This window comes from Spermophilus citellus (assembly GCF_964194105.1).
Source record: "Spermophilus citellus genome assembly, chromosome: 3".
Lineage (NCBI taxonomy): Eukaryota > Metazoa > Chordata > Mammalia > Rodentia > Sciuridae > Spermophilus > Spermophilus citellus.
Window position 1 is genome coordinate 110,756,829 of NC_138184.1, and position 107,628 is coordinate 110,864,456.

Below are 107,628 nucleotides of genomic sequence, written 5' to 3' on the forward strand. Positions count from 1 at the left end.
ATTCACTGAGATTACATGTTTAGAACATTTGCACAGAACCTTGAAAATGATTAGTGCTTTACCTGTTAAGTTTTCTCTGATTCTGAAAAAAATCAAATTTTTTTGCTCCAGAGCCAAAGATGGTGCTTTTTATGCCCAAGGAAACAGCCTTGATTCTGGTTCCTTGAGATTGTTCCCATGAGACAAAGGCTTCCATTCCACAGATAGATATTTTTAAATGCTCACATGCCACCAGGGGAGCAGAAACTTAATTCTACCATAAGTCCAGAGAATTGAAAGACTCCCTTGTGCTGCCAGCAGAGCCTGACTGAAGAGTGGGGTGCCATCTGGTGGCCCACAGGGAACAGGGCAGCAGTTATTGATAGGTTTTGTAGCTTCATAAACTCACTGTGTTAAGAAGTGGACCCATGTGGGAGATGGCTATTTCAGAGTTGCTATTTATACTCTCAGATAATGTTTGAGCTTCTGAGGGATGCTGGGGCCTGAACAGAAGTCTTAGAGTGAAGACATCTGTTGATTTGGAAGACTTGGCTCCATGGTTGGCCTTGGCTATCCTTTTCTGGATGACTCAGTACTACACATGAACCCACAAATGGTTTATGCCAGTGCAGACAGAAGTTGGGAACAAAGGCCAGCCTTTCTGACCTACCTCAATGACAGGTCACTTGTTCTTTCTTTTTAATAGAAAAATGAGTCTGATATGCCTTGCCTTCTTCCCATGTGAACATACTGTGTCAGCACATTTTTTTGTGGTTATTCCCTATGCCTTGTCAAGAGGAGTGCGTGGTTGAGCTCTGGTCATTATCATAGTCATTATCCATTATCATTTAGTCTACTGTTCCATGGAGTTGGCTGTAGTGCAAATCCTGGGCTGAGGGGACTGATTGCACAGGCACACAGCATGGCTAGCTAGGAGGTAGTGAGTTCTTCAACCCTGCATATCCATCTTCCATGGCCTTACCATCAGTTGTCCCTTTCTGTCTTCCAGATATTTGTTCGGAGGCTTCGGAAAGCCTATGGAAAGAGCGAGTGGAACACTGTGGAGCGCTTAAAGGACAATAAGCCCAGTTATAAACTTGACCATATCATCAAGGAGCGGTGAGTTGGTGCCCGTCAGAACCCTGCTGTCTGTTTGTCACTGCTAGGCTCAGTCATAGCACTGAGGATACAGTGGCAGACAAACTCAAGATCCTGCTCACAGAGCTTGCCTCCTTTGGGAGTAGGCAGACCAAAAAGCAGACTGACAATTCACTATTATAATGATTTAAGTTGCACTGAGTGGCACAGGGAAGGTATGTTAGTTATACCTTTGCCAGGCGGTCTGCCTGAAGGGAGTATTTCAGCCAACAAGAGGAAGCTTGTTCCAAGTAGAGACAACAGCAAGTACAAAGGCCCCATGGTAGGAGAGCTCTGGACTGCACGTGGGGTATGTGATGAGAATCAGAGGCATCACAAGACCCTCTGGGTTTATCCATTTCTCGCCCAGACTTCTCATTTCTGAGAAATTCAGCGGCTAAATCAATGATCTTTTTGACTACATCCCCATTCGTCCCTTTTTAACTTTTATTTTGAGACAGAGTCTCACTTCCACAGTTGGGCTTGGATGCTTTTGGTTTCTAGAGAGTAGAGATCAAGGTTACAGCTAATACCCTATAATGTCCAAAATAGTCTACACAACACAGAACAGTCTGGTCCAAAATGCCAGTAGTGGTAAAGTAGATAAACCCTGGACTAATGAATGTCAGTCTTTTCTGGTATGATGGCCCAGGCACACTTAGCTCTAGAATAGATAGGCTTGTCTTCATACAGGTTCATTTATGGGCTATCACTGGAAGGGCCCTGGACTAGGAACTAGACAGCTTGTGTTCTCACTCCATCCCTGTGGACCCATGAGCTGGTCAATCAGAGAACTATTCTTGCTCAGGGACTCTGAGCAAGTTCTTGTCACTAACAGAAAGATGATGTTAGTTCCTGTCCAGCCTATAACACAGCTGTTGGTGTGGAATAGATTTTTTAAAAACATACAAGAGCTAGGCATAGTGGCACACACCTGTAACCCCAGTGACTTGGGAGGCTGAGGCAGGAGTATTGAAAGTGTGAGTCCAGCCTCAGCAACTAAATGAAGCCCTAAGCAACTTAGTGAGACCTGTCTCAAAATAAAAAAGGGCTGGGAATGTGGCTTAGTGGTTGAGTGCCCCTGGGTTCAATCCCTGATATCAAAAATAAAAAAAGAAGTGCCTGGAGATGACTAGTGCCCTTTCTACAAAGGGCCTTGGTGTTGGGTTCGTCTGCCAGCTAGAGAGTTAGGAAACTGGGGTGCCAGAGGATCTTGATTGAGGTTCCTGCCTCGGCTCCAAGAACCCAAATAGCTCTTCAACTGTTTCCTCACGACACATCCCTCTTCAGGCTTTTTCCCCTGTCTTGGCCTGGATTTGTAGACCTGGTAGACCTCTCTTGACTTATTGCCCTTCAGAGTCATATGAAATAGCAATGCTCTTCCAAAGGAAGCTTCCTGGAAGGTGATTTGGGTGCCAGAAACTCTGGAAACTGCTTTGGTTGGGGATGGAGTCTTGAAACCCTGCCCAGGGCATTTTAAGGAAGTTATAAGGACCCAGGGTTTTTTGTTTATTTTGTGTTAGAATCAGATTTATCTTTTTTTCCCCACATTTTAAAATTGTTGCATTGTACTTGTGCATAATGGTGGGATTTGTTAGTTGTGTGTACATGCACACAATATAGCAATATAATTTGAAAGGGCCCAGTTTTAAAGCAATAGTCTGGTCTAGCAATGTCATTTTCAGGTAAAGCTGGGTCTGGATGATGACAACTGACCTGCCCAAGGTCAGTGGGACTTATTTGCCCAACACAATGGGACTTATTTGTGGTTCAGTTTTCTCTATTCCCTGCACCCCAGACCCTCAGCTTGACAGCCATACAGTGGTAGATCTCTCCCAAGTTGACCTCTTCTCGTCAGTTTCCTCATTTGCCACAGAATTCCTAGAAATATGTTCTTGCTCTTCCTGGCCTAGATCTCAATTCCAGCATTTTACCCACAGTTCTAATTGGTTCTAACTGATTTTTTCAACCAGACAGGTGTGGGCGATATGAGCAAGGATGACAGCCCATTCTGGTGACCTGTGACCAGGTCTAGACACAGATGCTGCTGAGGGAAGCAACCCCATCTGGCTTCCCAGCCTACTAGGGCAGCTTCCCATTTTTCCATTTTCTACTGTGGATCTCCCAATAAATTTTCTTTGAACTAAAGGTTCTACCTTCAAAAAGAGAGAGCCACTAACTCATTCTGCTGTCGTTCACAACAGAATATGAAAGTGGTCAAGGCTGGGTATTTGGTGTCTCCCACTGGGATTTCCCTGGTCCTCAGAGCTCTATGGGCACATTCTGGTTCAGTGCTTCTTAGGGCTGTTCCTAGGGCTGTATCCGGCTATCAGGAAGCTGGTGTAGCCATTTTAAGAGGTGGCAGTGGTAAGACCTGTTTGGGGAACATGGCCCTGGGGTAGCTGACAGGGTAGAACAAAGAGGCCAGGACCCCTTTAGAGTCTAGCTGAATGAGCTCATGAGCTCTGCTCTCATGGCCCTGCAGGTACCCCACATTCATCGATGCTCTGCGGGACCTGGATGATGCCCTATGCATGTGCTTCCTCTTTTCTACCTTCCCACGAACAGGCAAGTGCCATGTGCAGACCATTCAACTATGCCGCCGGCTTACTGTAGAATTCCTGCACTATATCATCACTGCCCGTGCTCTGCGCAAGGTGAGTCCTTAGGATCCTTCCCTTGGCCCCTCCCCTGTCACCTGAAGGTTTTCACCATGCTGTCTGCTCCCTCTCCTCTAGGTCTTCCTGTCCATCAAAGGCATTTACTACCAGGCTGAAGTGCTGGGGCAGCCCATCGTGTGGATCACACCCTATGCCTTCTCCCATGATGTGAGTATGCCTGTGGGGAGGGGTTTGTGCTAGCTCCTACACTGATGTCCATGTAAGATTGGTAAGGAGTGGGGCAGAGTCTGGCACTTGCTGGGCTCCTAATTAATGCCTGCTGGTGGGGAGTGGAGTGGGATGGGTGAGAAGTGTGTCACACAGAGCAGTAGCACTCTTCATCACATGGTCCATCTTAGAATTTTCAGTGTGATATATATACTCAAGACCTGAACATTAATCATAATTAAGAAGAGGAGCCTCCAAGCCTGCCCAGCTCCAGCACATACCACCCAGATGACATTGGATATGTTCACTTTTTTGTGCTTCCACTGTCAGCCTTGCAAATAAGATTTAAGGGAGAAAAAAAACTTGAAAGGGCCTGGTATTTGGCTCTTTGGGGTCAAATGAACAGTGAGCAGCTCTGGGGGTCGTGTCTGTTGCCTGAAAACTAGCAGAGCCTCATCCCCTCTCTGCTATAGGCAACTGCTATGGGCAACCAGAGTTATTGGCCTTTCCCTCTTTCCCTCTTCATCTGTCCTATCTTTTTCCTTTCTTCCTTCCTGCCTTCCTCTTTGGCTCTCTCTGTCCTTCCTTCTCTCTGATGTCCCACCCCCAAGCTGTTTTACTTCTGCCCTTCCTCCTCTGCCTCATCCCTCCCATAGCCTGGAGGACAGAGTGATGCTGGGGAAGGGAAATGCCAGAGAAGCACTTAGCACATGACACTACCTCTTGCTGATCTTTCTTTAAGTCTTGGGAATTATTGAAAGGGCCTTACTGAGAGGAAATCCTGGTTTTGCCTCTTGTGGAGGCATTGTTAGCTTCTAGTCTTCCATGTTGGTTGGTCTTAGTTGGTGTTGCAGATGATTTCTTGGTTCTGTGTCCTGCACTTGGCCATCTTCCTACTTGTTCAGTGAGCAGGAACTGGTTCCTCCACAAAGAGCAGAAGTAGCAGCCTGGCTGTGCTGAGCTTCCTGCTGGGTTATCATGTGCTGTAGCATGAGCCAGGGGCCGCCACCACTCCCCCCCGCCCCCCTTCTTGTAGTGCAAGGGCTGGAACCTGTTCCGACTGCAGTACAGTGTGTTGGTGCTTGGTGGTATGGTTGCAGGCTGTGGGTGAGACAGGCTTGGCCTTTAACAGTCCCTATTCCCACTCCCTGGGGTTCTAGCTTGGGCAACCAGTTATTGACCCTTCCCTCTTTCCCTCTTTATCCGTCCTGTCTTCTTCCTTCCTTCCTGCCTTCCTCTTTGGCCCTCTGTGTCCTTCCTTCTCTCTGATGTCCCACCCCCATGCTGCTCAGACTGGTCTTTGTGTGCCCTCCTGAGTGGTGAATAGGGCCCTGTGGAAGACCAGCCTCCACACAGCTGGCCCTGGGGGAAGGGCATGGGCCACCCATTCCTCCTCCTTCCTTGGCCAGCTTGCTTCCTCTGCTTCCTCTAAGCAGAGGATGGGTGACCAGTACTGGGTTGTAGTAGGGGCCCTGGTATGCCTTTCCCCAGAGTAGCCAGTGCTGGGTGCACAACTGTGGGACTCAGAGTGGTAACAGTAGTGGGGGCAAGGCATGCCGTGATGTGGAAAATGGGGTTGGTGACCACATTTCTTTTTTTTTTTTTATTGGTTGTTCACAACATTACAAAGCTCTTGACATATCATATTTCATACATTAGATTGAAGTGGGTTATGAACCCCCAATTTTACCCCAAATGCAGATTGCAGAATCACGTCGGTTACACATCCACAATTTTACATAATGCCCTATTAGTAATTGTTGTATTCTGCTACCTTTCCTATCCCCTACTATCCCCCCTCCCCTCCCCTCCCATCTTCTCTCTCTACCCCATCTGCTGTAATTCATTTCTCTCCTTGTTTATTTTCCCATTCCCCTCACAACCTCTTATATGTAATTTTGTATAGCAATGAGGGTCTCCCTTCATTTCCATGCAATTTCCCTTTTCTCTCCCTTTCCCTCCCATCTCATGTCTCTGTTTAATGTTAATCTTTTCTTCCTGCTCTTCCTCCCTGCTCTGTTCATAGATGCTCTCATTATATCAAAGAAGACATTTGGTATTTGTTTTTTAGGGATTGGCTAGCTTCACTAAGCATAATCTGCTCTAGTGCCATCCATTTCCCTGCAAATTCTGTGATTTTGTCATTTTTTAGTGCTGCATAGTACTCCATTGTGTATAGATGCCACATTTTTTTAATCCATTCATCTATTGAAGGGCATCTGGGTTGGTTCCACAGTCTAGCTATTGTGAATTGTGCTGCTATGAACATCGATGTGGCAGTATCCCTGTAGCATGCTCTTTTAAGGTCTTCAGGGAATAGTCCGAGAAGGGCAATAGCAGGGTCAAATGGTAGTTCCATTCCCATCTTTCCCAGGAATCTCCAAACTGCTTTCCAAATTGGCCGCACCAATTTGCAGTCCCACCAGCAATGTACAAGTGTACCCTTTTCTCCACATCCTCGCCAGCACTTGTTGTTGTTTGACTTCATAGTGGCTGCCAATCTTACTGGAGTGAGATGGTATCTTAGGGTGGTTTTGATTTGCATTTCTCTGACTGCTAGAGATGGAGAGCATTTTTTCATGTACTTGTTGATTGATTGTATATCCTCCTCTGAGAAGTGTCTGTTCAGGTCCTTGGCCCATTTGTTGATTGGGTTATTTGTTATCTTATTGTCTAATTTTTTGAGTTCTTTGTATACTCTGGATATTAGGGCTCTATCTGAAGTGTGAGGAGTAAAAATTTGTTCCCAGGATGTAGGCTCCCTATTTACCTCTCTTATTGTTTCTCTTGCTGAGAAAAAACTTTTTAGTTTAAGTAAGTCCCATTTGTTGATTCTTGTTATTAACTCTTGTGCTATGGGTGTCCTATTAAGGAATTTGGATCCCGACCCCACAATATGTAGATCGGAGCCAACTTTTTCTTCTATCAGACGCAGAGTCTCTGATTTGATATCAAGCTCCTTGATCCATTTTGAGTTAACTTTTGTGCATGGCGAGAGAAAGGGTTTCAGTTTCATTTTGTTGCATATGGATTTCCAGTTTTCCCAACACCATTTGTTGAAGATGCTATCCTTCCTCCATTGCATGCTTTTAGCCCCTTTATCAAATATAAGATAGTTGTAACTTTGTGGATTAGTCTCTGTGTCCTCTATTCTATACCATTGGTCCACCCGCCTGTTTTGGTACCAGTACCATGCTGTTTTTGTCACTATTGCTCTGTAATATAGTTTGAAATCTGGTATCGCTATACCGCCTGATTCACACTTCCTGTTTAGAATTGCTTTTGCTATTCTGGGTGACCACATTTCCACCAGGCAGACCCTCCATGCCACAGGTCACTGCCTGGCAGCTAGATGGAGGAACAACTCAAAGAGTTATGGGCACACCCATGATAGAGGGGATATTGTGATCATTACCAGTTTTGACATTTCTTGAAAATTCTTCTATGTTGCAGGGGGTTGGGTTGGCCTCCCTGGATTTAGAGGGTGGGACCATTTGAGACTTTAGGTATTTTGGTCCTTGTTTTAGATCAACTTCTCAAGGGCAGAGATAAGTTCCTTCCACGTCTCCTGCTTATTGAGTTGGTAGTTTGTGAGGGTGGCTGTGCCTCTATCTCTAAGCAAGTAGTTACTCTGCCTGTTATTTTCCAAGAGCTCTTAGGGTGCCAAGCTGGGCTAGCAGCCCCAGCGGCCCCAGCCTATTCTTAGGTCCTCAGGCCATGCTTTTGTATGCTTTTGCCAGGGTGCACTTGGGCCTAGTTCTACCTACCCACTATCTGTCCCCACCTGGCTTTGGACTTTCCAGGGCACCTTTGACTGGGCTGTAGACTATTCTGGCCTCAGAGTATTACCTTCCTGGTGCTCATAGCTAGCTCTGGAGCAGACATATGACAGATTGTGGGGTGGGTGATAGAGAAGGCTTGACCTCTGTCCAGGTTGGGAAAGGTGGTCTTTTCAAGGACACAAGTCTGCACTGAGACTTGAAGGATGAAAGGGAGACCTGGTGAAGGATGAAAGGGAGACCTGGGGGCAGGGGCAAGGAAGGGCCAGCCAGTCATGGGAATAGCATGGTCCAGTTTTTATTTTCTTATTCCTGGCTCCTCCTTTATCACATGGTGGTTTGGGAAACCCTTGGGACCCCTATCCAGAGCTGCATTTATTCCCAGAATGCTCTTCATAGGGGTGTGGCTGCACTGCTGATGCCTCTCCTGTGCCCCCCTAGCACCCAACAGATGTGGACTACAGAGTCATGGCCACCTTCACTGAGTTCTACACCACCTTGCTGGGCTTTGTCAACTTCCGCCTCTATCAGTCCCTCAACCTCCACTATCCCCCAAAGGTAGGGCCCCAGCCCTTCTCTCCCCATATGAGTGAGGGGTCATGGGTGTCCTTTTCTCTCTAACCTTCCACTTGCACTCAGCTCGAGGGTCAGGCCCAAGCAGAGATGAAGGACAGTGAGGGCGTCTATGCATTGGACTCTGAGAGCTCTATGGAGGTGAGAGAGGTTTCAGGGACGTTATCCCTAAATCTCCCCAGAAGGGTGGTTCCTGTCCCCAACATATCTGGGGTTGTAGTGGGTGGGGTGGGTGGTCTTGGCTTGCCCTCAGATCCTGGACCCATAGGTGGTCCAGAGGTGTTGCAGTTCCCCCTTCCCACCCTGGCCACTCATTTAGATAAGGTCCCCTACCTGCAAGTAAGCAGCCCTGCTTCTATCCTTTAGAAACTAGCAGCCCTCAGTGCCAGCCTAGCCCGTGTGGTGGTACCTGCCACAGAGGAGGAGGCTGAAGTGGATGAATTTCCTGCTGATGGGGTGAGCATGGCACTTCCTTCTAGAATGGCAGTGGGACAAGGAATGGGAGCCAACATCTGGAAGCTGTAGGATCTAAAAAGAAGCTAAGGAGGGGGTTTTCCCCAGTCCCTGCCCTCTAGTTGTGTTGGTGTCTCTGGTGATGGCAAGGTCTGGTTCCTCCTTGGCAGGAGTTGGCAGTGCAGGAAGAAGATCGCAGGAAGGAGCTGGAGGCACAGGAAAAGCACAAGAAGCTCTTTGAGGGCCTAAAATTCTTCCTGAATCGTGAGGTACCCCGTGAGGCTCTGGCCTTCATCATCAGGTAGGAGGGCTCTCAGGTTGGCCCACAGCACTGGCCCTGCCACAATCTGGTCTTGGTTCTGCCCATCAGTAACATCAGATGGTGTATTTTCACTTTTTACAAATTAGTGCTTAGAGATTACTCAGCATGGCACTGAAGCACATAGGAAGCATTCAACCAAGGGCAAAGCTGCCATCAGGTTATTAACAGTCAAGGTCCCTCATGGGCCAAGACTGGAAGTATCTGTCTAGATCTGGAGTGGGATAGGGCAGGTGTATCGTAGAGGGGTAAATTTTTAGATCAGGTGGCCAGTGAGTCTAGGGCAAGCAACTCATACCTGGGGATCCTTTTGCGCTCTCCTTGTGCCTCTAGGAGTTTTGGGGGAGACGTATCCTGGGACAAGTCTCTGTGCATTGGAGCCACCTATGATGTCACAGACTCCTGCATTACCCATCAGATTGTTGACCGACCTGGACAGCAAACCCCTGTCATTGGCAGGTAAGCCCCCGAGACCCTGCTTTACATTTTAGGAAAGTTCTGTCTTAAAGGCCCGTGGAATGCAGTGGGGCCTCAGGTTGCTGCCTTGTGACCTGTCTCTGCTGGCCTCTCTACTAGGTACTACATACAGCCACAGTGGGTGTTTGACTGTGTGAATGCCCGACTCCTCCTCCCTGTGGCAGAATACTTCCCTGGGGTGCAGCTGCCCCCACACCTTTCACCTTTCGTGTCTGAGAAGGAAGGAGATTACATCCCACCTGAGAAGCTTAAGCTGCTGGCTTTGCAGCGGGGAGAGGACCCAGGTGAGTGAAAGAGTACTGGGTGGCAGGGTGGATGGGCTCCTTTGGATGGTCTAGGCCCCTGGGCATGAGCTGTCCATTTCCCTTTACTGTAGAGTTGGCAAGCAGGGAACAGGGCAGAACAGAGTGGAAAGCCCTTTGAACCTATCTTTGGAGTAAGGCATAGGAGAAGGGGACATTTATATCTTACAGTCAAGTGTTACTTGATTCATTCAGATGAACTGAGCAGAAAGATCTGGGGTTGTCATCAGTCTTCATGTAGAAGATGACTGAGTTCAGGAGTGGGACTTGGAGTGTCCTTTGAGGGCAGCTGGGGCTTTGGAGAGGAGTCAGAGGGGGCTACAGTGAGGAAAGCCTTGAACTGTCTTTGGAATATCTGCAGATGGCAGGGTCAGAGGGTGGTGCTTGGGGCCTGTCGTCACCTGGCAAGAGAAAGCAGATTCCTACCTGCTGTTTGTAGGAAACTTGGAAGAGTCTGAAGAAGAAGAAGAGGAGGAGAAAGAAGAGGAAGAAGACATTGAAGGTGATGGCAATGAAGGGGGAGAAAATGAAGAAGAGGAGGAAGATATGGAGGCTGCTTCAGAAAAGGAGGAAGAGGCCCATCTGGCAGCCCTGGAGGACAAGAGGATGGAGGCAAAGGTATGGCAATGCTAGACTGGGGCACTGTCTGGGAAGCAGCCCCGCTTGCCTGGAAGGGCAGGAGCCAAAGGACCCATACCCATGAGCACCCACTCTCTGTCCTCAGAAGCCCAAGGTGATGGCAGGCACTGTGAAACTGGAAGATAAGCAACGACTGGCCCAAGAGGAGGAAAGTGAAGCCAAGCGTCTGGCTATTATGATGATGAAGAAGCGGGAGAAGTACCTTTACCAAAAGATCATGTTTGGCAAGAGGCGCAAAATCCGAGAGGTAAGTTGCTCTTGTCACTTGAGACTTGGGTGTGTCCACCACAGGTGGCTGTGAGGTGAACTCAGAGGTTGGTGGGCTGTCCTCGGAAACTGCACTCTGGATCACTCCTAGCCTTTTCCTGAAAGCCACACTCAGGGATTTCATCCCCTTCCTGTTCCCAGCTGTTTCTGAATCTCAGATATGGGAACAGAGCTATCCCAGCAGACTTGGGAGATTTTTGTTAAGCTTTATTTTCTTGTTCACAAAGCCACATATGCTCATTTAAAAAAAGAAAAAAAAATGTGCAGCCATAACTGAGTAATAGATGACACAGTAATAGATCATTCCTGCGCCCCGCAGGTTTCTCTTGTGCACATAACCTTAGGGAAGCAGCATTCTATGTATAGATTGTTTTAGTTTGATTTTTTTCATTTAATCATAACGTGGACTTCATGACATATTGTGCACCACAAAAACCTGTCTCCTACTGATGGGATTATTTTTTCCCTATTTTTCAGTCATTCTCAGTAAATATTCCTGAGCAGGTCCCTGACCTTCTCAGAATATTTCTGCAGTTTAATTTTTTTTTTTTTTAGTTGATGGACCTTTATTTCAGTTATTTGTTTATTTGTTAGTTTATTTATTTATTTGTAGTGCTGAGAATCAAACCCAGAAGGGGAGGATTGGGGTGGCTCACTCAATTCCATGTCTCAAGACACGTGAGACTGGTGCTCTACACTAAGCCATACTCCCAGCCCTGCAGTCTAAATTCTTAGTAGCATAATTGCATAGTTGTCAAATACCTATTGCCTAGTAGTCTCTGGGAAGACTTCCCTTTGCACCCTCCTTGCCGTCTAGTGTAAGTTTGAAAAGTGTCAGACTTGGCTTTCTTGGGGGTTCTGAGAGTCCAGGAGTTTATAACTAAAGATTTGTGGACCCATAAAATAATAAAGCGTTGTAAAGGCAAGGGGGAAGGTCTGTTTTCTTACCCTTAGGTAAATCAGATATTTTCCCGTGGTAATTTGCTTGTCAGCTTTGCTTTTAAGAGGTAACCCGGAGCTAGGGTTGTGGTTCAGTGGTAAGAGTGCTCGCCTCGCATGTGTGCGGTCCTGGGTTCGATCCTCAGCACCACATAAAAGTAAATAAACAAATATGTAGGAGGAGGGCAATCCCCTTCCCCTGTCTTCCCTTACTCCCAAGTTCCCATTCCCAGCCTTACCTCTCCCTTCCTCCTCACAGGCTAACAAACTGGCAGAGAAGCGGAAAGCCCACGACGAGGCTGTAAGGTCTGAGAAGAAGGCCAAGAAGGCAAGGCCTGTTTGAGTGCCAATGGAGGCCATGTTCTGGCAGCTGGAGAAGACAGTGACAGGCCAAGGGACCGCTTTTTATTCCCTTCCTTCTCCCTGACACCCCTGATGTCCTTTCACTCTGACAGGGTTTATGGGCAGCCCTGGCCTCCTTGGATGAAACTTTCTGCTGGTGGCTGGGCATAGAGAGGTTCTAGAGCCTGATCGGCCCCTTCACTTGCTGCCTCTGTTTTCCTTGGCAACCCCCACCATACATCGACCTGTGATTCTCAGAGTGCTGTGATAGGGTGAAGATGGGGGACCTTTTGTTATTTTGTTATTAAACACTGAACTTTGGCAATCAATTGGTTCTATATTCAGGAGACTTCTGGGATTGGAGAAGGGCCACCTGGCACTCTGTACTATAAGCTGGGCCAACCCTGGTTGTTGACCAAGTTGGACCCAGGCATACTCAGAACTGTGGATGTCCTAGGACCCCTCCAGTTCCAGGGATTCCAGAAGGTAGCCACAGAGTTTCTGGGCTTGGTTTACATTCCAGCCCAGGCACTTTGCCTCTGTGAACCTGCTTCCTTATAAGTTAAGGAGTGGAAGTTCTGGAGCATTCCTATGTTGAAGGGTGAGTGGTAACTAGAGAGACAAGTGTCGTTTGCTTAGTAAGTGCTTGATGAACATGAACTGTGATTTTCATAACTTTCTACTGGAGCTGGTAGGGAAGGTGAAAGCCAGTGCCTGAGGATGATTGGGGGAGGAGGGGCTGATGACAGGTATACCTCTAGCTTTCCATTGTGGTTTGGTGGGTAGAACAGCCCACTGAGGCCACTTCTGGTAACCCAACCTGTGACCCTTGTGGGCCTGTCTTAATAGCTTTCCATCTGACCTGCCAATGCCCAGGGGGACATCCCTTGCTTGGGATTATTCATGTGTCATGACAGCCAGAGCCAGAACTCTGAGCTCTGGATGCTTACACTCTCCAGCACAGCCTCCCACTGCTGCTTCTGGTGGACTGATAATATTATCAGGAGCAGGAGCTAGGTTGGGGAAGAGTGGGTTTGGAACTGGCTCCATGCTCCCAGGATTTAGGCATCTGAAGGCCTTGATCTTCTGCCTATCATGTGTTGGCTCTATAGGGGGAGAATGTTTCTGGGGGTAGTGGCTGCAGACCCAACATTTGCCAGGGGAAGAAAACTTGGCAGGCCCTGGCTTAGGGGGTAGAGAACCCAGGGCCCACATTGGCTGGACCTCGCTGGGTGTAGAAGGAGAGGGCTATGTCGCATGCCCACTCTGGCATGCCCATGGCAGCAGGGGTGTGGTGGGTGTTGCTTCCAGGGTCAAGACTTCTGGAGCTAGAGCCTACAGCTCCAGGGACTGAGTAAGGCCTGGCTGGGTGCATGTGCATCCTAGTGCTACAAGGTCGAGGGCAGGCCCAATGGAAAAATGCCTGGCAGTCATGCTGATGTGGAATTTTCCCCATTCCAGAATTGCCCAGAAATGTCGGGGGCAGTGGGACTTTGACGTGGTCCATGCTCTACGGGGTGGCCAGCTGGTTTTGTACTGCCCACAGTGGAGCCAAGAATTCCTAGTTCTGGCCAGGCAGTAGTCCCCATCTTTGGTCCTGTTCTGCTGGGATGAAGGACAAAAGCCTGATCCTGGAAGGGGAGATGGTTCCTGGATAGGGCACCCATATGCTGCTGGCCCACCTCTCAACCCTGGAGAGGAGGAGTTCTGCTGAGACCTTCAAGCGTAGGACCCTGTTGGAGCAAAGTTCCTTAAGTTCTCAGAGATCCTGGCTCCTCTTCCCCGCCCCTGCTCCTATGGGTTCCAAAGAAAGTGCCCCAAGTTGAAAAGTCTGGAGGGGAGGTCATACCTTCAATAAGACCCTGAGAGCGCCAGTGTCCCCAGTGAAAGTTAAGAAAGCAACTATTCCAGCCGCTTCCTTTTAACTCCTTTTTCCCCAAGCTCGGCACCCCCTCCCCAGCACTACTATAAAGCCCCAAGCATCCTAGAGTCCCCTTTATGGTTGGGGGTTCGGCTGAGCCAAAGGACTGGCTACAGGACAATGGTCCCGTTGGCGCGTCAGAGACAAACGGGCCTTGTTGGTCTAGCAGCGGGGGCGCGCGGCTGCGCCTCAGCACGCTGAATGCGGCTTCTGTGCGTCCGGGGCTGGCGCGCAGGGGCCGGGACCCAAAGGGAGGGGGCAGGGCCTGGGGCACCCATTGGCCGACACGCCAGGGGCCGGGCCAGGCCAGTGGCAGCACCTGGCCCGGAGCAGGAGCCGGGAGCAGGCGCGGCGGCCGCGGCCCCGGCGGCGGCGGGGCGGGAGAATGGACCAGGCCTGGAGGAGCGCAGGGCCCTGGCAGGTGCGCCCCGCCGCCCAGTGAGCGCCCAGGCTGCACCGCCGGGGCCGAGCCAGCCACTCCGAGTCCGAGGAGGACTGGGACAAGGTAGGTCCCCGGGTCCAGCGCCCATGGACAGCTAGTGCCCTGCCTCAGTCTACTTCCTGAGGACCCCGCCCACACTACTCCAGTTGCTGAAATGGTACTGCGTGCGCACCCGGAGGTATGAGATTGCCGCATCACTGCTCCAGCAGCTGGGTGCACTGGCTGGGGACAAGGAGGGTGCAGGTTTGTGCTAGTCCTGCCCGTTGTTTTTTTCCCCCGTGGCCCCCAGTCCCTGAAGGTGGGGTGGGTGGGGCTGGAGAAGGCAGGCTGCTGGCGCTGGATAGGAGCTAAGTCTGTTAATGATTAATTTTCTTGGGTACAGTGGCCTGAGCCTTAGTAGAGGAGGGACAGGGATCTCTACTCTCCCCCACCAGCTCTTCCCAGAAGGACTGTTGGAGTAAGGACTCGGGTAATGGTAAAGGGAAAATCTCTGCCCTGATATGGTGCCCCAGAGTGGGCAAGGCCACCAAGGAGAGGCTTGTCAGGTGGACCAATCCTGGTGTCCAGGAGAGGCCTCATACAAAAATCACAGGGTGCCCATTTCCTGGGTCAGTGCCCCAAAATGGATCTGACTTAGTCTGCTCATTCCTGCCAGGCCAGCACTTCGGTAACAGCACAGAGCATGATTGATCTCTTCCCAAAGGGAATTCTCTTCCCCAGCTGTTCAGATCAGGAGAGGTGATGGGCAAACATCTGGCTGCTGTAACTCACACCAGAGGGAGGAAGGGAGAGAGGGCATAGGCCTGACACCTGATCCCAGGGCTGCCATGGTGACAAGTATCATGGAAATCCTTGAGAGGTGTGGAGGAAGGTCCAATCAGGAGAATCTAACCTCTTCCTCTACTGAGAGGATGACCTGAAGCCCAGAGAGGATGAGGCTTGTCTAGGGCCACACAGGAAGCACAGGTGGGCAGGCCTGGGCCAGATCAGCCCCTAAGCATTGGTACTTATTCCCATTATGCACAGGGTGAATTGAGGCTCAGGAAAATTCAGTGACTTGTCCAAGGTCTCATAATTCACAGGTAGTCAAGTTGACTCCAAATCACAGGAGTCTTGCTGTGCCCCCACCTCAGGACCTCAGCCGGGACCTCTCTGCCCCACTGGGGTCCTAGTCTCTCTGATCTGTGTGGGCTGCCCTAAACCCCAGCTTAAGACCCCTCCCCCTTGCCTCCCTGGCTCCCAGCTCTGCCTGACACTCGGGGTGGGCAGGCTGTTACCCTGGGAGCAGAGACAACAGAGCCCTGTTCCCAGCTGCCACCTCAGGCTGCTTCATTCCCTCTTCTTAGCTATGGCTCTGCTTGAAGGAAACTCCATGTGGACAAAATATCTGCTTCCTTTACATCCCTTTCCCTTAATGGGTTTTATGTCCTCTTATCACCCCCAAAGGGAGGAGTGTGCCCTCTACAGCCCCTCCCACTGGACTCCACAGGACTGAATGTGCTGCCCAGTGAAGGAGGCAATGATTAACCTGGGAAAATGATGCACAAATGGAGGAATTCTGGGCCTGACTGCAGGCTTGTGAAGGGCTCGTTGTTTCACTTAGACTGAGTGAGGATATGGACAACTCCTTTTAGGAGCCCTACACCACTCCAGACAGGGCAGAGCTGGTTGCAGCAGAGGTGCCCCTGAGGGTCACCAGACTGGGGACCACCGGAATCACCAGGTGAGGAGTAATGGGAATAAATATACCCAGAGGGCACCTGCTTTCCCATATGCCAGAGATAAGGGCAGAGTTAGGGTCCCCAATAGTGCCCTGACTTGCAGTGGCACTTTGGGTGAGTTTGTCCCTATCTATGCCTCAGTTTTGTCAGATGTGAAATATGAGGGTTGGGGCAACTTGGATATAGAACATGGGAAATATAGGTTCTTGGACAGAGAGGGTGGCTTTTCAGGTGTCTGCACCAACAGGTCCTGCTTTCCTTGTTAGATGAATCTAGAAGGAGGAGCATGATAGTAACCAAACATGCTAATATTGTGTGCCAGGTATCATGCAAAGGGCTCTGCATGCCTCACGTCTGTGGATCCTCTGAGCAAGCCTGTGAGAACATGGATATACTTCCACTCTTTGGAAACTGAAATTAAAAAAGAATTCACTTGCCTGAGGTCACCCAGCTGGGAAATGGTGGAGGTAGGATTCATAATCAGGGTATCTCAGAGAATCCAGGAGTGGAGAGGTGGGTGAGGATATTTACCTTTCAGCACCTTTTTAAAGCCTTCCTACTGTTAAATATATTTATACAAACAAGTGCATCACCTTTAAAAGATAATTTCAGGCCTGTTACAAAGTACAGAGAATGAGATTATCAACTCCTACATACTCACCCCTGAGGTTCTCGGTATTTTTGGAGCTAACAAAGAAGTGACTGACTTCTTGTTGAATCTGTGATTTGCTGCTTTGGGTCGACTCAGATCTGCCATCAGGAAGGAGGATGATTTTGCTTAAACAAGACTAGCCAAAAGAGCTATGGGCTTGCTCCTAATTCTGGCTTTGCTGTTAAGCCCTTCCTCAAGCTACTGAGCCTCAGTTTCCCCACCTATAGTGCCAGTAGACACCATAACACTGGGAAGGTCTGTTAATTTCATGGGTGTGTGTGTGGCTGCCCTTTGAAACAGTAGATGGGTGACCCAGTAAGATTAAAAAGTGCCTTCTGAATCATCAAAGAACACTGCCCTTTCTCAGTAACCTAGTACCAATTGGCATACATACCTACACCCAAAGGGGCATTGGAGTAGGAGCAAGATTTCAGAACTGACAATTTGGAGGTGGTCTTATGAGCCAGCAAATGACCTGCTGGGCACTTCTCCCCATCTCTGCTTCAGCACCCCACTCCAGAGGGATTGAGTGAGGAAGCTTCCAGATCCTTATAAGTCACTCCTGAAGGGAGGCCCACCCTTTCTCTACTGCACCTTTAGCTGTGCAGTCCACACTTTCCAGCTCTATACCAGGTGTCTACTGCCTGCTCCTCATCTAGGACATAGAGGTTCAGAGAGGGCAGCCTGCTTTCCTCACAAACACAGTGAGGTGGGACATAAACTCAGACTGGCCACTTTCCCCTGCTCTGCCAGCCAGGCTGTGGTTTTTAAAAATGGATATATCTTTTTCCCTGCTAAAATAATACATGTTCCTTTGTGTAAAAAAAAAAAAGAAAAATGGTGTTTGTGTCTGTGTGTATGGGTGGGTGGGTGGGTGTGTATGAGAAAGAGAAAGGCAGGGGGAGTTTTGTTTTGTTTTATTTTTTTGCAACTGGGAATCAAACCCAGGATCTCACATATATGAGACAAGCACTCTACCACTGAGCTATACCCTCTGCTCTTTTAATTTTATTTTGAGAGAAGGTCTCTAAGTTGCCCAATTGTTCTTGAACTTGAAATTCTCCTGCCTCAGCCTCCCACTTAGCTGAGATTACAGGCATGTACCACCATGCCTATACATTTTGATTACAGAATCAAAATGTGTTACAGAAAGTATATGGCTCTGCTCTCCTGGGAAGTATAGCTTCTCTTTAGTAGTCTTTTAAAACTCTTTTACAAGGTACATATGTATAGCTTTGCTCTATATGAATAAGTTCATTCTGTCCACTGTGTAATCAGGCTGAATACTAGGCATCTCTTTTTAACCTCTCTGATACTCAGTTTCCTAGTCTGAAATATTGATATAAAGGCTTTATGAGCATTGGAGGATCTGTAAGTAATACTTCAGTCTCCATCTCTGTGTGCTCATCTCAGATCTCTTGTTAGATTTTCTTTGAAGATATTGCCACAAGTAGGATTGCTCGGCCTGAGAGTGGTCACCATTAGAAAACATAATAGTTGCTTTCAAATTTGTAATCTTTTCTGATTTTTTTTTTTATTTTTCTTTTGCAGTGCTGGGGATTGAATCCAGGGCCTTGTGTGTGCTAGGCAAGTGCTCTTACCAATAAGCCACACACCCAGCTGTCTTTTTGTTCCACTTTTACAGCTTCCTCCCGTGTCCTTATGGGTGTACCTCTGGGACACTCTCACACGACCACCTTCTCTGCCAGAGCTCTGTTTCTCTGTGTGCATGTTGAGCCAATTGCATGGATGCGCATCAGTTGGGGAATGGTTCATGGAGCCAGCAGGGCTGCAGAATGTGATGCAGCCAATGGCTTTGGAGGCCCTCGCTGCCATTTTTCTCTCCCTGGGACACTTACCATCCTGCTCCTGTAAGCGCAGGCTTCTTCTCCTTCCTCCCTATTGCTGGTGACTCCATCTACTCCTGTGGCCTCAGGTTCCAACTCTGTGCCTGTGGGCCCCAACCTGCCTCCCTCAAGACCTCCCTCTTCTGCTCCAGGCAGAGTATCCCACTGCTTGTTGGACTGTCCATGGACATCCCACATAGACTTCTTGTGCCCTAGTGGAACTAACATACCGCCCTACCTTCCTACTAAACCTGCCTCTCAGCCTCCTCAATGCAGGGCCTCAGCCAGCCAGTCATCCCCAAAGGAACTTTCCCCTCTCCTCCTCCACACCTGGTCACCCAGCAAATGCTGTCTATATCATGGTTTACAGATGGTGCCTGTGCATCCCCGCCTTCCCCTTAGTCCAGATCATCTCACAGTTGGACAGCTGTAACAGCTTACCATCAAGGTCTGTCTCCTCCTCCCTTTCCTTCCCCACCCCTACCATTCATTTTCCACCTAACATCCCTGTGGGAATCCCATCTTTTCACTCCTCTGCTGAAGATCTTTCTGGTATTTCCCATCACCCACAGGATCAGGCTAGACTTCTTGGCATGGCTTTTTGAGGTCAGTGCATCCTTCTTGCCTCTGCCCTGTTTTTTTGGCTATGCCTCTAAGTCTCCCCTGTCTACCCAGCTTCATATGGACACTTCAGCCAGGTTGAACTGTAGTTTCTCAATTGCCCTGGACCTTTGCATATGCTTTTCTTTCTGCTTGTTTATTCCAGAATAACATGCACATTCGTTAATAACAGGAGCTATCATAATAGACAAACCCCAAGTTCCAAAAGGCTTAACACAAAGGCAACTTAATTTCTATTTTCTTGAAATCCAGTGGATGTTTGTGGACAGTGAGACAGAGACCCAGGCTCCTCCCATCTCATGGCTCCACCCACTTCCACATCCTTGAAGATCACCCCATTCACTGGGTAGAGGGAAAGTGGAACACAGAGGAGTTCTGCTCACTTAACCTCATCAGTGTCATTCTGTTCATATTCCATCAGCCAGAATTCAGTCACATAAAGACACTGACTGCAAAGGAGGATGGGAATTGTCTAACCATGTAACCATGGAGAAAAGGGAACTGCCCTTGGAAAGTGGAGAACACACAGCAGCAGTTACTACCACTGGCGCCTCCTCACCCACAAAGTCTCCTTCCCTGACACCACCCCTCACCCCTTCCCTAGGCTGGATCATGTGTATTCTCTGTGCTGCAGCAAGCCCCAACCAGTTTCCTCCATCTTGCTTCTCTGGACACCCTAGGACTGTGAGCACCATATGCCCTGCACTGAGTGTCCTGTGTACTCTAGTACTGGAATCTAGAGACAAAAAAAAAAAAAAAAAAAAAAAAAAAGAAGTAAGAAGATGAGGACCAAAATCTTAATGGTAGTGACTTCCAGGAATGGGGCTCTTTTCATTATATTCTTTATATTTTATGTTTTCTGAATTTTGTTCAGTGATCCTATATTGCTATTATCATTTAAATTTTTTTTGGTAGAGGGAGAATGAACCAAAGATGGTATCACTAATATTTCTGGCAGTAACCCCTGCTGTCAGGATGATGGGGGACACAATTCTGCAATCAAGCCTCCCCACTCTGAAATGTTGGCTTCATTTGGGTCTTTACTTGCCTCCCCACTCTGGGCACCATCTCACTTGCTCCTGGAGAGCCTGAGTGCCACTCCTTCACCGCTGCCCCATAGAGTGGGGATGACAGCCAAGGTCTTCAGCCAGCAATCTGAGAGTGGCATGATGCATGGGAAGTCCCAAACACAGGAATGGATACTGTTTGGTTCAGAGTCCACATTCCTAAGTTGTAGTCACTGCTGTTCAATGCCAACTCTGCTCTGCTTCACCCCCATAAAACTTTCTTCAAACCAGCTCATTCTAATTTCCAATGGGCATTAGAAAAAAATAAAACAATTCCAAAGCATGTCCCAAACCTGATTCCAGCACTTGGAGAGATTGTAACTCTCAGCCTGGCCTGTGGCAGTTTTAGCTCTGGTATTTTGTGGGTACTTGGGGCTTTTCAGGTTGGATGGGGTTTTCAGAAAACAGGGGCTCACAGCAAGTGGCAGATGCCTGCTGCTCCCTGGGAGGAACTTGCAGTTGCTTAACATATGAGAATGCTCAGTGGGGATGAAAAACTGTCACAAAATTATGATTATTAACTGATAGTGATCCCTGGGTCTCTAGAGCCTGCTGCCTGGGCCATGATGGGGTACTGGGCATCAGTACTGAAGGGGAGATAAAGAAGCCTTCTAGGCACAAGGGGTCACTTTGTCTAGAGACAAAGCCAAGACAGACCTGAGCTTAAGATTTCAGTGTGGGGCTGAGCCCAAGAGTCCCTGGCCTTTATAGCCAGTGTCCCTAGAATTGTCTCTTAGACCTGCTGAAGCCCCAGGAAGAATCAGCTTCTGCAGTCAGCCCAAATCCTACAAAGCTGGTCTAGGGTGTATATGTGTCCCCAGCCCTCACCCACAACAGGCCAGGAGCTGCCCAGAATGGATTCTGTATCCTCTCTGATGAAGAAGCTAGAGCTCAGAGAATAAGATCTCTCCAGACTCATCTTCGCAGTCCTGGTCAGACACTGACTCCTGGAAGTCTTCCATGCCCAGTTAGTTGCTCACTCCTCAGGGATCCTGCAGATTTGGAATTAACCTTGGTCCCTAGGTATGTGTCAGCCCCTTTAAGTCCTGGATCTTGGCAAGTCTTCGCTTGGACTCTTTGTTGTCTGCTTTGTGATCTTCAGCTCTCTGAGACTTGGTTTCTTCACCTGAGGAGTGGCTGATGGAGGTGCTTGGTGCTTGGGGCAGCTGTGAGACTTAAATGAGGTACAGTGTGGATCATTAGCCTCCCGCCTCCTTTTCCTCCCTTCAAGCCTTCAAGCCTGTCCCGTGCTTTCTGCGGGGCTCTGCAGTTGCTGTGTCCTTGGCCCAAGGACGTCTGGAACTCTGCTGAGCCCTTAGATAAAAGCTGCCCGGTTGTCAGGTCCAGGGAGAGGCGTGGGACCGCCCAGGGCTGTTCAGCAGGGTGTGAGGGGCAGAGGGCCAGGGAACCACCTGCAGGGTACTGGGATATGCCACTTGCTGTCCCCAGGGAGAGAACTCATAAATATTCACATCCACTGGAGGGAGCAGGAGGGAGCCAGCCAGGCTGCTACTGGGTGTCATTGGAGCATTCTTTTCTCCCAGTGACTGCAGAGGCAGCCCAGGAGTCAGATGTAGCTCAGGCTGGGAGAGGAAAGGATAGCCAGTCACAGAGGTGAGTAGATCCCCTCTGCACTCACACCAGGGTCCTCTTGGTGGTGATGCTCTAGGCCAGGTTTACCTTCCTGAGTTTGGTTTCCCTGTGTGTTAGATGTGGGGATAAGTCCTATTTTTTCTTTATTTCCTGAGGGGTCTTAGCTGAACCGTCCTAGCTGAATGGGAGGACGCCTGGGCCTGGCCTGCTGCCAGTCACCTGCACTGATGGAGGCCAGTGTGAGTGGGGTAATCAATTCACAAAGGCAAGGATAGATTGAAGTGGAGACTGGCTAGGGGATTGTGTCCTGTGTCCCTGAGTCTGTGACCACTATGGACAGTGGAGGTGGAAGACCCAGGTTCTGGCTCTATTTCTGCTGCTACTGTGCTATGTGACCTTGAGGGTGCCCCTGCCCTCTTAGAAACTTGACTTCCCTGCCTCTCTGTCTTCTGGCTTAGAGATCATGAAACTTAAGCTGCACTGAGATTGTCCTTGAACCTGGAGCCTTTGGAGATGGGGCCAGGAGTGGGACCTGGGAGGGTAATAATAATGATAACAATGGCGGCAGGCCACGCACAGCAAGTGTTTGCTCTGCGTCTGCTCTGTGCTGCAGAATGCAGAGGATCTGCACAGCACCCAGGGATGGAAGGAAAGTTGGTACTATCATGTAGGAGGAAAATTTGAGGCCCAGAGAGGGACACAGCCTTTCCTGGAGCACACAGTAAGAAAATAACAGATGGGATTTAAAACCAGAACCTAGCCCTAGAGTTGCTGTCTCCAGAGAACTCTTGTGTGTGGCTCCCACGTGCCTAATTTTCACATGTGCTCTTGTGCACACATGACCCTCACTAGTATGACTTCCATGTTTAGCTTTCACTCTTGGGATATTTACATACATGTGGTCTATATGCATGGCTCTGACCTGTTTGTCTCACACATGGGCTGTTTCCTATGTGGCTCTCAGTGAGGCGTTGGCTGCCTGAACCATGGTCTCATATACACTCCGGGATAGGGCTACTTGACCCTGAGGGTTATGGGGGTCATTCATCAAACATTCACCAGGTGCCAAGCCCAGGAAGCTCAGGAATGAGTCACTGCTGTAAGGCTTGCCTGAAGCTGAGCACAGAGAGGATCTTTCCTTCTGAACACCCAGGCATGTGAATCAAGACTGCATCCTGGTAAATAATGATAATGGTTAATTATCATCACTATTAATAATTAATATGTGTCCACCGTCTCCTGAGTACATGCATTCTCTCATTAGAATCTCACAGCCTCAGGACTGTTCTCCCTCAAGCCAGGCTCCTGGCTGCCAGCCAGCACCCCTCTGGGCCTTAGTTTACCCGGAGGCTCTGCCTATGATCACAAAGAATCCTGTCTGCCCTGATCTTGCTGTTGTGTGGTCACTGTACACATGAGGAGACTAAGTCTCAGAAACAGTGAGCTTTGTGCTCAAATTCACAGAGGCCAGGCAGAAAGAGAATGACTAGTATTGGACACTCAGGTGGCCAACATAGAAACACTAGCCATCAGGGCCCCTTTCCCCTCTCTGTTCATTCTGGATGCTGGCTCAACCCACAAAGACCAGTTCCTGCTGTGTTTCTGGGACAGAACTTCCCCCATGCCTTGGCCTGTGGTGGAATTGCTGCCATGGAAATGCTTCCTTCTTCCTTCCTTCCCTCCTTCTTTCCTTCCCTCTTTCCCTCCTATGGGTTTAGTGTGCTCCAGGCAGGACTGTCAGGGACAGAGAAGGAAGATGTGTGCTACTGGTCCACAGACCTGGACTCAAATTCCTTCCATACCTCTGCCTTTATGAGTGACCCTGGGCAAGTTGGGTCACCTCCTGTAGCCTCAGTTTCCCCATCTGCAAAATGGGACTGACAGTGGGTAAATTAACATCCATTGACTGGCAGCTGAGTAGAGACAGTTAAATGCTCTGAAAAAGCCCCTGCCCCAGGCCTGGCTCCTCACAGGGGCTCAAAATTGTAATCAGTGTGTGAAATGGCCAAGGATGCAGCAGCCAGCAGGGGCCAGGCTGGGCAAAGGCCTGGTGAGGTTTAAGGAAGTCAAAATGGGAGAATGTAGGAATGAGTGAACCACTGAGGAGGTGGGTGGGGCCAAGTGGAACCTGATTGGCAGTTCAAGAAGGCTGGTCTGCCCCCTGCTGCCTGGCCTCCTGCCTAGACCTCCACCATTGCAGTTTCCCAGAGTTCCGGAAAGTACCCTGGTGAGTGGGGCTGCTGAGGCAGGGGTGGGCCCTCAGAATATAGTCAGGGTGAGCCACAGAATCCTAATCCCTCCACATTTTAAAGCCATAGAAACTGAGGCTCAGGGCTCCACTCAGGGTTCTGAGCCAGTGTAAGACTCCAGCCTGAATTAGCCCTGCTTTCTGTTGTAGCCCTGAGGAGCAGGAGGCTGATAGGGACACTTGAGGCTTGGGGCAGGTTTGTGCTTTGTGAGCAGCCCAGTGGTCACTCCTTGTCCAGGGATGGCAGCAGGCCTTCAGGGAGGGGTTTAGGAGAGATTCAGCTTGCCTGACCCATCTCAGGGAGGCTCCCATGGGCCCAGCTTAGAGTGACTCCCACCTTACACATGAGAAACAGAATCTAAGGAGGTCCCTGGCTTGTCTGAAATCACAGCATTGGATTGAAATAGGCCTGAGGGGTTGGGCCTGATGTTGGTATGTCTCCCTCCTAGAACCCCTTCTGACAGGTTTTACCCCACCTTGCAAGCTTTGTAATTTATTATTTAAATTATTTAATAGCTGAGTGCAATGTATTATCTTTTTCAGATTAAAAAGTAATATGGGCCCCTTTAAAGAATGCAACAGTTTAAAAAATGCATAATTTGGAAAAAATATTCCCATATATACTCTCCCCCAGATATGCAGAGGATACCATTGCTGAAATGTAGAATTCAGGTTGAACATTTCTAATCCAAAAATCTGAAATCCAAAATGCTCCCAAATCTGAAACTTTTGGAGTGCCCACATGATGCCACAAGTGGAAAATTCCACACCTGACCTCATGTGATGGGTCACAGCCAAAACACAAGGACACTAAAAATATTGTATAAAATTCAACCTTCAAGCTATGGGTAGAAATGAATTTCATGTTTAGACTTGGGTTCCATTCCCAGGATATCTCATTATATAAAGGCAAATATTCTGTAATCAAAAAAAATCTGAAATTCAAAATACTTCTGGTTTCAAGCATTTTAGATACGGAATAAAGGGATACTTCACCTGAACTGCTCTCCACTTACTTTCTTCTGGGTCTTCATGTAGTTTTACATACATATATAAAGAATATGGAGGGGTAATTGATGGACATATTGTTCTAGAACTTTCTTTTTTCCACACAAATAGATCATGATGTGTTTTTAGCTACACCTTGTTTTGTGTAGTTGTTGTTGTTGTTTTGTTTTTTAAACATCTGCAGATGACTGTTTCTATGAATGGGTCTTGATTTATGTAATGGTTCCTTGCTGATAATCACTGAGGTTGTTTCTGATTTGCTCCTGTTTCTGATCAAGCAGCTGTGAATACCCTTGCACATGTGGCTTTACATTTGCCCAAATGTTTAGAAAAATGAGAAGTCAGAGAGCTTGCACCTTTGTCCTTTGACATCACTGCCCTCCTACACTCTCCCTCACCCTTGCCCAATGCCCTGTCTACCTTGCAAAGTAAACAAGGATGTCATGAGGGAGACCAGATTCCCTCTTGTAGTACAGTGTCTTTCTTTGCAAATGCTTTTCATGTTCTTTCCAGTGAAGACCAATTTCTAAATGATGAACAAAGGACTCAGAGATTGGTGCCACCTGGTGGGTTGGCCTAAGGGGCCCTTTCTCCAGGAGAAGTTTGTGGATGCCTTGGATAACTTTTCCAGGGAGTAGTGTATGGGCTCCTACCCAGGTGGGCTGTTCTATCTTCTGCCCCTAGGGACAGTGGTGATGATCTATGCATGTGATCATAGGGCAGCACATGTTACTTCTGGTGGCCTCAGGGGCTCAAGAGCTTAAGCTAAAGTGAGAGTAGAAAGTTCTAGGCCCTGGTTTTGCTGCTAAGGGGTGGTCCCCCCAACAAGCTCTCTCCTGGAGAGAGCTTATCCTCATTATAGCCCATGTTTCAGGTTTCTGTGATAGGGTTGCCACATTCAGACCAAACCTCCCTCTAAACAAATATATAATAACAATAAAACCCCCAAGATACTGTTTAAATTATAGATTGAATAATTTTTAGTATAGCTCATGTAATATTTGGGACATAGTCATACAACTAAAATATTTTATTCATTAGTGAACTGAAATGCACATTTCACTGGGCATCTCTCCCTGTGGGCCATCAAAGAGAAGGTGGGTATGTGGGTAGAGGCTGTCTGATTGTGTGAGCTTAGTCACCTTCTCAGCTGTAAGCCTGTTTCTCTACCTGCCTCCCCTATAGATCCCAGTAGTGCAGGGGCTGGTGGAAAAAGAGCAGGAGATTTATCCCCTTATTGGGCAGCCACAAGGGTGGTACAGAGGACATATAGGGCTGGCACTCTAAAAAGTAAAGGATTCAGGTCCCCAGAGAGCTTCTGGCCTTTCCTGTAGACAGCCCATTCCAGGCCTGGGGACACAGAGCACTGAGCAAGGATCTACTTTTCCTTCTTACTTAAAAAAGTATTTCATTATGAAGCCCCAAAAGGTCCAAAAGAAAGGTAATGAACACTTGTGTCATCACCAACCAGATTAAAAATTTGCTTTTTTTAAAAAAACACATTTTTTTTTAAAGAGAGAGTGAGAGAGGAGAGAGAGAGAGAGAGAGAGAATTTTTAATATTTATTTTTTAGTTCTCGGCGGACACAACATCTTTGTTGGTATGTGGTGCTGAGGATCGAACCTGGGCCGCACGCATGCCAGGCCAGCGCGCTACCGCTTGAGCCACATCCCCAGCCCCACATTTTTTTAATTAAAAAAAAATTTTCCAATTTGTTTACATGACAGCAGAATGCATTTTGTTTCATTGTACAAATGGAGCACAACTTTTCAGTTCTCTGGTTGTACATGTTGCAGAGTTGCACCATTTGTGCAATGATACATATACCTAGGGTAATGATGTCCATCTCATTGCACCATCTTACCTACCCCCATGCCCCCTCCCCTCCCCTTCCCCTTTGCCCATTCCAAAGTTCCTCCATTCTTCCCATGCCCCTCCCCCATTATGTATCAACATCCACTGAGAGAACATTCAGCTTTTGGTTTTTTGGTATTGGCTTACTTCACTTAGCATATTTTCCAACTCCATCCATTTACCAGCAAATGCTATAATTTTATTCTCTTTTAATGCTGAGTAATATTCCATTGCATATATGTACCACAGTTTCTTTATCCATTCATCTATTGAAGGGCAGCTAGGTTGGTTCCAACGTTTAACTATTGTGAATTGAGCTGCTATAAACATGCATGTGGCTGCATCACTGTAGTATGCTGATTTTTAAGTTCTTTTGGTAGAGATCAAAGAGTGGGATAGCTGGGTCGAATGGTAGTCCCATTCCAAGTCTTCTAAGGAATCCCCGTAATGCTTTTCAGAGTGCCAACAAGCTTAAAACTTAAAACAGAACCATGAGGCAGAAACTTATCCCTGCCTTGTTTCTCTTTGAGTTGACCCACCCTCTCTGTCTGCAACCCTATGGCTGTCTATCTCCATGTGTTTTTCTCTCTGTTCCTATCTGGACCCTGTAGGGGGGTCACAGTGCTGGCAAAGGCAGATCCTTGCTTCCAGGCCCAGAGCAGCCTTGGGTGCTTGTTGGGACCAGCCTCCTGATGCTTGTTTCCACTCTCTGCTGCCCCTTACAGGTGTCTGAGATGCCGCCCACGCTACAGAAGAAGCGATGGGAGTCCATGGCCAAGGGGTTGGTTCTGGGAGCTCTTTTTACCAGCTTCCTGCTGCTATTGTACTCCTATGCTGTGCCCCCACTGCACACTGGCCTGACCTCCACGTGAGTAGCCTAGTTGAGCACCCAGTGGTGGGGATATAGAGGGACTACTCCCCTTCAGGGAGGCCCTGTAATTGCCTTACTGCAGGACCTGCCTGAATGATTGATGCTATATCCTGGGTAGCCATCCTGAACCCTGTATCATGCTCTGCTGGACAGAAACTCCGCTACTGAGGGCAGAACTCACCATGTAATCCTGGGCCTCAGTGTGCTCATCTATGAAATGAGGAGAACAACAGAGCCTGCCTCATAGAGTGGGAGAATCACATCATACCATTTATGTCCAGGGCATGGATTATATTATCTGAGGCTCCAGGAGGGCCACAGGGAAGAGGTCAGTTTATCTAAAAGCACTCAGCTGGCACAGGGCCTGGATTCAAACTCCTGTATGACCCCAGGCCTTGCTCCTAACCATCCGGTAATCCTGATGGGCATATGGGTGCAGCAGACAGGAAAGGTTTCTCATGGAGATGCTCAGCACAGATCTGGCACAGCCTGTACTTTTAGTTGCTAGGTATTAAATTGAACTGGAGGAAATTGTCAATTACTGACTCTACTAAAGGGCAATTTCATGTGGTCCAACCTAGTACTATTTTACAATAAACATAAGACACTGGCCATGATTGAGACAAAAGCCTGTGTGCCTCACTTCACTTCAATCTCACACTAACATCACAAATAGGGCCTGTTATTCTCCCCACTTCACAGATGAGGAACTGAAGCCAGAGAGGCCAAATCACTGGCTCAGGCATTCAGCCTAGACTCAGGCCCATCTGTGTCCCCATCTCATCCCTGTTGCCACCACTGTCATCAACAAACCCCTGTTTAGGCATGAGGGCCCAAGGTTCTGAGTCCCCAGACCCCCAGCGGCCTCTGACACTTTTCCTACCTCTCTGTCTCTAACAGGACCCCCGATGCCATAGCACCCTGCTCCCCAGTCTCTGGTGAGTCAGAGGGGGTGATTCTGGCCAATGGCTCATTTAGAGGTTGCCAGCCGCGGCGCAACATCGTGTTCATGAAGACTCACAAGACGGCCAGCAGCACGCTGCTCAACATCCTGTTCCGCTTTGGTCAGAAGCACGGGCTCAAATTCGCCTTCCCCAATGGTCGCAACGACTTCGATTATCCGGCCTTCTTCACCCGCAGCCTGGTGCAGGACTACCGGCCCGGGGCCTGCTTCAACATCATCTGCAACCACATGCGCTTCCACTATGAGGAAGTGCGCGGCCTGGTGCCACCCAACGCCACTTTCATCACCGTGCTCCGGGACCCTGCCCGCCTTTTCGAGTCCTCCTTCCACTACTTTGGACCCGTGGTGCCCCTCACGTGGAAGCTCTCAAGCAGCGACAAGCTGGCGGAATTCTTGCAGGACCCAGATCGCTACTACGACCCCAACGGCTACAACGCCCACTACCTCCGCAACTTGCTCTTCTTCGATCTGGGCTATGACAGTGGCCTGGACCCTGGCAGCCCGCAGGTGCAGGAGCACATACTGGAGGTGGAGCGCCGCTTCCACCTGGTGCTCCTCCAGGAGTACTTCGATGAGTCTCTGGTGCTGCTGAAGGATCTGCTCTGCTGGGAGCTGGAGGACGTGCTGTACTTCAAACTCAACGCCCGTCGTGATTCACCAGTGCCTCGGCTCTCTGGGGACCTTTACCGCCGTGCCACAGCCTGGAACATGCTGGATGCCCGCCTCTACCGCCACTTCAATGCCAGCTTCTGGCGCAAAGTGGAGGCCTTTGGGCGGGAGCGTATGGCCCAAGAGGTGGCTGCCCTTCGCCGTGCCAATGAGCGCATGCGGCGTATCTGCATTGATGGCGGTCGGGCAGTGGATGCGGCTGCCATCCAGGACTCAGCCATGCAGCCCTGGCAGCCGCTGGGTTCTAAGTCCATCCTTGGTTACAACCTCAAGAAGAGCATCGGGCAGCGACACCAACAGCTCTGCCGTCGGATGCTCACGCCCGAGATCCAGTACCTGATGGATCTTGGCGTTAACCTCTGGGTCACCAAGCTCTGGAAGTTCATTAGGGACTTTCTGCGGTGGTGACATCCTGCTGACCTGTGACCTCCCAGCTCATTCACTACAGAGGGGCTGGGCAGGGACCTGCTGATGTTGGCTTCCTTCAGCCCCTCCTGGTGCCACCCTGGACCCCAGGGTGAGGAGAGGCTCTCAAAGGGATGTAGCCAACCAGAACTGGGCCCCCGGTAAACAGGGCCTCACAGGAGAGCAGTATTTGACTAATTATACTATTTTTTATTAAACCCCCTACCCTCTATTTCCTGCCTCCCCTTAAAGGGGAGACCTCAGAAGTAAAAGGATTTGATGTTGTGTTTTTGTTAATCAGCCTCGGTGGTGGTGACTGGAAGGGCCCTGGGATGGGGGGAATCCCAAAAGAGCACAGTGATCTGTTTGTGAAAGTGTCTGTAAGACAGCCCAGTGCAGAGCAGGGATCTGATATGTATGTTACATATTGAAGCCTTGTGTGGTTCAGGAACTCCTATGGCTTCCAATACCTGGAAAATTTTTGTTTGTGCATGACTGTATGTGCGTATGTGCATGTGTGACCGAACTCTGGTTTTGTGCCTGGCCCTGGGATAAGTGCTTTGTGGACATTATCTCAACTCATCTTCACCAAAACTCAGGGTCGTTGGGGCTGTTATCTTATGTTAGAGAGGAGGAAAGGAGCTCAGAGAGGGAAAATCACCTGGCTGAGATCACACTGTAAATGGTAGGACTGGAGCAGGTACCTGGTGAGTGGAAGGTATGGGCAGATCAGGACAGAGTCCAAGAATGAGTGAATGTGTGTGTCTGTGCATGCATGTGTGCACCCATGTGTGTGTGATGGAGGTGGGGTGGGGAGCATTTTGTGGGGTAGGTTCTGGGCCCAGGCTAAGAGCTTCTTACTCATTAATCCTCATAATAATCTCCCCCCACACACATTTTTAATTTGTACATTATAGTTGTACATATTGATGAGATTTGTTGTTACATACTTATAAATTCATAATAATCTTCAAGCCAGGCACAATTACTGTCCCATATTATAGATGTGGGAACTGTAGTCTTAATAGGACAAGGGACTTGCCCAAGGTCACATTACAAGATACATCAGATCCAAACGATCTCTCAAGGACCCCCAAATCTTTCCATCTTTGTGTCTGTTCACTCTATCCCTACTGCTCCTTCCCCTGGCTTCCAGTTAGCACCTCCTGTCTCCACCCACCTTTCCCACTTCTGCTCTCCCCAGAATGCCTCACACATCTGCCCCTTCCACCCTCACATTCAGTTCAATTAATCAAAAATAAATAAATAAACAAACAAACTGGTCTCACCTAATACCTGTTGCACCCCTAGACCTCATCTGTCCTCAAGCATACAGCAGTCAACAAATTGGTCAGGACCCTCCTGGAACTTATATCTACAAGATGGCCACCAAGGCATAGTCAGATGTTTTTGACCAGGGTAGGGATGCTCCTGGCTCTAACTTCAGCTAATGTGATTGCCTCCTTCAGCATCTCCAGGGGGACGGTGGCTTTTGGTGGCACATACTCTCAGGCTTCCAACTAGAAATTGATATCCAGAACTGAATCCCAGAAGCCACAGTCAAGAAACTGTTTATTGGAGACCTATTGTGCCAGGCTCACACACACCTGAGCTGAAGTATCTACAGCCTCCCTTCTATGCACACCAAAGATGAGAAAGGTTAATTCAAAGCCCCACACCTAATTAGTGCTAAAGGCAGAACTCAAACCAACATGGCTCGGCTCTTGACCCTTCTCTGGGTTTGTGATATCTGAGCTTTTTTGGCCAAGCAGCATGGGGGAGAGTCAGGGTGATTAATTGTCCCAGTATTTTGAGACTCTCCTGGTTTTAGCACTGAAAGTTCCACATCCCAGGAAACTCCTCAGTCCTAGAAAACAAGGTTTGACCTCACCAATTCCCTAGAGCCACCCTGCCTACACCTTCATAATCTTCCTGTAATGTTCTTTGCAACACACCCTTGGAGACTTTATCTAAATCATATGCAGGGAAATAAGCAAAAACAAAGAACTGACAAAAGCTAAGACTAGGGCTGGGTTGTGGCTCGGTGGTAGAGCACTTGCCTAGCATGTGTGAGGCACTGGGTTCGATTCTGAGAACCACATATAAATAAATGAATAAAATAAAGGCCCACCAACATCTTAAATTTTTTTTTAAGCTAAGTTTATACCTACAAAAAGACGTTACTAATCCCAAATCTATAAGAGAATTTGACCACAATTTTATTAGTCAAGATAGATGTTCTTTTCCTGGCTTTCACATATGAGAGAAAGCATATGGTCTTTAATTTTCTGAGTTTGACTTATTTTGCTTAACATAATGTTCTCAAGTTCCATACTTTTTTTTTCTGCAAATGACATAATTTTATTCTTCTTTATGGATGAATAAAACTCCACTGTATGTATATACTACATTTTTAATCCATTCAAGCATTGACAAACACCTAGATGCTTCCATAATTTGACATCTGTGAATTGAGCTACTATAAACATAGGTATGCTTGGATTGCTGTAGTACTTTAATTATCTAGGGTAAATGCCAAGGAGCATTATATCTGGGTCAAATGATGGTTCCAATTCTATTGAATTTAATTTCACATTGTTGATGTGATTATAAATTGGCAAAACCATGATGGATTTCCATTGTGGTTTTGCTAATTCAAAATCCCATCAACAATATGAAAAGTTCCTTTTTCTTCATATCTTCTCTAGCATTTATGATTGCATAATTATATTCTTGATGGTTGCCATTCCAATTGGATTGAGATTAAATCTCACTGTAGTTTCATTATTATTGTTATTGGCATTTCAAGATCTTTGGGATCTGAGGAGAACAAATCTGGTAGACAGCAGGTGCTAGAAATATAAATTACTACATTGGAAACATCTGCCTGATAGGTTCTAAAAGCATTCCAGTAATTAACTCATGAATTTATTAGAGAAGCAAATTATTCATTTTTAAAAAATAGAGCCAAAGGAAGGGAAAAGGAAAATTCATTTTTAAGGGCCCTTAAGGGTTCCAATTCTATTGAGGAACCTCCATACTGATTTCCATTGTGGTCTTGCTAATTTATAATCCCATCAACAGTATGAAAGGTTCCTTTTTCCTCCATATCTTCTCTAGCATTTATGATGGCATAATTATATTCTTGATGGTTGCCATTCCAACAGGAGTGAGATTAATTCTCACTGTAGTTTCATTTGCATTTTCCTAACTGCTAAACATGTTGAACATGTTTTCATATATTTTTTGGCCATATGTATTTCTTCTTTTGAGAAGTGTCTGCTTAGTTCATTTGTCTATTTAATAATAGTGTTATTAGGGGGGTTGGATGGTAAGCTTTTTGAATTCTTCATATACTCTGGATAACAATCTTCTGACAGAAGGGTAGCTAGCAAAGATTTCTCTCCCATTCTATAGGTTCTCTCTTCATGTTCATAATTGTTTCCTTTGCTGAGCAGAAGCCTTTTAATTTGGTGCTATCCCATTGATTAATTCTTGTATTATTTCCTGATCTTTAGATGTCCTATTGAGGAAATTGTTGCTAGGTCTTTGATCCATTTTGAGTTGACTTTTGTGTAGAGTGAGAGATGAGGATCTAATCTCATTTTTCTACATATATGTGGATAACTAGTTTTTCTAGAACTATTGGTTTAAAGGCTATCTTTTCTCCAATATATGCTTTTGGCAGCTTTGTTAAGGATCGATTAGATGACTATCTGTGTGAGTTTCTGACTGTCTCTTATTTCATTTCTCTGGTTTTATGCCATTACCATGCAGTTTTTGTTACTATAGCTCTGTAGCATAATTGGAAATCAGATATTGTGATGCCTCCAGAGTTGCTTTTTTGACTTAGAATTGCTTCAGCTATTTTGAGTCTTTTATTCTTTCAAATGAATTTTAGGATTTTTTTCCTAGTCCTATGAAGAATGTCAGTGATATTTTAATGGAGATTACATTGAATCTATGTTTTGCGTTTGGTAATATGACCATTTTAATAGTATTAATTCTGCTTATTCATGAACATGGGAGGTCTTTCCATCTTTTAGTGTCTTCAATTTCTTTCCTCAGTGTTCTATAGTTTTCATTGCAGAAATTTCTCATCTCCTTGTTTAGATTTTCTTTCTTTCTTTTTTTTTGAGACTATTGTGAATGGGATTGTTTTCCTGATTTATTTCTCAGTACATTCATTATTGGTATATATGGAAGCTATTATTTTTGTATGTTGATTTTGTAACCTGCTACTTTGCTGAATTTATAGCTCCAGCAGTCTTCTGGAGGAGCTTTTTGAATCTTCTAAATATAGGATCATATCACCTACAAACAGTGATAATTTTACTTCTTCTTATCCTGTTTTTATTCCTTTGGTTTTTTCTCTTGCCTAATTGTTCTGGCTAGAAATCTAATAGGAGTGGTGAGAAAGGACATCTTTGTTTTGTTCAAGAAACAAGTGGACATCTATGTCTTGTTTAAAGGAAATGCTTTCAGTTTTCCCCCATTCACCATGATGTCATCTTTGGGTTTATAAAATATAGCCTTTATGGTGTTGAGGTAGATTCCTCCTATTTCTAGTTTCTTCAATGTTTTTATCATAATCGGTGCTGAATTTTGTCAAAGGCTTTTTCTGAATCTATTACTATGTCAGTCTTGATCCTATTTATATTTATGTGGGGAATTACATTTATTGATTTTCATATGTCAAACCATCCTTGAGATCTTGGAATGAAAACCACTTGATCATGATGTGTCTTAATATGTTTTGAATGCAATTTGCTAATATTTTTTATTTTTCCTTTTTAAAAATTGTTTACTGGTATATTATAATTATACAAAATAGAGGGATTCATTATGCCATGATTATATATGCACACAACATAATTTTATCAATATTATTTCCTAGTATCTTCCCTTTTCCTCTCCTCCTCTGATCCATTACTCTACTCTACTGATCTCCCTCTATTATTGTTATTTTAATTAGTACATTACAACTATATATATATAGTTGTAATATATATATATATATATATATATATATATATATTCAGAATTCATTGTGGTATATTCATACCTAGATATAGCATTATATATATATATATATAATGCTATATATATATATATATATATATATATATATATATATATAGTATTCAGGATTCATTGTGGTATATTCATACCTAGATATAGCATAATTTGGTAGATTTGATTTGGTAATATTTCATTAAGGATTTTTGCATTTAAGTTAATCAGGGATAGTGGTCTGTAATTTTCTTTGTTTGACGTGTCCTTACCTAGTTTTGATATTAATGTCATACTGGCTTAATAGAATAAATTTGGAAGTGTTTCACTCCCTTTTTAGTTCATGGAATAATTTAAGGAATGTTGGCATTATTCTTCTTTAAAGCTCTGGTGCAACTCAGCTGAGAATCCATCTGGTCCTGGGTTTTTTTGTTTGTTTTACTGGAAAGCTTTTTATTACTCCTTCTATTACTTGTTATTGGTTTGTTCAGGTTTTCTATGGCCTCTTGATTCAATTTGGCAGGTCATTTGTGCCTAGAAATACATCCATTTTTTTCTAGAATTTACAATTTATTGTAGTGTAAGTTTTCAAAATATTCTCTAATGATTCTCTGGATTTCTATGATATCTGTGGAAATTTCTCCTCTTTTACCTCTAATTTTGTTAACTTGGGTCTTCCCTCTCTCTCTGGTTAGAGTTTACCAATCTTCTTTATCTTTTTAAAGAACCAACTTTTTGTTTCATTGATCTTTTGTATTGTTTCAATTCCCAATTTCATTGATTTTGGTTATGATATTAATTATTTTCCTCCTTCTACTGGTTTGGGGATTGGTTAGTTCTCATTTTTCAAGGGCCTTGAGATGCATCATTAGGATATTAATTTGGGATCCTTTGAATTTTTTTATGTAGCTCTGGTAGCTATAAATATTTTTCTTTTAGAACCACCTTCCTTCATGGTGTCCCAGAGGTTCTGGTATTATATCATTATTCTTGCTTGATTTTAAGAATTTTAAAATTTCTCCCCTGATTTCCTCTATCACCCATTTATCATTAAAAGTGCATTATTCAATCAAATTTATATCATTTCTGCAGTTTTTTTAGTGTTGATTTCTAATTTCATTCCATATGATCACCTAAGATCGCAAGGAATTGTATTTTTTTTTTGTATTTTCTAAGGGTTGCTTTGTAATCTAAAATATACCCTATTTTAGAGAAGGTTCATTGAGCAGCTGAGAAGAAAGTGAATTTGGCTGTTGTTGGATAAAATATTTTACACATATCTGTTAGGTACAGTTTATTTATAATATTTTTATGTTTGAAGAGTTTTTGCTAAGTTTATGTCTGAATGAACTATTAGTGCAGAGGTGTGTTGAAATTACTCAGTATTGTACTAGAGTCTGAATTGAGTAGTGTCTGTTTTTGTAATTAAATGCACCAACTCTTGGGGCATAAGTATTTACTATCATGTCTTCTTGTTGGATTGTTCCCTTTACCAATATGAAGTGACCTTCTTAGTCTCTTTTAATTAATTTTGGCTTGAAGTCTGCTTTGTTGGATAAGAGAGTAGATAGTCTCACTTGTTTGAGGGCTTCATTTGCATGGTATATTAATTTGCATCCTTTCACTTTCAGCCTGTGGCTGTCTTTACCTGTAAGATGAGTCTCTAACAAACATATAGTTGGGTATTGGTTTTTAATACATCCTGCCAATTGGAGAGTTTTAACCATTTACATTTAGGTTTATTATAGAGAAATGTTTATTAGTTCCTGGATTTTTTAAAAATATTTTTTAGGTGTTTTATTCTTTTTTTTTAAGATTTGTCCTTTCTTTTATGTTGTAGATGGACAGAATACCTTTATTTTATTCATTTATTTTTATGTGGTGCTGAGGATCAAACCCAGTGTTTCACACATACTAGGCAAGCACTCTACCACTGAGCTACAACCCCAGCCCCATTTCATTTTATTTCTAATGTTTGGTTTGGTACTGTTTCTTATTTACTTGTCTACTCTCCCAAATGAGATCTGTCCATTTGAGAGCTCTGGAGTTTGTTTTTTGTTTCTTCTGTGCGTAGCATTTCTGTTAGCATCAGTACCAGTTTAGTAGTCATGAATTCTTTTAGTTTCTACTTATCTTGGAAGGTTTTATTTCTTCATGAATTCTGAAGAATAGCTTTGCTAGAAATAGCAATCTTGGTTGACAGTTATTTTTTTCCAGGGATTAGAATACATCATTCAAAGCCCTCCTGGTCTTTAGAGTTTGTATTGAGAAATCAGATGTATTTCTAAATGGTATGCCTCTAAATGTGACCTGTCCTTTTTCCTTTGAAGCTTTGAAAATTCTATCCTTATTCTTTATGTTAGACATTTTAATTATAAAGTGTGTGGAGAGGTTTTTTTTTTTTTTAATATTGTCTGTTTTGGAATTCTGAGTGCATCCTATATCTGGATGTTCATCTCATTCCCAAGACTTAGAAATTTTTCTGTTATTATTTCCCTGAAGAGATTACCCATGCCATTAGCTTGCATCTCTCAACCCTCTTCAATTCAAATTATTCTTAAATTAGGTCTCTTAATGTTGTCCCAGAGTCCTTGTATATTCTGCTCATGGTTATTTATTTTCTTTTCTTTAATACTGTCTGAATGTTCAAGCTGGCCACTTTGTTTTCCAGCTCTGAGATTCTGTCATCTGCATGGTGTACTCTCTTAGGGAGACTTTTAACTGAACATTTTGATTTATTTTGCCTTTTACTTCCAAGATTTCTGTTTGGTTATTTTTCATTATCTCTATTTCCTTATTGACTTTATCACTCATATCCTGTAATAACTTCCTTAATTCATTTAGATATTTTTATGTATTCTCTTGGAATTCATTGATCATTTTTATAATCATTCTTTTGAGTTCTTTATCTGGCATTTCATACACTTCGATATCTTTGGAGTCAGTTGTTGGTGAATTATGAACTTTAGGAGGTGCCATGTTATCTTGTATTTTTTATATTTTTTGTATGCCTATATTTGGTTTTGTGCATCTGTTAGGATGGATTTCTATTCTCTTATGTGTTGACCTTTTTAAGATACAGCCTTCTCTTAACAAAGTGTTCTGGGATATCAGGTTGTTGTGAGATTTTCAATATATTTACAAGTGAGTTTTATAATATAATTTCCCTGCTAGTTATTTGGTAATGATTAGTGTATTTTGAAACAGTGTATATCCTTATCTCAGAGCTTAAGGATCCCACTTTCCCTGTAAGTCTCACAAGAGTGGGGTCCTTCTTGTAGATCTGGAAACTGTGTTATATATAGCAGGGTATATGGGGTGTACCCTCTGTGATTGCTCTTCTTCATTTCACACCTCTATATATTCTAAAGGGTATGGATGTGATCTAGATTGAGATCCCTTACAGGTGTAGTGTCCAGTCTTTTTATTAATTCTGCTTTGCTGTTGGGGGGATGTCCATAAATGGGACTTAAAGTCCCCCTGCCCAGCCATTCCTATTTGGGGATTGGTCATTGGTTTGGGTTTATTGTCTAACCTATTCATTGTATTAAAAAATCATTGAAGTTTGAGCATAGCTAGTATGAGCATGGAGTAAGGTGCATTTTCTCTTGACCGGGTTTAGTTCAGTAGCAGAAGCTCTTCCTTGTGGACTTACACATCCACTATTGCAGTAGATTCCCAGCACCTCCTGGATAAGGGGGAAACAAATGACAGGAACATCAACAGTGAACAATACACAGCATTAAAATAAATACTGGGGGCCTACTATTACAACATGAATTACCACAAAAACAGGAATGGTAGGGTCTGGGATTGTGGCTCAGTGGTAGAGCACTTGCCTAGCATGTGTGAGGCACTGGGTTCTATTCTCAGCACTGCATATTGATAAGCTCATTAAATAAAGGTCCATCAACATCTAAACACACACACACACACACACACACAAACACACACACACACACACACACACACACACACACAGGAATGGTGGGGTCAGCAGTTGCCAATACCAACAACAAGGAATAGCTATGAACTAGATCTGGTAATAAACAGTAAGTATCAACTGTGCAATCCACAGTACTAATGACAACAACATGAAGGGTGGGTTCGGGAATTATATAAACCAAATAGTTTTAAAATATGGTAAAAATGCTGTTCATAAAGAGAAAAGAAAATCTGATAGAAAGGTAAAAGAAAGTTTAGTATGTTCAAAATGTGAACAGAGAACTCAGAAGAGATGTAGCTAGTGATGGCTGTAAAGAAGGAGGAGAAAAAAATAAATAAAAGAATCAAAATAAATAAAGAGAGAACAATAAAATTTGGCTGTTAGAGGGAGGAAAAAAGGAGAGAAAAAGAAACAAAACCAAAACAAAATAAAAATGAACAAAACTCCCTCACTCTCAAAAGACAAAGAAAAATAACAAACATTAAAAAATGATAAAAATGAAAAAAGAAACAAAAATGTACATGCATATATGTCAATGAACCAATCAGCATAGTAAGAACATCACCACCCCCAAAAAAAGAGAAAGAAAGAAAAAGAAAAGAAGGAAATAAAAATCTTAATTAAAAAATGAAAGAATTGTCTCCACTGAGGTAGTCAAAACTGTCAACAAAGGTGGATATTCACTGCCTATGCCAGAATTCCCTTTTTTTGGGGGGGGAGGGTGGGGTGGGCAGGGTAAGCATGCTTTCGGGAGAGCAAGGGATGGGGCTTGTTAAACCCTTCCTCTTTTTGTATTGCTCACCAAGCTGCCAACTGGACTGGCCTAGAATTGAAACTGGTTGAAATAGCTCTCAGCTTCCCTTCTCACCAGTACGAGGTAGAACAGAATGAGAAATATTTTCTAAGAGTTTTGTCAGTACAGATCAGATCGATGAACTCTCAGGATGGGGTTGCTGCAGAGTTCTAAATGGGAAGTTCCAATGGCTGAGGTTTAGCTCCAGTCAGGACTTTGGGACTTTACTGGGTGGTATCTGCTCTGGAAAGATTTGATCAACACACCCCTAGTGCTGGGCAAACACTGGTCTCTGCTTGAAGGCTAGATTTAGCCATCTCCTAAGAATTTTACTCATAGGTTGGGGGAGCCAACTCTCCACAGGTCTCGCACATTCCACTGCCCATGAATGTAGCCTTCCCAAGCTCAGTCCCCAAGTATAATCCCTGTGTAATCACACCTGCCTGTTTAGTTTCCTGCCTCTCTTCAGCTGTTCATGTGAGGCACCAGACTCAAAGGGAAAGTCAGTTGCACTCTCCTTCATATCTCTGACTTGAACCCACCTAGGTACAGTCATCCTCTGTGTTTGTTTCAATCATGTTCTGCTAGGTACACCCTAGGCCACACAGTAGGTGATTGCTGAGATAGGATGATAATATTTGCTATAATCTCTTGGGCTCCTGGGGCAACAAGCTGCATCTGGCCTCCTCAAGATGGTTCCCTCTCAGCTATTTCCTTGTCAGTAGAGGAACACAGAGCACTTTCAAACATCAGCTTGCTCTGTAGCCTCTTGTTCAGCTAAGTTCAGACCCTTTTTTTTCTGTTGGGTTTTTCCACGCCAAATTTGTCCATCATGTTTCTCTCTTGTTGGTGTTGTTCCTCCCCCCTGTGGTGAACCAGCACCAATGCTGTCTTTGGCACTGGCTTGGTTCCAATGTACTCTTCTTGCCTCTTGTTCCGTGCACTCAGATTTCTGGGTCTCTAAAAATCTCTGGCTGTCCCATTGAATTCCCTCTTTTACCCATCTCACTGAGGAGGAGTATTCTGGAGCTTGAATCCTAGAATATAAAGTAACTGGAAATGCAGCCTTTCTCAAATTCATCATCTTGAATCTCCCCTGTTAACTCATTTATTAATATAATTAATATTTTAAGAAGTAGTCAACAGGTACTGAACAACCACTCAGTGCCCAGTTCAGTTCCTTGTGGGAATATGGGGGATTCCCTTTTCTTCCTCAAGGAAGTGAATGACTCAAGAGACTGAGCAACCAGCCCAGAGTCACAGAACCAGGCAGCCACAGAAGAGATAGGATGCAAATATAGGCTGGTCTGAGGCTAGAACTTGAGGCCTGCAAATCCTTGGCATCATTCTAGTTGTCCTCCACATCCTCCAGACCAGTGTCCCTCCCACAGTTGAAAAAGTACTGGTCTCCTAAGGGGCTTAAACTGCTTGTTGCCTGCTGAAGCCAGACTGCTGTTGCTGCACCTGGGTGGCAGAGGGAGCCATGGTGTCGAATTTGGTCTTGACCAGCGCTGACATTCCTGGCTGGGCCTGGGCACTGGTGGTGACCAGACTTTTACTGACCGGATATGTGAAATCAGAGTAGGTGTCATGGCTGTCTCCTCTGAGAACGTCAATGAAACCACCTACTTGTCCCTTTCTGTTATGAGTTGAACTGTATCTGCCCCCCTCAACCAAATATGTTCAATTCCTAGCTTCTGGTACCCTCTGATTGTGACCTTATTTAAAAATAGGGTCTTTGTAGATGCATTCAAGTTAAGATACCGTTATTCAGTGGGCCCTCATCCAATATGTCTGCTGTCCACACGTGCCCACATGTGAAGACAAAGATACACTAGGAAAATGCCACGTGAACAGTGGAAATTGGAGTCTTGTAGCAGAATGCCGAGTAATGTCAAGGACCCATGGTCATCACCAGAAGCTAGAAAGAGGCAAGGAAAGATTCTGTGCAAAGACTCAGAGAGATCATAGCCAATACCTTGATCTCAGACCTGTATTCTCTAGAGCTGTAAAAGAATAAATTTCTTTTGTCTTAAGCCAACCAGTTTGTGGTATTTTGTTACAACGGACTCAAAAAATTAATATTCCCTCCATGCTCTGTTGCTGCTCATACCAGGTGTCTGCGCTTTTTCTAGATCTCTGCCTTACTTTCCTCCCCTAGGCGCCCTTACCAACCATACTCAATCTGCAGTCCACAGCCATCCTCTGTTGCATGGTCCCCACTACCCTGGGCTGAAGCCATGCTACTTGCACCTCTGTGACTTCACAAATGTTGTTCCCTTTTCCCTTTGCAAGCTGTCTTTTTCTGTTTTCTTTTTTCATATTGGAATAAATGAAACTAGGTAATTTATAAAGGAAAAAGTTATTTAGTTCATGATTCTGGAGGCCAAAAGGCCAAAATTGGGCAGCTGCATCTGGTGAGGACCACATGCTGCATCATAACACAGAAAAGAGAAGTCAGTGGGCACAAGAAGAGGAGGCAAAACATCAGGGACAGCCTCTTTACAATATCCCACACCTACAAGAACTAACCTAGTCTCCTAAGAGCATCAGTAATCCATTCACAGGGGCAGTGTCCTAACAACCTAATCATACCTAAAAGGTCTCACCTCTTCTCAGCACTATTACACTGGGGACCAAATTTCAACATGAGCTTTGGATGGAGGGGAAGCCACGTTCAAACCATAGCAGACCTAACATTGTTCTGTTTTCAAAATAAATGCCGACATCCAGTCCCTAGGTTCATCTTAGGCCTCTGGGCTCCCAATCTGCCTGGACTTCCTCATCTTGGCTCAGCTTACCCAGGATGCAACTGTTGATTTACATATCTGCAAGCCTCTGGGGGTGGGATCTTTCAGGACAGGGACCAGGTCATATTGGTATAATTGGCCTCCAGTGCCCAGGCCAGTACCTGGCACATGGTAGGTTTTTAATAAATGTTGAAAGAAAAAAGGAAGGAAGAGAGGGAAGAATGGAGGAAGGAAAAAAGGAAGAAGGAAGGAAGGAAGGAAGGAAGGAAGGAAGGAGGAAGGGAAAAGGGAAAGGGTGGAGAGAAAGGAAATAGACAAGGAGGGGAAAAGGGAGGTATTTCCACCCTGAGGGCTTTTCAGAACATCCTCATAACTGACCAGGGTCTCACATTCCTGGGAAATGTAACGCATTGGCTAGTGCAGGAATGAGTTCACTGGATGAAAACTCATGGTCGCTGGGATGGGACACATGTCAGGCAGTTTTGATAGACATGGATAAGAGGCAGGGAGCTTGGGTGATGCCTGCTCTGGGGAATAGACAGGACACAGGTAGGTCAGGAACCACCTGGGGCATCAGATCTGTGTTTCCTCTGGTTAAGGAAACCAAAAACAGAGTGGTGGTCCTTCCCAGCTCCCCTTGCCAACCCATCTTCGGTAAGCTCTATTGACCACTCACTGTGTACAATGCATCCCAGTGGTTCCCGGGGTGGGCATATGTAGACTCTCAAGGAACCCAATGGGCATGACTACAATAGCTGGACAGATGGAAGACGACAGTGGGTTGTGGGATTTCATTTCCCAGCAAATAAGATAAATGGGAAAGATGTTGCATTTGAAAAAGGTCTTGAGGCAGGCAGCGTTTGGGATGCAGGCTGTGGCAAGAAAGGGCCTTCCAAGGAGACAGAACAACATAGGAAGGTAAGGGAAGGGAAGGGAAGGGGAGGAGAGGGGAGGGGAGGTAAAAGTGAAAAGGCTTCCAGAGAGAAGAGCAGGAGAAATCAGCTCAGGAAGGATTCAAAAAGACCTTTAAGTCCAGGCTAAGGAATTTTCTGTTTCTCCTGAAGGTAGCAAAGAGCCATGGCAGGCTTTGGAGAAGAGGAGAGATGTACTCAGTAGCCAGCTTCAAGAATTTAGGCCATCATTCCATTGTTATGGTGGAGCTGGTAGGTATGCTCAGTTCAAATAGTGTCGTTGGACCCAGCGTCAGTGGTCTAAAAGGAGTACTGGATTTTGAAAATTATTTATTTACTTGCTGCACATGTTTAAAAATGCTGAGAGTAGTGTTGAACTTAAGGATTTAGATGTAAATTCTTTGGTCATAGAACAGATACAGGTGTGAGCAAGCACCCAAGATATGCTGCTGTACTTAAGAAGCCCATGGTCAGGGCTGGGGATGTGGCTCAAGCGGTAGCGCGCTCGCCTGGCATGCGTGCAGCCCGGGTTCGATCCTCAGCACCACATACCAACAAAGATGTTGTGTCCGCCGAGAACTAAAAAATAAATATTAAAAAATTCTCTCTCTCTCTCTCTCTCTCTCTCTTAAAAAAAAAAAAAAAAAAAAAAAAGAAGCCCATGGTCAGATTAATCCCCTGCCACAGTAAGATGTCCTTACTAAAAAATTAAATTAAATTAAACCAAATTGCTCTAAACCAAAAGAAGTTCACAGAAGAAATATATATCCCAGAAGAAATGTAAGAAACAAAAATTTGTAGCACAAGAACTAATTCTGCGTTAAATGAATGTACATAAAAGAAAAGGAAAAAAAAGTTGGGTTAGAGGTGCTGGGGGCAGGGACACAAAGGTAAAAGATCAGAACTTGGGCCAGGGCAGGAGCAGGGGAAAGTCCCTGAATTTGTCTCTTATGGTTAAAGCACAAGCCTATGGGTGTGTTGGATGCTAGGTAGGCCCTTTCCTGCAAGGGAGGCGGATTCTCCTGTTTACTTTGCCTGATGCCAAGCACATGGGATATAGTGTCCTAACTAAGTGCCAGGTTCAGACAATCCTGTTGTCATTCAACTGCTGTAGGTCTTCAGACCTGCTGCTTCCTCTTCTAGGCTCTGTTAGATGGGGAGAAATAGGCTGGGGCTCATAAAGACCATGAAGTCTTTGACCTTGAACTTGACATGGAGCCCACCAAATGATCCCTGCCCTGCCTGTATGTCTGCATCCTCCCAACTTGCTGTTTCCCAGATGCAGCATTTATTTTTCTCTGCCCAAGGCCCTTCTCCAGCCTTCAGAGTCCAGCAGGCCTGAAGTGACATCCCTGGGGGCAACTCTGAACCCAGGACTGTCCAGAGTCGCTGCATAAATACCCCAGCTCCTTCAGCTCCCTCCCACCTCAAGTAGGAAAGTTCTGAGGGGAATGTTCCACAGTGTCTCCTGGAATCCCCCACTGGGAATGAGTTCTTGACTCCCTTACTAACCCTCCCTGTACAGCCACCTCACTCCCCTACTTCTGTTTCCCAGATCACCCTGCCCTGGACCCTTTGTCTCAGGTTCTGCCTCTTGGCTGCCCAGATTAAGTCAAGTACCTACTGTATGCCAGGCCCTGGAAACACAGCATGATCTCATGGGTGGTGGGGACAGTTGTAGAGTCATGAGTGAGCTATGCCATTCACATAGACTTATGTCTTTCCACATCTTTTTGAACTGTCAGAATTTATAGAATAACAAATACACAAGCCACTTCACTTTGGCCAGCTTTAATTCACTGAAAATACTCATGGATCATTTGGTGTTATGCCCGCGGCAATCACAAGCTCTTTTATTCCATTCTAATCTTTATTACTACTATCTACAGGATGCAAGTCATACATCACACTTTACACAATTATATGTAAGTTACAGAAAGGCTAAGAAAGGGGGCTGGGGATGTGGCTCAAGCGGTAGCGCGCTCGCCTGGCATGCATGTGGCCTGGGTTCGATCCTCAGCACCACATACCAACAAAGATGTTGTGTCCGCCGAGAACTAGAAAATAAATATTAAAAATTCTCTCTCTCTCTCTCTCTCTCTCTCTCTCTCTCTCTCTCTCTCTCTCTCTCTCTCTCTCTCTCTCTCCTCTCTCACTCTCTCTTTAAAAAAAAAAAAAAAGGCTAAGAAAGGTGCCTGAGGGTTTCAAGAGGCCACTCTGAAAGCAAAGGCAGATACAAATGGAAAAGAATCACAGCAGGTGGTCAGATAAGATTAGGAACCAGAGAACCTGTTCAGGGTGCCAATCTATTCAGGATGGAAGAGCTGTTCTGGAAAGGTCCACATGGTAGTTGCTACAGAGTCCGGAGTTCATTGCTTTGTCAACCTCCTGGCAGAATTCACTGGATGGTCTGTTGAGATGACAGGTCAGTGTGTGCCACCTTACCACTCTCTTATGTGTTCCAGGTGAGGGGATTACATCTGGTGTGTCTGATAAGCTTACAGACATGGTTTGGGTTTGATATACCCATATATCCATCTGCTTCTAATTTAATTCAGTAAGTTCACAGGTCATCATTTTTTATCAGCACAATTAATTTATCAGCTTGTGCCTTATGATTATCCTGTGCAGTTTGAGGTTATTCTTTTCAATAAGCTCTAAATGCCCAACATCTAGTGGTTACCCATTTGTCTAGACAAGTTGCCAAGTCATTCTGTCTTAGCACTTGTACTCAAAATGGAGGAGCTCAGGGTGAACTACTGCTTTATAAAATGAAATAACTTAGAGCTAGACACTGCTGTTCTATACAGCATGGAGTAATTGCAAGCAAGGCATAACCTGTTCTGTTCTCTGCCTGTAAATGAGTCCTCCCTACTCACTCCCTCACCCCTTATCCTTTACCCTGGTTCCCAGGTCTGGTGTGGCTCAATTCACAGTTATACACACATATGCTGGGCCTGGAAAGTCTCTTTCTCAACCTTGAAGCCACATGCCCCAAGAGCAGTTGCTCTGGAAACAGATGATAAATGGAGCCTGGGATATGATCACAAGTGATTTCCATTTTGTCTGTGGTGAGAAGTGGTCTTCCTAGGCTCAAGGAGGCATCTGATGGGACCATAGGAGTAGAAAGTAAGGAATTGAGAGGCAGGGTGGAGGACAGCCTCCATGTGGGTGCCAGCCTCCATGTGGGTGCCAACAGTAGTGTCAGTTTCAACATGACCACATCAATGCTGTGAGGCAAGCAACACTTACACTGTCACCATTTTACAAATGAGGTTTTGAATCCAAGTCAGTCTGAGGTCAAGGGCCAGTGTCTCAGGCATCCAGCAAGGAATGAGCCCTGCCAGTCACATCAAGGTAAGAACTATAGGTCCAATAAGAAGGAACAGGTCTTCTGGACAGAGGTATTTGTGGGTGGAGCTGCCAGCTGGGCAAAAGGCAGGCAGTCTGGATGGAACCACAGAGTACGGCCTGAACCCAGGAGCACTGAGCTGGATCCCACCCCTGATACCATAAGCAGCATGAGTGGACAAGTGGGTGACCTGAGCCCATCCCAGGAGAAGTCACTGGCTCAGGTGAGGGGGCAGAGGGAGTGGGAGAGAGTTCTACACCAGCTTCGGTTTTTTCTTCTGCCCCACAAGGGAAAGGACCCAAGGCCCTTGAAGTTCCTCAGGGCTCTGGGTCTCTTTCCAACCCTTAAGATCTTGGTGGCCAGAAGCTACACCAGCCCTAACCAATAGAGATATACTGTGAACCCAGTATAGTTAAATTATTACCACTTCAACAAGTAGTCAGTGTAAGATTCATTGTGAATTTTTGTTTTTACTAAGTTTTTGAAATCTTGTATTTTATACTCATAGACCTCAACTCAGACTAGCCATGTTTTAAGAATATATGGCTACTATAGTGGGCAACACAGGTGAGGGCTGCAGGCCCTATGGGGAGAGGCTGGCATGGCAGGTTACATCCTCAGCTACAACCCAAGGGGAAGCATGAACAAAGTGCATTTTCCTCTCTATCCTGGGGAGAGTCCCTCAGAGGTTCAAGGTCTTTTCTTACATGGCTGTAGGGATCACACACTTCCAGGGGCACAGGAGGCCCCAATTCTTCCCTCAGAATTTCAACATTGAGAAAGTGATATTTTGCCCTAGCCGGGAATGAATCCTCTTACAAGACCACTGAAATCAGTGGAGCATGCCTGTAATCCCAGTGGCTCGGGAGGCTGAGGCAGGAGAATCACAAGTTCAAAGCCAGCCTCAGCAATTTAGTGAGACCCTAAGTAACTCAGCAAGACCCTGTCTCTAAATATAATATTAAAAAGGTCTGAGGATGTGACTCAGTGGTTAAGCACCCCTGGGTTCAATCCCCTGTACCAAAAATAAAACAACAACCAAAACAAAACAAAACAAAACAAGAAACTCATTGGGATCAAGAATAGATCAAAGAAATGCTCATCTTGGCTGAGCATTTAAGCCTCAGTTTCCTCACTTAGTTCATGTCAGGATTAGTTTAGCTTAGAGCTGAACACTCCTTCATGATACTGAAGACAAAATTTATCAGCTCATTTCAGGTGGGAGACCTGGAGGAGGTTCAGTTTCTCTTTGAAGGTCAAAGAGATAGATACTCAGAAATAGAGAAAGTGACTCAGGCAAGGCCACACTGGGGAAGCTGGCTCTGTCCGGTGCTCTTTCACCTTCCAGATTCATTAGTGTTAAAGGCTGACTTTAGCCATAGTGCAGCCAGCAACATCCATCCAAGAGCAGCACCTCAGCCCTCAGATCCTGTCTGGTGGATGCAGAGCCAGTTGAACTGCCCTGAGCAACTCCTGGGGACCATCTGAGAAGGACTCTCTCCCAGGATGTGCCAAGTCCTTCCTTCCTTGGGCCCAGATGATGGGCTCTAACCCAAATTCATCATTAGCCTGCTGGCTCTGCCACTCACTGGCCAGGTGACATTGGGCAAACTGCTCAATCTCTATAATTCATACTTCTTGCAGCTATTGTGCCACCTGATCTGGCCTGGAAGCTCCTTAATGATAAAGATCAGGTCCCTGAAACAGGCTGTTCCCTATCCCCACATCCCTGAAGGAAAAGTCAGGCTCATGGATCCTTTCTACCTTTAATCCACATGTAATCCTCTCTGAGGGTTTGAGCAGCTAGTTGATTATTATCCCACTTTCCCTGGAGAGAAAAAGAATTGCCACAGCTTAACCCAGGTCCTGGCTCTCCCAGCCTTGGTGTGTCATCTTCACTCAGGGGCCAGCAAACCCAACAGGCCTGAGGGTGGCTCGCCAGCCCCCTGAAGGCAACCGGGGGCACCGTGGAAACTCTTTGATCCCAGTCTTCTCCCCGATCTGTCTGTCCATAGTTTCGGGTCAATGTCCAGGATGTGCTATCTGCCTTGCCCAATGCTGATGACTCCTTCCTCCTGCGCTGGCTCCGAGGTGAGGATAGAGGATGCAGTGGGATGAGAGTCAGGGGCATGTGAAAGGTATCTGTTGCTGTGTAACAAATTACAGTCATCTTTCTGTTTCCACAAGATTGGTTCCAGGACCTCCTGAAGATATCAAAACCCATGGGTATTCAAGTCTTTCACATAAAATGGCATAGTATTTGCATATAGCCTACTCACCTCTTCCTATATACTTTACATCATTTGTAGATGACTTATGTTACCTAATAAAATGCAAATGCTATGTGAATGTTTTATTATACTGAATTATTTAGGGAATAATGACAAGGGAAAAAGTTTACACATGCTCCATGTAGACACAATTTATTGTTTTTCTTCTGTAGCTATTTATTGAATGGATGTAGATAGAACCCAAGGCTAGAGTGAGCTGCTGTACTCCAAAACAGAGCTGTTTTAAACATCTAGGAACATTTATTATCTCCCAGTTTCTGTGGCCAGGATTTATGGGGAGGCTTAGCTGGGAGGTTCTGGTATAGTCTATCATGAGGTTGCAGACAAAATGTTGCTCAAGGCTGCTGTCAAGTGAGGGTTTGATGGGGCTGGATGATCTGCTTTCAAGATGTCTTACCTATCTGGCTAGTCAGTGCTGGCTGTTGGCAGGAGGCCTCAGTTCCTCCTCACAGGAGCCTTTCCAGAAGACAGCTTGAGTATCTTTAGAACAGAGCTGCTGGCTTTCCCACAGTGAATGATTCGAGAGAATGGGGGAAAAATGTCTTTGTCTTTATGATAACACCATTATGATCATACTCCATAATTTCTTCAGTATCCTATTGGTTATGCAGCTCAGCACTGCTCAGTGTGGGAGGGATCTAAACAGACATGAATACCAGGAGGTGAGGACCACTAACAGCCATCTTGGAGGTGGCTCCCTCAAGGAATAATAACTGCCATATTATTCATAGCACTAATTCTGTACTAGGAACTGGATAAAGCAATTTTAATATATTTTTTTCCTCCTTTATTTCCTCTTTCTTCTTCTTCCACAGCTACCCAATGAGGTAGAGATTATTATTAGCCTCATTTTTTTTTTGATTGGAGGAAATTGTAGTTCAGAGCTATTAAGCTATTTGACGAATTTCACCATGCTTGCAAGTGGCAAATCCAGGTCAGTCTGATTTTAGAGGCTGTCATGTTCACAGCCCAGTTGTGCCAGGAAAGGGTGATAGGTTGGTGAGATACCAAAGAAAATATCCAGAGATGGTATGAGGCATAAGGCTTTACTGAAAAATACTTATGAGGAAGGTCCAGGGGTTGTAGGCTGAACACATAACACCTCCATCCCTCAAGGTGCTTTGCCAAACAGTGCCTCCTCTCCCTCATTGCATTTTGTCCAGTGGTGGCCTGCTGGATGAGTGACATGTTTCCTTTTCACAGTGCCCTCAGTTTCACACCAGTCTCTGCTGAGAGGACAATTTTATATGTTAGGCAACAGAGACAGTTTGTTTATATGACCAGTATCCCAAGGACCAACTTCTGGTGTACATGTAAAAAGGACTTTTCTACAGATAACATTAGCTTGCCCTTTCCCCCAGTGTATATGGGAGAAAGACAGTATCCTTCAAGATAATATGTATCTGGATATTCTGGTCCAAGCTTACTCTCATTGTTCTCTTAACTTGGCTAAGTTTTGGAGAACAGAAAGGGGACATTCAGGGATAAAGGATATGGGTGTGGTTTCTTTTTCTTTTTTTCTTTTTTCTTTTTTTTTTTACTGTTACTCTTTTCTTTAAAGGTAATATAGATGCCAATTACTTAATATCTTTTCAGAGAATGAGTCTGGGGAAGAATTTGCATTTGAGATAAAAGTTGGAATCCCAGAATCCAAACACACAGACAGGAGATCCTTTTATTCTGTGGCTCTGAGAATGTAGCTGTAACTCCCACACAGACTCAGTAAGTAAGGTCAGAATTGTTTTCAGGGTCTGTGAGGAAATCATTCTAAACCATGTTAATTATCATGCCTACCCCAACTATTGCAGATTACATAGGGATTCGAATCACTGAATGACAGAGAAAACCTAGTAGGTGATGAACTGTCTTCATAAAATCAGTGAGGGCAACTTGCCTCTGAGCCTGGTGTATTGTTTTATAAGTCATGATACTTTAACCAACAGGATTCCCCAGCTCAAGATCTTCACGAAGGCAGTTTTCTTTACCTAGAATTCCTTTCAAACTTGCGTTTGTCCCTTTCCTCTTACTTGAATGAAATACCAGAGACTAAGTAGTTGATAAAGAAATGAGGCTTATTTATCTCACAGTTTGAAATTGAAAGTCCCAAATCAGGTGGCCCTATCAATTTGATCTCTGGTGAGGAACCTCTTGAATGAGTCATGTCACAGTGGGTGGCACTATGGTGGGAATATATGCAAAGGGAGAGATCACATGTGAGACAGGAAGCCAGAGCAAGATTCAGAGAGGATCTTGTTCTTTACAACAACCCTTTCACAAGAACTAATTGGAGTCCCATGAGAACTTAAATCCTTTCCAAGGATGATACCCCCAATAACTTCCCAGTAAGCTCTACCTCTAGAAGTTTCTACCACCTCTTAACATCATTATATAGGAGACCCAATCTTCCAACACATGAACCCTTGGGAGACAAACCACATCTAAACCACAGAAAAATGGCTACCAAATCAGAAAAGAATCCCAACTGGAGTCCCAAAGACCGGGTCTAATCACACCTGTGTCTTTTACTGGCTGCATAGGACTCGAGATAGATGGCCTCCTTTTATTGGGTCTCAGTTTTCTCATCTCTTTACAAGAAAATAGAGTCTATCTCCTACTCAGCTTTCAGGGTTGTCTTGAGGCCCAAATGAAGTCAAAATGGGGACCAGCCTAAGGCACAAGGGACCAAGTGAAACCACTTGGTTCTCATCAGCCAAGGACACTTAATAGAAATGCTGTTGAATCAGGTTGGAAGTGGAATGAGCCAAGAGGGACAAGTTGACTCTAAGAGAAAGAGAGCTGGGAACTGGCCCAGACAGCTGTTTTCCCAATAAACAGATGAGGAAACTGAGTTCCAATGGAAGGAGGCCACCTGCTCCAGGTCCTATACAGGTCTTCATGACTCCTATCAGGATTCTTTTCTGATTTGGTGTAAGTTTTGCTATGGTTTGTCCCTTAAGAGTCCATGTGTTGAAAACCTTCTCAGCCTGCAGGACCTGCTGGGACCTAACTCTCATTTGTTTATAACATCCCCAGATAGTTTTCTGATTATAAAACCAGGACATATTTATCATGGAAAATCTGGAAGGTCTGGGAAAAGGGGCTATCCAAATCACTCATAATCCTGCCATGGCCATGAGGTAAATTTACATGTAACATTTTTTTAAAGTACCATCAACTTAATACACTCTATATTGTTTTGTTCGATGATGATGATGATGATGATGATGATAATGATGATGATGATGATAATGATTTTGCATTTCTGGGGCTTCAAACCAGGAGTGTGAGCTACCACTTAGTTACATCCCAAGCTTTTTTGTTAGGGGGGTTACCGGGTATTGAACCCAGGGACACTTAACCACTGAGCCACATACCCAGCCCTTTTTATTTTTTATTTTTTTAAATATTTAATTTTTTTGTTGTAGTTAGACACAATACCCTTATTTATTTATTTTTATGTGGTGCTGAGGATTGAACCCAGGGCCTTACATGTTCTAGGTGAGTGCTCTACCGCTAAGCCACAACCCCAGCCCCCCAGCCCTTTTTATATTTTATTTTGAGATAGCATCTCACAAAGTTGCTTAGGTCCTTGCTAAGTTGCTGAGGCTGGCTTTGAACTCAAGATCCTCCTGCCTCAGCCTCCCAAGCCACTGGGATTACAGGCATGGGCTTGGCATCCCAAGCCCTTTTTTTTTTTAAAGAGAGAGTGAGAGAGAGGGGGACAGAGAGAGAGAGAGAGAATTTTAATATTTATTTATTTTTTCTTAGTTCTCGGCGGACACAACATCTTTGTTTGTATGTGGTGCTGAGGATCGAACCCGGGCCGCACGCACGCTAGGCGAGTGCGCTACCGCTTGAGCCACATCCCCAGCCCCATCCCAAGCCCTTTTTATTTTTATTTTTTGTATTTTTGGTACCAGGGTTTGAATTCAGGGGCACTTAACCACTGAGCCACATCCCAGCAATTTTTTGTGTTTTATTTAGAGACAGGGTCTCTCTGAGTCACTTAGTGCCTGCTAAATTTCTGAGGCTGGCTTCAAACTCGCTATCTTCGTGTCTCAGCCTTCTGAGCCACTGGGCTTACACATATGTGCACCATGCCTAACTTATTTTTTATTTTGAGACAGGGTCTCATTAAGTTGTCCAGGCTGGTCTCAAACTTGCGATCCTCCTGCCTCAGCCTCCTGAGTCATTGGGATTACAGGTGTGCATCACCACACCAGGCTGTTCACCTATTATTTTGAGAACATTACCCCAGGTCACTGAAATTTTCCTTCTTCCTCAGTGTTGTTGTATGACTGCAGAATGTTCTGAAAAGTGACTCTATATGGTTGATTTAAAAGACCCCCACTTGGGAGCCCTTGTTTCTCAGCAAGACAAAGTTGGCCTCATCTGCTCCATGGACCAGTTGAATTACATATTTAAATATTGAAGAGTGACCAGTTGCTACAGTCTTGATTCAGAATGTCCCCCAAAGACCCATGTGTTAAAGGGTTAGTCCTCAGCTTGGTGCTACTGGCAGGTAGTGGAACCCCTAAGAGGTGGGGCCCTGTGGGAGGTCCTCTGGTCCTTGGGCATATGGCCCACTCCTTTTCTCTTTTGCTTCCTGGCCATTAGGAGAGCAGTTTTGCTTCTCTACCTGCTTCTGCCTGATGTGCTGCCCTCCTACCAAAGGCCTAAAAACAATAGGTCTGCATTATCACGGAGGGTAACCTCCAAGACTGTGAGCCAAAATAAACGTTTTCTCTTTATAAGTTGATTATCTCAGGGACTTGTTATAGTAATAGAAAGCTGAGTCACACTGACAGTGAAAAGCACTATTATTTTTTTTAATTTAAATTACAGTAGAACTTTTTGAACATAGTCACATCATAAAAATCTATATATTAATTCATCTTATCGTTTCTAATAGTCATATAGTATTTTACAGTATAGAGGGACCCTCCATTTATTTAACCAGTTCCCTAGAGCTGGACATTCAGGTTGTTTCCATTTTTTTTTTATTACAAATACTTCAGAAGGGATAACATTGTACTCTTCCCTTCTGCACATATATGCAAATGCTTTTGTCAGGTGGATCCTAAAAAGTAGGGCTGTTGGGTAATGGACAGCCTTAATTGAGAGGTAAGGAAACTGCACCTCAAGAGAGAAAAGATTGTCCTGAAGTCATACTGAAGGTTAGTGACAATATTGGAAAATAAGTTTTGATTTGTACTCTTTATGTATTTTAAGTTATTCACAATTTAAACCAATGGTTCTCAAAATATGCTCCAGGAAACTCAAGTGTTCCAAGATCTTTCTGGATCATTAGTTCCTAATGTCTTAACTATTTTTTTTTAAATTTTTTTAGTTGTAGATGGACATGATACCTTATATTTATTTATTTATTTTTTAAATTTTATGTGGTGCAAGCACTCTACCACTGAGCCACAACCCCCACCCTTAACTATTTTCTTAATGACTCTCTAACATTATTTGCATTTTTCTTTTTATTTATTTATTTATTTTTATTGTTGGTCGTTCAAAACATTACATAGTTCTTAATATATCATATTTCACAGTTTGATTCAAGTGGGTTATGAACTCCCATTTTTACCCCGTATACAGATTGCTGTATCACATCAGTTACACTTCCATTGATTTACATATTGCCATTCTAGTGACTGATGTATTCTGCTGTCTATCCTATTCTCTACTATCCCCCTTCCCCTCCCCTCCCCTCCCCTCCCCTTTTCTCTCTCTACCCCCTCTACTGTAAATCATTTCTTCCACTTGTATTATTTTTCTCTTACCCCTCCTTTCATCTTATATGTAATTTTGTATAACCCTGAGGATCACCTTCCATTTCCATGCGATTTCCCTTCTCACTCCCTTTCCCTCCCACCTATCATCCCTGTTTAATGTTAATCTTCTTCTCAAGCTCTTCGTCCCTACCCTGACCTTGGTTACTCCCCTTATATCAAAGCAGTCATTTGGCATTTGTTTTTTAAGGATTGGCTAGCTTCACTTAGCATAATCTGCTCTAATGCCATCCATTTCCCTCCAAATTCTATGATTTTGTCATTTTTTAAAGCAGGGTAATACTCCATTGTGTATAAATGCCACATTTTTTTATCCATTCATCTATTGATGGGCATCTAGGTTGGTTCCACAATCTTGCTATCGTGAATTGTGCTGCTATGAACATCGATGTAGCAGTGTCCCTGTAGCATGCTCTTATTAGGTCTTTAGGGAATAGACCGAGAAGGGGAATAGCTGGGTCAAATGGTGGTTCCATTCCCAGCTTTCCAAGAAATCTCCATACTGCTTTCCAAATTGGCTGCACCAATTTGCAGTCCCACCAACAATGAACAAGTGTACCCTTTTCCCCGCATCCTCTCCAGCACTTGTTGTTGTTGGACTTCATAATGGCTGCCAATCTTACTGGAGTGAGATGGTATCTTAGGGTGGTTTTGATTTGCATTTCTCTGACTGCTAGCGATGGTGAGCATTTTTTCATGTACTTATTGATTGATTGTATGTCCTCCTCTGAGAAGTGTCTGTTCAGGTTCTTGGCCCATTTGTTGATTGGGTTATTTGTTATCTTATTGTCTAATTTTTTGAGTTCTTTGTATACTCTGGATATTAGGGCTCTATCTGAAGTGTGTGGAGTAAAGATTTGTTCCCAGGATGTAGGCTCCCTGTTTATCTCTCTTATTGTTTCTTTTGCTGAGAAAAAACTTTTTAGTTTGAGTAAGTCCCATTTGTTGATTCTAGTTGTTAACTCTTGCGCTATGGGTGTCCTATTGAGGAATTTGGAGCCTGACCCCACAGTATGTAGATCATAGCCAACTTTTTCTTCAATCAGACGCCGTGTCTCTGATTTAATATCAAGCTCCTTGATCCATTTTGAGTTAAGTTTTGTGCATGGCGAGAGAAAGGGATTCAGTTTCATTTTGATGCAAATGGATTTCCAGTTTTCCCAGCACCATTTGTTGAAGATGCTATCCTTCCTCCATTGCATGCTTTTAGCCCCTTTATCAAATATAAGATAGTTGTAGTTTTGTGGATTGGTTACTGTGTCCTCTATTCTGTACCATTGGTCCACCCTCCTGTTTTGGTACCAGTACCATGCTGTTTTTGTTACTATTGCTCTGTAATATAGTTTGAAGACTGGTATCGCTATACCTCCTGATTCACACTTCCTGCTTAGCATTGTTTTTGCTATTCTGGGTCTTTTATTATTCCATATGAATTTCATGATTGTTTTATCTATTTCTACAAGAAATGCTGTTGGGATTTTGATTGGGATAGCATTGAACTTATAAAGAACTTTTGGTAATATCGCCATTTTGATGATGTTAGTTCTGCCTATCCATGAACAGGGTATATTTTTCCATCTTCTGAGGTCTTCTTCTATATCTCTCTTTAGGGTTCTGTAGTTTTCATTGTATAGGTCTTTCACCTCTTTTGTTAGGTTGGTTCCCAAGTATTTTATTTTTTGGGGGGATATTGTGAATGGAGTAGTTGTCCTCATTTCCATTTCAGAGGATTTGTCGCTGATATACAGGAATGCATTTGATTTATGCGTGTTGATTTTATATCCTGCCACTTTGCTGAATTCATTTATTAGCTCTAATAGTTTCTTTGTAGACCCTTTTGGGTCTGTTAGGTATAGAATCATATCATCTGCAAATAGTGATAATTTAAGTTCTTCTTTTCCTATTTTTATGCCTTCAATTTCTTTCGTCTGTCTAATTGCTCTGGCCAGTGTTTCGAGGACTATGTTGAACAGAAGTGGTGAGAGAGGGCATCCCTGTCTTGTACCAGATCTTAGAGGGAATGCCTTCAATTTTTCTCCATTCAGAATGATGCTGGCCTGTGGCTTATCATAGATTGCTTTTACAATGTTGAGGTATGATCCTGTTATCCCTAATTTTTCTAGAGTTTTGAACATAAAGGGATGCTGTACTTTGTCGAATGCTTTTTCTGCATCTATCGAGATGATCATATGGTTCTTATTTTTAAGTCTATTGATGTGGTGAATAACATTTATTGATTTCCGTATATTGAACCAGCCTTGCATCCCAGGGATGAATCCTACTTGATCATGGTGTATAATTTTTTTGATATGTTTTTGAATCTGATTCGCCAGAATTTTATTGAGGATTTTTGCATCTAGGTTCATTAGAGATATTGGTCTGTAGTTTTCTTTCTTTGAAGTGTCTCTGTCTGGTTTAGGCATCAGGGTGATGTTGGCCTCGTAGAATGTATTTGGAAGTTCTCCCTCTTTTTCTATTTCCTGAAATAGCTTGAAAAGTATTGGTGTTAGTTCCTCTTTAAAGGTTTTGTAAAACTCTGCTGTATACCCATCCGGTCCTGGGCTTTTCTTAGTTGGTAGTCTTTTGATGGTTTCTTCTATTTCCTCTATTGTTATTGGTCTGTTTAGGTTGTCTATATCCTCCTGACTCAATCTGGGCAGATCATATGACTTAAGAAATTTATCTATGCCTTCACTATCTTCTATTTTATTGGAGTATAAGGATTCAAAATAATTTCTGATTATCTTCTGTATTTCTGATGTGTCTGTTGTGATATTGCCTTTTTCATCCCGTATGCTAGTAATTTGGGTTCTCTCTCTTCTTCTCTTCGTTAGCATGGCTAAGGGTTTGTCGATTTTATTTATTTTTTCCAAGAACCAACTTTTAGTTTTGTCAATTTTTTCAATTTTTTCTTTTGTTTCGATTTCATTAATTTCAGCTCTGATTTTAATTATTTCTTGCCTTCTACTTCTTTTGCTGTTGTTTTGCTCTTCTTTTTCTAGGATTTTGAGATGAAGTATGAGATCATTTATTTGTTGGTTTTTTCTTTTTTTAAGGAATGAGCTCCAAGCAATGAATTTTCCTCTTAAAACTGCTTTCAGTGTGTCCCATAGATTCCGATATGTTGTGTCTGTGTTTTCATTTAACTCTAAGAAGTTTTTAATTTCCTCCTTAATGTCTTCTATAACCCATTGATCATTCAGTAACCTATTGTTCATTCTCCAAGTGATGCATGATTTTTCCTTCCTTCTTTTATCGTTGATTTTCAGTTTCATTCCATTATGATCAGATAAGATGCATGGTATTATCTCTACTCCTTTATATTGTCTAAGAGTTGCCCTGTGACATAATATATGGTCTATTTTTGAGAAGGATCCATGTGCTGCTGAGAAAAAAGTGTAACTACTTGATGTTGGGTGGTATATTCTATATATGTCAATTAAGTCTAGGTTGTTAATTGTGTTATTGAGTTCTATAGTTTCCTTATTTAACTTTTGTTTGGAAGATCTGTCCAGTGGTGAGAGAGGTGTGTTGAAGTCTCCCATGATTATTGTATGGTGGTCTATTAGACTCTTGAACTTGAGAAGAGTTTGCTTGATGAACATAGCTGCACCGTTGTTTGGAGCATATATATTTATGATTGTTATGTCTTGTTGGTGTATGGTTCCCTTGAGCAGTATGCAGTGTCCCTCTTTATCCCTTTTGATTAACTTTGGCTTGAAATCTATTTTATTTGATATGAGTATGGACACTCCTGCTTGTTTCCGCAGTCCATATGAGTGGAATGATTTTTCCCAACCTTTCACCTTCAGTCTATGTATATCTTTTCCTATCAAATGCGTCTCCTGTAGGCAGCATATTGTTGGGTCTTGTTTTGTGATCCATTCAACTAGCCTGTGTCTCTTAATTGGTGAGTTTAAGCCATTAACATTTAGGGTTATTATTGAGATATGGTTTGTTCCTCCAGCCATATTTGTTTATTAATGTTACTAAACCTGATTTGTTTTCCTCTTTGATTACTTTCCCCCCTTTACTGTCCTACCTCCCACTGATGGTTTTCAATGTTATTTTCGATTTCCTCTTCCTGTAATGTTTTGCCAAGGATTTTTTGAAGAGATGGTTTTCTAGCTGCGAATTCTTTTAACTTTTGTTTATCGTGGAAGGTTTTAATTTCATCTTCCATCCTGAAGCTTAATTTTGCCGGATACATGATTCTTGGTTGGAACCCATTTTCTTTCAGTGTTTGAAATATGTTATTCCAGGATCTTCTAGCTTTCAGAGTCTGTGTTGAGAGATCAGCTGTTATCCTGATTGGTTTACCCCTAAATGTAATCTGCTTCCTTTCTCTTGTAGCTTTTAAAATTCTCTCCTTATTCTGTATGTTGGGCATCTTCATTATAATGTGTCTAGGTGTGGATCTCTTATGATTTTGCACTTTCGGCGTCCTGTAGGCTTCTAGGATTTGGGATTCTGTTTCATTCTTCAAGTCTGGGAAGTTTTCTCGTATTATTTCATTGAATAGATTGTTTATTCCTTTGGTTTGGAGCTCTGTGCCTTCCTGTATCCCAATGACTCTTAAGTTTGGTCTTTTAATGTTATCCCATATTTCTTGGATGTTCTGCTCATGGTTTCTTAGCAGACTTGCTGAGCTGTCTATGTTCTTTTCAAGTTGAAATACTTTGTCTTCATTGTCTGATGTTCTATCTTCTAAGTGATCTACTCTGCTGGTAGTATTGTCAATTGAGGTTTTAAGTTGGTTTATTGCTTCCTGCATTTCTAGGATTTCTATTTGTTTGTTTTTTATTACCTCTATCTCCCTGTGAAATTGATCTTTTACTTCCTGGATTTGTTTATGTAGTTCCTTGTCAAAGTGATCTTTCATTGTCTGATTTTGCTGTCTCATGTCTTCCTTGAGACTCCAGATCATCTGAAGCATGTATATCCTGAACTCTTTTTCTGACATTCCATCTGTTGCAGCTATTACCTCTTCTAAAGTTGAGTTGACCTGCATTGCTTGTGGTCCTTTCTTTCCTTGTCTTTTCATACTGCTCGCGTTTCTTTCTGCTTGGTGAAACTGTTGTGTTTTTGAAATTTTCCCCCTATTTATTTATATTGCTCTTGTATAGTTGGGAGATCTCTCTTGCAGGGCGGGTAGTGGCTGTGCTCCTCCTCTAATTAGGGTGATCTATCAACCACACTGGTTGGTCACAGGTCTGCCCACCCTGTGGGCGCGGGTGGCGGCGGCTCTGCTCTGCCCCCACTCCAATTGTGGTGACCTAACTACCACGCCCTCGGGTCGTTGGACCTGATCCGGATGTGGGCGGCAGCTCTGCTCCGCCCCTACTCCAATTGGTGTGATGTGTCTACCACGCTGGTTGGCCTCTAAGCCTGTTCCGCCAGTGGGTCGCAGTTCTGCCTACCTTGCGGGCTCGGGCGGCAGTTCTGCTCAGCCCCCACTCCCAGTGGGAGTACCTGACTGCCTCTCCAACGGGTCGCTGGGCCTTTTCCGGACGCGGGCGGCGGCTCTGCTCCACCCCCACACCAACCAGTGTGACGTGACTGCCTCGATGCTACTTGTCCACCACACTGGCAGGCTGCCGGGGCTGTCCTGCCAGTGGGTCGCAGGTCTGCCTACCTTGCAGGCTCAGAGGCGGCTCTGCACAGCCCCCACTCCAAATGGGGTGACTTGGCTACCGCGCCGTCGGGTCGCTGGTCCTGTTCCAGGCGTGGGCGGCTACTCTCCTCGGCCCCAGCTGCAGTTGGGGGTGTCGTGATACCACGCCGGCGGGCCGCTTGTCCTGCTCTGGGCGCAGGTGGCAGCTCCACTCTGCCCCCCAGGCTCCCACAGCACCCAGCAGGACCCGGACCGAGAAGCAGTCCCCGCAGGTTCCCCAGCCCTGGGCCAAAGCATCTTCGGGAGCCAGAACCCGGCCTCTCCGATCCTGGCCACGCTCTTCTAGGAGCAGGCTCCACAGAGCGACCCCCGCGGGTTCCCCAGCCCCCGGCCAAAGCAGCCCCGGGAGCCCGAGCCCGGCCGCTCCAAACTCTCCCAGCTCGGTGCACGCTCCGCTAGGAGCAGGGTCAAAGATGCAGTCCCCGCAGGCTCCCCAGCCCCGGGCCAAAACTGTTCCGGGAGTCAGAGCCCAGCCGCCCCTCAGCGCATGTTCCACTTGGAGCTGGCCTCAGCACGCAGTCCCCGCAGGTTCCCCAGCCCTGGGCCAAAGCAGCCCGGGGAACCAGAATCCGGCCACTCAAAGCCCGGCGCACGCCTTGCCAGGAGCGAGCCCCGAGGAGTATTCTCCTCAGGTTCTCCAGTCCCGAGCCTGAGCGATCTGTCTGCGAGACGCAGGTAAATACCAGCCTGAAATCACCTGTTCCGTAGTTGAATGAGCTGAGATCAGTAGAAAACAGGGATGATTACATCAGCTCTCCAAGATGGCGGCTGCTGTCCTCCTCCGTGGTCCGACCGGTGTCGAGAATTGAACTGGACCGCTTCTCTCCTCTGTCTCAAAGCCGGAACTCAGCACTAAGCACGGCCATTGCACCGCTGGCAGGAGCCCCCAGAATCCGCATCGCTGTACTCCCGCTTGGGTACCTCGCCGCTACCCAGCGTGCGCCCCAGACTCCATCTGTGGGGCGGTCCGCCAACCAGGCTCTGCTACCCTCCGTGCGGAGAAATCGCCCGTGACCGAGCCCCCGCAGCCGAATCCCGTGCGATGGAAATCCGTCCTCTAGATTCTGGAGCACCTCAATTTCACTGGAAATTCCCAACAAGGTAGCCTTCAGCCGTTTCACCTCGTCTTTCTCCTGCACAGTGACGCGGTGCACTGGGGTGATGCACTCCCATCGTCGCCATCTTCCCTCTCTTTGCATTTTTCATTCTTGTTTTCTTATACCAGATTTTCCAGAGGCTCCGTGATGTGTAATAACATCATTCCTTTGAATGAAAGGGAATATGTGTTTATGTATTCTTGTATTTAAAAAATTCTCAATTTTAACTTCTAATATGGTAAATATGGGCAGATATAATCCAAATGAACATAAGCTCATTGCCATCTTTGATGATTTTTAAGTACATAAAGGGTTTCTGAGGCCAAAAAGTTTGTGATTTGCAGATTTAAACAGTTCTCAGCCACAAGGTTTGGAGGGTCTGCTTTCTCACTGACTTTTCTGGAACAACAGGAAAAGGGCCCCCAAGATCCTGGCAGTAGCAGTGGATATGGCAGGGACTTAATTTTCTGTTTCTTTGGATACCTTCTTTTCTTACCTTCCTCCTGGCTAGTGGTTTCACTTCCCACCACTTCCAAGGCCCAGAGAGGGACATTTCCACCATCATCAGCCTAGGGAACCAAGTGGTCTGAACCAAATCTTCCTGGGACTCAGGAAGGGTACGTTGGTTCTTGCTTGAGCCCCCTGTGCCTCCAGGTGTGGATATCAGGGTGCTCTGAATAAGAGGAGACAAAACTAGCCTGGAGAGTGGGGAAGGGAGGTCTGCTCTTTTCTGATGCCTAAAGCAAGCCTTAGGATTCTATAGTCATGGCCCTGTCCTCTTGTTGCAGCTCGGAGCTTTGACCTGCAAAAATCAGAGGACATGCTGCGGAAGGTGAGTACAATATCCTCCAGGTTAGCCTGGTCCTGCTTTTTATTTCAAGCCTTATTTCAAGACACAAATTCACTCTTTCATTCATTCAGCATTTATTCAGTCCTGACAGTAAACCTGGCTCTGTGCTAGGAGAAGAGTGAGGTGACAGGAAGAGAGAGAAAAAAGAAAGCAGATGAACAAATAAACTAGACAAATAAGAGAATTCCTGAGAGTGGGAAGTACAATGAAAACAATAAAACAGGAGAGATGGAGAGAGGGAAGGAGAGAGAAAGGAAAGAAGGAAGAAAGGAAGGAAGGAAGGAAGGAAGGAAGGAAGGAAGGAAGGGTTGGTCATGAGTATGTCATTTGGGGCATGAATGCCCCAAAGGAGGCAGGCATGTGAAGAGAAGAAGCAGAAGGCACAATCCAAGAGCCTCCAGAAGTACAGGGAGGTCACATTGTAGAGAACAATGAGAGAGACAAGGCTGCATGGGTGATCCAGGCCCATCAGCCATGCCCTGCAGGCTTCCATAGAGAGTCTAGGTTTTTTTGTCTAAAAGGGACTAGAGTCCAAGGAATAGAGTTTGACTTTTTTAAAAAAATTTTTAATTGATTTTTAAAAAAATAAATGACAGCAGAATGCATTACAATTCTTATTACATATATTACAGCACAATTTTTCATATCTCTGGTTGTATATAAAGTATGTTGACACCAATTCATGTCTTCATAAATGTACTTTGGATGATGATGTCTATCACATTTCACCATCCTTGCTAACCCCCTGCCCCCTCCCTTCCCCTCCCACCTCTCTGCCCTATTTAGAGTTCATCTATTCCTCCCATGCTCCCTCTCCCTACCCCACTATAAATCAGTCTCCTTTATATCAGAGAAAACATTTGGCATTTGTTTTTTGGGGGGATTGGCTAACTTCACTTAGCATTATCTTCTCCAAATCCATCCATTTACCTGCAAATGCCATGATTTTGTTTTATTGCTGAGTAATATTCCATTGTGTATATATGCCACATTTTTTTAATCTATTCATCTACTGAAGGGCATCTAGGTTGGTTCCACAGTTTAGCTATTGTGAATTGTGCTGCTATAAACATTGATGTGGCTGTGTCCCTGTAGCATGCTGTTTTTAAGTCCTTTGAGGATAGCCCACTGAGGAGAGGGATAACTGGGTCAAATGGTATTTCAATTCTCAGTTTTCTAAGGAATCTCCATACTGTTTTCCATATTGGCTGACTTTTGCTCTGCAGACTCCCAGGTTGGCCATGGGATGGGTGGAACAGACAGAGCAAATGGAGGATGCAGGGAGAGAATCAGGCCTCACCTGGCCCTTTCTGGATCTTTTCTTCCTTTTCCCTCTCAGAATGGTATCCCCTTCTGTACCCATCCTCAGTTCTATGTAGGTGGGGTCTGAGAATGCTCTAGTTGGCCCTTAGTTGTTGCAGGCAGAAGGACCTGGCCTGATATCCCCAGGTCTCTGCAGAAGCCTTTGGGACAAGCCAGTCTTAAGCCCCTGTCCTGTCTCCACAGCACATGGAGTTCCGGAAGCAACAGGACCTGGACAACATCCTTGCATGGCAGCCTCCTGAGGTATGTCTCCTTCAAACCTGCCCCTGCTCCCCAGACCCTTAACCCAAGACCCTGAGCCCCCTTCTTGTGGTCATCCAGGTGGTCAAGATATACGGCGCTAATAGCATCTGTGGCCATGACCGTGAGGGTGGCCCCCTCTGGTACCACATCGCAGGAGGCCTGGATGTCAAGGGCCTCTTCCTCTCCGCCTCCAAACAGGATCTGCTCAGGGACAAGTTCCAGAACTGTGAGCTGCTCCTGTACCAATGTGAACTGCAGACTCAGAAGGTGTGAGCACCTGCCACCTCCCCACCCCGACCACACACACAGCCTGCTGCCCGGCACCCTCAAGGCTGGCCCACAGCACCCATGCACCTTCCCATATTCTGGACCCACATCCAGAATCTGCCTCCCAAAGCTCCTTGACTCCTGTGCTCCTAGTAGCACCCAGGATGGAGTGAGAAGCCAAAGATCTACCCAAGGCCACAAAACACACGGCTGAGCTAGAACTCATTCCTCTCCTGACTGTCCCCAGGGTCGTGCTCAGCCTCTGGGCTAACCTGCCCTCTGCAGCCGCATTTGAAGAGGGAGATATCTCATTCCCCCATACAGAGAAGGGAACTGAGACACAGTGATTTGCCTTATAGTGGACGGATGAAGAAGGCAGGCCTTGGGCCATTCTGGTTCTGGCCTTGCTTAGAATAGCCCCTTCTCTGCACCTCTCTCCTTGACATGAAACCTCCAAGCCAGGAAAAACCAAGACAAACCAATGCCCTAGGATTAAGCCTAGCCCTGTCTTGGCTGGGACATGGGGGACACTGACTCTCACAGGCACTCATCTCCTGATATTATCTTGCAGTTGGGAAAGAAGGTGGAGAAAATCACAGCCATTGTTGATTTGGAGGGGCTGAGCCTGCGGCATTTGTGGAAGCCAGGAGTGGAGTTTGCTCAGGAGGTGAGGTGATCCCTTCCCTCCTCCCCAGCAGGGTTCCAGGTGGCCCAAATACCGGGCCTTTCCCTCTCCAATTGTTGATGTGAGTGGTCCTCCTGTCTCCCATTGCCAGGTAAGTATCCACCCAAGCATTGGGAGCAATGTGTCAAACCCGCAGTCCTGCATTGAGACTTGGCACCCCAAAGTCACCATCTGGTACACAACAGGTCACAATGAAGTCTATCCCAGACCTACCAGGGGACCTGTGGATGCCTTTCCCTTTTCATACTCCCATCTCATTCCCAGATACCCACTGATCTTCCTCTCCCCAGGAGCTGCCCACCCCCCCAAGCTTCAAGCCTCTGACATTCTTTGTTGCTTCTTTCCTGGGAGTTAGTAGGTGCTAGGGGCTCTGAGGAGGGAAGGAAAAGTGAGTAGAGGCCTGGGCCACAGAAGCAGAAATTTTACTTTTCCTTTCTTTTTGTTTCACTCAGGATAGCAAAGAACCTAAATTAAACTTTTTTTTTGTAATGGCTTGATTAGTATTTTTACTATCTGTTTAAAGAAAAGGCCACAAAAACATGGTATGAAATGAAATCCAGCTGAACAAAAAAGGGATGTTCCTCCACTTAAAACGATTCTACTTCATGATCATTCGGTTTTACCATGGTGCAAAAGCAATAGGCATTCATTGGAAACTGTCCTTCAAGTTTTGAATTTGGATCTTTTCCTGGGCTGGTGATATGGGATACAGTACTCTTGTGATGCTGAGGTGTGTGAGCCACAGTTCCCAGTCAGTCCTGCGATCACAAGGGGAAACAACTCACCCTCTGTGCTTCTAAGCCAGGGTGTCCTGCAGCTTAGGTGGATTCAATGCATTTTCCACTTAGGATATATTCAGCTTACATAGGATTTATCTAGATGCAACCCCATTGTAAAGTTAAGAAGCTTCTGTAGATGAAACATCCAGAATAGTCTAAGCTGTAGAGACAGAAAGTCTACTCATGATTGCCTTGGGCAGAGAGAAGGAGAATGGGGAGTTACTGTTCATGGGTACAAGATTTCCTTTGGGTCAGTTAAAAATGTTCTGGAGCTAGATGGCAGTGATGGTTGCACAACCTTGTAACTAAAAGCTGCTGAATTTTACACTTGGATAGGGTAAGATGTATGATATCAAAATAACTTAATTTTAAAAAACATGCCTTGCAATTTTGAATATTATACAGCAAGTCTGTCTCAGTCCTGAAGTTGAACTATTGTCTGAGTCATAGAGGAGGGAGCCTTCTAGAGTCTTGAATGGGAATTTTCTTGTCTGCATTGAGTGGGGACCTGCCTATTAAGAATATATACCAATGAGATTGGGTGCGGTGGTGCACACCTATAATCCCAGCAGCTTGGGAGGTGGAGGCAGGAGGATCACAAGTTCAAAGTAAGCCTCAGCAATTTAGCAAGGCTTGCTAAGCAACTCAGTGAGACCCTGTCTCTAATAAAATACAAGATAGGGCTGGGGATGTGGCTCAGTGGTCAAGTGCCCCTGAGGTCAATCCCTGGTACCTGAAAAAAAAAAAAAAATATATATATATATATATATCAATGGCATCAAGGAGATGACTGGGACCAGGACTCAACTGGGAAGTGCAGCTCTACTATGTGTCTGAGCATCTGTGTGCATGTCTTGGATGGCTGGCAGTAAAGGACAACAAAGGGTGTGCCCTCTGGAGCCTTGAGAGTGGGACAGACATAGGGGATAGTATTTACACACATTTCACTTCTTTGACTCCACAGTTTCTCTCTGCACTCGAGGCAAATTACCCTGAGATTTTGAAGCATATAATTATTGTGAGATGTAAGTGAATCAACCCATTTGGGGATTGGGGGATGTGGAGGTGATGGGTAGGCACCTGAGACCCCAGGAGAGCCAGTTCCCCCAGCTGACTGCCCAAGGGAGAGCTCTGTGCCTGTTTCAGCCCCCAGCCTGTTTGCCGTGGCCTTCAACCTGATTAAGTCCTACATGAGTAAGGAGACATGCAGGAAGGTGGTGATTCTGGGAGGTGAGTGAGTCGTCTGGGGCCTCCTCTGCAGCCTGGAGCCTGAGCTAGGTTCTGCCCCTCAGCAGACCTGATGGTACCTGCATCTGAGGGCACCAGGCTTTGGGACCCACAGCTTCGTGGCAACTGCTCTGGTAATGTGCATACTAGCAAGAGGGCAAAGGGACCAGGAGGGTCTGCGAGAGTCATCTCCAGAGGCAGGATGGAGGGGGGCCCTGATTTGAGGTTGGGAGGTTTGGATTTAAAGGTTGACTTTGCAACTTACTAGCTGAAGAGAGATGTATCACTTGCTGTGTTTGTCTCAGTTTTCTCATTCATCCATAAAGTGAGGAGAATGAGACCCAGGTTTTTCCAAGTTATACAACTCATTCTATTTAGAAATATGGAAAATTCAGAAATGGATAAGGAAGGAGGGAAAATCTTGTCACTGAAGGAACTACTGGTAACATCTACTGTCTATTTCAAAGGAATATACTTCCAAAAATTAAAATGTGCTTCCCACCTATTACCATTTTGTTATCACTTATCATGTGATAAACATTTTTCCATTTTAGCAAAATTACATTTAGGTTGTATTATTTTTACCATTAGTGAATATCTTTATAGATTTTTGTACACATCCACATTTTTTCCATTGTATAAAAACAAGAGGTATTTTTTTTCTTACTTCAAAGAAAAACACTTATTAGGACCTATGGTACCTTTAACAATGTTGTGCTCCATGCATAATGCATAATTTAACTTCACCAACTATGTATGAATGTGCTCATTTCTCTACACTCTTGTCAAAATTGTGCATTAATAATTTAAAAGACTCTGGCCATAATTATTATTTTTTACATTGGATTTCTTTTATGACTTGTGATGTTGGACTTCTTCAAATTGGTTATTTGAATTTCTTGTTTTTTGCCTCCTGTGGTCTCATACCCCTTTTCTAGAGAAGTATTTTCTTATTTATTTATAAGTGCTCTTTACATATTAAGTATATTGACTAATCCTGGCATATTTGTGGCACACATTTTCCCCAGTTCATATTTGTCCTATTATCTGATTTTTAACTTAGTGCTATGTTTTCATGTCAAATTTGGGGGATTTTTCCCTTAGATTATTTCATCACTTTTATGCTTCAGCAGTCCATTTCTGTACCATGGTATGTTAGGTATTCACTTCTGCTTTCTTTTACTTTATTCCTGCAATGCCTTTGTTCCTTTGGGGTAAACAAACTTGATAGGAATTGTTACAAGCTTGGCCTGTAGTTCTGAGGTTGCTAGAAACCTCTGGGAGCCAAGAGCAGGGAATGACTGTAAGGGATGTAGTTTAGTCTCTAAGGGATGGCAAAACCTAGGTCACAGTCTCCCTGTCCTAGACCCCAGGCTTCAGAAGTTGCTAGTCTGACTCCCTGTCAAGATGATCAATGAGCCAACACCTGGACAGGCCAGGCCTAGAGGGGCAGTGAGAATGGAGCAGGCCTGGGGCAGGAATTAGTCACAGAAGCACATGCTGAGTTCCAAGCCTAGGCCCAGAGCTACTCAGCTTCCATCCCTGGAGACAGGATTGCTCCTGGGAATGAAGACCAGAAGCACTTCAAGGAGAGGGGAACACATGGATATAGGTCAAAACTGGGCTGGGTCCCCTTTGCCATCCCTGAGCCCCTTGGAGGCCCCCTCTTGTTCCCACACAGACAACTGGAAGCAGGAGCTGTCAAAGTTCATCAGCCCCGACCAGCTGCCTGTGGAGTTTGGGGGGACTCTAACTGATCCTGATGGCAACCCCAAGTGCATAACTAAGGTATGGAGTGCCCAGAGGATGGGGACAGAGGGGAGACCACCGTGGCCTACTGTCTACTCACCCACCCTCACCCACAGATCAACTACGGGGGTGAGGTGCCCAAGAGCTACCACCTGTGCAAGCAGGTGAGGATGCAGTATGAGCACACAGTGACCGTGGGCTGTGGCTCCTCCCAGCACGTGGAGAATGAGATCCTGTTCCCAGGCTGTGTGCTCAGGTAGGGACAGTGACCGCTCCACACCTGGGTGCAACTGGAAGAGGCTCCAGGGCCCGGGCAGGAGGTCATCAGTGGGGTTCTGTCTGTTGCAGGTGGCAATTTGCATCAGATGGTGGAGACATTGGCTTTGGGGTTTTCCTGAAGACCAAGATGGGGGAGTGGCAGAGGGCTGGGGAGATGACAGAGGTGCTGCCCAGCCAGCGCTACAATGCCCACCTGGTGCCTGAGGATGAGAGCCTCACCTGCCTCAAGACTGGTGTCTGTGAGTGTTGGCAGGAAACAGCTCCACCTGGAGGTGGGGGCGGGGGAGGAGTCTTCAAAGGTCGTCCAGGTCTTCCCACCAGGTAAGGCCCCTGGTTCTGATAGACACAGTGTGGGACTGGCTCTGGGCTCTCAGCCCTAGCAATGGTTCCCTGGCTGGGCACCCACACATGTATTTACCACCATGGAGGGCAGGGTCCCAGATGGAGCATCCTGTCTGAATGTCTATTGCTCACTGCAGATGTCTTAAGGTTCGACAACACCTAGAGCCTGGTTCATTCTAAACACATCAGCTACACCGTGGAAGTGCTACTCCGAGACCAAACCTTCATGGAAAAGGTGGAGAAATTCTAGGCAAACCTTTCGGTTCCACATCCTCCTCTTCGATCTCTGAATCCTCAGTGAGTTCATGGCCTTCCCTGGTCAGACCCCTGTCCAACCTCTCCAGAAATAGGGATCCCACTCTAGCAGGTTGCAGCCTTGCCATCACAACTGGCCTGTTCCTCAGGAGCTGTTGGGGTGGTAGTCTAGTGGAGGCCAGGTGGCCCAACAAAGCAACATAGATATTCTATCCTTACTCCTATCTCCTACGACCTTGAACTCTGAATCAAAAACCCCAGGCCTTTTCCTATGAACTGATACTGAGAAATGAGTTGCCATTCTAAAATAAAGTATATCAGTAGAAAATTGGAGGTATAGTGGGATGAAAAGATTGATAAATGATTTTCCTTGAAAAACTAGTTTAGTTTTTCAAATGAGGGGTATAGTTCAGTGGTACAGTGCTTGCCTAGCAGACACAAAGCCCTGGATTCAATCCCCAGCACCAAATATATATATATGACTCAGTTCTGATAAGGGGAGATGCTATACCATGGTAGACAACATGTTCAGCCATGAGATGTAAAGAAAGGAAAACTCGAGCCAAGAGCATTTATTATGACCTCAATGGGGAGGAATGGGCCAGGTAGGGCAAGCAGGCTTACGATTTGCTAGTCTGAATAATTTTAGCATACTCTTGAGTACAATCCTTAATCATCTGGTACGTGGTCCTGGTCCTGGGATAATTAAGGCAGATGGATAGTGGCCCAGAGAGTGAGAACCTGGGAAAGGAGATGGTTGGAATGTGAGCTTATATCACTTGGTTTGTATTTGGAAAGCTTGCTTGTGAACATGTTGTTTACTCTCTAGGAATTGGTTAACACTTGGAGGGACAGTCCTTCCAGGGTCAACAAGGCCCCAGGTATCAATGCATCAGAATATTGAACATGGATTACATGATTAACACAGTTACCTATCAAGTGGTTGAACAATCACCTTCTAATGCAAATCCAACCTCACAGTTTTCCCATAGAAAGAACTTTGGAAGTCAATTCCATCTTCCATATATATTCTCACTCCCAGTGTTACGGCCTCTGAAAATTTTTCTACCCTCTGGGTCTCCAAGCTTCTGATTGCAATTTTAGCCTAAGTCTGAAACTCAATGAGTGTGAGGTCCCACAGTGCTACTAGGATAGCATTGTCCTGCCATCAAGCCTCTTTGCCTCTGGCAGTGCCGTGCCATTAACAGAGATTCTGACCAAGCATCACTCCTGCTGCCACTGCTGTGTGCACAATGTTGCCCTAGCTTGTCCTGATGTCCAGTCATTTGTCAAAGTATTTCCCTAATTGGCCATTTTCCAGAAATTCTGGCCCCAAATTGAAATGTGGCCCTTCAGAAGGCCTTATTCTCAGTGATTCCACATTGGCTCACCATCTACCCTTACTTAACAATCTATTGCAAAATTTTGACAGCAAGTTTACTTAGTGGATTCTGAAATCTGATGCCTGGTTCCTTTATCTTGATTCTGATATGCTCATACCCACCATATTCCCCTGCACAGATAGCACCAAGGAGCAGGGCACATGCCTGGGGGCTGCAACCTAGATGTTGAAGGGAGGGCACTGGGAGGCAAAGGTGAAGACAGAAAGGTCTCTCTGCCTCTGGCCCTTTGGCCCCGTGATCTGCTCCAGCCCCACAACTTCCACTTGTTGATGGCTAGTGCTCACAACTGGTCCTGACTACTTCCTCTCCCTCCCACTATCCTCCAACCCAAAGCCTCCACTCAGCCTTCACCAGCCCTCATCCCTATCTTTGCTCAATCTGTCCTTCTACCCAAAAGGCCCACTGTTTCCCACTGTCCAAATTTTCTGATTCAGCAATTCAATTATGCTGAATCAGAATTAGGATGCACAGGTGACCTATAATTTGAACCGGTGAGATTCTCCCTTTTCAACTGCTCAATTCATTGAGCTTTGACAAGCACATACATACCGCCACCATAAATGACATGCTGAGCAGCTCTGCCACCCCCTCAATTCCCTCACGCTTCTCCTTTGGAGTCAAACCCTCCCCTTACTCTACCTTGAGCAACCATTGATCTGTTCTTTATCTCTACAGTTCTGAATTTCCCAGAATGCAAAATAAATGGGATCATTTGATATATGTTTTTTTTTTTGGATATGCTTTTCACTCACCATGATGCCTATGAAATTTAAACACGCTGTTGTATACACAAGTGATCGACTCTTTTTTGCAACTGAGTGGTATTCCATTGTGTGGATATATATGTGAATGTACGATGCTACTTATCCATTTTCCAGTTGAAGGCTAGTTGACTTGTTTCCAATCTGGGGTGATTATTAATAAAGCTGCTATAAGCATTCATATTTAGTTTTTTTTTTTTCATGATTGAAAGTTTTCTTTTCTCTAGGGTGGGATTCCCACTGGGCCATGTGAAGTGGGTACATTTAATGCCATGGGGAAGTGCCAAGTTATTTTGCAGAGAGGTTGCACTCTTTTGCATTCCCAGCAGTGGCATGGGAACATTCCTGCTGCTTCACATCCTTGTCTTGGTACTCTCAGGTATTCTGGTGGTAGCCATTCTAATAGGTACTTGGCTATGTCTCCTTGTAGTTTTAATTTACATTTCTTCAATTTCTCCAGTGATGTTGAGTATATTTTCATGAACAGGGTATGGCAAGATTAGACAGACCTGAGTTCAAATGCTGTTTCTGGCATTTACTTGGGACCTTGGCAAGTGACCAGATGCCCTCTGAGCTTCTGTCTCACTGGCGAATGGATGACATAATAGTACCTCCTTCTAGCTTGTTTGCTATAAGGATAAATGAGATTCCTCAGGCCCCTTTTGAGATAAGAATTTTCTACCACCTAAAACTGTCTCCTCCACGACTGGCTCTTTGAAATGCAAACATTCAAGAGGTACTACCTGACTGGCTCCTACTTCCTATGGGAGAGTGAAGGCCTAACTTTGGTGAGCACCTTATACCACTATCACATGTCATAAAGATATAAGAAGTTTGTCCCTCTTCTGAATAAGTGTTCATTAGCAAACCAAATAGCCTGGTCACATGGATCAAATGTTATTCATTAGCCCATCCTGGCACTTAAAAATGTCTCCTGCCTTTTGTCTTGTTGAAGTACATTGATCTTGCTTCCTGATTGTAATACAGTCACATGACACATGATGAAGTTTCAGTCAACAATGAGCCACATATATCAGGTTCCCTAAGACTGTATCACCTAGCAAAGCCACAGCTGTCTTTGTTTGAGTACATTTTAAGATGTTTGCACAATAATCATGTTGCCTAATGACACATTTCTGTGAACATGTCCCTATCATAAAATGACATATAATTATCGTTATTACTTAATAAAGTCTATCTTTTTGGTCTATACTAGTGTCTGGCTTTGTTTATTTTTTTTGTGGGGGTCACTGGGGATTGAACTTACCCATGGAGCCACATTCCCAGCCCTTTTGTATTCTATTTAGAGACAGAGTCTTACTGAGTTACTTAGTGCCTCATTAAGTTGTTGAGACCGGCTTTGAACTCACGATCTTCCTGCCTCAGCCTCCCAAGCTGCTGGGATTACAGGCATGTGCCACTGTGCCCAGTCATTGAAAGTATTTGAAGTAGTCAGAAGAATCAGCTGCAATAAATTTATAATTTACAGGAAGAACATAACTTCCCTAGATCAGGCCCTGAATAATCTCTGGCCCTCACAATTTCTGGAGTAAGTCTGCCAACACAGCTCTGGCATGGGACAGAAGTAAGGCACTGGCCTCTCCCTGTCCACTGTTGGCTTCTCTGAAGTCCTCTCCCATACCTACCATGAATCTCTGCAGTAGTCTCCTGTTTTCCCTACTCTGAACATTTCTTGTCCCCAGGTCATTCTTTACACTGGGCCAAAGGTTATCTCAGCATAGGCACAGTCCCATTGGTTTCTTCTCTAAAACCTCCAGTGGTTCCTCACTACTGAGAAGGGATAACCCAAAGTCCCCAATATGGTCTGAAGTTTCTTGGTGACCTGACCTCAAACTTTTTGAGCAATGTGTCCTATGGCATCTTTTTCTCACCTCTGTGATTTTGTTTTGTCACCTTTGTTTAGAATATCTTCCTATTTCCACCTTGAAGGCTCAGCTCAAATGTCACCTTCTCTGGGGGACATTTGGGGATCCACTAGTTCCATGCTTTTCTTAGACCTTACTATAATAGTCTATTTTTAGGGAGCCAGGGCAGAAAGTGATTGACCCAGGACTTAGGTATAGATGGATAAGTGTCTAAACCTCGACCTGGTCCTGACTAGTTTCTGAAGCTCAGTCATCATCTAAATGAAATGAAAATACAGGTACAATGATGAAAACAGTCCATGCTTTCATGGGCCTGAAAGTTAAGGAGGAGAGTGAAATAATCACAAGCTATGTGTAATGAGAATAATACCCTAAAAAAGAGAAGTAAAATTCTATTTGAGCAGTTACTCTGGTGGATCAGAGTAAGGGGTCACTAAATGGTAGTGTGGAGGGAGTAGGTAAAAGAAGAGTATTCAAGTCAAAGGGAAAGCATGTGCAATGGCCCTGTGGTAGAAGGAAGCAGCAAGGGAATATAGATAGCACCAAACACTCCCTACCTGGTGCCACGTGGCCTGGCAAGAACTAAGGACCTCCCAGCTTTTGTAGGGGAAGACAGACAGAAATCCAAGTGGGGACCCAGGGACCCAGACACTCTAACCTGACTTTTTGCTGGTGCTGGGTCTTTAGGGCAGTTAGTCAGTCTACCCTTGGTAACCCCTTTCCCTTTTTCCAGCTTTGTGGCCATCTCCCTTCCCGCAGAATAGAGTGGATTTGGACCTATCAGGCCAAAACTTTTCCTGGGGTCACCCTGAGTTGTTGGGGAAGGAGCACAGAAAAATTCTTCCCTCAGCATCCCTGGAACCTGATCTTTACCTTTTAAGCAGGCTCAGGCCTGTGGCCACCTCCCTAAGAATCTGCCAGGCCAGACAGACATTCCCTTCTCCAACTTTCTGGCCAGGACCACCCAAGCCAAGTCCCATGTATTTGGAGGGACATCTAGTGGCATCTCTTCAGCCAAGTCATCTGCAGAGTGGGGCTGATGTAGCCACAATGTGGGGCACAGCAAATCTGCAAATCTTCCTCTCACTGTCTAGAATACAGGTATCATTTACCTCAAGGGGTTTCCTTCACTTTGCAGGTCACAGGCTTTAGCTAGGACTCCCAGTAGGGCAGCTGTGGCCCAAGAGAGAAGCCAGGAATTTTAGGAGAATCAGGAAGGTGGTAGGAAAAGGCACCATGTTGAGTTGACCACAAGGCATGGATGTGGATCATACCAGGAGAGCAGCATCATTCAGGTCCAACTTTTCTGCTCACAGTTCAGGAGGGACCAAAGGCATGAGCCACCTTTCAGAAGGAAGGAAGATAAGAGTACACTATGGAAGAGAGAAACCATCTGGTTCCCTGATGCCCAGAGGTTAGAACTAGTCTTCCATGCCCAGCAACATTTAAGGTTTAAGGAGGACTGGTAGACTGCAGGCTATCTGCCCTGCATTGGAAAAACAGGGACTTAAGGGTGACCTGGAACATGGGGTCCCATACCACCTCCAATTCTGGGCTCCAATTCTGGCCTTGCTACTTGGTGGCCACAAGATCTTGGGAAGCTCTTTAAAATTCAATTTCCTGACCCATAAATGGGGATAATAATAGTCCTTTCTTTGAGCACAGTCAGGAGGAGTTTAATGAGCCAACTCTTCTCCATCCAATATGGCAGCCACTCACCAGTGTGCTAGGACTGCTGAAACAAAGCATCCCAAACTTTAAACAACAGAATATTATCTTCTTTCAGTTCCTGAGTCCAGAAGTCCAACATCAAGATGTCAGCAATGTAAGTTTTTTTTTTTTTTTCCCTAAGGACTGGGAAGAAGAATGTGCTCCATGTACTCTCCCATAGCTTCTAAAGGTTTTCCAGCCACCTTTGGCAACCCTCAAATTGAAGAAGCATCATCCTGATCCTTTTTCATCTTCACATGATATTCTCCCTGTGTGGTTCTCTGTGTCCAATTTGTCCCTTTTTATAAGGAGTTCCTGAAGTAGGGGTCCACCCTATACCACTATGACCTCATCATGACTAATTACATCTACAATGACCCTGTTGCCAAGTAAAGTCACACTCTAAACTACTAGGGATTTGGAGTTTCCCATTTGAATGGGGGGGTGGGTGGGCATGATTCAATGCATAACTCCACATGTGGCTTACTGAACACTCAAAAATGTGACTAGTTGTTGCCAGGCGTACTGACACAAGACTGTAATCCCAGCAGCTCAGGATGCTGAGGCAGGAGGATTCCAAGTTCAAATCCAGCCGCAGCAATTTAGCAAGACCCTGTCTCAAAATAAAAAATTAAAGGGGCTGGGAATTGGAGATGTAGCTGAGTGGTAGAGCACCCTGGGTTCAATCCCCTGTACCAAAGGAAAAAAAAAGTGATTAGTTGGAATGAAGTGTACCGTATTAACACATGCCAGATTTCAAAGACTTGGTACAAAACAACAAAAGGATATGTCATAATTAATTAACTATTAAGGAGATAATCTATCTTGTTTGTTAATCATATTGATCACATTTTGAAATAATAACATTCTGGATATAATATATAAATGACTATTTTATGTGTCTGCTAGAGAACTTAAAGTCACCTGGGTGGCTCACATTTTTCCAAAGGACTTACATTCCCCCCCCTCCCCTGCAGTGTGTGGGGAATTGAACTCAAAGCCTCATGCATGCTAAGCAAGAGGTCTACCACTAAACCACATCACCAGCCCCTCACATTATTTTTCTAGTGGACAGCACTGAACTAATATTTATAAGCCCTTCAAGCAGGGCCTGGTAAGTAGAAAATACCTGTAAGTGCTAGTTAAATAAAGACTTCTCTTTGCTGGTGACTCGTTCCCTGTGGCATTTTAAAATATGGCTTTACCTATTCCTTAGGGACTGAGAAAGGTTGGGGCAGATTTCTTTTCTCGTCCAGACCTTTCTGCATTGAATGAGTTGTTTTACATTCCAGAAGCATATATAGCAAATATTCTGTGGTCCTATCTTTTTCAAATTGTTCTGTGGTATTTTTCTCACACCATTATAAAGGATCCATCAACCCTGTTAAGCACCATAGTTTCTTTAAAAATTATTTCAGATTTTCCTGTTAACAATATACAGATTACTTTATACTTAAAATATTTTTCTGTCAGGATTATCATTGGGCAAAGTGGTAAAATATTTAAGCATCCTGATGTGTATGGTCATGTAGTTTTCTAGAGAAGCAATCAGTTTCTACTCCTGCCAGCAGTATGTAACTATCTCCATCTCACCAACTTCTACCTAACTTTATTATCATTTTTAAAAAGATTGTGTTTGTTAGTTTGGGGTTTGTTATTGTTTGTTTTCTCATTTGTTAAAAGAAAAAAACATCTCATTGCTCAATGTGTTAGTCAACTTTCTGTCCGTGTGACAACATACCTGACAGAATCAACTTAAAGGAGAAAATATTTACTTTGGCTCATAGTTTTAGATGTTCCAGTCCATGAAAAGCTGGCTTCATTGCTGTTAGGCCTATAATGAGGAAGAACATCATGGTCTAGAAGGTGTGGAAGAATTAAGCTGCTCTCCTGATAGTGGGGAAGCAGAGAAAGAGGAAGAGATCAGGGATAAAATATACTCTTCAAGGGCAAGGCCTCCAGTGACCTATTTCCTCCAACTAGCCTTCACCTCCTGAAGGTTAATCACTTCCCAATAGCACCACCAACTGGGGACCAGACTTTTAACACAGGAGCCCTTGGGAAACATTTCAAGATCCAAACTATAACACTTGATTGCACATTTCTTTTCTGGACACTGGGCATTTAGCCATGTAATAAATGTGCCCTGTGTATTTTCTTTTCTGCAAATAGTCCATTTATTTATCTGTGTCTTACTATTTCTCTTGTCTACTTTTGTGAGTTCTTTTTAAAATATGAATTTTCCTACATTTTCATTTCCCCAAATTCATATCAGCAAACACTGACAATATCTTAATTTTTTCTTGTTTAACAGATTTTCATACTTTTATATAGTCAAATAAATTCATTTTCCCTTTATGATTTTCTTTCATTGCTTTTAAATGCAAACCATGCCCTTCCATAAATGTGGTGTCTTTTTTGCTTTCTCTTAGCTTTTTAAAATTACAGCAGAATGCCCTTTGATTCATATTACACAAATGGAGCACAATTTTTCATTTCTTTGATTGTACACAAAGTAGAGTCACACCATTAGTGCAATCATACATGTATCTAGGGTAATGATGTCCATCTCATTCCATCATCTATATTACAGTTTCTTTATCCATTCATCTATTGAAGATCTTTTAGCATTTTTTTGTGAATTTCTTTCTTTGATTTAAAATGCCCCTAGGGCAAACACTATTCAAATGAAATACAATGCAAGTTGCAAATGTGAGCCACACATGTAATTTAAAATATTCTGGAAGCTACGATTTTTTTTATATTTATTTTTTAGTTTTAGGTAAACACAATATCTTTCTTTTATTTTTATGTGGTGCTGAGGATCGAACCCAGTGCTTAATGTGTGGGAGGCGAGCACTACCACTTAAGCCACAACCCCAGCCCCTTGCAGCTATGACTTTAAAAAGGAAAAAAAAGAAAAAGAAAAAGAAAAAGAAAAAGAAAAAAACTGCACAGAGCACAGTGGAACTATAGGATTATGCAACAATAGGATACGTGTCATCTTATAGTTGTCACAATCTGTAAAATGAACAATATCCAGAGTGAACACTAATATAAGCCTTGAACTTTGGGTGAGAACAGAATATCAATGGAGGTTTATAAATTATAATAAATGTCCCATTCTGATACTAGAGTTGGTGGCTATGTGGGGACTGGGGCTATTTGGGAATGCTGTTCTTTCTGATGTGTCAGAGGAAAGGGCTGTGAACCTAAAACTACCCTATATAAAACTATATGTATATTTATATATAAAAATTTATATTTAAATATAGTTTATATATAAATATATATAAATTTACATTTAAATATAAAATAATAAAAATAAACAGGTAAAATTAATTTTAATAATATTATATTTATCTCATATCAAAAACTATCATGTCAACAAGTAATCAACAGGAAAAAAAATGAGTAAGATTTTTTACTTTTACCAAGTCCTTGAAATTTGGTTTGTATTTTATACTCACAGCACATCATGGCACTGGTCATCTCAGATCCAGAACTTGATGTGACTCAATGGGAGGACTGAGGGAAAAATTCTCAGTGGCCTGTTTACCATCTCCTTCTCCTTCCCGGAAGTTAGCTCAGCTCCCTCTCATCAGCAACCCCGGATTGCACTTGGGGTCACCAAATGGGCCACATCGGGATCTCTACCCTTATGTCTCCTGGCTCTGGTGACATCCTCAATAATTATGAAACTTCCTAAAAAGTTTCATAAGTTTCTTCCTAAGAACCAATACTTTCTGAGCACAAAATGCCAGGCATTTTGCTAACTCGTGGGCACCAACTTGCCTTCCCAATATTTTGAGAGCCAGAGCTATTTGTCAGGTAAGGGTTTCCCTTATTACCCAGTGAGCACTGACAGAGCCCAGCCTGTGTTCCAAGTCAGGGGAGAGGGGTAGGGGTTCCTTAGGCAAAAGGACTGGGTACATAGATGTCCGGAGGTTTATAAAAATTCCTCCAGGTTGCTCAGAACGGGATCTGAAACCCCTCCACGTATCCTTTGTGCTCACCTCTTTCTTCATTGCCTCCTGAGAATCGCGAGGAGCACTTAGAGAAGACCTGGAGGTGGGGCCACCCGCTGCCCCAGACTCTCTTGGGGTGAGTCACCTCGGTGACCCCGGTAGGGTGCGATTGGCGATTGGGGCAGAAACTCCCGAGGAGGCACGGGATCCGTCAGGGCAGGGCAGGATCAGCGGCTCTCGGATCAGGGCGGAACCAATATCTGACCCGGACAGGTGAAACCAGGTGGCGGTGGCAGCGGCGGTGGTAGCGGCGAAGCCAGGCGGCGGGCAGGGCAGGCAGAAGCGATCTGCACATCTGTGCCCGGCACCCCTCGGCGCCGCCGGACACCATGAGCGGCCGAGTAGGGGACCTGAGCCCCCAACAACAGGAGGCGTTGGCCAAGGTGAGGGGCTTGGCGGGCAGGGAGGCTTGGGGAGGGATCCAGCAATCATCCGCCGCCTCACGGGTCTGGAGTCCTTAGGGTAGGATCGGGAAGTTCGGAGAGTGCCACAGTCCTGCCTGCCTGTCCAGGGCACAGCTCTGAGGCCCCTGTGCAGCCGTGCCCTGGGCGGGAGACCTCCCTGGGAGACTCTACAGGGGATTCAGCCTTCCAGCCCTGCGGGATCCCCACCACCCTGCCCTGACCTTTGTTCCCCCGCTTGTTGGGGAGCGGGTGGCGTGAGCCTTGGGCTGAAGGGATTCTCAGATCTTGTGCTCAGATTGCGACATTTGTTTATTTGGTTTCTCATGGCTCTCTAACTCCTCAGGGCCTAAGCTTTCTCTCTGTGGTCAAAAAATAAAAATAATAATTAAAAAAGGAAACTGGAGGGGGTTTTGATGATTTTGAGATAGTCTTGGTAGGTGCACTTGGGAGGGACACGGTCATGGGAAAAGGGGAGAATGTATATGTCTTAGGTGACACAACCCTGGCTCACACTTTGCTTGTGAAGGAAAGGGTAGCTTAAAATTCTTGGGGAATGATTTATTTTGAGGACTTCCAGATAGGAATGAGGACCCAAGGTGAAGAAAAGGGGCTTGGGAATTGGGAATCCACTCAGGGTCCCCTAGATGAAAAACAAAACAAAACAACAACAACAAAAACAAACAAACAAACAAAAAAACACCTATGGGTGAAAGAGGGATCCCTAGGTGGAGGGTCCTGAGTTAAGGAGAGAGGTCCCCAGTTAAGGAGGGTCCTGAGATGAAGGAGATGGGATTCCTTGGTGAGTCCTTGCCCTTCCCACTGCTGATGCCCTCAGGCAAGCCCCTAACACAAAGCTCTTCAAAGGGACTTGGACACTTGGCCTTTGGGGATGAATTATAATGGGTATGCCTGTGGGTCAGAGCTTTACACAATGTAAAAAGTTTATTCTTATTTTTCCCATTATTTAATGTAATGAATTCTTATTATTTTAAAACAGGGGAAAGGAGAAAAGTAGGAAGAATAGGGAAACGTTTTTCATGGTCCCAGAGGTCTATATGTTATGGGGAGACGCCTCAAAAAGCACTCTAAGTCCGAATTTCAAATCAAAAGAGATAAGTAATTACCTGGCCAGGGACTGTCACCCACGGCAGAGACTCAAGCTCTGTGGGAGGGCAGCAGCTTCCTGGTCCATCCAAAGAGAATATAAGCACAAAAACCACAACTCAGTGACTTGCTTAGCATCATGTAAGCTAGCCAATCATAGAAATTAAAACATTAATAAGTGGGACCTATGGGCTCTAGGCAGGACTGGAATTTTCCAGTCAGCAAGTAATCGATAAACAGAAGCAAAAAAAAAAAAAAAACATTAGCTTTGCAGTTCAGTTGACCACAATCCCCGTTCAAGCAGGTGCTGGACAGTCGCATCCTGAATTTGGGTGGGGGTACTGTGGGCGAGAATCTACTTCAAAGTTATGTAGACCTACAAGGGCATTCAAACCCAGTGGGAGCTCACCATGACCACCGCTGCATCCTGAGTAGGGTACAATTTGTGGGATACAAAGTACAGAAAGACAATTTTTTTTCTTTTTTTTTTCTCTTTTTTTTTTTTAGAAAGACAATTTTTTAAATAAGGAAACAGCTTTGATTTCAGTTTCTCAGAAACAGCTCTTGTAGCAGTATTTTATAGAAGGCAGCAAAATGGAGTCTTAGGACTGTTCTTGCTTTATAATTGTCTTATCTCACTCATCAAAATCTTATATCTATAATCTATATTTTTTAACTAATCTATAACTTATAACTTACACTCTTATTGATTGTATCAGTTCACACCACAACATATCATCAGCCTGACCAGGTGTTGACCAATTCTGGTTACACTGCTAGATGCTGCTGTCTCCATATGGCATCATGGTAGAGAAGAGTTTACTCCACATTACTTTAGACACTCCCCAGCACCTGCTTGGTAGCTTTCTCTTTTCCTTGATGCTCATTGAAGAATTATGTGACCCTGGCAAGGGTAGAAGACATGGATTACTCCTGGCCCTTGCCACTTTTCCTACTCTGTTTCTGGGGAGAAGATTCTCCACCACCCACCCCAGCTTCAGTTTCATCTTCAAAGTCGAATATGACCTTTGCACCTCCTGTATTGGGTCTCATCTTGAGGGTCATTTTTTTGAGGGAACTCAGTAACCTGGAGGATATGAGGAGTGCAGTGTCATGGTTTTTCTGGGGTGTGTTCATCCCCTTCCATATCTGCCAAAAAGCTTTCTCAGGTGCCCAGAGGCTATAGGAGTTTTCATGTGTAACAATGTCTGTTTTAGGTGCTTGTTACTTATTAACACCAAGAAATGTGTAAACTGATTATTCCCTTTTTTGTTGTGTAAACAACACAGGAATACATTCTTATTTTAAATATACTTCCTAAAGCTAAAGGAGGTTTGGTGGATAACCATCAAGAACACTTCCTGTAGCTTTGCTTATATCTGTTTCTGACCCCAAAATCAGATTCACAGATTCACCTCTAAACATGGCCCTTGCTTTCAGGTCCCTCTGTTCCTATAGAAGTGAGATCTTTTTTCTATCCCAGACCAAAGCCTCAATCTCAGGCCCAAACCCCCAGTGGTTTTTCTAAACTTTGCCAAGGAGCAAAAGCCACCACCAAATGTAACAAAAAGAAAGAAAGAAAGAAAAGGCACCTTCCAGTGGACTGTCTGCCCTCCTTTCCTCCAATCCCCCCCAAAGCCTTTTTTGCAGTCCCTTCGTAGTGACCTCTAGTTTTGTCCCCAGATGCTTCACTGTCCAGAGCATCCAGCAGGCCACATTTGTTGAGTGAGGCACCTGTCTTATGCTAAACTGCTTTACATGCACACTTTCCTTTGACTGGCACAAATTTATCATTATCCGTATTTACAGATGAGGAAACTGAGCCTCAGAGAATTTATGTAACTTGCCTCCAAATCCAGGCCTCCAAGAGGCACCATCGGGGTGATATTACTAAATTTTTGTGTGTGTGTGTGAAAACAGGGATGCCATGACCTTGCCTAAGACTTGTGGAATGAGAGTCTTGTGGGAACAGGGCTCCCCCAAGTTTAAGAAGGACCCAATGCTTCCTTCCTCCTATGGTGGGCTGAAGGGGGACCATTCCCAGACACCCAAATGGTTCAGGGCAGGTGCTAACTATGCAGAGTCCCCAGGTGGCAGATGAGGATTGCAGATGGGTCACAAGAATATCTCTGACAGGGGCTGGGGATGTGGCTCAAGCGGTAGCGCGCTCGCCTGGCATGCGTGCGGCCCGGGTTCGATCCTCAGCACCACATACCAACAAAGATGTTGTGTCCGCCGAGAACTAAAAAATAACTATTGAAAATTCTCTCTCTCTCTCTCTCTCTCCCCCTTCTCTCACTCTCTCTTTAAAAAAAAAATATCTCTGACCATCATATCCCCATCTCTTAGTTCCAGGAGAACCTCCAGGACCTGCTACCCACCTTGCCCAAGGCTGATGACTACTTTCTCCTGCGCTGGCTTCGAGGTTTGACTGCAAGAGTTGGGAGAGGCAGAGAGGGAGGGAAAGAATGGGGGGGGGTGTCTCAGGAGAAAGCATGGTAAACCTGGGGAGCAATGCTGCAGAGCAGTAAATAACAGGCTTTGCATCCTCCTGCTCCGGGTTAAATTCTGAGCTTCCATGTGCATTAGCACCACACAAAATCCCCACTGAATCTTAGTTTCTGCATCTGCAAAATGGGTACGAGTCAGTGAGTAGGCACAGAGTCGAGGAAAAGTTAGAGTGAACACCCAGAAGGTCCTCAGGAATTAACTAGCCTGGCCTTGAATGAGATACCATTGAGCACCATCTTCAGGACTTGCCTTTGGACCTACATCCAGTTGCCTATGGACAGAGCTATTTTATTTCCTTGAGGAAACTGCGTGTCCCTGAGGGCACTGAGTACAGCCAACAATTAAGGAAGTGGATTTAAATAAAGGGAGAGAAGGAGTTTCTTGAAGTAACTATAGCAACAGCCTAACAAACGAATAACAGAAACCACAGCAAGGTTTAGGGGAAAAAAAAGCATTTTAACTCACTGCATCTCACAGAATGAATTTTGTACTTGAGGTGAGATTAGCCCAGAAATTAGACACACACTGCATGGTTTAAAACACCAGTCTTCAGAACTCTGGTTTGTGTAGAGAAGAGTGAGGGGAAGAGTGGGGATGTGGGGATGAGAAAAAATATTATTAAAGAAGTTCCAATGTTTGTTTTGGTTTATTCAAAACAAACTAACAAAACAAAACACCAGTCTTCAATGGGCCTGCAACTGAACCCCAGCTATGCAACATTCTAGGCTGTGGCAAGTCATGCATTGTCTCTCATCCCCACTTTCCTCTTATCTATAACAGGCATATTTGTCCCTACCTTTACGGTGTCTGTGGGTCAAACATGAGGTCACAGATGTGCACAAGGCCCGAATGAAGGAAGCCTCTAGAGGCTGGTTGTTTCCTTTTGTTTTGTTCCATCCTTTTTTTGAGAATTCTTTTTTTATAAACTTTACTTTTTAAAACAGTTATAGATTTTTCAGGAAAATTGCAAAGATAGCATAGAATGGTCTATATACCCTGTACTCTATTATTGTATCTTATCTTTGTATGATACATTTATTACAAGTAATGAATCAATATGAATACATCATCATTATTATAACTAAAAAACTCTATATTATATGGATTTCCTTAGTTTTTCTATTGCCAGATTTCATTTTGCATTGACATTACATTTAATCATTTGTCTCCTTAAGATCCTTTTGGCTGTAGTAGTTTCTGTTTGTTTTTGTTTTGTTTTACTTTAAAAGGGAGCATATCATTGTCATGTGCCTGAGCTAAAGAAGGAGTTGGAACAGAGTATTTCTAGAAACCAATTGACAAGGCACATCTTCATTCATTTTCTTTTATTACCATAAGGAAATGTCTGAGACTGGATAACTTTATAAAGAGGATTATTTAGCTCACCATTTTGGAGGTTCACACATATGGTGATGGCCTTCTTGTTAGCAGAGTCTCCAGATGACACAGGGCATCACATGGCAAGAGACAAAGAGCATGCATGATTGTCTCTCTTCTGGTCTTTCTCCTTCTAATCAAGTTGCTAAGATTCAACCATGAGGGCTCCACCCTGATGACCTTAATCTAATCTTAACCACTTTCCAGAGGCCTCATCTCTAAATACCAGAATTAGATTAAGTTTCCACCCTTTTAATACCTCACAGTGGGGATTAAATTTCAACTCATGAAACCTTGGGGACAAGCTCAAACCACATTTGAACCATAGCATATCAGTCTTTTCTCCTCCTGTGCAGTCTTTTTGGGTTTAAATCCAGCTTTTGGGTGTCTGGTGTGTTCTTGATAAGTAAGTGAGATCACAGATCACAGATACCTTAAGCTGCCAGATCATTGAAAAGGGAAAGAATCTCAGATCGAGTGTGGCCTTTTACTTCCTGCTGTAGGTGACAGGACTGTGGATATGACCATCCACGTGGGTGTCAGCCATGTTACTCCCTGCCTTACCTACCCTGGATATAGATCAAGAGAAGTTTGAGTGATGGAGCTGAGCTTCACAGAGGCTTCTCTCTCAGGCCTAATAATGACAAGCCTTGGGCTGGGGTTGGGGCTCAGTGGTAGAGTTCTCGCCTAGCACTTTCGAGGCCCTGGATCTAGCCTCAGCACCACATAAAAAAATATATGTATAAATAAATATAATGTATAGTGTCCAACTACAACTAAAAATAAATGTTTAAAAAAATAATAATGACAAGCCTTCCCTAAACCTCCTTCTGATGTCCTTCCCCTCTGTTTCTTTATCTGCATTCTTCATCAGTGTCTGTTTCTCCCAGTCAGATGCTAGCTCCATAAGGGCAGTATCTATGCCTGCCCTGGTCCCCTTAGTCTGGCACATAGTAGGTACAACTAAAAACTCTATCCTCATATCCCATCATCAGCACCCAAACCACTGTTTATAGGATAAGAACCCCCAACAGATATAGAATAATACTGTGAATAATTATGTACTAGTAAATTTAAAAATCTAGATAAAATAGATGAATTTCTAGGAAAAAAAATATATAGGGCTAAAATCCAGCATGAAGAAATAGAAAATGACAGACTAATAAATTTAAAGAAATTGAGGGGCTATGGATATAGCACAGTGGTAGAACACATGCTCAGCCTGTTAGAGGACCTGGGTTTGATCCTCAACACTGAAAAAAATAAGAAGAAAAAGAAAAAAAGAAATGGAAAAGGTAGTAAAAACCTCTACTCCCCCAAAACTCAAACTCCAGGCTTTATAGGAAAATTCTTCCAAAATTTTAAAGACTGGTTAATTACTATCTTACATGAATTGTTTTAGGATATATGAAAGAATGAGGCTTTTTCTTTTCTTTTCTTTAAAGAGAGAGAGAGAGAGATAATTTTTTAATATTTATTTTTCAGTTTTCGGTGGACACAACATCTTTTATTTTATTTTTATGTGGTGCTGAGGATCAAACCCAGCATCCTGCACATGCCAGGTGTGTTCTTGAGCCACATCCCCAGCCCCAAGAAAGAGGTTTTTTCTTGTGAGGCTTGAGTATTATTTCAAATATAGATAAGAACAATTAAAACAAAAAAGAGAAGAGGAAGTCTGTACCTGTTTTACTTGTTAATATAGTAATAAATATAAATAAAATATTACATAATAGAATCCATTAGCGTATTAAAATTATATGACATCATCAAGAAGAATTTATCTTGGGTCTGCAAGAATAGTTCAACATTAAAAAATCAATCAGTGTCATTGAAATCATTAATAGATTTAGAAATGAAAAATCATATGGCTTTCTCAATTAACACAGAAGAAACATTTGAAAAAGTTCAAATCCTATTTATAAGACAAGTGTCTTGGGGACTGGAGAGTGATAGAATGCTTGCCTAGAATGCACAGGGCTCTGGGTTCAATCTCTAGCACCCAGAAACAAAAACAAACTAGTAATAGAAGAGAATTTCCTTAACTTGGTAGTAATGGTAACATAGCACAAATCCCCTAACAAATATTATGAATAAGGATAAATTTTAGATACATTTCCTTTAAGATCAGAAATAAGGAGAGGATGACACCAGTGAACATTATGATTTAAACAGAACTAGAGACTTTTGCTAATGCTATAAGAAAAGAAAAAATAATCAGTAGTTTAAAGACTGGAAGGAGGGGCTGGGGATGTGGCTCAAGCGGTTGTGCGCTTGCCTGGCATGCGTGTGGCCCCGGGTTCAATCCTCAGCACCACATACAAAACAAAGATGTTGTGTCCGCTGAAAAACTAAAAAATAAATATTAAAAAAAATAGTTAAAAAAAATAAAGACTGGAAGGAAAGAGAAGTTTTTCAGATACATTACTTATCTCCCTTGAAAACCACAGGATCAACAGAAAAACTCTAGATCTAAAGAGAAAGCTTAACCATATTTCCAGATACAAAATTCAATAGTATTTTTTTCTGTGGCTGCAACCAATTGTAAAATATCATGAAAAATGTATATTATTCCAAGTAACAACAAAGCTTATAAAATAACTAGACATTTAACCTGGAGCACAGAAGATCTATATATGAAAAAAATCTTAAAATCATTGAAGTATATATAACTGCTCTGTTCAGTTCAGTAGCCTCTAAGCACATAAAATTATTAAAATTTAAATTAAGCCAAATTAAAACTTGAGATCTCTGTCACACTAGCCAAAGATAGGACATTTCCCATCATTATTGAAAGTTTGATACACCCAACCTGATTTTCTCTTAAAATTGGGAGCCATCTCGCCACAAAGCCATGAAAAGATAATTTCGGCTTTACTATAAATTATTGCAAATTCTGAACCTGCTTGGAATGCGTGCCCATGCCTTGAACTCACCCTTGCCTGGCTCTCTGACCAGACAGCAGCCCTCTCTGAAACTTTAGTGACGCCTCACAAATCTTGGCCTTCCCTGGCCAGATAACAACCCTTTCTGAGGCTCAAATGACCTTCATAAATTCTGATGTCGGGCCAGCAAAAATGTAAACTACCATTAGTGTGATGCTTGTCAGAGTTCTGTTATCTGTAACCCCCCTTTGTGTAACTTTCTGGGCTATAAATCTGGGCTGCAGGAAAGCTGCTGTGGCTGTCTTGTTCCCCGAGGTTTGGGGTGGGAGAGGCAGCCTGGCCGGTTGAAATAATAAGCTTGCTTTAATTTGATTTTAATTGGAGTCAGTGGTCTTTTCTTTCGTCCTGGTCTAACAAGTTCTGTTGAACGTCACTGACACAGATGTGATTTTTAAATGAATATATAACTGGGAGAAAATATTTTTTACAAATATAAAAAAACATTTACACTTGATAGCTCCTCTTGATATATTTGCACAGATAATGCGACTAGGATCATTTGTGCAGCAAATTTAGCCTCAGTCAAAGCTGCTGAGGAGCCAAAAGCAGTGGCAACAGCCTGTAATCTCAGCAATTTGGGAGGCTGAGACAGGAGGATCGAAAGTTCAAGGCCACACTCAGCAACTTAGTGAGCACTTATCTCAATAAATAAATGAATTAATTAAAAGAAGAGAGCTAGGGCACACTCAGTGGTAAAGTGTCTCTGGCTTCAATCTCCAGTACTTAAAAAGAGCTATGGGCTATCCGTCTGTTTAGACAATGAACAGTACATTATGGGAGATAATCAGAATTGAGCTAGTGGCCTCAATGGTTATTGCTGGAGGTGGTTCGTGATTAGGGCAGAGGAATTCTGGGTGATATCAAGCCCTTTCCACTTGAAAATCTCTAATCTTGCATCTCAGTAGCTCCATCAATGAACAAATTCATCAGTGAGACAGTGGTCTTAGAGAGCAATGGTCATGGCATTTCTAAAATAGAACATAGTTGGGTGTGGTGGCATGTACCTGTGGCCCTAGACACGTGGGATGCTGAACCCAGGAGTTCAGGGTCAATCTAGGTAATATAGATTATCTCCAAAAATTAATTAAATCAAATAGAGCATAACATTTTTTATTAAAATATAACAATTTCTTCAAAATAAGTAATCACAACAATAGCTACTCTTTATTGAGAATTTGTGGACTGGGAATGTAGCTCAGTGGTAGAGTGCTTGCCTTGTATGTATGAGCACCTGGGTTCAATCCTTAGCACACACAAAAAAAGTGAGAACCTCCTGTGAGCTAGGTACTGTGCCAAGCACTTTATCTACTGTATCTCACACTTTCCTTTGAATTACTGAACAAATTATTATTCCTATTTAACATATTTAAAAAGCAAGGCTCAGAGATGGTAAATAGCTTGTTCCAGGTTGCATAGGAAACAAAAAGGCAAAACTAGAATTCAAGCCCAACTCTAATTGCAAATCCCATGCTTCTTAGCACCTCAATACTGTGTGGGGTCTCAGCTCCTTGGAGAATGCCAACTATTGCAGGCTAGATTGACTTCTAGATTTCAAAGTTTTCAAAGGCCTGGAAACAGAAATCAAGGGCCCTCCAGTGTCTTCCAGAAGAGTAAAGATTCTTGCTTAAGAAAAAGAAAAACATTTCCAGACCCCAAGTATTCTTGGAGTGTCAGGAAAAGGTTGGGAACACCCCCATCATGTCCTCACTAGCTTTCAGAAAGCAGCTTATTCTCCATTTGGCCTCCAGCCTCTTCCCTCATTCTTCTTTCAGCTCGGAACTTCGACCTGCAGAAGTCAGAGGACATGCTCCGGAAGGTGAGGACCCATCATCCCTAGGGTCCTGTTTCCTGCAGGCTGTTCCCCCAGTATTCAGTGAGAAAGTGTGCCCATTCTCAAGTGTCTTCGTCCTCAGCTTCCTGTCTACATCAGACCTGGGTCCCTCCCCTTCAAGCCCTCCTCCTGTTCCTATTCCTAGTTCTGTGTGGTGGAGCCTGTGGATGCTCTGACAGGACATTGGTGGCTGTGGGCAAAGAGACCTGGTCTGGTGTCCCTAGGTGCCTGCAGAGGCATTTGGGGCAAGCCTTCTCATGTCTCTGCAGCACATGGAGTTCCGGAAGCAACAGGACCTGGACAACATCCTTTCATGGCAGCCCTCAGAGGTGAGCCCCATGCAGCATCTCCTAGGCCATCTGACATCCCTCTGTCCACCAACTCACAACCACCTGAGGGAGCAGGGACATGGTCTAGTGGGCCAGTTTGAGTCAGGGCCTTACCCATGTGTCCAGGTGGTCCAGCGGTATGACTCGGGCGGTCTGTGTGGCTACGACTATGAAGGCTGTCCTGTGTGGTTTGACATCATTGGGACCCTCGACCCCAAGGGTCTTCTCCTGTCAGCCTCCAAGCAGGAGCTGATCCGGAAACGCATCAAAGCCTTTGAGTTGCTTCTTCAGGAGTGTGAGCTGCAGAGTCAAAAGGTGAGCAACTGGGGAGTAGAGGTGGGGCACATGGGGACCTAGTCTGTCCAGTTTGGGGCCCCAGGTCCAGGGAAGGATGACACCCTGTCCCCCTACCCCTCATACTTAGAAGTCTGGTGAAACATGAGCTCTTCCTGCTGTCCCCCTCCGTGAGTATCCAAGGTGTACATCACACTTTACTTGCATCAGTCTAGGGTCACCAAAACCTCTACATGAGATGCTGATCTGGGCTGCAGATAAAGATCTAGCTCTGTTCTTCTGGGAATTCTGAGAACAGTAGATACTCAGCTTTGCTTATGGAAAAGATATCCCACCATTACAAATTTTATAACAACAAACACCAGTGGGTGAGCGTCCCTGATAACAGTGACCCTGAAACTAGGTGCATCCCCTGGGGAACCCTTGAAGCTACTCGGGAGTTGCTGAAACACAAATATTGAGTTTTATGGGGCATGAAGCTTCTGATTCCAGAAGGCTTCCACATCCTCCTTTGCAGATCTCTTTTCCTTGCCTTGAGCTGCTCTTTGACCCTCTGTATCCTTTAGGATGAATCTAATGCCACATGTGGCCTTGTTGGTTTTGTGAGTTTACATAAGTAATGGGGCTAAGAAGTCTCCTCTGGTGGAGCTGATATGTCACTGTGGCCTGATTTGGCAAATGACTGACTCCACATGACAAGAGCAAGTCCTGTGTTGTCATCATCACCTGGCACAAATGCTGGATACAAAATAGACCCCCGCAAGGACTTGTGGCAAGGATAATCAAATTATGAAGTGCTGTAGTTAGTGCCTGGTTTGAATAGATGTATGTCTCTCAATCAGGAGGGCTGTTTTGCTTTTATGGTGTCAACACAATGTCTTCCGTTTCATAGAGGCTCCCAATTGAAGTCGATAATGATGATGATGATGATACTAATATAATACCTGATAATATTTATCAGGGACCAGCAAATGCCAGCCTCTGAGTTCTTTGTGCATCATTTTACTGAATTTTCATAGCAATTCTAGCAGAACCTAGCATTATCTCCATTTCACAAAGAAAGAGAGCTAGTGGTTAAAAATCAGAGTACTTAAAAATCAGAGTGGTTGAAAATCCACCCAGAGGCTGTGGCTCAGTGGTAGAGCGCTCGCATAACACGTGCAAGGTGCTGGTTTTGATCCTCAGCACCACATAAAAATAAAGGTATTGGGGCTGGAGATGTAGCTCAGTTGGTATGGTAGAGTGCTTGCCTCCCATGCAAAAGGCCCTGGGTTCAATCCCCAGCACACAAATAAATAAATAAATAAATAAATAAATAAATAAATAAATAAATAAATAAATTAAAGGTATTGTGTCCCACTACAACTAAAAAAAATCCACCCAGGGCCACACAGCCTGCCAAAAGCATAGCTCTGGATTGAATACAGTAATGAAACTACAGATGTTTGTAAAATGCCAAGGGTGTGGGCGGCAGGGAGGTCCGGAGAAGTGCCTGAATCTCTCTGGCCAGGCTCTCCAGGAGCTATGGTCTGACCAGTAGAACTGCTCTGATCTATGCAGCTGGGTAGGAAGATTGAGATGGTGCTGCTGGTGTTTGACATGGAGGGACTGGGCCTGAAACACCTGTGGAAGCCGGCAGTGGAGGTCTACCAGCAGGTAAGGCAGGTGCTGCCAGAGGCTGGAGTGGCAGTGGCTCCCAGGCTAATAGGGAGCTGCAGTCCACACTAGCTTCTGGTCTGTGGGAAAGTGGAGATGCCTTCCAGGGGCGCCACAGACCAGCTAGCCACGCTCACCTGGAGTCCACCCTCCAAGGGGAGACAGGAGCTAGAATAACACAGAGGAGGGAACACATACTCCTGGGGAAGTCAGGAGGGGCCAGGGGTGGGCTTCTTGTCTCAGCAGTGTCAGAGGCCACAGAAATGGAGGGGTAAGGTTGTGACCAGCCTCATCTTGACTTCACAGTTTTTTGCCATGGTGGAAGCAAATTATCCTGAGACAATGAAGAATTTAATTGTTGTTCGAGGTGAGCCCATGACTGGGATGGGTTCTGGGGAGGGAGAAGTGGGGAACGGGGTAGGAGGGACAGTAGGTCAGCCTTTGAGTTTAGGGCTTCTCAGACCATCCTTTGTGAAGAACTGGTTCTTTTGTTTGTTTGGGTTCTGAGTTCCAGGCCTTTCAGTAGGGCAGAATACTTTTGTGACATGCAGAATCCTACACTGGTATATTGCAGCAATGTCAAATAAGTTCTAAGTTTCTCCGTGTTTGCTGTTATTTTCCTTACTTACTTCAGACTGGATTGGTAACAGTCCATGGACCATGCTGACTAACACTCTTTGAGCAGGAATGATCCCTGTGTTCAATGGTCTGCATGGAGGGGGTCGCCACAGGTGCCTGCAATCAGATGATCTGGGTTGAATCCAACTAGTTCTGTGACTTTGAGTTAAGTCTGTTTCACACCATTGAGACTCAGTTTTCTCATTCTGTGGGATGAGGAGGCAATGAAAGAAAGCTGGTATGAGACACTCTATGGAGAAGACAGCACAGAGCCCAATTCACAGAAAGTACTCAGTGAGAGGGACCAAGTTGGGATGAGACAGGAAGTCTAAAGCAGATGCCCTATCTACTTGTACTAAAGAGGATCCCAAAGCCACCTGAAAAAAATCACAAGTACACAGAGGCACCACTGGGGTCAATTTTGACACTGGACCCAACACCTTACAACTGGGTTAGGGGATACAGCCATTTATTGAGAGGCAGCTACTGTGCCAAGTGTTACCCATAACGTGATTTCACAGCACTAAGACTCAGAGAAGGTGAGTTATTAGCTGAAGGTCACATAGCAGGGAGTGGCAGAATCCAGATCTGTCCAAATCTTGTCTAGCACATGCCCCTGGGCATGGCTTTATATACCAGTGTCTTCTCTGGTCCAGCTTCTTGAGGGAGTTTTATGTGTTTCAGCCCCCAGACTTTTCCCAGTGGCCTTCAACTTGGTTAAATCGTTCATGAGTGAGGAGACACGCAAGAAGATAGTGATTTTGGGAGGTGAGTGACTTGGTCTCCTGGAGAGACCCTCTTTGCATCTGCAGAGGTCAATGCTGAAGGCCCCATTTCTGCCTGGCTCATCTTGACTCAATCACCCTGGGTGACCCAGTCAGCTTCTGTATACAAAAGCAAGGCCTTGACTCCTAGATCAATGGCCTGGAAACCACATAAGCTCTTGGATACTCTTAGGAGTAGATGCCCAGGGTACAGCCAGGGACATACTATGTCTCCTTCCTGGGCTCTCTTTTGATCTCCTTGAGCCCCTTGGAGGCCCCCTCTTGTTCCCACACAGACAACTGGAAGCAGGAGCTGTCAAAGTTCATCAGCCCCGACCAGCTGCCTGTGGAGTTTGGGGGGACTCTAACTGATCCTGATGGCAACCCCAAGTGCATAACTAAGGTATGGAGTGCCCAGAGGATGGGGACAGAGGGGAGACCACCATGGCCTACTGTCTACTCACCCACCCTCACCCACAGATCAACTACGGGGGTGAGGTGCCCAAGAGCTACCACCTGTGCAAGCAGGTGAGGATGCAGTATGAGCACACAGTGACCGTGGGCCGTGGCTCCTCCCAGCATGTGGAGAATGAGATCCTGTTCCCAGGCTGTGTGCTCAGGTAGGGACAGTGACCGCTCCACACCTGGGTGCAACTGGAAGAGGCTCCAGGGCCCGGGCAGGAGGTCATCAGTGGGGTTCTGTCTGTTGCAGGTGGCAATTTGCATCAGATGGTGGAGACATTGGCTTTGGGGTTTTCCTGAAGACCAAGATGGGGGAGCGGCAGAGGGCTGGGGAGATGACAGAGGTGCTGCCCAGCCAGCGCTACAATGCCCACCTGGTGCCTGAGGATGGGAGCCTCGCCTGCTTCAAGGCTGGTGTCTGTAAGAGCTGCAGGATTCACTGGAGTTATTGTCCTCTTCCTGACAGAGAAAAAAGCTGGTCATCTCTTGCCAGTCCAGCCTTCTGTGTGCCCACTATTTCCAGCTCACAGGGAGAGGGTTGGGGACCTTATAAGCTCTTAGGTCCTACAGGGTCTAGGGGAGTCGGCTTTGGAATCTTAGATCTGAAGAGTGGCCCCTACTTGTGAATACAAGGGCAGAGATTCACTACAGAGAAAGAGCTGGAGTTCTGAGTCTGGGGCTGTGAGCTCAGTCCTAGGATCTCTCCATAGGAGGCTGAGGCAGGAGAGTAAATAGCCATGGGCATACCACTAGTTGCATGGACCACCCTGCTCCAGGAATCCCCAAAAGGTGGCTTCCTCTAGCTGCTTATTCTTTGTTCCCAGATCACCCAGGACAAAGGCAGTTTGGTTAATTTTACCAGAAACAGTACTGCACAGTATATTAGTCAGCATCCCGTTACTACAGTAGAATACCTGAGATAATGAACTTTTAAGGGAACAGATTTATTTTGTTTCACAGTTTTGGAGGTTCCAGTCCATGATCAATGGACCTTGTTGATTTGAGCCTATGGCAAGGCACTCATCATGGCAGGAGTGTGAAGTAGAACAAAATCGCTTACAAGTCAGGGAGCAAAAGAAGAAAGGAAGAGTCAGGGTCCCACAACCCCTTTGAAGACATGTCCCAATTACCAAAGATGGGGGAGTGGTCACACCCCCTAAAGGTTGCAATAGCTTCCAGTAGCACTACCCTGGGGATCAAGTCTTTAACACATGGGTTTTTAGGGGGCATTCAAAATCTAACTATAGCACCCAGAAACTGCTCACTTTCCACTTCCATAGTGAGTAGAGCGAGGAGGGAGGGAAGTCAAGGTCAATTTCCTGTGAAGAAGGAGAATTTGTGTTAGTAAAACTTTAACCAATACATTATCTAGTGCAGCCTGAGGAAAGGGAGTATTAGGAAGGTGGTGAAAGAGAAGTATGGATGATTCCATGTCCCAAAGTCCATTCTGGACCTTTGCATTGTAGGAAATGCCTTCCATCTGTGAGCTGGAAAAGCTGCTCGTGTAGCTCAGTTAGTGCTTGCCTCCAGAGGAAGTAGGGCTGCTCTTAGGGCTGAGCCATTGGGACAAGGGAGTCCCAGTTCCTCTCCCTTGCTCTCTGTTCACTGGAAAGTCATATCACCTCTCTAAGCCTCAGTTTCCTCATTCATACAATGGATTATGAACTTTCTGTCATTATAACAAAATACCTGAAGCAATTAGCTTATAAAGAGGAAAGATTTACTTTAGCTCATGGTCCTGCAGTTTCCACTGTAAGATCTAGCAACCCCATTACTTTGGATCTCTGATGGGTGGCAAATCATGGTGGGAGCACATTGTGAGTGGGCAATGCAAAGAAAAAGAAAAAAAAATGAAGAGAATGGGGTCCTATGATCCCCTTTAAGGGCACCCCCAATGACCTAAGGACATCCACAAAGCTCCACCTCCTAAAGATTCCATCATGTCCTAGTAGCACCACCCTGGGAATCAAGCCTTTAACATGTGGACCTTTGTGAGACACTTATCCATAGCAATGAGAATGACAGCACCTTCCTCATGGGTCATTCTGAGGATTCAGGAAGCTGGAAGGGCTGATGTAATGCCTGGTGGCTAAAAGGGGCGACACAACATGTAGTGGGTCTCATGATTCCTTTATGTACTACAGGCATCATCCAAGGAGGTAGGAGTGAGCAATGGGCTAGGGGCTGGGCAGTGGCTGACCCTCAGGCCCCACCCAAGGCCCTGGACAGCCCATTCCCAGGGCCACCAGCTGTTTGCATGTGCTGGGTTCACTCTGCCTGATGTATCTTTGCAGATGTCCTGCGCTTTGACAACACCTACAGCCTGCTGCATGCAAAGAATATCAGCTATACTGTGGAGGTGCTGCTCCCTGACAAGGCATCTGAGGAGAAACTGCAGAGTCATAATGCAACGAAACCCTCTCCAGTACATTGAGTACCCTGACTGTCCTGCTCTCTCCAACCCCTTTACACCCTGCTCCTTGCTCCTGCCTTCCCAGGTGTTGATGGTCACAGAGAGCCATCTATCCCACATCATCATCTCAGCCCACTGTGGGCCCATTTGCATAGTGGCCAAGCAGTGGGGAGGAAACCAGACAAGCTTCTCATCCCCTGTTCCTAGAGAGTGAGAATAGCATGACCCCGAGTTCACCAAGAAGGTTCCTCCCACAAGGTCTACCCATCCCAGCATTTACCCATGCTTGGTGTCCTAGCTTGGGGCAGGGGGTATATGTGAGCACCAGATTTGGCAGGGAGCACTGCTAGGTGCAGGCTTAAAGAGCAGGGAAGCCCCATTTTCTGCATGCAGGAGGTCAATAGGAATAGGAAAAGCCGGCTGAGGTAGCTGGGTAGAAGATGGGGCAGGAGTAGGAGGCTCAGGTCCAGCTGAACAACAGGGCCTCTTTAAGCTTGTTCTCCCACCTTTTAGGGAAAGACAGAAATGAAGAGGCAGGACCCTGCAGGGGTACCATCAGTGCTGGGGGAAGCCATGCTGAGCCCTTACAAAGTTGGGTAGATAAAGATTGAGTCTCCATTGACCTCTCTTCCCCTCCACACTTGTCGGGGTCTTGCCACATTCAGCTCTGGTTCTTTATGGATCGAGTAGGGGCCAAGACCAAAGCACAGCTAGAAGCAGGTGTCATGGTGCTGGGATAAAGAGTGTGAGCTGCCACCTCAGGGTGCTCATGCTGGTCTCAGACTTACTTCTTGGAGAACCATTCAACTCTTCCTCCATCTTTGTATCTTATCAAGGGGAGAATAGAAAGTCTGCTGCCAATGTCCCCCCACTTTTGTGTACCAGGAGCTGGCTATAATGGCAATGGTTGCTCTAAGACTGACCCTCCTGGTACCCAGTTAGGACAGCCACCTGCTCTGCAGTGTGGACTGTACCCAACAGAGTAGACCTCGCCCAGGAATGAGCTGAGGAAGCCATCAACTTGAGCTAGTGTCTTGGTGGGTTGACTCTGGGTGGCAGTGAGGCCATCACCTGGAGCCTGGGAGCCCAGGTTATGCTGCCCTGCACCCTGGTCTCTGGCTGGGCCATGCCAGGGGCCACCAATATTTCAAAAGACTGTGTCCCACCCAGGTGGGCTTAGTCTCTGGCTCAGAGTCACTGATCCTGCCCTCTTGGTCTTTTTGCATTGCTATCCCACTTGGCAAGAATACTGAGTACCCAGCTATATCCCCTGGAGTGAGTGGTCAGATGTTGCTGTAAAAGGGATCTTTGCTGCAAAGCATTAGCATTCTGGTTGCCACAGCCCCTCCCAGAGACCAGAAGGTCTCAGCACATGCCACCCGGCCAGGCACTTTGCAAACAAGATGCCAGGCACCAGCCCCTTTTCTTCTCTCAAGATTCTGTGATTTCATTTTCTTCAGTTGATAGGTGCTTTCTGTTACCCAAGATGTATTTTAAGAGACAAAATGATGAGGCTGAGGAAGGCGAGGAGTCTTTAGGAGAGCCCTGTGGGAGTTTCAGCTCCTACTGGGGCAGCTGTTTTGTTCATGGCTTGGAATCTGAGCAGGAGCTCTGTTGCAATAAAAAAACAAACTAAACTAAACTTCTAAATCCCAGTGTCATGAGGAATTCCTGTCCAACATGGTGTTTAAGCAGATTGGCAAGGAAAAAAAAAAATGGGGTGTGTGGGCAACTGCAGTTGGGAGGACCCTGTGACAGATATCATAAAGCCCATCTGTTGTCATAATGTGGACTCAGAATTGCTTCAGTTCAGCCTTCAAACCTCCTGTCTAATAACAACATTTCTGGATTTGAACCCTGACCCTTGCCCTTCTAACCATCCAATTTTCCATTACCAGCACAGCCTCATGCAAGTTGCAAATGTTGCTCTGCCCTTGCACAAGGGTTTCCTGAGGTCCTATTTACAAAAACCAGACACAAATACAGGCTGCCTGTGGGGTGGGGTGATAAGTAACAAGGAGACGATGTAAGGGTACTATTGGCTCCAGATCCCAGAGCAGGCACAGTGAGTGTGCTATGTGGTTAAGCAATAAGTACAGCAGTCACCAGCAGATGTGACAGCAGAGTCTCCTACCTGGCAAGATGGGCAGGGGCACATTGAGAGTTCAGCAAGGGATTTGTCCTCAACAACATCATCCTTAACTCTCAACAGTATCACTTAAAAAAAAAAAAAAGGAAGTCACTCAGCAGGGCACTGGCTCACTCCAAATTTGCTTCTTCATTTATTCATTCATTCTTCAACATCTATTGAGTATATGCCCAGCACTAGGCACCACAAGCTCTGGGGACACCAAGGATGTTGAACTGACCCAACTTTGTTAAAAGGAAACTTGCCTACATTGAAGGAAGCAGAAGTGATTCTAATAATAATCAAATATTCATGTGGTCATCATGTGCACTTGTGGGGGGCAGGAGCTGAATTTTCGGGGACCATCCAACAAAGAAACCTGGCAGGTGTAAAATGAGCTTTGCCTAAGGAAGCGACCACTGAAGGATGTATCGGGTTTTTGTTTAGGTGCAGGCAAGCCTTTCTAGACTGAGCAATGAGGTGTGGACAGCCACGGGGTTCCTGGGACTGGAGGAAAGGTGGGAGCATTCTTCTGGCTGGGGGTAAAACTGGTAACAACTTCCCAGTGTTTTTTGTTTCTTCAGAATGACTACACACATTAGATAATGATTATTATTTTTTTTTAATTAGCCAGGCACAGCAGTAACACACCCTATAATCCCAGCTACTTGGGAGGCTGAGACAGGAGGATCACAAATTTGAGGATAGCCTCAGCAACATAGTAAGACCTTGTCTCAAAATTTAAAAAATTAGTCAGGGGCAGTGGTGCATGCCTGTAATCCCAGCAGTTCAGGAGACTGAGGCAGGAGGATTGTGAGTTCAAAGCCAGGCTCAGCAATTTAGTGATCTCCTAAGCAACTCAGTGAGACCTAATCTCCAGATAAAATATTAAAAAGGGCTAGGATGTGGCTTAGTGGTAGAGTACCCCTGGGTTCAATCCCTAGTAAATAAATAATAGATAGATAGATAAATAAACTTAAAACATGTTATAATGCAGGTTACAAAACAGTCTTGGGCTGGGGTTGTGGCTCAGTAGTAGAGCACTCATCTAGCATGTGTGAGGCCCTGGGTTCAATCCTCAGCACCACATAAAAATAAATAAAAATAAAGGTATTATGTCTAACTACAACTAAAAAATAAACATTAAAAAAAACAGTCTTGCTATTTGTCAGGAAAAATGGCAAAATTTTAGCAGGAGGCCACCCATTTAAACTCCTGCTCAAGATGAGGTGTTGGAAATACTGAGGCCTCACTTATCCAGGAAAGGGAGATAAGACTTACTCTTCCCAGCTCAACTCCTCACAATCTTTGGAGGAAAGCAGGTAGGTGATTTTAGGGATGTCTTCTGGCAATTGGAAAGTCTCCTCTCCAGTGTCCTTCAAATCTTCACCCCAGCCCAGCTCACCTTCCAAGGAACCCTTGCCAGAGGGGACAGCACTGTGGAACATCTGTCGCCACAAGTATCCAGGGCAGGTCTTCGGCAGTGCTCCATGGCACTGCACTTCAGTTTGCACAATCCTTTATATGCAACCTGAAAGGAGACCAGGATTATAACTCCATTTTACAGGCCAGAAAACTGAGGCTTAGCAAGGAGGACTGTCTTGGCCAAAGGCTTGGTGTCCAATGGCAGAATTGGAGAAGGGACCCAGATCAGCTGCCAGTCCCCTGCTCTGCTTCTTGAGAGGAGAGGATTGCTGTGGGCATGTGAGCCCTGCTAAGAAGGTTTAGCTTGGGATGGGGACACAAGATAGGACAAAGTGACGTGTGGGGTCTCTGGGGTAGGAGGGAAGGCTCAGAGTTTAGAGAAGCCTCCAAGAAATTTGTGCCTCTCAGTGGGTTGTGACAATGCAGGCTTAACTCCTTATCACCTACTGTGTGCCATAGCTGAGCTGAGGCACAAAGCATCATCTCCAGCTTATTGATGAGGAGAGTGAAACTCAGGGCAGGAAGTGAACTGTCCTGTTGCACAATGTAAAGAGGAGGAGGTAAGATGTGAACAGTGGGAGGGGGAAGGGGATAGGCTTGGTGGCTTCAGAGAGAAAGCAGCTGGGCCAGCTCCGGAGCTCACATGGCCATGGTGACCCCTGCCTTCGGCCACCAGAGGCAGTGTTGCTCTGAGAGCATGAATAGGGCTCTCTTGCCTCCAAACAGCTCCTGGAATGGCTGCTTCACAGGCATGCTAAGGCCTGAGAGGCCAAGTTCACCAGTTCTGGGGTGTTTGAGTCCTCTTGGAGTGACAGAAAGTGGCTCTGCCACTGCTGGCTGGACTTCATCTTCTTTCCTGTGCTTTATCAAGCCTCCATCAACTCTGGATTCGATCATTAGAAGGAATCCATGGGCCTCCTCGTGCCCATTCCTATCCCCTTCCATCCTGACTCCACAGGGCAGCCATAAAAATATTTCTGAAATGAAAGTCTGATCACATCTCTCCCTGTGTAAGCCTTTCACTGGCTCTTAGTTCCCCCTGGATCAAATCAGACTTGTTGGTGTCTTACAAGAGCCTCAGTGATCTGGCACCACACCCCTGTTCCAGTTGCACCTAACAACCTGAATTTACCAATTCTTCAAGCTCCTTTCTTCTTCCCTGCCTTTGCGAAGACTCCCTCCCCAACTTCGTTCTGTGTACCCTCAAGACCACTGGAGTCCTCTTCTGGAAGGTCTTCCATAGGCCCCACCTCCACTTAGGCCTAGCAGAATTAGGGTCCCTCCTCCATACTCATGGAGGACCAGTTCTTGTCACATAATGGAGCCATCATCTGCCTTATGTTTGTCTCCTATTTGCCCCTAGAGCTAACCCAAGCTGCACTCCCCAGATGCTCCATAAATCCTGGAAAAAAAATAATAAAATAGATGCAATTTATTGAGCACCTGCATAGTCCTGCTGCCCTATGTACTAGTCATCCTCCATTTTTACAGGGAAACAAAGTGCGTCTTAGAGACAGCATCATTGCTCAGTGGTGGCACTAGGACTGGAATTTGGAATATCTGACTCCACAGCCATGCGTCTCTTTGTTAGTCAGTTTTCCATCACCATAATGAAATTCCTGAGGCCACTGATTTATAAAGAGGAAAGGGTTATTTGTGTTTCCAGTGTTGGAGGTTCCAGTCCAAAATTAGGTGACCCCATTTTTTTAGGCCTTTGGTGAAGATAGCACACCAGGAGTGCATGGCAGAGCAAAATAACTTATGTAATGAGCCAGGAAACAGAGGAGGAAGAGACTGGAGTCTGTAGGGCAAGCTCCAAATGGCTATAGTTAGGTTCCCTCACAGAGGCTTCTGGTGAGCTATGTTTTTAGTGTGTAGACAAGGTCATAAACGCTTTGATTCAGCATAGGTACTTAAGGTCATAAACATTAGCTTGTGAGCATGCACTCTTATGTAACCTGTTGGCAATGTGCCTTCTTTATTTGGTCTGCATATTAAAAAGCCTATGGGGACTTTATTAAAAAGATTAATGTATACTAAACATATTAAAAAGACTGGGGGACTGAGGTCTTACCACCTCTGAATAAAGCATGTCTACTATCCCAACTGCACTTCACATCTTCTTTCACCTGCCAGGATCCTGAATCTGTTTCCCAGGGTCTGAGCCTCAGTCCCACACAGTTGCACATCTTCTGCCAGGGAAAACCTCCAGTGACCTAAGGACCTCACACTAGGACCAACCTCCTAAAGGTTTTACCACCTTCCTAGAGTGCTACTCTGGGGTTCAGGTCTTTAATACACAAGCATTTGGGGGACACTCATCCAAACCATAGCAACCTCCCTGACCTCCAGTCCTTCAGCCTTGAAGAGATACTCGAGGACAGGGGGAGCAAGGCAGAAACATATCAGGAAAGAAGGAAGCAGAAATAATGGACTTGCCTAACTGTGTCCTTGTCCTGAGTTGATGGCAGGCTGGGTGACTGAATCAATAATAACATGAAAAACCAACATTGTTGATAGATCATTAGAAGGAGTCCATGGGCCTCCTCATGCCCATTTCTATAGCTTTACCACATACCAGGTGGTGAATGAGGCAAATTACTACCCTCTTCTCCATTGGCCATCTTGATTACCCCATAGGAAAAGGATATTATCAGCCCCAACTTACAAGTCAGAAAACTGAGACTCAAGATCACATAACACATTGAAGGCAAAGCTAGTATTCAAATCCAGACCCATACATTTCATATGGTATTTCAGCACCTTCCATTTTGAACTATTTGGATATTATTTGCTTGGTGATGGGAGAGTGATTACCACTAATTGAGCTGTTTTTATGTGGTCATCTCCAGACCCAGTTCCCCTCCCCAGTAGTCTTGAGTACTCCAGTCTCCCCAAGGATGGTGATGGAAGCAGACAAAAGATTGATATGAAAAACTTAGGACACTCCTTGTCCTCAGTGTGCCCCCAGGCACTATGGGAAGGGTTGTGCCAGTCCTGGGCAGGGTATATGTTAAGAACTCTTTCACTTTGTGGCATCTTTTGTTACTCTTCTCCATGCTTATAATCATAGAAACCCATTCCTGTGATAAGCAACCAGAGAGAGCATCATATGAGAGAGGAAGGGAGGAGCTGATAAGCTTAACCAAGAGCTGTGTTGCCGATTTAGGTGTCTTTGAGGGTCTCCTCCAGTAAAAGTCTTGACTTCTTGGTGGTTGTTCATACTTCCTGGCTCAGGCATCAGCAATAACAGTATCATCAACATCATTGTCATCATTTTCATATTTTATTTTCTGATTATAAAGGGAGAAGAAAATTAAATAATAAAGAATTAATTTAATGTCTACCTCTCTCACTGGACTGTCTCTCTGATATACTGCATTTCTGACTAGAACCTTATACATGGTAAATGTGCAATAAACATTCATTGAGTGAAAAAGTGAATAAGCAGTGAATTGAAAGAAATCAAAAAACAAACCATTAGAACTAATAAGTTCATCAAGTTTTCAGGATACAACATTAATATACAAAAATTCTATACACTAAAACACTCTGAAAATTAAATTCAGAAAACAATTTTACTTATAATAGCATCAAAAAGAAAAAAAACCAACTTTACTTATAATAGCATCAAAAAGAATCAAACATTCAGTAATAACTTTACTCATGAAGATGCAAGACTTGTACACTGAAAACTACAAAATATTGTAGGAAAAAGCTAAAGAAAACAAAATTGAATGGAAAGAAATCCCATATTCATGGATTGGAACACTTACTATTGTTAGGATGTAAATACTACCCAAAGCTAGTTACAGATTTAATACAATCTCTATCAAAAACCCAATAATATGTTTGTAGAAAAAAAAATTTGCTGGGCTGGAGCTGTAGCTCAGTGGTGGAGCGCTTGCTTTGCACGTGTGAAGCACTGGGTTCGATCCTCAGTACCACATAAAAAAAAGATATTTTGTCCATCTACAGCTAAGAACTATTTTTTTAAAATTGCTGAAATTCATATGAACTTTCAAGAGATCACACATAGACAAAGAGCTTCCAAATAGCCAAAACAATCTTTAGAAATAAATAAAGCTGGAGGTCTGATACTACCTGACTCAAAATTTACTATGAAGCTAGAGTAATCAATACCATTTGGTAGAGACATGAAGACAGACATTCTGAGGAATGTATCATTAGGTAATTTTCGTATTGTGTGCACACATTATAGTGCATGTTAATGCAAACTACATGGTATAGCCTACATGTGTTATAAGGTATAGCATGGTCAGCCTATTGCTCCTGGGGTACAAATGTACAAACCTGTATAGCATGTTACTGAACACTATAAGCAACTGGAACACAATGGTTAATATTTGGGTACTAAAACATCTAAACATAGAAAAGGTACAGCAAAAAATACCAAACTAAGAAATTTTCAACTCCATTATAATCACATAGGACCACTGTGGTATAGTCATCTATTGTTCATCAAAATGTTATGTGGCTCCTGACTATATTGGTATATGCTACAAATTGGATGAACTTTGAAAATATACTTTTAAAGATTCCATTAATATGAAATATTCAGAACAGGGAAATCTATATAGAAAGTACATTAGTGGTTGGGGCTGGGGTTGTGGCTCAGTGGTAGGGTGTTTGCCTAGCATGCATGAGGCATTGTGTTCAATTCTCAGCATCACATAAAAATAAAGTAAAGATATTATGTCCACCTAAAACTAAAAAAATAATTAAAAAAAGAATAAAGTACATTATTGTTTGTCAGGGGCTGAAGTAGGGGAGCAGGGTGGGGAATGACTAATGATGGGCTTGGGGAAGAATGACGTAAATTAGTGTAATTAGATAGTGGTGATGGTTGCATACAACTTTGAGAATATATACCTTTTAAGAATAAGGAAATTCCATGCTTCACCACATAATTGTCCCAGATTTTATGCTAATATTTTTTTTTGCAAAAAAAGTCCGATGTAAACATTATGGGAATTTTTAAAATTTGTGCTTGTATTACTTAAAAATATTTATTACTAGATTGTCGTTGGGTACAAGATTGGGATGCATTGAATACTTGTGAATATATCTTAAAATTGAATAGTTCAAACAATGCACGTCATTTCTTTGTGACAGTATAGTGAACCATTTTCCAGTCTGAAAAAATGTTAACACATCAGCTGTTATTGAGAAATGTACTATAATGTTGCCAAGTGTGGACTTACAAATTTTAATCTTCCTCAGTACCATTCATATAAAATGTGGTTACCATGCAAGTCAGCTTTCAGAAATATACTGACAAATTACATGTGGACTGAGGATTCTAGGGATTCAGTGTGTAAGAAGACAAATGTGCCTCCATATTCCTCTAATGAATACATTGCTAAGCTATTTGTCTTTTAAGCCACATGATGAAGAGAATTAGACCATGTGATGAATACATAATAAGAGGTTATAAATCAATTTTTGGACTGAAAAAGCAAGGTGTGTTGATTACACAGTGTTGACAGTTGTGTGGGGAAATACGGTTATTGTCTGTGAATTATATTACACTTAAATTTTTTTAATTTAAAAAAGAAAGTAAAGGGCTGGGGATGTAGCTCAGTGGTAGAGCACTTGTCTAGATGCACAAAACCCTGGGATTGATCCCCAGTGCCATTAAAATTTTTTTATCTTAAATAAATAAGATGAAAATGTTGAAGGGTAAAAGCTGGTATGGGAACTGTCCCAGGGGGTGACTCAAAGCATCACTGGGACTCTGGAGCACCCCCAATTCCCTTTCCAAATCTCCTTTTTAAGCCCTACCTCCTATTTCTGTGGTCTGAACACCGTCCCCTCCCCACGCTTGCTTCTTCCCAGGAATGCTTGCCCTGTACCCCCTCTACCCACCCCATACTCGATCAACTAGTTCTGGCATGATTCCCATAGAGCAGGTGGACAGGAATGTGCTGGATGTTGGGGCCAGAGGGGCAGCCCTTTCCTGTTTCCTAGTAACAGCCTGGAAGGAGGGATCCTAGCTCCCAACTCTGTCTACCCGCCTGTGGTAATTTGTTTATGTGTGGTTGTTGTCATGGTCCCCTGGGAGCTTGGCAAATAAGTTGCTAAACACACCATGGGAGCCTTGCTTTGAGAGGATGTGTACAGAAGGTGGGGGAAGGGGGTTCTCCTGTCCCAGGCCTTTGTTTTAAAGAAGGGAACTTTAATCCTGTTAGCCCCAAGACAGCCTGAAACTCAAAGAGGATAGATGCCTCCCCCCCAAAAAAGAGGGTGGATCCCAGCTTTCTAAGCTATGATGATGATTTAGATAACTTATTGATCTCTCACTATATTACAGCCACAATGTTGAAACTTCTGAGAGATGGAAGGACTTGCTGTAGTTCCAATGAAGGTTCAGACAGGTTTGAGTTTAAATTCTAACTTTTTGTTTTTGGTACTGAGTACTGAACCCAGGGATACTTTACCACTGAGTTACATTCTCAGTCCTCCCCCCCCCCCGACTTGTTTTAAAAAATATATTTATTTTCTAGTTGTAGTTGAATGCAATACCTTTATTCTATTTATTTATTTTTATGTGGTGCTGAGGATCAAACCCAGGGCCTCGCACATGCTAGGCGAGCACTCCACCCCTGAGCTACAAACCCAGCCCACATTCTCAGTCCTTTTTATTCTTTATTTTGAGATAGGGTCTCGCTAAGTTGCTGAGACTGACCATGAAGTTGCAATCCTCTTGCTTCAGCTTCCTAAATCTCTGGGATTTCAGTATGCACAACTGTGCCTGACTAGGGTTCAAATTCTGACTACATGACCTCAGAAAATTTTCTTGATCTCTCTTAATTTCCTTTTTCTTTGGCTGTAAAATGGAGATACTCATATCTGCTTCCAGATAGTTTGATAATGACATAAAGTTCTAATCCATCTCGTTTAATGTAATATCCCCATCACTTCCCCCATGTTCTCACCTCTTCATCTTTGCTTGGAAGGAACTATTCCTTCCACTTGGGATGCTCAGTCTTCTACTTGGCTCTCCACCAATTAGCATCTTCCCTTTTCTTCCCAGGCCTGGCTCTAATGCCACCTGCATCATATTGGGGTGACCCCTGTGCCTGAGTTCTCTGCCTAATTAGGGTGGAAGCTCTTGGAGCCAAAACTATGGGATAACCTAGCATTGCAAAAGCAGAGTGGGTAATGACCTGAGCTTAACCTTGGATAAGTTGTTTAACTTCCCTTTACCTCAGTTTCCTCATCTTACTGATGAGGCTGAACCTACCCCCAAGGGATTTTCTAATGTTTAAAAGAGGTGATACATTCAGAATGAGCCCTTCCATGTAATAAGCTTTCAAGAAATATGATCCCTTTGCACTGTCTAATACAGTAGCTACAATCACATTGGGGAAATTTAGAGCAAAATTAATCAGAATTCAATTAAATTAAAATTTCAGTTTCTGAGGCTAGAGATAACTCATGATAGAATACCTGCTCAGCATGCATGAGGCCCTGGATTTGACCCCAGTACCACATAGTGTACACAGAAGGTTGCTTAGCACTTGTGATCTGGGCCAGAAAAGGTGCTTAAAGATGTCTCTGAAGGTCCACAGCTTCTGGGAGGATCAGCAACCCTTCCTTACTTCCCTGCAGCCAAACCTCTGATGCCCCCAGAAGCAACTGGGATGCTTCACTTTAGAGGGATTAAGGTGAGAAAGGAGACTGGTGAGAAACAGGCAGGATTAGGATCTAATGATAGAGCAGTGGAGAAACCCAATCTGTGCACGCTGCCAGCCTGATGAGAGGGGTGTAGCCCAGGCTTTGTGTAAACTGAAGCTGGAATGTGAAGTGGGGTGGGGCTAGGGTGTGGAGAGTTACCTAACTGCTTCTAAGTGACATAGCTGTGCCCCACACAAAGGGATACAGACAGAAATGCCTCCACCTTCCTTTGGACACAACTGTATCAGGGGTCCAGACCAAGAAAGATACAGAGTCTGGTACCTCTGAATCATCCACTTGTGCCCTGAGATAGCCCACAATAGAGGGCACAAGATAG

General features: G+C 44.6%; 4 protein-coding genes across 7 annotated transcripts in view; all 4 read left to right on the forward strand.

The window, feature by feature from the left end:
• Nucleotides 1–12,359, forward strand: part of PES1 (pescadillo ribosomal biogenesis factor 1) — a 16,609-nt gene extending 4,250 nt beyond the window's left edge. Inside the window, exons 4-15 of the mRNA XM_081285952.1 lie at nucleotides 989–1,098; nucleotides 3,602–3,773; nucleotides 3,855–3,944; nucleotides 8,165–8,281; nucleotides 8,363–8,437; nucleotides 8,663–8,752; nucleotides 8,920–9,050; nucleotides 9,402–9,527; nucleotides 9,645–9,829; nucleotides 10,287–10,465; nucleotides 10,572–10,733; nucleotides 11,952–12,359. Coding sequence (XP_081142078.1) covers nucleotides 989–1,098; nucleotides 3,602–3,773; nucleotides 3,855–3,944; nucleotides 8,165–8,281; nucleotides 8,363–8,437; nucleotides 8,663–8,752; nucleotides 8,920–9,050; nucleotides 9,402–9,527; nucleotides 9,645–9,829; nucleotides 10,287–10,465; nucleotides 10,572–10,733; nucleotides 11,952–12,035 — 1,521 coding nt within the window. The 3' untranslated portion in view covers nucleotides 12,036–12,359. The remainder of the gene's footprint in view (nucleotides 1–988; nucleotides 1,099–3,601; nucleotides 3,774–3,854; nucleotides 3,945–8,164; nucleotides 8,282–8,362; nucleotides 8,438–8,662; nucleotides 8,753–8,919; nucleotides 9,051–9,401; nucleotides 9,528–9,644; nucleotides 9,830–10,286; nucleotides 10,466–10,571; nucleotides 10,734–11,951) is intronic.
• A 1,898-nt stretch (nucleotides 12,360–14,257) lies between these two features.
• Nucleotides 14,258–30,214, forward strand: GAL3ST1 (galactose-3-O-sulfotransferase 1). 3 transcript variants are annotated; one of them, XM_081288177.1, is made up of 4 exons: nucleotides 14,258–14,460; nucleotides 16,441–16,585; nucleotides 27,734–27,876; nucleotides 28,780–30,214. In XM_081288177.1, the coding sequence occupies exons 2-4, from the start codon at nucleotides 16,577–16,579 to the stop codon at nucleotides 29,918–29,920; spliced, it is 1,293 nt and encodes a 430-aa protein (XP_081144303.1). In that variant the 5' UTR covers nucleotides 14,258–14,460; nucleotides 16,441–16,576; the 3' UTR covers nucleotides 29,921–30,214. The 3 variants fall into 3 exon arrangements, with proteins under 3 accessions (XP_081144303.1, XP_081144304.1, XP_081144302.1); XM_081288178.1 differs by lacking the exon at nucleotides 16,441–16,585; XM_081288176.1 differs by lacking the exons at nucleotides 14,258–14,460; nucleotides 16,441–16,585 and adding an exon at nucleotides 14,485–14,640.
• A 16,637-nt stretch (nucleotides 30,215–46,851) lies between these two features.
• Nucleotides 46,852–69,452, forward strand: LOC308645454 (putative SEC14-like protein 6; the record flags this gene model as incomplete). Its single annotated transcript, XM_081287614.1, has 12 exons — nucleotides 46,852–46,905; nucleotides 48,698–48,773; nucleotides 62,334–62,377; nucleotides 63,902–63,961; nucleotides 64,040–64,228; nucleotides 64,800–64,895; nucleotides 66,657–66,717; nucleotides 66,839–66,922; nucleotides 68,601–68,707; nucleotides 68,785–68,924; nucleotides 69,017–69,186; nucleotides 69,427–69,452. The coding sequence occupies 12 exons, from the start codon at nucleotides 46,852–46,854 to the stop codon at nucleotides 69,450–69,452; spliced, it is 1,107 nt and encodes a 368-aa protein (XP_081143740.1).
• Nucleotides 69,453–79,048: 9,596 nt separating this feature from the next.
• On the forward strand, nucleotides 79,049–96,180 carry LOC308645451 (SEC14-like protein 4). Of its 2 annotated transcripts, XM_081287610.1 has the most exons (14): nucleotides 79,049–79,135; nucleotides 79,272–79,408; nucleotides 79,546–79,715; nucleotides 83,190–83,265; nucleotides 89,443–89,486; nucleotides 89,771–89,830; nucleotides 89,957–90,145; nucleotides 91,685–91,780; nucleotides 92,087–92,147; nucleotides 93,083–93,166; nucleotides 93,459–93,565; nucleotides 93,643–93,782; nucleotides 93,875–94,044; nucleotides 95,919–96,180. In XM_081287610.1, the coding sequence occupies exons 3-14, from the start codon at nucleotides 79,662–79,664 to the stop codon at nucleotides 96,056–96,058; spliced, it is 1,221 nt and encodes a 406-aa protein (XP_081143736.1). In that variant the 5' UTR covers nucleotides 79,049–79,135; nucleotides 79,272–79,408; nucleotides 79,546–79,661; the 3' UTR covers nucleotides 96,059–96,180. The 2 variants fall into 2 exon arrangements, with proteins under 2 accessions (XP_081143736.1, XP_081143737.1); XM_081287611.1 differs by lacking the exon at nucleotides 79,272–79,408 and having other exon boundaries at nucleotides 79,092–79,135.
• The last annotated feature ends 11,448 nt before the right edge of the window (nucleotides 96,181–107,628 follow it).

Coding starts and splice junctions, on each gene's coding strand:
- GAL3ST1 (XM_081288176.1), top strand. CDS start 14,578: ATGAGATTGCCGCATCACTGCTCCAGCAGCTGGGTGCACTGGCTGGGG. Junction 14,641..27,733: donor TGGGGACAAGGAGGGTGCAG/GTTTGTGCTAGT, acceptor TGCCCCTTACAG/GTGTCTGAGATGCCGCCCAC. Junction 27,877..28,779: donor CACACTGGCCTGACCTCCAC/GTGAGTAGCCTA, acceptor TGTCTCTAACAG/GACCCCCGATGCCATAGCAC.
- LOC308645451 (XM_081287610.1), top strand. CDS start 79,662: ATGAGCGGCCGAGTAGGGGACCTGAGCCCCCAACAACAGGAGGCGTTG. Junction 83,266..89,442: donor TCTCCTGCGCTGGCTTCGAG/GTTTGACTGCAA, acceptor TTCTTCTTTCAG/CTCGGAACTTCGACCTGCAG. Junction 93,566..93,642: donor ACCCCAAGTGCATAACTAAG/GTATGGAGTGCC, acceptor CCTCACCCACAG/ATCAACTACGGGGGTGAGGT.